Source organism: Brienomyrus brachyistius, chromosome 9 (assembly GCF_023856365.1).
Source record: "Brienomyrus brachyistius isolate T26 chromosome 9, BBRACH_0.4, whole genome shotgun sequence".
In the NCBI taxonomy this organism is placed as follows: Eukaryota; Metazoa; Chordata; class Actinopteri; order Osteoglossiformes; family Mormyridae; genus Brienomyrus; species Brienomyrus brachyistius.
In genome coordinates this window covers 23,527,098-23,671,276 of record NC_064541.1, presented here as the reverse complement: position 1 = coordinate 23,671,276, position 144,179 = coordinate 23,527,098, and positions in this window count along the sequence as shown.

Sequence of the window (144,179 nt, the reverse complement as noted above, 5' to 3'; positions counted from 1 at the left end):
GTACAAGAGGCCACCTACTCTTACTGTAAGTTGAACACGTAGTATCTTGCAAACAAATTTGCAAGCCCGGAATCGAAGTTGGAATCTGAGTAGGCTTCCCTCACAAATGACATGGCCCTCAAGACTAATAAACCAGCCTTAAAGGTCCTGCTCAGGTCCACCTGACATTTGTACAAATGTTTTAAGTCACACAGCAAGTCATGAATGTAATGCATCAGCACTCTTTTTGTATTTACAGTAGCAACTGAGTGTAAGTGAGAATGTGACAGTGAGTATGTAAGAATGTGACAGTGAATGAGTGAGTGTGAGAGTGTGACAGTGAGGAAGAATATGAAATGCTATCTTTTTAGAAAGACATTTAGTTAAGTATTTTTTATTATTATTTTTTAGTATTTTTATTACACTACTCTTTTACTTTGTAGCACTTTGAGATTGCTAAAATATAAAATGCAATACAAATAAAATGTATTATTATTATTATTATTATTAAGTGAGTGTAAGTGAGAGTGTGAGAGTGAGTGAGTGTTATTTGTAAGAGGAAATTTTAGGTGGAAAATATAATAACAACATATTTAAATGAATTTGAGAAAGCACTTCTTGTCGTTAGAGTATGGAATAGTCTCCCTGCTAGTGTAGTGCAAGCTAAAACCCTGGGTTCCTTTAAATCAGAGCTAGATAATATTTTAACAACTCTGAGCTATTAAGTTAGGTTCTCCCCAAACAGGCTTGATGGGCCGAATCTCATTTGTAAATTTTTTATGTTCTTAAATGTGACAGTGAATGAGTAAGTGAGTGTATGTGAGAGTGTGACAGTGAGTAAGTGAATGAGTGAGAGTGGGACAGTGACTGAATGAGTGAGTTAGTGTAGGTGAGAGTGTGACAGTGAGTGAGTGAGTGGGTGAGGGTGAGACAGTGAGTAACATGTCCTGGTACATGAGGTATTTTGCAACTAAAAAGATTAAATATTTTCTATAATCACTAAATTTTATTGAAATATTACATTACTTAATAAAACAATGATGGTAATATACTAAAGTCTTAGGCAATGATGAATATTCTACACACAAACACAGATGTTACTGTATACATACCAAGAAGTATCTGGCGAGGACTTGCAGGGAGTGTGAGGGTCTTCTCAGCATCTGCTGCAGTGGCACCTGCCTGAAGAAAACAATAAGATTCATATCCTTAGTATAACACTGACATTAAACATTAATTATAAGAATAGAAAACAATAAGTAAAGTCACAACTGCATGAAGCATGAGCCCAGTGGTATTCTCTCAAAAGTGTGGCGTGAGCAGCTGTACGAAGCAAAATGCTTCCTCTACATCCTCAGTGTCTTCTGATTGAAAAGGTAAGACCACTGGCTTTGACTGAAGGTGGTGGGGTTATATTTAAATGCTGATGCAGAAAACAGAATGTAGTCTCCATTAAATTTTGTACTTCTTTTCTCTCCACCCATACTGTCCTGGCTGTAAATCTCTTGTAATCATAGACATTTGGCCTCCACTGTTTCTTCTTTTTCTTCGGAGAGGAGCTGAGGCTGAAATCACACCCAACCACAAGTGTCAGATGGCCCCATCTTGTGTCCAGTGTTTGAGGCTGAGGCTCGATGACATATGTAGTTCTGTCACGGTTCTGATTCTCAATATCTGTCTTACCTTAATATTAAATAATTAATAATCTGTCTAGCTATATTTCAGATTGTGTTAGAACTGACAAGAGTACTGTTAATATCTCAGTTTCAGTGCACATTGACAAGGTAATGTTGTCAAACTGTGCAGCATCAATATGCATCCCTTTTTGTTTGGATTATATGGGGCATATGTACAGAACGTGCAAATGGGATATTCAGAGGACTAAACATGTTGTATCATGCAAAGTATTCATAGATAGGTGATAATTTCCCAGCATTTTTAATGCCCCTTTTACAGTTATCTAATACAGGCCTGATGAATTCTGTTACTCTAATAACTGAAATCAAGTTCTTTATTGTATATGTAGTGACAATACAATGAAATTTTTAGCTTGTTTACATCTGAATGCTGCAGACATAGACAGTAACTAGACATATAAAAATGCCAAATATACACACAGGTAACAGTACACACGTATAATATATATTATCATACAGATATTACATTATTAAAGTGTATGATTATTATATGTTATAAATGAATAGCTTGGCAAACAGTTGTCCCTTTGAGTCAATATACATGTATGCTGTGAACAACAGCAATATCTCCTAATGATTTTGTTTTGTGAGGTGCCCGTTTTGAAAGGTAATTTATTTATTAAAATGTATACGTACAGCCGCAGAAAAAAATAAGAGACCACTCTATAATTTTTAAACAAATCTGCATTCTTAATCCTGGTTTAGTTGTGGTTTTGCTGGTGGAAGGCTATGCTAAGCAGCAGGTTGCTTCCAGGTTCAAAATTTCTAAGACAGCAGTCCACAAAAAAATAAGGTGAAGCAGGAGACACTGGGAACAACCAGAAACCAGCCAGGCAAAGGGCGGAAATAACTTTCTAATGCCAGAGATGACTGTTTAATTATCTGACAATTTATCATGAATCATAGGATGACATCAAGTGACCTTCAAAAGGAATGGGAAGCATTGAGTGCACGTGTGAAGTGCACTGCTAGGACAGTTCATATCAGGCTCGTAGAAACAAGACTGAAGTCCCATTAAAGCCCTCATCAATGAGCAAAAAGCCCTTCATCAATGAGACGCAGGGAAGAGCCAGGCTGCAGTTTGCAAAAAATACATATTACTCACAGACACACACTCATAGAAATGAGTACAGAAAAAAAATTGTGCTCTTATTTTTTTCCACGGCTGAATATATACGGAGATGCTAAAGGGACTGAAAAATAAACTGGTCTTACTTTCATGTACTATCTCATGCGCATGAGAATCCAAGTCACACGTATGTGAAAATCATGTGTACAGAAAATCTTGTGAGCAGAGATTTGAATCCTCTTCCAGACAGATTTGTAACAGTTCCAGCAGATGTCTACTTTTTTTTTTATTATTATTGCCCCAACAGTTGAAATGGGCATTTTCAGGCAAGTTGCTATTTTTTAATACCCATTCACTGACCACTCCAGTTAAGTCAAAGATGTACAATTTACATGGGAAACATTCTTTAGTTTACTGAAATTTCCAGAGGTGCCAATAATTGTGGCACATATGTTTTTGTTGAAAATAGTTATTTGCTGGTGAAGGAGTCATTTTCCTTTGAATAAATTAATATTAATGAAAGGTTGGATTTTTCTGACTTTTCCAGTGTGAGATGAAGCTACTTCACCAAAAGGTGGAATTTTTCTAACCCATTTTACAAATCATTACAAGGAGTGCCAATAATTTTGGAATGCACTGTAGGTCAACATGGCATCTCAAGCCTAATATGGCAAATGGCCTAGACCTCATAGCAGACTGTTAGTCTTAAATGCTGCATAATTTTTGAAGGTTCTTTTACAATCAGCAAAACTTAAAAGCTACATTGGCTCATATGTCTAAGAATTCGCATGGGCCGAACAAGTTCGTCAATCGTACTAGCTTCATGTCCACAAACCTCGCAGTTCATTTTAAAATTAGGATGCTATACATTCAATCTATAAACACAAAGAACACTTCATAAACATAACACATGAACAGTTTTCACACTATTATCACCTGTTATCACCACACATAGCAAAATAATTTATTTTACTGATGCAGTTTACCTTCTCAGTGGTGGATGATGAGACAGTAATACTGAAGAGGCAACAGGGATGTTTGACTGGGGGCAGAACTGAAGATGGCTTTGAGAAAATACTGTTCAATACTGAAAAATGCTTTACTGGTGCTATATGTCATCAACATCCCTTCTTTAAACCGTTGTTATTCACAGTATTACAATTTTTAACAAAAAACAGTATCTTACTGTTGGAATTTGGCTGTATTTTTAAGTATTTTACACAGTGCTGTTTATTTTCGCAATTTTAAAGAATTATCTTTAGGGTGGTTGTACAGTTATTTATGGTAACATTCAGCACCATGGCACTAGTTTGAACAGATTGGAAGTCACAGAAGGAGCATTAAGACAAAACACTGGATTAAATGTATTTAAATGTTAATGTAGACTAACCACCACTTGGAAGCTAAAATACAAAACAATTGGTTTGTTTTCAGTCATGTATTGCAAACAATGGACTTTTGACTGACAGCTACTGCACCTCAAACTTATTCCTAGAAGATAGGAGATAGGGACCTTTCTATATTATTCATAACCCTCTTCCTGAAAAGATCAAGAATTGACTTTCAAAGGTCACTGAAACTTCTAAACTAACCTAACAGAAGTTAGACTTAATGGTGTCTGATACGAGAAAAAGAAAGGCATCACTCCATGTCTGTTTGAAATTATTTACAGTTTTTCTCAATTGCTTATGTGCATTTCATGAAATATACTTAACATTCTGAAAGCTACAAGCATTTCTCAAAACAGTTTATACACATAGTACAAAACTATGGTTTAGCTGCAAAAACCTGTAACTTGCCCAAAACAATAAACTCATTTCTCAAAAGCAAATAAGCTTTCTATTACTGAGGTAGTCAGCACCACCAAAATGAAATGTACTTTTAGCATCGTTGTAATCATGAGAGTCAAAATGCTTAGATATATTGTCAAAGAGTCAGTGTAAGTCTGCTCCTAAGCTCCATAATTCTGAATGATAGCTGTTTTCTGCTTTCTCACTGTCATTTACTAATCATTATTTCATAGCAAACTAATATGTATTCATGTCAAAGACACCAGCGGTTTCACCACTGCAAGGCTCTGTATTACAATATGTACAATTCACTGGCAAGAGAAAGCACCTGCATACACATATAACTTTTTCAGATTTCAAGTCAGACCCAGTGCAATTACAAACAAAAAAAAATACATGGAATAAAACACAAATAGCAAAATGGCAATACGAGAACAACGAAATGGCAGAAAAACTAAATCGTACTGTAGGAACCAAAAGTACAACAGTGCCATATCATTGAAATTTATGGAATATATTCTTGAATCATTCCGAAAGTTTGGTATTTTGCTTTTGTTGTTTTACACACATGATGTGTGTAAAATTATTATACTGGACTACATAATTTATTTGACCAACAAGACTAAAACAACTGAAAATTATGCCAGATCCAATGAGAAATAATGTTCTTCTGTACACAATGACACAATGCTTGATTACACTAGCTGATTTGCAAATGTTATTTGTCATTTGAGAAATGTGCCAATTAAGAAAATCCGTAACATAAACATGGAATACCAGAAACTTGAATATGTTTCACAGCGTATCACAACAGTTTGTAACATTAAATAAGAAAATGCCTACTAATGTATGGGATCATTATGAGATTCAGATGATCATTGCTGATTTCTCTGTCTGTTACTCCCTGCCCTCCATCTCTGGAGACTGAATCCGTGGCCAATAGTAGATGGATGTCCCTGGCACACTTCACATACACTTCCTGACCTGTATCGCACTCCTACCGCTGCCCGTGATTGTATGTGAACTGCCTTTTCCCAATGCCCATGTAAGGATTTGGCACTAGTCTACGGGAGTGTTGGGGTGCAACAGAGATGAATTTCGACTAAATGTGGAATGTGCTTCCATCATTTTCCTGTTGCTCCCTGAAGGAAAGGGAAGATGACAGAGAGGCAAAAATGAGTCAGCTCCTTTAAAACAAGCCAATATCCTGGGACTGGTTCTGGAAACCCCCCAGCCTACGGATATATCCGTGTGACCTTTGCGGCAGGAGGCAGCACTTCAGATTTCAATCCCTGGCTCTGGCAGCAGTAAATGAATTCTGAGTGGTTCCCCTGCTGCAGGCCGTGTACATATTCATGAGCACCGCATAATTATTCATCCGTCTGTGTAAACATGGCATGCTTCCAGGCAGACCAACGCCTTCTGGATGCTCGGTGTGAGACAAGGTGACCTTTTCTGCTTTCACAGTTGCCTTCGCTCCCTACTTGCTACTACTGACTCGTTAGAGTGCTCGGTAGAATGCTCAGTCTCATGTGCTTTGAAAATTTCCAGGGAGACAATACCACAACCCCCACCCCACCACCATCTTCACTTTGACGGAAAGAGCAAAATTTTAATTCTCCCAATGTTAACTTTGCACTTTCTGAGAGCCACTGCAGACCTATCTTCTATTTCCTGACAAGATTTGCTTGTGTCATGTGGGTATGTCAGGCATGGGAGGTGGTGAGGCAGAAGAGGTTGGTGTGTCACAGAGCTGTCTGTGAAATTATAATGGCAGGGGTAAGAAAACGTAATGGAACAATGGAAACGTCTCAGAAGAGGCATTTTGACATATAATTAATTATAACTTATATTATACCACAACAATTTGATCCCAAACTAGTAATCGGTAATACCTAGAGAACTTGACAAAACAATGAGAATTTTGGAAAGGATGGTGGACAAACCAAAAAAAGCTGTTTTGTATGGTACTTGACAAAGCCTGTATGGGTGTATTGGTCTGGTACAAATGAACTTGAGGTTTGGGGGAATCACCATCCAGATACAGACGTCGCCCTCCTCGTCAATCCAACCTGTCTGATCCCTTATGGAATTTACATGCACTTGCTACTGTAAGTGTTGTCAGAACATATGGTTTTAACCTACTGATTCTTATACATGGAGTAAGGTTGTTCAGTCATGGTAAGTAGCTGTGATCTCAGAAGGTACTCACCACTACTGACCATGCGCACTCCATGAGGCTTAACATTTTAAAATATTCTGATGCAATTGTCTGACCATAATGATTGTTATATTTACATTTCAAGATGAACACTTCCTTCAAAAACACACATGCACACACACACACACACACACACACAGTCGTGTAATCATATCTTTTTGGGAGCCGCTCATTCATTTCTATGAGAAAAATAATAATGCTAACTATGGCAACCTTAACCCCTACCCAGCCATAACCATAACCATAAGTAACCAAACAAAATACAAGAGTTTAGCATTTTTAGTTATTTCATTGCAGATTTGAATAAAATAGAGTTTTCCCATATGGGGATCAGGAAACCCCATAAGGAAAAAAATGGTATTTTGGGGGTATTTTTGTAGGGACATTTGGTCCCTACAAGGTAAAGTATACCTGGACTACACACACACACACACACACACACACACACACACACACTTAAGCATGCACATACATAACAACAGATATTAAAATGCTATGTCAAACCAACTAAAAACAACGTTGACTTATAATTCATGATTAAATCAATGTCCAGGGTCATAATATTTTAATTTTAAATTGCTGGATATTTTCTACATAAAGACTCAGACTGTGAATTGCAGAAAGATATGAGATGCATTATGAAAAATCTTGTGAAGTCATGTCAAGAATGAATTTTAAGTAGTGCAATTAATAATTAATAAATAAAATATTGCCCTTGGGTCAATTTCGTCATAAGCTTTTAAACCCGTCAAGGTGAATCCATTCTTGGTTGCCACCAGTGAAATGCAATTACATCGCACATGAAGTTTAACAAATCTCCACAGCCGTGTAAAGGCACTAGACAATTCATGCTGTGCATACATTCCACTGTAATCCTTTCAGCCTTCATCTATCACTGTACCCCACCAAGTGTGCCCCTTAATTAAATGGAAGGAATGAAGATCCCAATAAGTCATTACATTTCAGCTCTTCATTCTGATAGCTACTTTATGGTTCATCAAAGGATTATTAAGTGACTATTATAATACAAGGAATGGGATATTAATGTGCATTTAAGAGGTGAAGTCCACTGAGATGTATGGTCTTATAATATCAACCCTTGTTGATTCAGTTTTAAGGTTTGTTTTGCCATTATTTAACAAAAACATTATATATATATATATATATATATATATATATATATATATATATATATATATATATATAATGGAAAGTGAAATGAGAAATAATATGCAAAGTGGAATGTGTTAAATGAATACATAAAACTCATCAATGAATTCATTAAAACAACAGTTAGTGGTGATTAAGCCAATGAGAACAGTTTCTCATGAAGAAACAGTTTGGCACATTTCATGAAACATACTTAACAGTTTCAAGGCTATACAAGCTGACAGGTGTGTTAGTGTGCCCTGCGATGGATTGGCACTCCATCCTGGGATATTCCCTGCCTTGGGCCTGGAGCCTATCCCGAATAGGAGAAGCGGTTTCATAAAATGGATGGATGGAAGACAATAAAAGCATTTCTCAAAACAATTCATGCACAACACTACGGTTTAGCTGTAAGAGCCTGTGACTTGCCCAAAACAATTAACTCAAAAGCAAATAATTCCATCAATGAATTAGTCAATGTTGCTAAAATGAAAAGTATCTTTAGCTTCTTTTTTAACCATGACAGTCCAAAAGCTTACATATATTATCAGTATGCCAATGTAAGTGAGCTCCGAAATTCTGAATGACAGGCGGTTCCCCCTTTCTCATTGTCACTAACTGTTTGTTATTTTTTAGCAAACTGATACTTATTCATGTCAAAGACACCAGTTAAAACATTGCAAGGCTCTACATTACAGTACATAAAGTTCACTGGCAAGAGAAAGCACTCACATGCAAATGTATCTTCTTCAGATTACCAGACACAGTACAATAGCAAACAAAAAGGTCACCCAGCACTGTATAATGCAAAAACTGCAAAATGGCAATACAAGCACAATGAAGTAACTGAAAACTCAACAATTCTGTATCAGTGCCATTTATGGAATATATCATTTTGACAGCTTGCTTAGCTGTTTTACATGTGGTGGCTAACACAGTGATCACATACATATATAGTTCTGGGTGAAAAATAATTACAATGGATGTTATAAGGTAGTGTGTTGAGAGGCTTCAGGGTCAGACAAAACAACAGCAGAAGACAAAAAAATTAGTTGGTTTGTAATTTATTCACCCACCACCTGGGGTTTTAGTGTATCCTGTGCACTAAAAAAATGTACAAAGCATTATAAAGGATTAAAGCAATGGGACAGTTCATTACGGCCATCATTAGGATGGAAGGAGGACAGGTCTATGAGTTGTGGCATCACAAACCACTCTCCTCAAGCTTGCTCCTCCTCACAGAGGCGAGACAAGAAGTCTGCAGACCTTCACAGCTTTGTACTGCACAGTAGACGTATATGGCTGCAATGACATATACCACTGTCTAGTCCTGGCATTACTGTCCCTCATACAATGCAGTCACTACAAAGCCCTATGATCAGACGAAAGAACAAATGGCCAAGCAATCTTTCTCCACTGTAGAGTACCTAGTCTCTCTGGGGAAGAGCTTGCAGCTGATGTATAGGACTGGCCTTCAGTCCTCCCCTTCTCCCTGCAGCAACACAGTCCCAAGCCCTAATCCAGAGGCATCCGTTTACACCAAGAAGGCTAGGTCAAAATTGTGGCTCTGCAGCACAGGACTGTACCAAAGACTGCCCTTAAGGTCTTGAAAAGACCTGTCACACTTCTCAGTCCAAACCACTTTGTTGGAACTTAACTAGGTATTTATCATAGGGAAAGCCTCAGGATAACAGGTAACACAATCATTTATGACCAAGATGTAGGCCTGCCCTGCTCTTATCTAAGGGACCTACTACGCCCATGGTGATCTTTGTGTAGGGAACGTCTATGTTTGGCATGTTCACTAGTAGTGCTTTTGTGCCTCTGTTCATGTGGGTGGTTAGCTGGCAAGTAAGAGAGGATTCACAATGAGCTATGACCTACACCCCTTGCCAAAAAAATGGCTACAGATCCTGTCTAGGGTTTCTCTTGCCCTGGGTGACCTGACCAAGGGAAGCTGTGGGCTACAGTAGCTATACAATTTTGACCCACACAGTCTTAGGAACCACAAGCTGTTCTCCCTCAGCACTCATATGCATCAGCCTTCCCTCCCTCAAAACAAAACATTCCTTCCCATGTACTACCACCCTTGGCTCTCCTTCTTCCCTCATCCCATACATTCCTTTCAACTTGTGTTTTATGAGTGCTCTCTTCGGGTCAGGAAGGAGGTCCTTCCCCAAGTGAAGGAGTTTAAGTATCTCTGGGTCTTATTAATGAATGTGGGAAGGATGGAGCGGGAGATCGACAGGCGGATCGATGCGGCGTCAGTAGTAATGCGGGCGCTGCATCGGTCTGTCATGGTGAAGAAAGAGCTAAGCCGAAAGGCAAAGCTCTCGATTTAGCAGTCGATCTACGTTCCTACCCTCACCTATGGTCATGAGCTATGGGTAGTGACCGAAAGAACAAGATTGCGAGTACAACCAGCCAAAATGAGTTTCCTCTACAGGGTGGCTGGGCTCTCCCTTAGAGATAGGGCGAGGAGCTCGGTCATTCGGGAAGGTCTCAGAGTAGAGCTGCTGCTCCTCCGCATTGAGAGGAGCCAGATGAGATGGCTCGGGCATCTACTTATGATTTCTCCTGGACGTCTCCCTAGTGAGGTGTTTCGGGCATGTCCCACTGGGAGGAGGCCCCGGGGAAGACTGAGGACACGCTGGAGGGACTATGTCTCTCAGCTGGCCTGGGAAAGCCTCGGTATTCCCTCGGCGGAGCTGGCTGAAGTGGCCGGGGAGAGGGAAGTCTGGGTTTTCCTGCTGAGACTGCTGCCCCCGTGACCTGACCTTGGATAAGCAGAAAATGATAGATGGATGGATGGATGGATGGATGGATGGATGAGTTTCAGGTGTATCAGGTGTACATTTTCAAACATATTATGTTTTTGTGACGTAGTAAGACCCATTCAATATCAAATACAGTAATCAGACCCTGTCCATGAGGTCAAGCATCTTTTGCAGTCATCCTTCCCTTTGCGGTCACTAAGTGGCATTGCTCCAGTTTTGGTGTAATTTATCTCTGATGGCTCCTGATCATCACCCATACAATATATTTTATGTAGAATATTAACTACACTAGTCTCTGCCAAGTTTGGAAAAATTTAGACAAGTCATTTTTGAATAACCATGCTAACAAGATCACTACTTGGTTTTGCTTCAGTTTTTGCTTCAGTAGTTCTCTACATCATCACTATGTGGTGTTGCTTAAATTTTACTGTAGTCTTACAGTTTTTTTTTTCAATTGCTTTAGCATATTTCATGAAACCTACTTTAACATTCTGAAGACTATACAAACATTTTTCAAAACAGTTTCTCCACACTATGGTTTAGTTGCAAAACCTAACAACACTATGGTTTAGCTGCAAAAGCCTGCAACTTACCCAAAACGATTAACTCATGTCTCAAAAGCAAATAATTCCACCAATTTATTAGTTAGTACCACAAAGAAGTACAAGCGGCTACATCTGTATTACACATACACAACAAAACAAAAACACAACAAAATAACAAAAAAAGCTTATAAGTACAACAATGCTATACAACTTCAATTTATGGAATATATTTTTAAATCATTTTCACAGCTTGGTTAACAAGCTGATTACATAAATACATAGTTTTGGGTCTAAAATTTTTACAATGGGAAACTTCATAATCTGTTTTGATCAACAACACCAAAGGAGCTGAAAGTTGTACCAAATGATGGTAATTGTATGAAACCATTCGTGTATATGTACTAAAACATTTTAAAATTTGTGTGATGAAATGAAAAATTATGTTCTGCTGTATAGAAGTGACGTTATGGTGTGGAGATTACACTTCTTGTGTTGCAAATGTTAATTGCCATTTGAGAAATGCTCCAAAGCAATTGAGAAACTGTAAAATTTGATCAGTTCCAGATTTTCACCCTCACAATGTGATAGCAAAGGTTAGGTTGAAAAATGTATCCATCCATCCATTTTCTACTGCTCATGCAGTTCCAGGTTATGGAGGCACCCGTCTGAGCAGGGATACCCAGACCTCCCTCTTACCAGTCAGCTCCTCCCAGTCCTCCCTGGGAATACCAATTCATTCCCAGGCCAGCAGAGAGATATAATGGTGCGTTCCATTTACCCTCTGAACTCAGATTCCACGTTTTGAAGCCGGAAGTGATGACATACACACTCCCATTTCTCGGATCACCGAGAAATATCTCAGAGCAGCACAGAGGATCAGAATCCAACATGGCTGCAGCCCTTTATCAACAGAAGGGAAAGTTGTAGTTTAATACAGATTAAACATTAATTCATATTTGTGGCTCATTAAATTGGTCGCACACACTTTACGGTCCAACTTATCTGTGGATGTGCTGCTATGGAGTTTTATACGTAAAGTATTGCGTGTCATGTGTTATCAACTGATATTGCAAACAATGGCTAACAATTAATCGGGCTAGAACTGGATTTCATGATTAGTCATATTATTTGTCGGATTTAAGGTAGTTTGGACGAATTGTAAGTGAACGAAGATAAAGGCCGTTTAAACTGAGGTACCTTAAATCCGACAAGTTGTCCGACTAAGCAAAAAATCTTGCTACTTCTGTGGCAAATGGAATGCCCAGGGAGCTGTGCTGGAGCATCCTAGACAGATGCTTGAAACAATATAGAAGGTCTCCTTCTTCAGCAAGATGGTTTCCTTTACTACTGGTGTCCACCATTGGGTTTGGGGGTTGCCACCAGGCCAAATGGAACATGGAACAAATGGGCCATGTTCCATGACACAGCAATGTCTTTGTTACGGAGGTTGTTCCTCCCAGTCAGACCCTTCCAAGTTTCACTGTCACTACCCAGATGGGAGTTAAACTCCCCCTATAGGACAAAGTCTTCAGAAGGGGCGCCTTCCAGACCCACACCCAATGTCTCCAAGAAGGCTGGATACTCTGAACAGATATTTGGTGCATAGGTACAAGCAAGAGACAGAACCCATCCTCCAACTTAAAGTTGAAGGGCAGCAATCCTCTCATTTACAGGCTTCAACTATAACTTACTGGTGCCAAACTGGTGCGTTAAGAGTAGATACACACCTGCCTGCCTCCAGAGTGGAATATAGTCTTGTTCCTCTCCAGCAATTTAGTTTCAAAGCCTGTGCTATGCATTGAGGTGAGCCTGATTAAATCTAGACAGTATTCAACCAACTCCCACATTACCTTATGCCCCTTTCCTACCGGAAAGGTTACAGTCCATGTCCCTAAAGCCAGTTTTGATAACTCAGGATCAGTCCTTCAAGGCCCCTGCCTTCGACTGCTGCCTAATCTATAATGATCCCACCCTCCGCCCCCCTTCCCAAAGGAGGACCCATCTACCCATGGGTAGAGACCCAGACACCAGGTGCTCACGAGCTTCACTCCAGGCCTGGCTCCATGGTGGGCCATATTTCTCAAATACCAATCATCATTTGCAAAACAATACGTGCTCCCCACAGCTTCTGAACAGCAGAACATCATTACTCATTGTTTCACACAAATTTCCAAATGTTTTGGTAGGTGTATGCAAATGGGGTTGTACAATTGTCATCATTTGGCATAATTATGAGTTGCTTACAGTTTTTCTCGAGTGCTTTGGCGAATTTCTCTAATGAAAATGAACTTTGCATACTATGATATAGAGTCTTGCAATACAGAAACCAACATGATTCACATGAATAAGTATCAGTTTGCAAAAGAAGACTGATCACTCAGTGACAGTGAGAAAGTCAGAAATGAGTATTACTCTGAATTGTGGAGCTTGGATGGATACTTACACTGACATTTTGACAATATATCTAGGCATTTTGACTCTCATGTTTAAAATGATGCTGAAGGTAATTTTCATTTTATAGCACTGACTAATTTATTGATATAATTATTTGTTTTTGACACATGAGTTAATTGTTTTGGGTTAGATACAGTCTTTTGCAGTTAAACCCTAGTGTTTTGCTATGTCCATGAATTGTTTTAAAAAATGCTCTTATAGTCTTGAATATGTTACTTACATATAAGAGACAAGGAACTGCATTGTCAATGAATATAACCAATTTAAGGAAAAGGTATAGATTTTATGGTGACAAACTTAAGCGCTTACCTAATAATGCAAGCTATTACATTTACCTATTGTCCTTATGCATTGTTATACTGTACCCTATTATCCATACCCTCTACTTCACCAGGCTTCCATAATGCTTAGTGTTATCTTTTTCTCACCTCGCTTTCCCTACTCCATATCACTGTGAAAATATCCACTTAAACAGAGGTTCTTCAGAAATGTTGAGGTTTTGTGCTGAGTGCTAAGAAAGAAGAAAATTAATTACACTTCAGCAATTAAATAAGAAATTCCTGGACCTTCTCTTGGGCCCATTTCATTGTCAGCCTCATAACGAAATGTCACTCTGTCACTCTTCATTCCCTCATCAGCCATATAAATGCAAATGATGGCAGCTACTACAACTAACCGCGTTCCAGTTGTTCGAGGTCTTTATTTCACTACAACAATAGCAAGCGTAATAAATTACAAGTTGCTAGAAATTTAATGTCTTATTTTGCCATTTGTTGTCACTTTGATTAAACCATAATGTCATGACACTAGGTTAAAAATAGCATGGAAATAACTGCAGGCATTTGGGACCTTCACATAGAAATCACTTGTATATCTGAACGCTTTCTTCTTTTCACCTTGCAAACTTTCAGCTTATAGTCTTCTCAGAAACACATGTATTATTAATTTGACGCAAAACAAAAACAGCTAGATTGCCATAATACTCCTTGGAATTTCTTACAGTTGTATCAATCAAGACATATTTTGTCTGTATTTATTTCTGCACCTTGATGTACCTTGAAATAAGTCTGCAGATATTGTTCTGATGAATCTTGAAGGTGTGCAATTGTTAAGTTTGGTCATAATATCAGGGGAAGGAGCAGATGGTGACAGCAAGGAGCTTAGCACTCACTAGTGGCTAAAATTAATTGGAAAGTATTTCACTATGGCTCCTCCATCTCCTTATGCTGGCTGGGACATATGCCGCTCCATTTACAAGGACACAAGAGGAAAACTAATAGGCCTAGGGGACTCGCTGAGACTCATCACACCTAGAAAAAACATCTGGCTGCAGGAGCATTGGTTGTGTAGGGTGGCATGAGGCCAATTAAAAAAAATAATAAATCCGGGGGAAGCATGTATAGAGCAGTGGCCATTTTCAGGCACCTTAATGGCTAGCTGGCAGGGACCTCTAAAGTCCAAGGGGTATGTGTGGGTTTGAAGGTCACCATGCTGAAATGCCTGGCAGGGATCCCGTGTCATTGTCATGTTAGAGTAGCGTCTAAGGAACAGTCCTGCGGAGTCAATTGGGAAAATGTGCAAACTGTCAGTCAGTGCTAGGAAAACACACTTCATCATCATCTTGAAGCAACAAATAGGGAGAAGAAAGCATAGGGCATGTGATAAGCATAGGGCATGTCGTAAGTACAGGCCATGCAGTAAGCAAAGAGTGTGCAGAAAACATAGGGCATGCAATAAGCAAAGGGTATGGGGTGAGTAAAGGGCATGCGGTAAGCAACGGGAATGCAGTAAGCATAGGGCATGCAGTAAGCGAAGGGTATGTGGTAAGCACAGAGCATAGGGTAATAAGAGAGTAATAAGCATAGCACAGTGTGTGCATGGGGGGGAGGCAGGTTTTATAATCTGTAATCTGTATTCTATTGTTTTTTATTGTATTCTGTGACTCATAGTGACTATGTGAACAAAAAACGGGCAATTCTTTAGGCTTAAATCAACTTCAACAGATTAGCATTAATTAATTAGCAATGTTACTGAAACTTTACCAAAGCTTGCTTTTCAAATTACTAATTATGAGTTAAACAATCAGATCATACCACACTTAACTCTAAAGTTTTTTTTTAACCATTAATTTAGATGAATAAGCGAAGCAGGGATCAACCACATCATGCAAACAGCAGTTTTGGAAGTTGCACTTGAATGACCAAAAGTACGCTAGTCACCTGATTTTATTGTTGCATTACTACTAAAAGTTTTGGGTTGTAATGCAAAGGTTTTGGGTTATAACGCAAAGGTATAGGGTTACAGTATAACGCAAAACATGACTTGTTTTTTTTTTCTTAATTCTGCCTTTTTTTTCACCTCCTTTGTCCCCTTAGGGGCTCCGTACTGTTGCCTATTCTCAAAAAATAAATAATCAGAAACCTTAATCTGTCTACTTCTAAAACGTGTTCTTGCAAACAATACAATTAGGGCTGTAACGATTCATCGAGTAACTCGAATAACTCGATTACAAAAAATCCTCGATGTAAATTCTTTGCTTCGATGCATCGTGTAATCTGCACAACTATGTACTGCTGCTTAGTCATCACCGTGTTTGACTTGGAGGATTATTACTGTCGCACAGTGTGCTTACGCTGCATTACGTGTAGCGGTTTTCATTTTATGGCGCAATGGAGGAAGACAGGGAAAATTGCAAGAAAAGGCAGAGAAAAAGATGAAAAATGTCTAAAGTTTGGGACCATTTCAAATAAAAGCTAAAATACTGTACAGTGTGTCCATTGTAAAACTGAATTAGCCTTAACACAATAGCACAACGGCATTGATTCAGCATCTCAACAGAAAGCACCCAGTCTATGCATCCAGTCCACAGAGCGGAACCAGTACAAGGTGAGCGCGAGCGTGTCACTTGCATCTGCGGCTAACATAAACCTGCGATAGAAAGGTATTTATGGGCATGTGTGTGAATAAAAAATTATAACAAGATTCAGCCCAAGCAGCCCATATTTGTCCTCAACAAAAACACTGATAACACAACAGCAGTGAAAATGATGCTGTCATAGTTTAATTAACATGGAGCTGGAGCCTGTCTATACACTAAAAACAAACCATTACAGAGATGGTGAACTCAGGAAAACAACAGCAGTGCTTATAATCGCTACTAAACCTTTACTAGTAAAAAGCTGGCGAGAGTCCTTAATCAAACCAGCTGTTCAACAAGCTGAAAGGTCAAGAAAAGTGATGTTTTCAGTTGCTCCGATCCACTGCCATTTGTCTTCCACAGCAGCAAGGCTACAGTAAAGCTATACAACTTAAAATAGAATTTAATCTACTTCCGGGCTTTAGTAATATTATTTTGCAGATTTAGAATAATATGAATAATATTAAATAATAATATCCATCCATCCATTTTCCAAACCGCTTATCCTACTGGGTCGCGGGGGGTCCAGAGCCTATCCTGGAAGCAATGGGCACGAGGCAGGGAACAACCCAGGATGGGGGGCCAGCCCATCGCAAGGTATAAATAATAATATAAATAATATTATATAAACGTAATAGTATAAAAATTAGCCACCCCCCTCCCCCAAAAGCCAGTAATACTCTGAGACATTGAATTATTATTTCCTCTTTTTCAGTAATTTTATCTGACATTATTTTATTCATTTTTGCATTTAAGAACGTGTTTCCCTAAAAAAACAAAAACAAACAAATACGTACATAAATGCTGTTTCGATCCTCAGTCTAGGGTTGAGGACTGACAGAAAGGTAAAGGGAAAGGAGAGGGGAAAACGAGACAACCAGGGGATGGGAAAAGGGAACACGGGACACAAAGAGATCTTTTTTTGTATTTTTTTTTATATTTATTCACAGACACTTTACAAACACTAGGTGCAACAAACTTCGGGAGTGACACAACCAAAACAATAAACAAAACAGCACTAACGAACACGTCCCAAACTAATCTAATTCGAAATGAAATCGGGAAAACGAAATGACAAGAACTAAATCTGACTCCCTCACCAAAACAACAGTAAACCACACGTACCCATGAACAAAAGGCAGTCACTCCTTACACACTGAGACAGACACGAACATACGGGAAACACAAAAACCAGAGCTACAGTGTCCAAGGGGGCGAGCAAAAGAATAGTCAATAGGAAGGCGGGAGATCACAGAAGCGAAGAAACCAAAATGAAAGTACAAAAGGGCAAAGCGAAAATCAGAAACCAAACAATCAGAACCGTCATACCCAAGTAATCCAACACGCAAGCAAACCAAACAACAATGAGCAAAGCCCACGCTGATCTCCCGCCATGGCCTTTTCAGTCCTAGATTAGGAAGCAACGTCAAAGACCGGGGGCGTGGCCAGGTCCAGGAGGCGGAGTCGAAGGGAGCAACATGCAAATGACGGCGATCAGGATCTGCAGCTACCCCTCCCCTGAACCTTACGGCACGTAACAATGCACTAAAAGGGTTTAGTTCTAGTTTTAGTTTAGTTAGTTAATTTCTTCTGTTTTCTAAAAAGTTAATGATATCTAATTGGATGGCTAGATGAACTCCGCTTCTGTTCCCAAACTTCTCCTCTGGGGCACCTCAGCCGTTCCATGATTTTGTTAAATTTCACCAACAGCTCAATTAAATAATTAAATATATTGTTTTAAAATGTCAGTGAGAGATTGACTAGCTGTATGAGGTGTGCTAGTGGCCAAGTCAAAAAACGCATGGCTGCACTGGACGGTCGCTGCAAATACTAGGATGATTTTAGCAGAGGTTCTGAAATGGCTAAGCTGACACACTTTGACAGGCATAATATCATAGTTTTACACCAAGATGAGGATAATCTAAACATAATTTTTTTTGCCTGCCTAAGACTTTTGCACAGTACTGTATATGTAACATTTATATTTATATTTAGAGCAAAGGCAGGAAGGGTCAAGGCTAAATGGAGGACAGAGAAAAGACCGCTCGGTATTTCTCATAGGAATCAACAATACCTTGCACTGAATGCAAGGTGGAACACGGTTAAATAGGGAGTGGAGCAGATGTTTCCACTCAGGCAGGGCAGATGCCGCTGCGTTCTCATGAGGGGGGTGTGACAGAAGTCTATGGAGGCAGATGTATTTTGAAACTGCAAGATTCAAGATTTTTATTAGTTAGAATGTAGTGGTACACCAGCAGTGAAATGAAATTGCTGCTACTCCAGATTGTGCAATAAACAAGGTAGAAGGATAACCAAATTACAACCTCAATTCCAAAAGAGTTGGGACGTTGTGTGAATTGTAAATAAAAACTGAATGCAATGATATGGAAAACGCATAAATCCATATTTTATTCGGAGGAGAGTTGCTCGAGTTTTGTGAGAGGAATGTTGTCTGATTCTTGTCTGATACAGGATTGTAGTCGCTCAGTTGTCTTAGGTCTTCTGTGTCGTATTTTTTGTTTTATGATGCACCAAATGTTCTCAGTGGATGAAAGATCTGGACTGCTGATAGTCCAGTTCAGTACCCGGACCATTCTTCTATGAAGCCATGACGTTGTAATCGATGCAATTGAGCAAAGACCTTCTGGAAATAAAAGTTAAGGGACATTTGTGAATTACTGCTTTATTTTTTTATTCACATTTTCCACCCTGTCCCAACTTTTTCTGATTTGGGGTTGTAGTATAAAGCTTCCTACACTCCAAATCGCATATGAACTGACTTGGCCAGCCACAATTTCCCTCCGGCCTATGGAAGCCACCATTCAGGAGAATACGGATGCTTGGGACAGCTTGCTTGGTGGCCCCTTTCCATTGGGAAGGAATGTGGAGAGGCGGTTCCAAGGCTGTGTGGCAAGGCTAACATTCCGCTGGCTGGATACCAGATCCCTGATGGAAAAAGAAGCAGCATTAGCAAAAGACAAGTGCCCCGACTTCTGAGATTGTAACTGAGATTTCAAAATATTACCTCATTTAAATTTTGGGTCTTAAATTATATAGTTGGTTGTTCCTGGTAATAAGAGTAGGAAATGGAATTAACATCCTCTTTCTCAACACCACCTGAGAATCCAAAATGAGGTTTGCACCTTTTTAAGTACTTAGAACAACAGTAGTAATGGATTTCTTGAAAATGATTAAGTATTTCTTGTTAAAGTTATTATTGGTGTGTCTTAAAAGCAGTACACTACAGTAGGAAGAGTAGGAACTGGAGTTAACATTCTCTTTCTTCTTTTTTTTTTAATTGCCCACCACCACCCCCCCTCTTCGGAGAACAAGTTTGTTTTACATGAAATTAAAGGTACAGTGTAAAGAGTGTGGGTACTCCGAACTCACCCATCCTAGTACCGTGATTTAAAAAAAAGGGGGGGGGGGGGGGGAGACCTCTACACCCCTTCGTTCGGTTAGTTCCCAGGAGCTCATTGAGTTATCTACTAAGATCCTCCAACAGCATTTCCAGTGTTGACAGGTACCGGTGCATGGAAATAATGATATCCAGATTTGAAGTGTGGGAAAGCACAAAAATTGTGTTACTGATGTATCAGCCTAAATATACACTTAGGGAGTTGATCTCGTTTGTAACCTGTGGACTGCATATAAGGCGACTTGACATTGGCAGATCACTATTAAATGGGCTAGCACCCTGTCGTGGGTTACTCCAAGCATACAGTATAGTGAACTAACGTTGATAGTTGATAGTTTACCTCGTGTCCTCTCCTTACCTCTCTCTCTCTCCCATTCCAGACCCGTCCCCGCTCCTGACCCATCTACCCTGCCTGCTCCGGCTCGTCCTGTTCCTGCTACCCCGTGTAATCTTGTCTCGTTTTTCCTTGTAGGATTGACTCCCCGGCTTACGATCTCCTTGCTTGTCTTTCGACCTTGCCTCTTGCCTGTCCCTTTCAGTGCCTCTGTTTGGTTTATCCAAACAAAGCGTTTAACAGTTTGCATACCTGGATCCTGGTCCCTCTGTTCCGACCATCGTGACAGTTTGAGGTCACAACTTGTTGCCTATAATTTATTTCAGGTAACCCTTAACATTCCAGTTGTTATGCTAACAGCTATGCTTTTAAATCAGTGTTCTTTTAGGATACAGCTGAAAATATACTATTCAACTCAAACCATATGAACAACATGGCAAAAGAATTCAATAATGAACAGTACATTACATAGGATGTTTTTATAATATGATTCAGTTCAATGTTCCGTTCAGTCCTCATCAATTTAATCAATGAGAGGTAATTGCACAATCCTACCACAATAACAGTGAGATAGTCTTCCAGTAGGAAAAATAAAGTTCAAACCGTGTCCCTTCGAGCCGGTTGTGACGCTGTCTCAGCCTCTTAAAGCGCGAAATCCTTGGGCAAACCTCGCCGTCCGATGTCCTCGTGCACGCGCGTCTCCTCACACATGCACACGAGCTAATGAACTTTCGTCATTATCCCTCGATGACCGGGAAACTCTTCCGGGTGGAATAAAAACCTGGCCAAAACTTCTCTGGTTAAGGTCGCTACCGTTTCAACAATCTGCAACACTGTTTTAACTAGAAAAGATCCGAAATTCACCTTGAAAACTACAAAATTATTCAAACTTCGCGTCTCTGCTGCTTCTTTAGCCTGTTGCCGTTAGTCTCTCTCTCTCCTATGCACTACATTACTGCGCATGCACGAGGAGAAGGGAGGGGCACAACATTTTTTTTATATGTAAATGTTTTCAGTTGTAAATTAGACTATTTTACAAATATTTGTTTTATGTCTTATCTTATAGTTAATTATTTACTAACTATTTATTTGTTTTATTATTTACAATATTTTTAACCTGGGTTACAGACGCGTTGAACGTCTGTCGGTAAGCTGACGAAAACTTTCAACAGGATCAAGTTTATTTATTAGACACGCCTTGATAATAGCAATATAATTAAGTGTCTAAATAATCCTTTGAGAGTTTGCATGTTGACCTATGATGAACTCTTTAACTGGCAATTGAGAGTTGGCACAACGTGCATTTTACGTTAGCTGCAGACGTTGAGTTCACGTAACCCAGACATTGAAAGTAGGTTGGCACATGGTCCGCATAATGTCCGTGGGACGTTGGTTTTACGTTGGCCCCAGGGAATTGCACACATTTGCTTATCACTACTTGGTTTACTGCACGTTGGGACAACGTGCATTTGACCTTCGCTGCAGACGTTGAGTTGACGTAAACCCGATGTGCAGATGCACGTCCGGCCAAAGTCTGCTAATGACGTTGGGCCGACGTTATGTCCGACGTTCTATCAACGTTGGGCCAACGTTAAATGTTAGCTGGGAATATGAATAAATATTATATGCAAGTATATGTAAACATGCAAATTGTATAATAGTAATTCATATTTAGTTCACAAATGACTGCAAACTACAGTGAAAGTAACAAAAGTAAAGACAGATGAAAAAAGGAGGATGGATTGCAAATCAAGCTGATGTCCTTAAAAGGACAGCTCATGATAAAAAGAAGCTGCAGCCAGATTTGGAGTCTTGCAGCAAAATAAAAGTAATGAATCATTTATGCGAACAGACTCTATTCTGAACAAACGCAAAACATAAAGTGCAAAGTACAACTAACATTTCTGGGGGTGTCCAAATCCATTCCTCTATTTTGACGGCAAAAAAATGACTTTGAGCACAAAAAGGTTGTTCTAACTTTCTTATTTATTCAGAGACATGTTTGCAATGAACCAATCGGAATGGTGCATTACCTCACCTTTAAAAGACAGCAGCGCATGATCTATGGCGGATTGCGATTACAATGGGGAGTTTGCCATTGCAAGCGAGATCACTTTTTACCCGAGAAAACGGATGTGAGAAGTAAAAAATGCACGAACACATTATCTATGAGAGTACCACTGTTTCACCTAAGCCTTCCAAAGTGATGCATGCGTGGGATGCAGTAACAGCAACTGTTTTCTGGCATCACCAGATCATCCATGCAGTGTCAAAAGAGGTATAATGATGTCAGAAGACAAGGAAAACAGAAGCTCACTACTGAGTCTTTTTTTTTCTATTTTAAATTTTTGGTCTGCAGTTCACAAAATATAAATAAAAGTGCAATCTATGTTCAAACAAAACATAGCCTATAGTTTTTAAGGTGTTTTGAAATATTCAAATAAATAGCAATAGGGCTGTTATTCTTCTGCATCTCACAATTTAGATTCCTTACCAGGCTACACAGCTGATACCTCCTTGCCCATGCTGCTGATGGCATAAATTATTTTGTTGGCATTGCCACATGCAGTTCAGCATCATGCCTTCTAAAATCCCGTAATGTGTCCTCGTGTCCAACATACAACATGCCACAAAGAGTGCCATGACCTTTTGTGGGCTGTTAACTTTACTGTTAACCTGAAAACAATGCAATATAATTCAGATTTACATTTTTGGAAAACAGGCACCTGATTCATCTCCTTTAATGATGTGACTTTTTGTTAACTCTTTTCCTAAATGTACTCTTGCATAGGCATATGATTTCACTATTAAGTATTGACTGTCAGCTGTAATTAATTTATATCAACCCATTATGCTGTTAGGAATTTCCACGAACAAAGAATCTGTAATTACTTGCACAGCAAGTGCTTTGATGCTATTTGCAGTTGACTTAGTCCTGAGGCATGCAGCAGATGTCTTTATTCTATGGACCAGACATAGATATATGTATGTTAAACTGACCAAGGGTGGGTTACAGTTCTATGAGAATTGTGTCTGTTATATTCCTCATAATGGTTTGTGACAGTGATCATGTATGTTTTGCTACCATCTGAAGTTTTAATATTTGATCCCTTGCTGGGTTATTGCAGAATTTTGTCACCATCAAACATAGAAATTAACACTAAATTGTTTCAGCATAGCTCTATGAATAACCCCTTTTTTCTGAAGAAATATTCTGTTTGTTTATTAAATAAAATTTGATATGGAAGCTGCTTTGATTAAATGCACAAAAATGGCCTTTTAACCTTAATTATAAAGTACAGTTTAGACTTGGTTTTGGCATTTGTCAAGGGTGTACTTGTCTTCAATTCCATTTGCAATTTTCCTGTACATAATATCTAAGTTGCCGCCGTAGCTGGAAGGAATGTAGATGTATTTGCTATTTGCAGATGATATTTTCTTTTTGGCTATGTTGGATCAAAACTAGCTTGAGTGAAGCAGTGTAGATAATAATGAGTATCTTCAATACCTTAGTCATGATGCTACCAAGAATTAATGTTTCCACACACAATCCAAAGGCAAGCTATTCAAGTGAATAAGTGACTCCTCCCTTATGAGCATTTGAATGTGTCTAGAAAGCTCTGAGCAGAGAACTTTAATCAGTGAGGTCCTTGGTTTGAATCCCAGAATACAAAATTTATGTTGCATGATCCCTCTTGGACCATTGTTATAAAAATGCCATAATAAGCCTGGAGCTTATCCCAGGAAGAGAACAAGGCATGGGAACATCTTGGACAGGATGCTAGTCCACATATCTGACACGAGCAGTCAGATATTATAGCATACGGGGGCACAACCTGGGTACAACAGCACACACAACAGCAAACTGATGCTATCATTGGGCCTTTGAGTGAAGCATTTAACCCCTATTACTCCTGGAGTGTTTGGCACTGGCTGACCCGGTATTGTAAGCCAAGCTTGCTCACACTTGTCTGTGCCACAAAAATGGAGTAGGCAAAAAGACAATTTCCCTAATGGGATGACTGAAATTCTGTATCACTGTTCCGTTTATCTGGGTATTTGGATTTACTTTCAATTGCTAAATTTTCTTTGGTGAACACAATGCAAATTAAGCCATTTGAGAATTTTTCACACTCTTTCATCTATGTTTTTTGTCATATTATTTTTTTTCTGTTATTGCATCTCATGGGGTATGAGTAAGAAACTAGTTAATGATGGAGGTCTTGTTACCAGCATGTAACAAATTACATTCATTTTTCATCCATAAGCATCGTTTTCAAATTCTCCAATTATTGCCCACTGGAAGCATACAAAAACCTACATATAATTAGAAAAAAGCTAATCACCCTGGGAAATTATATTTGTCATATTATTTTTACTTTATTTTATATTTTATGCACATAGTCATAAAAAAGGTTGATCACAAATAACCAAAACATTAGCATAAAAATAGATAGAGGCATCCATGACTGTCAGTATTGAGAAGCATTAAGGCATTCTTCAGACAACATGCTGGCAGTGCTAGGTAAGAGAACAGTTCAACATAAATATTTATGATATAGAAACAATGTGACACAATTTGGGAATTCATGCATGCATTTATGCAATCATTGTGCACTTCAACTGAACCATCCGGAAAATGTAATGATGAGTCAGAGAAGTTAATTGAGAGAAAAGATACTCACATGGCGTCATCAAAGGTGTCTGATGCTATTCAAGCTTGCACTCTTAAGTATTAATGACTGACAGGTTAGAATCAGAGTAAAGTGGAAAACAGTTTTATACTAATCGTAAAAGTGTATTAAGCCGCTCACACATCATGTTTCTGTGTATCTGTGTACATTTATATTAATGCCAAGTTTTATTGCATATATACATTTTTGCACAAGCGCCGTTTGGAGTAGCTGTTGGAGTGGAGCCCCTTGGATTCTCTCTCCTTGTGAAGCTTTAAAGTGAAAGGCTTTGTCTTGGTTACAGTTCTCTGTTGGGTAGCAAGCCTTCACCGGCAGGCTTCAGGAGGGCTTCTTGCGGGCTTCTCTTCCCCTGGGCTGATGTTCCCCGCCTCTTTCTTTGGGCTAATGTGCTTTCTTTGTTCTAGGGTGCCAGGTTTTATGGTCTAAAGTTCATGAATAGGGATGAACATGAATTTGACACCTGAACCAATGGCTGACCATCCATTTGTCGGGTTTTCGGAGGGGTGTCTGTATCAGTCCTTTTGGACCTTTATGACCAGACTGATTCTCCCTTTACTGATGATTTTCATTAAGCTGGTGTAACTTTTGATACATACACTTTCATGGTAACCACTGACCAGATTTGGAATCAGGTATGATTGTCCATCAGCGTGACACCAAACATGCCACACCAGCCTAGCGGTTCATACCTCATCCTCTCCTTCCCTCCCTCAGACACTCATGTCTCCACTAAGATCTCTGCATGCTTGGCAGACATCTCATCCTGGATGACCGCTCACCAACTAAAACTCAACACTAGTAAAACCGAACTGCTTTACATCCCGGCTTTCTCATCCTCCCTCCAGGACCTTGCGATCTTCTTTCACAACTCCCTGATCCGTCCTTCGGGTTCTGCTCGCAACCTTGGAGTTACCATGGACGATCGCTTGTCCTTTTCCTCACATATCGCCAGTCTTTCTCGCTCTTGTCAGTTTCTCCTCTTTAATATCAGGAGGATACGTCCATTTCTTTCCACTCAGGCTACCCAGATACTCGTCCAGTCCCTCGTCATCTCACGCCTTGACTACTGCAACTCGCTTCTAGCAGGTTTACCACTGAGCGCCATTCGTCCCCACCAACTGATTCAGAATGCAGCTGCTTGACTTGTTTTCAACATTCCCACCACTCCTTTGCTGCGCTCTCTCCACTGGCTTTCTGTAGCTGCCCACATCAGATTCAAAACACTGATGCTCGCATACAAAGCCAAAAATGGTCTGGCACCATCCTATCTAAAAGACCTCATCACACTCCGCACTGCACCACGATCTCTCCGATGCTCCAGCACTGCTCGACTGGTCCCTCCACCCCTCAAGGCACAAGGAAGACACACATCTCGGCTCTTCTCTGTCCTGGCACCTAGTTGGTGGAATGAACTCCCCCTAGATGTCCGAACAGCTGAATCCTTGAATGTCTTCAAGCGACAACTTAAAACATTCCTTTTTCAGAAATATTTGAAGTAGTACTTCTAACATCTTATCTTTTCCTTATTTAAAATAAATAAATAAATAAAAAATTGCACTTTCCCAAATGAGTATTCAGATAGATGGTATTCATAGCCCGGGTCTTTATTGAGCTAGTAGAGGAAAATTAATTGCAGAGTCTTAAAGCACTTATGTAAGTCGCTCTGGCTAAGAGCGTCTGCCAAATGCTGTAAATGCATGAAAATATTATGTTACTGCTAAAACATGCTTTTGTTTTGTAAATTTATATAATAATTTTTTGCTACATTTACTCAGGCAAAAAAAAACGTTTTTATCAGTGTAGACAGGTTCATTATTCGGCACCTTGGTTCAATTTAAGGAAACATGGGTCCTCTCACAGAGGCACAACTAGTACAGTGTCAGAGGAAGTGATGAAACATGAGGAGTACCTATCAACTGAAAACTGCCACCAAAAAAAAGAGAGCATACTTACCTTGTTCTGAATGGTTATATGCTGATACATCTGTCACATGGAAAAAGGCCAAAATTGGACAAGGACACTGCCAGTTTTACATCAATGTGACCCTCTTTCGTTGGACTGGAAATGCAGGCCTACCTATCTCCTGCCAGGACTCCCAGGTCAGCAGATGCTGACACATTGTTGCTTTCTGGAGCGAGTGCATGTTAGAGGTGTCGATCAGCGGAATCTCCGGAGGTTAATGAAATGTACTCCATCTGCCAGTTGTCCAACACCAGTAAAGATGCCGTTGCTTAATGCTCGATCTCTTTCTAACAAGACTTATATTCTGAATGACTATTTTACATCTTAGGCTAAGTTCACACTGCGAGCCACATCGTTCAATTCCGATTTGGATGGTTCACATTCATAACTACAAGTGACCTGTATCTGACTGTAATGTGAACGCATCGGTCCTCCAAAACGTCACACATGCGCACATTGATACGTTTTGACACGGGTCAACTGCATCACCAACAACAAAAAACGTCATATCTGTGGGACGACTCATGGCATTAAAAATGGAGGCATTAGTAGCTCACGCATGTATCGCACTTTGCTCTGGAGGATGACAAACAGTGAATCAGCTGTACATGAGCAGGTCGAAAATGAGAATAAAAGTCAGGTGGCTAGCTTTTTCTATTTTCGCAGTTTTTGCTGGACCTGCTGCATCAATAGATGTGTGGGTACGAGTCTGCCGGTGCAGGTTGATGATGTCAGCAAATGCGTATAAGCAAAAAGCCACATGAATTCCGTTCTGAGCGTTCACATTCAGGTCGCATGGCCGCGAATCGGATACGTATCCGATTTACTACCACATATGAAAGTGAAACAAATTGGATTTGAAATGATCATATTTGCATGTCCACACAGCCCTGAAAAGAACAGATCTGTGTCACATTAAGGCAAAAAAATCCGATTTGAGTCACTTCAGCATGGCAGTGTGAAGGTAGGAGCTTGGACTCCTTACTGAAACCTGGCTAACAGTTAGGGAACTAAGCCCCCTTATGGAACTCTCTCCTAAAGACTGTACCTTTCTTAGTACCTTTCTTTCTGGTACACTGGGTGAAGGGGGACGCTAGTTTATTTTCCAATTACAATTTATATGAGTTTTTAACTTTTTGAACCACTCCTCTGTGCTCTTGTTTACAGACCTCCTAAGACTAAAAGTTTTCCTAGCATCGGTTATGCATAGCACAGATAATTTTGGGGAATTTTAACAATCATGTTTGTTGCCCCTTCAGGCCTTTAGTTAATTTTCACAGCTTGTTGAATCAGTCTGTTGTTGGTGCTCTTCACATACAGGGTCATACTGTCACGGATCCCGGCAGGGGCACTGGGATGAGGCACGGTGCAGGCAGGAACAGAAATGTGGACGACCCACTTGCGGCTCACGGGAACGGAAGGGGTTTATTAACGAAAACATAAAACACTAGGAACGCTACAAAATAAAAAGGACCACGAGGGGTCAAAACTAAAAGGGGGAAAACAAAGACTAACTACAAATGGGGCAGGTAGGCAAATAACAGAACATTCAATGTCAGTAACATACATCAGCAACAAACATCACATACATCATACAATGAACCACTAAGGGACTGAACTGGGACAGGGACTTAAATACTGAGGGGTAACAAGACTAACACAGGGCAGGTGAGACTAATTAACGATGGTTGAGAAAACAGGCCACAGGTGAAACTGATAAAGTAAAACATGAAACTCAAACTAGGAAACAGAATCTAAAAATGGGGATAACAGACCAGTAAAAACACAATCAAGGGTATAAGGGCAAAAAATCAAAACTGAATACAAATCAAAACACAGGGACTAGAACACTGATACAATTGAAAGACAAGGGAACAATATTTACAAAATCACAAAAACAGAGGAGGTGGAATTTGAACACGCAACAAAGGGATTTTCAGGTAGCCACATGCGCAACACACTGAACAATGCAGCTGACAGGGACCAAGGGAAAACACAAAGACTGACAGGAGGGACAGGATGGCCAGCGACACCTGCTGGCCAAACAGGGAAGAGACACGAAGGACTGGGAACAACAGGAGCTGACCCTGACACATACACTTGATCTCGTTTTCTCTTCTGGGCTTTTAGTGAAGAATGTTGAGATAGATAATGTTTGGTTCTCAGACTATAAAGTGGTTATTTATTATTTTTCTCTCCAAATATTCTTCTTCTTGTAAATGTATTCTGGATAATAATTTGCCTGTTAAATTTTGACAGCTAAAACCCAACCCTCAACCTTCAGTGATTCTCTTATGGCGCTGAGGCAGGCCCGTAGGACCAGCCAACTGTTTCTTATGAAATTCTGAAAACTCGTTTAGCTGACTACCAGACAGCTGTTAAGGGTACGAGGGTAAATCATTTCTCTGATTTGATTTTGACTCAAATTCTTTTTGACCATTGAGTCTTTATTGAATCCATCCCTATCCGCAAATGTTGCAAAACTATGTGAACAATGCTTGAAGTTCTCTGATATGATCAACAAGATTAGATCTACTATAAAGCCTTTTGGTTTAAACTTTCCAGTCCTTCCAGAGCAAACAGTAGTTTCCAGTCAGTTTAAACTAAATTCTCTCACTTTATTAACTGATATTGTCTTTAGTATGAAGTTAACCACATCTCCAGTTGACAAAATTCCCATATGCTTCTGAAAGAAGCATTTGCGGCTCTTGGTCCTAGTGTGTTCTCCATCATCAACACTAGTCTGGTTCCTGGTGCAGTCCCCTCCACTTTCAAGTATGCTGTTGTGCAACCCCTTCTTAAAAAAACATAACTTGGATTCCAAGAACCTTAATAACTTTTACCCTCAACTTTCATCTCAAAACCCACTTTTCTTTTGTGGATGTAAAATTGGACATTGGTAGGCACAGGAGGGGAGGCATATTGGGTCTGTTATGTCTTAGGCCTTAGGCAAGAAGAGATTGTTTTGAATACTGTGGAACCTCGCTTCACGATAGCTGCCTGCAGTTAGTTCCGCAGACCCTGAAGAAAGCTCAGACCTTGGAGAGGCAGACAGCGGAACAAAAGAGGGTGAGAAACCACCAGCAGGAAGAGATTCGAAGCTGCCCCAACTGGTTGCAGCGAGTTACAGTTTTATAAAATAGTTTCAGCAGGCAATATGTCTCGCACACATTTCCAGTTAAAGTTACTTGTGGGGACCCATTCTTGATGTTGGACTTGGCTGAGGCAACTTCAGAAATACACATTCCTTGTAGAGAACCTAGTGGGGACCCCGTTTTAAATTTATTTGAACCCATTTTAGGTACCATATTAAAGACTCTTGTGCCATCAGCTTTTGTCTAAGAGTAGATTATTATTGCTGTTACTGAGGAGATGATGCTTTGCTCAGACATCTGACCCAGGAATGGGAGACCCTTGTCAATCTATCAAAATTTTAAGAACCATTAGTGTGAACATTTGTAATATTCACATACTTAAGCTAGAGCTGTAACGAATACACAATAAAACTCAATTACTAAAAAGCATCGATTAAAATTTCCTTCTCGACTGCTCTGAAATATGACGGGAGAAAGACGTGCATAGCATATAATGATCCAAATAATTTCATTCAGATTAAAAATGAATGAAAATGCAGTCATCTAAGTATTGCAAAACAAAACCTAAATATCGCCACAGAACGACTGCAATGCAAGTATATCTTAAATGAATATATTTGGGAAAATAAATTATGCGAGGTTAACCATAGATATGTGCCATTTAGCCTAGTGGAGTAGTCTAGCTTGTCTGTCATCATGTTGACTATAATTATTTTGCTTAATTTGGTTTCTACAATTCCTGTATGTCAAAATAATGCTGCTAAAACATCAGCTGGATTTTTGAACCTCGGATTCAGGAGGAGCAATGTGGTTTTCATCCTGGCCGTGGAACAGTGAACCAGCTCTATACTCTCAGCAGGGTCCTGGAAGGTGCATGGAGTTTGCCTAACCAGTCTACATGTGCTTTGAGGACTTGGAGAAGGCATTCGACTATGTCCCTTGGGGGGTCCTGTGGGGAGTGCTCCAGGAGTATGGGGTGCTGAGCTTCCTTTTAAGGGCAGTTTGGTCCCTGTATGACCGGTGTCAGAGCCTGGTCCGCATGGGCGGCAATAAGTCTCCGGTGAGGGTTGGATACCACCAGGGCTGCCCTTTGTCACTGATTCTGTTCATAATTTTTATGGACAGAATTTATAGGCGCAGCCAAGGCATTGAAGGTGTCCAGTTTGGTGACCTCAGGATTAGGTTTCTGCTTTTTTTGGAGAGAGATTTGTGAGAGCAATTGTGATCATTAAACCATAGAGAATATCTGGAGGGTTTGACAGCTTTATTTTTCAAGATATCACCTTGTCCAAAACCTGACTAACCATTGTATTGAAGTCATGTGGGACTTCGTTAACATCTCTTCTAGTCATGAAGGTCACATTACTTGCTGTGTTAATAAATCGTAGGGAATGTCTATCATTTAGGGGACGTGTCATAATAATCTTCCCCTCCATAGTCAAAGCTGGTGGCTGAATCACAAAGGTAATATAAATGGTAATAGAAGGACTTATTTAACGGATATACAGATAGATGGTAAACATAAACTATGCATCCAAGAGAGACCAGGAGGGACAAGAATATTTTTCTGAAAGCATCAGTCTCCACATGTCCACATGTATATTGAAATTTCCAAGTATTATAATATTGTGTAAGTTAAAACTAAGTCAGTAAGAAGTTCAGTCAAATTCAGTCAGAAATTACGTGTATGGTCGAGGTGGTCTGTCTGCTATAAAAATATTGAGGGTCAGGCATCATTTGAATTTGCATTGCTTCAAAAGTTGTAAAATTTTTTATAATTTTGTATTCAATTTTTAACTGAGTTTAAATTTTTCTTTCTGTGCTCGCGAGTGTCGCATTTATGCTCTCGAGTGGGATATTTACACGCACAAAATGTTAAAACTTGCAGGGTTATATTTTTCAGATTGCTGTATAGAATTGACATTGATGTGATGCCATAGCAAAAATGATATGGAAAATAAAGAAAAACATTTAATTTCTTATACTTTTATTTTTATTTTTATATGTTTTTATTTATATCTATCTTACTTTCTTACTCAACATTTATTTCCTTATTCATTTACAGATTTATTTTTTACTCATATGACTTGCATAAAATGTTGGTCATTGTGCAAAAGATAAATAAATAGAATTTAAATACTTAAGCATATAAGATATCATTAATACAAATGATATAGAAATTTAGAAATGGAATGGAAAATACAACCATGCAAATTAAAGCAAACAGAGAAATACAAGTAAGTACCTAATTAGTGGGGAAAGTTTTTGCAAATTGACATGTAAGTGGAATGTGCAGTAAATGATTAGGTGTAGAGTCAAATGTCAGGGCTAGGACTCACAGCATTCAAGTAAAAACACATGTATTAACTTTCTTATTTCCAGTTGATCCATCCAGTACTTCTAGAAATTGTACAGGTTGGTGAGTCTGGGAGGAGACTGGATTAGATAGGTGGAGGGGGTGAAGGGTCTGTCCAGGGAATACAATGCTGTCATTACCAAAAGCCTCCCTATATAATTGAAAAATAACATGTTATAAATCGGTGGTCTTGTATCTGGTTCATTGCTTATGCTGAAGTCTACGTTCAGGTATTTACAACTGCATTCATCTCTAATTATATTTAATCGCTGTCTTCTGGCAGCCCTGGCATTCTGAGGAACATTGACATGTGTTTATGGGGCTTGACTTACCTGTGAAAACCTCTGGAGCAGTCATGAGTTGAGAGAAATTAAATAAATAATTTAAATCATACTGCCAATCTGCTGGCAGACATACAGACAACAGATGGAGACAAAGCGCCAGGGGCAGTTTACAAAAAAAAAAACAATAAAAACAGATGTTTCCTTTTGAACAAGAGACAGAATGCCTGAGGAAGGAAAATGACTGCCCCTCACCAATATAATCCACATTACCACTGCAATGTGAAGAGGATTTGCATAATGGATTTATAAAGCACAAAATTCAAATGACACGTAGCATTCAGGGGTCAAGACTAGGGCGGCAACAGTAACAAATCAAACCTACAGGATACAAAAGAGACAATTATAATAACTAAGCAGAGTAGCATTTGTAATAAATAGAGGTTGTAGCATACCTAGTGCATGTAAAAATGAAGAGAATGTTGAATGCATTACATATTTATAGTACTAAGAGAAGAGTGAACTATATACAATGTGGTGAATTCTGTAATATTTTGGTAACACTTTACATGAACTGCACCTTCATAATGCCTTTACAATGGATTCGTAGAACATTCAAATCACCTTTATAATGTATTCATAGAACATTCCTAAGAAGCATATATTGTTCATTGAAAGTATCAGGAATGGAATGCCAGCAGTCATTTTGCCTTTGTCCCCTCTCTGTCCTTAAACCCTTGTGTGTTTCCCTTGCTCCCTGGACTGCTTTGTAGCTCATTGAGCATATGTGTAATTAATGGGTTTCCCTGTGTTTTTTCTGTCTCCCTTTGTGTTTTCTGTCTCCTTTTGATTGCGGTGCTTGCATTCTGTTCTCGTTTTGTTTTCTATTTCTGTTCTATGTTTATTATCTTAGTTTTGTATTCTCTTTAGTTCCTTTTTTTCTATCCGTGTTAGTGTTAATGTGTTTCAGCTATTGCTTGTTGTTGCCCCCTGCCTCTGATTGGTTAATTGATTCTTGAGTTAATCTGTCTCTTGTTTGCCTTGTATGCCTGTGTGTATTTAAGTGCCTGTGTCTGCTCTGTTTTCTAGTCTCTCATTGTTCTTGTTCATGCCCCTGTTATTGTCAGTTAGGAGATTAGTTTCATAGCCCTCTTCCTTGAGTCACTCTGTTCCCTGGTGTTATTATTTTATAGTTTCTTAGTTGGTTCTTATTTTCCCCCATTAATTTTTGACCCCTTGTGGTCCCTGTAATTTGTGTCTTTCCCTAGTGCGTTGTGTTAATTCAATAAACCTTTTTGTCTTTGTCTTGGAACCGCAAGTGGATCGTCACATCTTTTTCCACCTGCACTATGCCCTGAGTCTGTGACATTTAAGACATGTTAATTAAGGTATATTTACATGTTGCTTATTAATATTTTATGGACGCATAATAGGTGCAGTTAATGTAAAATGTTACCAATACATGGAATATTCTATAGAGCTCATATTCTGTGCCTTTCCTGTTATGCTTGTAGAAGTTCTCCCTTCATAAGTTGTTGTTGCATGACTGCAAAGCAACATGAGTTATTGCCTTTAACCTTTAATCTCTTTCCTTCAATTAAAAAATGACATCTCTAACCTTTCTATTAAGACAAGTGATCAGCATGAAAACATTGGATTTAATTTCTTTGGCCTTCAAACATCCCAAAAGAAAAATCAGGCCGCAAATCTGCACAACAAAACTAATGAATCTATGAATTAGTTCAAGCAGAGAAGCTCTTTATCACACCCATCTAGCTTGGCGTGGAGTTTTGAGTCATAATGCCTCTTTATACTTCCCCTGAATATTCTGTTCAATTCTAAAACCAAGGAGTAAAGGCTTAAGATACTGTGTAGATGAACAGCAAAAAAAAAAAAAAAAACAATATCTACTTCTGTTCCCCTATATTGAGCCTGTTGAGGGCATGATGGCAGGTGTAGGCAGGGGTAGGTTTGTAAACTTCAAAAGTGAATCTGCAAGAAGAAATTAAGAGCACATTCAGTCTGACACAAGACTGGCAGTGACACAATGTTATTTGTTAGTAATGCTAACTGATCAAGATGACCCTCGAGGTGAGTGTACGCTCCAGAATACCTCACTACTTCTGTGACAATGTCTAGTTGCCGTTACTATAAATGAGCACGGACGATTACATTATTTTTCATTAGCTACTGCCCCACCTCCCACCACCCATGGATTTTTTACACATCCACACACATGAACTTGTCTGTTCATTCAGTACCTGGTAGAATCTTAGTGAAAAAACTGGACTGTAGTTTTTTTAAAAAAATGTCTTAATAAAACACTGAAATAATTTCTCGTGCAGACTCTTACGTCTGCAAAAAATATTAGCTAAAATGCAAGAAATAAACAGAATAAATAAAATGAATTTGAAGAGAAAATGACTTAATACAGTGGTGCCTGTGGTTCACGAACACAATCCGTTCCGGGAATGTGGTAGTGAACCAATGTGAACCAAAGCAATTTTTCCCATAAGAAAGCATTGAAATTCATTTAATTCCTTCACAAGCATACCAAATATAATTTTTTGTTAATTCATTTAGTTTAGTCATCTAGTCTTTATAGTAAAAACACAATATAGTGTGGTGACGGGGGGACTGAGGTATTCCAGGAGAAGAGAGAGACATGGAGACTTACTTGCTGGGGAAATCATGCTCTTTATTAACAGTCCTTAACCCTTGTATTGTTGTGGTTGTTAATGTTAATGGTTGCATTTCCCTATTGTTGTGCGCGTGTTTGCCCATGTCTTGTGTGTACCCAGTTCGATCCTCATGTGTATTTAGCGTATGTAAATCTTCCATCGTGTGTACATCTTGCAGTTCGGCATCTGTGTATTTGGGTTCCATGCTCGTTGGTGGCCTGTTGTGGTTCTTCTATTTACAATTGCACGCGGGGCATGTTGGAACTTGCACCCTGCTGGTGCTACACTAGTCTAAAAAAAAGGAATCTGAAAAAATGTTCATCAACCAAACTTTGTACATGATGCAATGCTTTTTTTCACAAAATTTATTTGTGAACCAAACTGTTCCTAGACCACAGCGTTCATGAACCGCAGGCTCACTGTACTAGTAAAATTATCTGCCCATGCATTAAGTATTTTTACTTCTTAATTCTTTTTAATTCTTAAAATAAGTTGGCAGTGATGACTTCTATAAATATTCACAATTCTTACCTGATCTACCCAATCTTCCATGCGTGGAAGTGGAAAGGCATCTGGCTTGGTCACATCTTCAACGTCTCATCTCATCTTCCAACCCTACCACCTGCCCACTTGATCCAATCCCTTCTGCATTGTTTCAGACAATCTCTCCAGACCTTCTCCCCTTCATCACGACTATCATTAATGGCTCCATAACCTCCGGTCATGTACCAACAGCATTCAAAATAGCCAGGGTCATTCCCATCCTAAAAAAACCCACTCTAAATCCCTCAAACACTTGCAGCTACCGACCAGTATCTCTTCTTTCCTTCCTTTCAAAAATCCTCGAACGTACAGTCTACAACCAGCTTTCTCTCTATCTCTCTCAGAACAACCTCCAGGATCCTAATCAGTCTGGCTTTAAAGCAGCTCACTCTACAGAGACTGCCCTCTTAGCAGTCACTGAGAAGCTACATGCCGCCAGATCAGCCAAACTGTCATCTGTCCTCATCCTTCTTGACCTATCATTAGCATTTGACACGGTCAACCACAAAACTCTCCTATCCATCCTTAGGAGTCTTGGCATTGGTGGCTTGGCCTGGCACTGGCTGGCTTCCTACCTAGAAGGCCAAACATAACAAGTGACATGGAATGGATCCACATCTACTCCACGTTGTCTTTCCACCGGTGTCCCTCAGGGCTCGGTTCTTGGCCCTCTCCTATTCTCCCTCTATACTAAATCTCTTGGCGAAGTTATATCCTCACATGGCTTCTCCTACCACTGCTATGCCGATGACACTCAAGTCATCCTCTCCTTCCCTCCCTCAGACACTCATGTCTCCTCTAAGATCTCTGCATGCTTGGCAGACATCTCATCTTGGATGACCACTCACCAGCTAAAACTCAACACTAGTAAAACTGAGCTGCTTTACATCCCGGCTGACTCATCCTCCCTCCAGGACCTTGCGATCTCTTTCGACAACTCCCTGATCCGTCCTTCGGTTTCTGCTAGAAACCTTGGAGTTACCATAGATGATCGGTTGTGATTTTCCTCACATATCACCAGTCTTTCTCGCTCTTGTCGGTTTCTCCTCTTTAACATCAGGAGGATACGTCCATTTCTTTCCACTCAGGCTACCCAGATACTCGTCCAGTCCCTCGTCATCTCACGCCTTGACTACTGCAACTCGCTTCTAGTGGGTTTACCACTGAGCACCATTCGTCCCCACCAACTGATTCAGAATGCAGCTGCTCGTCTTGTTTTCAACCTTCCCAAGTTCTCCCACACCACTCCTTTGCTGCGCTCCCTCCACTGGCTTCCTGTAGCTGCCCGCATCAGATTCAAAACACTGATGCTCGCATACAAAGCCAAAAATTCTCTGGCACCAGCCTACCTAAAGGACCTCATCACACCCCGCACTGCACCACGATCTTTCCTTGTATGTAAACAGAAAGTGCGGAGCATGTTTTTAAACGTTTGTTGAAACCGCTCCAGCGCCCCCTGGCTTTCTGGATGGTAAGCTCTGGATACTGAGTGCTCATGAACTACTTGGGCAAATAGTTTTTACATGAAGTTGATACCTTGATCAGACTGCTCAAACTAAGGGAGGCCGAATGTAGTGAAGAATTTGATCAAGTTCTTCACTATAATGGGGGATCTAAGACTGTGAATGGGGATAGCTTCCAGGAAATGAGTCGAAGTGCACATTAACGTAAATGGATAAATATTGCCCAAATGAGTTTTCGGTAAAGGACCGACACAGTCTGTAAGTACATGTTCGAAAGGTTCACAGATTGCAGGTATGAGCCGTAACAGAGCTGGAACAATGACCTGATTTGGCTTGCCCACTATTTGACAGACATGACAGGACTTACAATACCTCTTTCTATCCGAGTTTACCCCAGACCAGAAGAAATTACTTAGGAGTCGGGACAATGTCTATTTAATTCCTAGATGACCCGAACATGGGTGATCGTGGGCGAGGAACAACATATATGTCCGATATTTCTTGGGGACTACTACTTGATATACCGCAGACTAATTGAAAGGCAAATTTGGAGGGGTCCACTTATGCATAAGCACTTGATCATGAAGGAAGTAAGCGGTGGGGTGCTTCTTCAAGTCTGACTTCTTAATCACAGCGGCACGACAGGACTTGAAGGAGGGGTCAGCTCCCTGAGTCTTAACCAAGGCTTCCCTTGTGGAGGGAACCTCAGGGGAATCAATTAGAGGGCAAGCAACAGGGATGTCAAAATCACACAATGAAGAAGTGGCTGGAGGGGAGTCAGACATAAATGTATCAGCCCGTGTATCATCCTTGGGCCTGTGTGAGCACACAGGCCGAAAATACCTGGGGCAAATCCGCCGCAACATCATTTGCGCAGATCTCTGGTTCTTGAGCAACTTCAGGTAGGGGAACAATCCTCTTCCCCGCGATGTCATTCCCCAAGATGAATGTGACCCTAAGAACAGGTGACTGGGTCTGGACCGCAACATGTACAAATCCCGAAAAGTCAGGAGTACATAGATAAACATTATGCAAAGGAACCACAGCCACACACAGATCGATACCCTGCACCAATTTGTTGGTGCCACAGTAAGTTGTACCGTCCTGAAGGTATAACTCCTTAAATTAAGAAAGACTGTGCCACTCCCGTATCCCGTAGGATAGTCACAGGGTGACGTACCTTGTCTTCACCGAGCGACACAGAACCAGGAAACACAAAGGGGTGGAAGGCTGGATCAACAATACTAAGTGAATTACCATCAGGACAGGCAGCAACATGTACTTTCTTAGTTATAGCACGAGCATCCTTATGCTTTAGCATGGGACAAACAGAAATGATGTGACCCACCTCGTGGAAATAGAAGCATTCTTTCTTCTCTACAGGTGACGAAGAAGAAGCGGATGAAGGAGAGGATGTCACAAGATGGGGACCAAGTTTGTGAGGCAGAGGAGTTGGGGTAAACACAGTCTTATGGGTCAGTTCAAATTCATCAGCAAAGGTGGCAGCTTCAGCTAAACAAGTTATCTTTTGTTCATTTAGGTACACCACTACATGATTGGGAACACAATTTTTAAATTCTTCTAAAACAACAGTTCCTTAAGTTGCTCAAAGTCAGAGACATCACTCGTAGCACACCACTTGTCAAAGCGAGCTTTTTCATGAGCAAACTCAACATAGGTTTGGCTGGCGGTTTTATTCAGCTTCCAGAAGTTTTGCCGGTAAGCCTCAGGTACTAGTTCATATGCCTGTAGCACAGTAGCCTTAACGATGTCATAATCTAGGCTCTGTTATAATGCCAGAGCCGAGCAAACTTCCTGCGCCTTCCCCACTAACTTGCACTGCAGCAGCAGCGACCACAGATGTCTAGGCCAGTTCAAGGTCATAGCAATCCTCTAAAAAATAGCAGAATAAGCATCCACCTCATTTTCCCGAAACACAGGAACAAGACCGATATGGCAGCTAACGTCAAAGCCCAAATTTCCACTTCCTGAGCCTGGTACTCGTGCCTTTTCATCTCCAGTTGCAGCTCCCTAAGCCGAATTGTCAGCAGCAGGTCCTCCCTGGTTGAGCGTGGATCGCCGAGATCCATGTGGATCCCTGTCCCCAGATCAACGTCGCCGGCTTCTGCTGCAGCCATCAACCGTACGGGAGTGGATGCAACAGTCGGGGAGCCGTCTAACTCAGGTAGAATACCCTGTCAAATTAGGTCGTCCTGCAACACTTACTTTATAACCTGCTTGGAGGCTTCAGCGAGGACCGAAACATTGCTATTCTTAGCAGATCGTCCTCACAGCACTCGTCGAATTGTTCGAGTGTGGAGCAAAGGGTAAAAGCAACGAGGTTGAACCGGGCCATCACTATTACTACAACCACTACAACACCTCCCCCCCCCCCCACACACACACACACAAAAAATCCGTCAGGCAGACCCGCGAAATAAACAAGAATGAAGCTCCCAACTACCGGAAAGCAGCCGACAGAAAGGCAACAGAAGCGGGGAAAGGAGGAGCCCAGAACCCTCGAAGGCACACCTCTTATTTTTCTGTTAGTTTCAAAGAAACTGTATTGCATTGATCCAGTGAAGCACGAGCAGGGACTACAGAGTTTTTAATGAAAGGGTGAGGCAAATAAGACTGACAATACAATGACCGGACTGGAGAAACAAACGGAAAATGCGGATTAAATACAATAGTCTAATGACAAAATCAGAAACAGCCGGTAAAGATAAGATAAGATGAGATAAGATAGGACTTTATTGATCCCACAGTGGGGAAATTTGCGTGTTAACGCAGCTCCAGACAGATAGCAAGAAAGAGTTTACAAGAGTAAAGAATATAAAAAGATAGAGCACTAATACAATAGTAGTAATAATGCCTATGTGCACCCATACACCGTATGAAATATGGGTAGTGGGTTGTGGAAAGTGCAAGTAGTAATAAATATCAACTATTTAACTACTATATCTACAATTTACTACTGAGGTAGTGCTGGGTATTGGCATGTACATATATACACCCGTTCTATGCACCTACATCCATACATACATACATCCATACATTATATACAGATATGCCTCTACATATACGTAAACATACACATATACACGGGGAATTCACACTGGGTTAATGAGGGGGTGTGGCACACGGAAGGAGCGGATGATTAGGGCAGGACATGACCACTCCCCCCAAAGGCGTGCACTTTGGGTGCGCATAAGGGGAGCGAAGCGACGAGGACGGGGGACACAACAGCACCTGGGGCAACATCAAAGTAACATCAAAGGGGCACAGGGAACAGAATGGACACACAGAACAAATACAAGGAGACCAGCTCAGACAACAGACAACAAACTACAGGGAATGCGGACACGCACAGGGGCACCAAAAATGGACACATGGGAACCGGGGACACTAAGGGGGACAATGGAGGGACCACAGCTGGGGGCACACAAGGACTATCAGGGGATGTAGGCACAGAAGGATGGGAAGGACACACGGGAGGCACAAAGGAACCAAAAAAGGACAAAGGCACAGAGGGATACGGAATAAAAAACGTGGGGGTACAAAGGGACTTGAGGGCACTGAGGGACAAGGGGGAAACACGGGGGGCACAAATGGACCCAAAGGGAGTAAAGGCACGGAGGGATGAGAAGCAAACATGGAGGGCACGAAGGAACTAGAGGGGAATGATGGTGAAGCAGGATGGGCAGTGAACATGGGGGGCAAGGGAGCTAAGGGCTAGGGGTAATGGGGAGCTAAAGGGACCCTCATTGGGGCGTAAGGTAGGGCATGCTGGAGCAGCAGGCCTCCGCGGGGCCGGAACAGGGGCTGAGGGGGACGAGGAGGAAGGCAATAGGGCTGGTGGAGAAGGTGAGAAGGGAGCCGAAGGAGACTGTGGCAGAGGCGGTAGGGGAGTCATAGCCACAGCAAGCAGGGGTGCAGCCTCAGCCAGCCCAGGCACAGGCGACCAATGAACTGCCAGCGGGAAACCCGTAGGTAACCGACGAGGTGCTGGCAACCGACGAGGTACCCGAGACCGAACCACAAGACCCCACGGGCGAAGCTGGGGATCCAACCGGGTTGCCTGGGGGAGCAAAGGTGTCCCTTCCCTCTCTGGGAGACCGAGACACGGGCACCGGGCCGGGATCTGTCGCGATAAGGTGGCGGTAGCTTGTGGGACCCGTTGGGGGGTTCTACTGGGGAAGTGGTAGGGCAAGTCAGGGAGATCCCTGGGGGGTCCCTCTTGAGCTCCTCCTCTAGGTCCACGATGGAGGAAGGAGCGGTGATCCCTCGGGGACTAGGGCCATGGGAACTGGAGGCACGGGCACTGTAGTATGGGGGATCAGTACCAGGGGGACTGGGGTTCGAGGGGATAAGGGTCAGGGGGACTGAGGCTGAGGGAGCAGGGACCAGGGGACGCAGAGCATCTGCAGCTTGAACTGGGGCCGCCGGGACTGGACCTCACTGGGCAACGTTTCGGCTGTGGGGACTGGAGCAGGAACTGGGACAGTCGGAGCTTTGAATGGGGCTGGAACCTTAGGCGGAGCCGAAAGTGGAGGTGTTGCAGGAGTCTCAAGTGGAGCCGGGACAGGTGGAGCAGGAGCCTCAGGCAGAGCTGGTGCCTCAGGGATGGGCAAAGCAACAGGTGGAGGTGGTGCCTGGATCTCAGCTGTGAGCACCGCCGGGACTGGGACCAGAATGTCGCGAGGCAGAATGTAGGCTGCCAGGATTGGGCCCTCGCGAGGTGGCATATCAGTAACTGGGACTGGCATCACAGGGATTAGCTCCTCGGGAGTGGACATCACAGGGACTGGCGCCAGAGCAGGAATTTCGGGGGGCGAAGCAGGAAACACAGGGACCTCGGGGGGTGAAGCAGGAACCACAGGGACCTCAGGAGGCGAAGTAGGAACCACAGGGACCTCGGGGGGCGAAGCAGGAGGCACAGGAACCACTGGAAGCACAGCTGCAGGCACAGGTACCACTGGTGGTGCAGCTGCAGGCAGCACAGGAACCACAGAGGACACTGAACCAGCTGCTGGCAGAGGAATAACAGGGGTTGCGACTGGGGTATGTGCCTCGGTAGCAGGCGTTGCGTTTTCTGCTGAGGAAGCCTGCTCCGTCCTCAAGTAGAGCAGCCTTCTTAAGGTCTCCTCTGCCCTCTCCAGCTGCTGGAGTGGGGAACAGGGATAACCATTGCAAAGTCTCTCCTAAGCTGCTCTAGAAGCATAGCAGCCCATGGGGTCGCTTGCACCGCTTGCTCCCCCATTAATCGGCAGAAAAAACATTGGGCCAGGGTCTTGGGCGCAGACGATGCAGCGGGCAGATGAGCCTCAGGAGCAGACAGAACAGCAGCTGCGCAGGCGTCACGCGCATATGGAACCGCAGCTGCGCGGGCGTCGGGCTTGGACTCAAGGAGGGTGGTGGTTGCGGAGACGTCGGGCATCCTTGGCGAAGTGGCAGGTCCTGGAAGGTCTCCGGACACGACCCCACATTTGCGATCATTCCGCTTTCTTTGCCTTGCAGACACAGCGGGGCGGGGGGGGGGGGGGAGATTCAGCTGCCCGGACGGTGGGGGGAGAGGCAGCCCACTGTCCAGGTGTACTTGCCTGATCAGTGCCTTCGCCACTCCTTCGCTCAACTGCCGCAGGTTGGCTCGCACCTCCACTGTGAGGGGCGAGTTTTCAGGCGGGGAGATCTGTTCCAGTATCTCCCTCGAGCTGCGTGGTACTTTTTTACTCGGCACTGGATTAGCCAATAAATCTTCTCATCGACAAGCTTCAGGTATTCCTCCTCAATGCAGAGTCCGGTCATTCTGTCTTGCATTGATCCAGCGAAGCACGAGCGGAGACGGCAAATCAGGGAATACGGGGTTTTTAATGAAAGGGTGAGGCAAACAAGACTGATCACACAGTGGCACACGGAAGGAGCGGACGATCGGGGGAGGACAGAAAGCGAGTTTGTGCCAATAAAATATAATCTTTGTGATGTTATTGCACACAGAAATGGATCAGCATCATAAATTGTTGTTAGGTTCTTTTTTGCCATACTGGTGCATTTTATAATACGCAATTGGTCAATTTTCTATATCTTCTTCCACGTATTTCAACTGAGAAAATATTAAATTTTCTTCTAACTGGAGGATGTTAGGCCATTTTTCACCAAATTAAAGAAAATTTAAATATGCCTTGTGTGATTCTTGAATCACAAATAAATTCAGTTTGTTACTGAATCTTAGGGAAACTAAAAGTATAAAATGATAGATTTGTGTAATGTAACTTATTTTACGAGTAAATTACTCAATTTTAAGATTTTCTGACTAATTGAGATATTCAAGAAAAATTTATGATCCATTTAAGAATATACCACAATTTCCAAGGCAGAAACTAGTAAATGATTTTAAAAACAAGATAATTAATCCTATATTTCCAGATTTAAGATTTTAAATCTTGGCAAGCACAGAATGATTTGCAGTGAGCAGCCCTTTTGGGATGTTTCAAAGGTTAAAAGCAGAGCGGGGTGGTGAAACATAGCATGTCAGCTCAAAAATCTTGTGATAGAGGTGTGACAAAAACAGACGGTATTTCTCCATGCTTTTAAGAAGTTTATCAAATGGGACTATAATCATAACATAGTAATAATGGTGATTTTCGTTAACTATTGGAGTGAGAAGACAGGAAATGTATTATGGTATACATTCAAATGAACAAGTTCAAAAGATATTGTGAAAGTAAACTTCTATGAATAACAGCATGACAAACATTAAAGCGGAAATCAAATTTATACAGAAAGCAATGTTAAATTAAATTTGTATTTGAAAAGACAGTGTAGTATTACCATTTTTTTAAATCCATACTCAAAAGGCTCTGCTAGACACATTAGATGAAAAGCATTGAAATGCAATACAAAAAGAAAGTTGGCAAAACATTGCCATCTAGTGCTAGCACAGCTTATGCATCTAGAGCAAATATCCTCTGCCTGCAGAGCATCTGTCATACATGGGCAAACTCTGGACTGCCCACACACACAAGCATATGCACATTTCTGTTATTACATGACCTTTTGTTTCCAATTCCAGTGATAAACTCTACATAGTCCCTCACAATTTTTTCTTTCTGTTTTTCACAGAAAGCTTGTCTTTTACGTAGGTCACAGAAGATCAATGTTGACACTACGGTCTAATAATTTCTAGAATACAATTAGCATATTTTAGCAAGGATTGAGATGTCTCTCTGACAAACTACAGAGGAGGATGATTAAGGATTGATTGTCCCGGCTGAAGAGGCTGAAGCAAGAGCAGGGACTGGGGGTTGACAGTGCAGGCTAGACACTGGAATGTTAATGACATGCAATACGCAGTCACGCAGCCCTTCATTTCATAATTACCGGGGTCTATTTGCATGCCCCAAGTTCCTTTTGGCATGGTTGAGTAATGACTGGCTGGTTGCAGGTTGGCTGGGTCCAGTCTTAGGAAGTATCAGGCACCCACAGAGTCTTCAGGTCAACCTTTATCATCTCTCCTTACTTTGCAGAGGTGAACTGAAAGACAGGTCTTTAATCTGCATAGTTTTGAAGGTCACAGTAATTCAAGCAAATTGGAGAAGATACATATACTGTATAAACACACATGCATATATATATATATATGTGTGTGTGTGTGTGTGTGTGTATGTATATGTATGTATATGTGTGTGTACACACTGTTTACCCTTGTCTTCTGCCCTGTGCTGCCTGGGATGGGCTCCAGCACTCCTGTTAGAGGATGGATGGATGGATGGATGGATGGATGGATGGATGGATGGATGTTTTAACCAAGGTAAACAAGGAAAATCCAACAGTGACATGATAGCAGTGTTTTATAAAATCAAATTACTATTCAGATTAGCCGTCTCTGGCAGATCTGTGCGTAATGACTGATAAGGGAAATCATGTATTTATTCCAGTCCGTCATAGGGCAGGCACACACAGACACACACTATGGTAATTTCGAGATGCCTGTTAGCTTATCTGCTTGTCTTTGGACTGTAGGAGGACACCAGAGTACCCAAAGGTAACCCATGCAAAACAGGAAAACCTGCAAACTATACATATACAGGAAGGGGGGGGGCGGATTGAAATTCACAAGCCTGGAGACAGTGGCAGTCAACCTAGCGAGCACTGCTGGCATGTGGTATGCAGAGCAGCAACCGTGACAGAGTGAAACTGGGTAGTGGAGTTTGCTGGTGGTGCCTCAGGCACCACGTGGGCTTTGACCATCAGTGCCTGCAAATATGAGGCAAGAGTGCTATAGATTATAATATTTTGTTTGAGGTTTCATGCTTGTATATGCGTGGCCTGGTGGTCAGTCTTCACTGACTGCACATTCCATCATTAAAAGCAGAGTGTGTGTGTGAGCGTATCTGTGATTATATATATATATATATATGAGATGACTCATATGTGCAAATACATTCTGTTTCACTGTGTGATACATGCTACTGCTTCATATAAATGGAAAGAATGATCTCTAGCACCATGCGTGTTACCAGTCACTCTGCAAGCTAATTAGCAGATGGTAACTTAGGGGTGAATGTTTTAGTTTGGCGATGCAGAATCCTCTCCCAGTCCTTGTCTGGGAGCAGCTTTACGTTTCATCTGGTTACACTCCAATGGAACACACTGATGCCGATTGCTGGGGTGGCACACGGATCTCCCAAGTCGTCGGCATGGCCGGTGCTTCATTGTAATTAGCGTGTTCGGTGTCCTGAGCTCCGTAGAAGTCTTCTTTATCCCCTGCTGTTTGGAGCATATGTGAAGCATTCCATTCGCTCTGGTGTTTCCTACAGCACATGCCTCTTTGCATAAAAGCTATTGCCAGGATTACATGGTAGCACTCGTCTTATATGTCATGTATTCAAATGTGCATCCATGATATAGATGCAAATCTGCACGCGTATAGAAATATAAATCACCCGTGCATTGTGAAAAATACAATGTAAAGATAACAGCACCAATATATATATGGCCAGAATAATATATATTTTCCTCAGCTTCTGATGGTCAATAAGCTTCAATAATGTGCTCAGTTACATAGCTAAATGACCTTTATCTCCATCCACCTAGATTCCAATCGTAATTCCTTACTCACAGCACAGAGCTGTCTCCCTGTGGTGAAGGTGGTTGTAGGAATCTAATCAGTTTTACAAACTTCACCACTTCACCCATCTTCATCCATGCTGCTCAATCCTTCATTTTACTAATGTCTCCTCCTCATTACAACTCATCGACTGATACTCATATCAAGTTCTGGTCAGAGAACAGGTAGGATTTCCATGTTTTAAGTTGCTTATCAGATGCTCTTATCCATATACTTAAACTGTTAGCAAGATATATCATAAAATACTAACAACGAAAGAAATAAAAACAAAGCGCTGGTAGATTTTCGCAAAAGGAATAAAGACATTAGTGTGTTAATGAGTTGAAGATACTTGTTAATGTACGAGAGGAGCAATGAATAAAAAAATTAAATCAAATTTAAGGAAACCTTGCAGGGAGTGTATTTGTAAATCATGTTTTGTTTCACTTTTTGCAACAGTGCTTTTTTAAAAAAAAATTACAGAATATTCAAAGTTCATAAGGAAAATAGCATCTAATTCAAAGACTGTCAATCATAGATAGCAATTTTTCCTTCTGAATTGTTTTTCTTTTGGATTTCTGTAAGCTTTTGTGTCTGCTATATGGGTTTGGAGAGTTAATGACAGATTTTTGTATTATTTGGAAAGCAGAAGATGGAACAGAACATTTCCAATGTGGCTGGCTGCTGGGGCACTCCGCAGTAAAATCAACAAGAGACAAAATTAATTATGCCTTGATTAAATGACTGCGGCTTGAAGCACAGCAGGAAGTCATCGAATTAACACATATTTGCCCACTTCTGCATTGTTGAAATGCAGAAATATGCTAGGAATATAGTGCCTAAGTGGTGAGCAACCTGTTTCTGGCTCCCGGGCAAACATTTTCAACATTCCTTTGTGACTAGTTTCCTTGTACAACACAGTTTTTATGGGGATAGCAGCGGAAGCCAAGGGTAATTGGATCGGTGTGGTATCCTGTCTCCCTGAGTGACCATCCACCTGTCCATCTGCATTCTATAACCACTTATCCAATGCAGGGTCACAGCAAGCCTGGAACCTATCCCAGAAAAAATAGAGCAAAGGACACCCTGTCTGGGATGCCATTTCATCACAAGACACGCACTATGGCCAATTTTGAGACACCATTTCACCTGAGTAATGTCTTTGGACTGTGGGAGAGAAATGAAAGCATGCTGAACACAGGGAGATCAAACAGCTAGAGGCTGGAGCAATACCTTGGAGGTGTTAAGACACAGTGTTAACCAATGAGACACCACACATTAGTGAATTGTTCCTTTCTGTTATTTGCTGTGTGGTCTCAAGTGCACAGGTTTGGAAAGGCCCCACTGTTCTGTTACTCTTTGTTCATGTATTTGATTTGAGTGGGCCTTTCACTTCTCTGAAATGTTCAGACTTTTCACTAACCCATTTGTCAAGGGTCCCTGCATTTGATTAGGAGTCAAGAATAGCTCAGAAGAACAAGATGTGTCGTCCTTATCCTCTTGACCCTTCCCACTAGAGTCGTTTAAGTGCTACAGCCGTTTCTTGCACCTTTGCTGCACCAGGGATGGTTTATAGCCCTTTATCTCCAAGACACCAGAATTCTTTGCCGCATCTATACTGAGAGTATAAGTAATTTCTTTTACAGCCAAAACACCCAAGGTTTTACCCCCCAAGGTTATTTTTTTCTCACCTCTAACATCTTAATTTTCTAGTAGTCTTCTGTAAATGATTGACAGGCCCATCTTACCCATTAACAGATGGTTTTATTCAAATCCATCTTGCATAAAAGTATTTCTGGTGGGGGTAACACTACTTAAGGGGACACAAATAATTGTGTATTATGCTATTACTTCTGTATTAATTAACCACAAACAAAGTATTAGTTACAAACTGATCTCATGTTTGTTCATCACTCATGGTGCATCTTTTATCAGTCATAAACTATATTTGTTACTATATCTGTTAATTCTGTAAACCTTTATGAACTACTGAAGGAACTACTGAAGGAATTACTCTAGGAAGAAATAATGAATAATACATGTAAAATACTGTTGTCATGTTTGTTCATTGTTAATGAATTGTGACGTGATCATTTATCCCAAGCAGTTACCATATTTGTTACTGTATCTGTACTGTAAATCTGAGTTAACTACTGAAGGAAATACTAAGGAACTGTTGAAGGAATGCGTAATGAATAAGAAAAGTGAAATACTGATGTCATGTTTGTTCATTGTTAATGAATTCTGATTATTCGCACATTTCAAGTAGACTACTTTTGTTCATGATATGTTCATGATTTGTACTTCAGTACAAAAGTATTTGTGTCCCCTACTGTTGAGGGAATGTAAATGTTTCCCTACTTCACAGGGAGCCTGATCTTTTGACATAATTTTATTGGGAGATTGACCTGACAGACTTTCAACAACTGCTACATTATTTCGTTCAGTCTAATCAAGAAATTTTAAACCATTCCAGTCTAGAAGTAATTGTAGATGTGATCAGTATCCCACGTGGTTAACTACAGAATTAATTTCTAAAAAAGTTAGATACATGATTATAATTAAAAATGAAAACAATGCCTGGGGGCGGCATGGTGGTGCAGTGGTTAGCACTGTTGAGCCTCACGCCTCAGGGACCCGGGTTCGAGTCTCCACCTGGGTCATATGTGTGTGGAGTTTGCATGTTCTCCCCATGTCATCATGGGGTTTCCTCCAGTTTCCCCCCACAGTCCAAAAACATGCTGAGGTCATCTTTTACAGCCAAAAACCCAAAGGTTTTAAACCCCATAAGCCTATTTTTTTCTCACCTCTGATATCTTCATTTTCTAGTAGTTATCTTGTATAAATCACTGCCAGGCTCAGTTTAAGTAAACATGTATGTAAGTAAGTGAACTTTATTCACACCATACAACAGTACAACAACGAATGCACAGCTGAACGAAATTGTGTATCTCCAGGCTCAATATGCAGACATAAATAGACAAGAGCACATAAACAACATACAGACATTACAAACAAAATTTCAACTTTTTACACAGAAGTAAGAAAGACTGTGTAACACAGCATAACGCAGCACAGGACAGACATTAATATACAAAACAATTTACATATACAGAAATGGGTGAAAAATATTGCACATGGTTTCACAGTCATTGTATTATTGCACTATATAGATACAGTATTCACAGTAATTGTATTATTGCACTATATAAATAAAATGTAAACTTAATACCTGTTGTGGTAATAAAGTGCACAGTGAGTAAGAGAGTGTGTGTCTGGCCCGACAGTCCATGTATGTGACGTGTACAGTGCAGTTATTTGACAGAGTTTAGTATTTTGATGGCCTGGGGGAATACGCTCTTTTTAAATCTGGTTGTTCTGCAGTGCATACAGTACTGCGGTAACGCTTACCAGAGGGCAGAAGTTCAAACAGCTCATGTGCCAGGTGTGTGGGATCTTTTATGATCTTAATGGATCTGTTTTGGCAAAATGAGTAGTATCGTTCGTGCACAGATGGGAGTTCAGGTCGCGATGATTTTCTCTGCCGTCCTCACCACTCTCTCTAGTGTCGTCTGTTCAGCGGCAGTGCAGCTACTGTACTGAGATGCTGCTGGTCAGTATGCTTTCTATAGTGCCTCTGTAGAAATTAGAAATTTACTCATTTGTTTAACAGATGCTTTTATTCAAATCCTCCTTGCATAAAAGTATTTGTTGAGGGAATATTAATTTTTACATACTTCACAGGCAGCCTGATCTTTTTATATAATTTAAGCCAGAATTTACGTCCCTAGGTTCCTCATTATGAGCCATGTCTAAAATGTCTCTTTTGAAAAGCAAGTAAGACTTTATCAAAAATGACCTTATAATTCAGGCTGCACAGACATGGAGGAGTTACAATGATTCAATGAGAATCTTTGCAGATGTAAATCAAATGAAGTGTATCTTTTCATCGATAATCATAAAATGTTAATCTCAGAAATAAGATGAACTAATTTTAAAATGATACGTTCAGCTTGGTTAATGTTCATTCTGCTATTCACACTTCTAGCTGGAATTTTTGCATTATGATTTTGGATTGTGCATGTGGAAATGCACGTACAGTTTTGTCAATTTTTATTACAAACCAGAATAATGACTGAAAGTAGATCTGTTTAATTTGTTTTGCAAAGTAAAAAGGGTGGCATCGTTTTATAAATAAAATGGTCATTAAATGTCACCTCTGGGGCCAGGGTTCAAGCTGGCTCAATGTTTGTTGAATTGTTTGAGTTGTTATGGGGAAACAATTTCAGAATATAAAAAATGGAAGGATAGACTTCAATATAGCATACTCTCAATGTTTATATTGAAAATGACTTGCAAGGAGCGGGTGAGCATGTACAGGATTTGGGTGAATTGAAATTGCTAATATTGTACAGGAAGGCAGGGGTGACGCAGAAATGATGGACCCCCTGCAACAAGGTGGCCAACCCCCCACCTGATGGTGTTGTACACTGCTATACATTCAATATTGTACAGATTGTGCACACTCCACATACACCACTGCCTAGAAATGGGGTGAATTTCCGAGAGTACTATGAAAATGTAATGGGGGTTTCAAAATATTATATGCGAAGCAATACCATATGCTGTACACAACGATTATATCTCCATGACCGCTGACTTTTTAAACAAAGACCTCTCAAGGATTTTATGAGGAGAACACTATTGCATGGGGGAGATTGATCAGACAAACTTTTTTTAAAAAACAATTCTAGCCTAGAAGTAATTGTATACTGTATGTAATCAATATCCCACACAGTGGCGGGGACAATCGTTAACTGCAGTCATTTTTAGCTACAGAAAAAAATTCTAAAAAAGCTTTAAATGTTTTTTTAAAAAAATGACAATAAACTTTGCACATGTGATCAAAGAAGACCTCAGAGACGATGAAGCTGAAAAGTGAGGTTTGGAAATACATGGAAAGCAAGATTCTCCCCCAGCCACACTGTTGCTTTGAAAAACATTGTCAAATTTGAGAAAGTCCAAGTATATTATCAGCATCCGAATTCAAGCAATCTCCACATTTACCACACCTAATAATAATAGGTGTGTGGTATATTTCTTCTAGTCAAAACAATATTTTTACAGCATTAAAAATGCCATGAGTTTCCTAGGTCTTGGGTATGTATTGCAAAGCTGTTGCAAAGGCTACGAATCAAGTCAAGCAGAGCTTTATTGTTATATAAGCCACATACATTAAAGCATACAGTGAGACAAAATAACATCCTCCAGGACCAAAGGTGCAACGTACAACACAACAGGACAACAGCAAACTTAGAGAGATCGACAATGAAGATAATTGGAGGCGAGGGATAGTTAATATCTGTACAGTATATACTGTATATCTCTAATATACATATGCCTAATATATAATAAAAGTATCTACAGAATGCTTTTGGAGTGGGGCACATCAGGGAGGCTGTGAAAATACAGTATACAACGTTATACAACAATAGACTATGGACTGTGAGAAACAGTGCAAGTTTGCTGGCAGTACAGTTAGTGTACACATGTATTATGCTGTGCAATTTTCTTCTGCAATTACATTGTGCAATATGAGCAATTGTTCAAGTTTGCAGTGAGTTGAGAGAGGATTGTAAATGTATAGGCATGTTAACCTAAACATAAAAACGTTTGACGGTACACTGTAAAAAGTGTGATGTATCTACTTAAAAAAATTTGGAAAAAATGTTACAGCAATTTTTTCAGTAAATTTCAGTAGCTTGTTTTATTAAATGAAATCTACTAAATGAAATATTTGAAATAATTTAAATTATTCAAAAAACAGCACCATCTATGAAAATCTGTTCATTCTACTAATTATTTTAAAGTAACTATACCAAATAATTTCAGTAATTTTATTTATTTTTAGTAAATATACAACATTTTTGTAACTCAGTAAACTAAAATATGTTTTGTGTATGTTTTTAATTACCATTTATATTAAAAATGGTATTTTAAATGTAAAAAATTTGATCTATCATGGGACGCATGATAGGGGTCAGCCACGACGCTGGTGGCCTTATGGATGCAGTGGGATGTGTAAATGTCCTGAACTTCAGCGATGAGTCTGTGTTATGACGTCCCGTGTGCATTTGGTACATGGATTTTACATTGCTGTACCCATTCACTCTGGCCAAATTCGAATTCCCCGTGGAACACCCCATAGTCATTCTATTCAAATTTTAAGCTTCTGAATGAATACCTTTGTCTGATCAAGGCATCCGTTAACCGAATGCGCAAGCTGTTTCTCCCTGTCCTCCCCACTGGATTTAATAACTGTAAACTGGTTCTTACCCTCTGAGATTGTAAACAACCAGGAGGGTGCGTGAAAGCATTCTAATTTGGAGAGGGCTCTGACAGGAGTGTGGGTTTCGGCAGAAGTCAATCTTGCTTTATACTGGAGCTAAAGCATCACAAAGGTCCACTAAATGTGGCATTTTCCCCAATCCAGTAGCAAACTGTTCAGAGACTACATTAAAACTTTTCTCAAAGTGAAGCAACAAGCTTCGGGGTACCCAGTGACTGATGATGTGATAGATCATCAGGAATAGATTAAGAAATATCAGGAGCATGAAGAGATTGAATTAGATTTTGAAAAGATTTATTCCAATAGCGGTAAGAGGCAGTGTCACCAAGCTTCTGCTTAACACTCTGTGGGGTAAACTTGCGCAGTGAGGCAATATGCTGCAAACATCCATAGTGTCTGACTCGAGAGTGTTTTCTGTTTGGAGCTGTAAGAGATTTATAATTTTGCGTTTCTGAACGATGACGTAGCTCTCCTCTAACGGCATCACTAATCTTCCCATAAACTCTCACCAGGAAAGACTAACATATTCATAGTATGTCAAACCACAGTGTGAGGTTTGTTAATGTTTTACAAAGAACTTGAATTTTTTTTTGACAGGGTACTGTATCATGATACTGACAGCATTGTCTACATCAGCAAGCATGGTGAATATGACCAGCCGTTAGGGAATTTTCTGGGGGAGCTCATATTGGAACTAGGTCCCCATACTACATTACAATGTGGGGAGCTCTGGGGCCTAAAATTTACTGCTAACCTAACAACAAGAAAACACTTAAAATGTAAAATGTAACTCTAAATTACAAAATCTGTTAAAGAAACTTTTACAGTATGATCTGATTGACTGAAAATTGTAGAATGTTTTGTGTTTTCGAAAGTGTTTTAAGATGTAACATGTACAAGTGTTTTATTTTTCAAACGTTGTACAATGCACAAACTGTTTGAGGGCATTTATAAAATAATTTTTTTGTTAATGTAGCTTTATCAGTTATTTAATTGAATTTTTTTAACCAAAAGGAGTTACAAAAAAAAGTTTTAATATGTTTTAAGATAACGTACAGGTCGTGGGGTTTTCTCCGGGTACTCCGTTTTCCCCACAGTCCAAAAACATGCTGAGGCTAATTGGAGTTGCTAAATTGCCTCTGAACCCACAATTTGTTGTCTGAGTTGGTCAGACTCCATAATAAGGCGATCACCCTTCCAGAGTAAGGGCCCCCCAGGTTCTTCCCGATCTTCCAGGTCCTGATCAGATGACTCATCAAGAAGTGAGTCGTCTGTGGAGCAGTGGAATTTTCTGCAGGGATGTCCCCGTAGGGTCTTTCCTTTGAGTCGCTTATGGAGCTCAGTCATTCTGTCATGCCCATGGGAAGGAAGCATGACTCGATTGCAGGCTATAGGCAAGGGAACCCCAAATACACAATTTTATTTGTCAGGAACACAAGGCGATCACAAGTAACTGGCATAAACAGGTAACAATGACTGAACTAACAAGTACAGAAATGGGATACACTTAAATACATGACTTATCAGTGGGCAAAAACACTGCAGCTGAGAGCTGTTAAGAAGGGGGCAAAACTGAGAAGTTAGACTGACAGGTGCTGGATGGTGCTTGTTACAGCCACACTGCCCATGGGTATTTATTAGTTGATTTAAAAGTCTTGTGCCCAGAGAAGTTTCAGCTTTGGACCAGCATATTACTATGGGCTTTCCCCTTCCTCTTTCTACCACATTACTGACTTAAGCATGTCTGCACATCTAAGGAGGTACCTCCCAGTACCAGTTGAAATTTGTCTCAATCTTATAAGAGGACATACAGTTAGGTCCATATACATTTGGACACTGACACAAGTTTTACTATTTTACCTGTTTACTGAATTATATTCTAATTGAAGTCATACAATGGGCATGGATAAAAGTGCAGACTCTCAGATTTCATTTTAGGGTATCCACATTCAAATTGTATGAAGGGTTTAGAGGAGTTTCAGGTCGTTAACATGTGCCACCCTCTTTTTAAAGGGGCCAAAAGTAATTGGACAATTCAATTAAATGCTATTTCACAGAGAGGTATGGCCAATCTTCATTAGAATGGTTCTTTCTTCATTCTTTCATTATCAATTAAGCAGATAAAAGCCCTGAAGTTGATTTGAGGTGTCTTGTTTGCATTTGGAAGATTTCCATGGTGAAGAGAAACCCCTTTGTACCAGACAACCAAGTAAACAACACTCTCCAGGAGGTAGGCGTATCAATATACAGTGGGGCAAAAAAGTATTTGGTCAGCCACCGATTGTGCAAGTTCTCCCACTGAAAATGATGGCAGAGGTCAGTAATTTTCATCATAGGTACACTTCAACTGTGAGAGACAGAATGTGAAAAAAAAATCCATGAATTCACATGGTAGGATTTTTAAAGAATTTATTTGTAAATTAGGGTGGAAAATAAGTATTTGGTCAATAACAAAAATTCAACTCAATACTTTGTAACATAACCTTTGTTGGCAATAACAGAGGTCAAACGATTACTATAGGTCTTTACCAGGTTTGCACACACAGTAGCTGGTATTTTGGCCCATTCCTCCATGCAGATCTTCTCGAGAGCAGTGATGTTTTGGGGCTGTCGCCGAGCAACACGGACTTTCAACTCCCTTCACAGATTTTCTATGGGGTTGAGGTCTGGAGACTGGCTAGGCCACTCCAGGACTTTCAAATGCTTCTTACGGAGCCACTCCTTTGTTGCCCGGGCAGTGTGTTTGGGATCATTGTCATGTTGGAAGACCCAGCCACGTTTCATCTTCAAAGCTCTCACTGATGGAAGGAGGTTTTGGCTCAAGATCTCACGATACATGGCCCCATTCATTCTTTCCTTAACGGATCAGTCGTCCTGTCCCCTTAGCAGAAAAACAGCCCCAAAGCATGATGTTTCCCCCCCCATGCTTCACAGTAGGTATGGTGTTCTTGGGATGCAACTCAGTATTCTTCTTCCTCCAAACACGACGAGTTGAGTTTAGACCAAAAAGTTCTACTTTGGTTTCATCTGACCACATGACATTCTCCCAATCCTCTGCTGTATCATCCATGTGCTCTCTGGCAAACTTCAGACGGGCCTGGACATGCACTGGCTTCAGCAGCGGAACACGTCTGGCACTGCAGGATTCCCTGCCGTTGTAGTGTGTTACTGATGGTGACCTTTGTTACTTTGGTCCCAGCTCTCTGCAGGTCATTCACCAGGTCCCCCCGTGTGGTTCTGGGATTTTTGCTCACCGTTCTCATGATCATTTTGACCCCACGGGATGAGATCTTGCGTGGAGCCCCAGATCGAGGGAGATTATCAGTGGTCTTGTATGTCTTCCATTTTCTGATAATTGCTCCCACAGTTGATTTTTTCACACCAAGCTGCTTGCCTATTGTAGATTCACTCTTCCCAGTCTGGTGCAGGTCTACAATTCTTTTCCTGGTGTCCTTCGAAAGCTCTTTGGTCTTGGCCATAGTGGAGTTTGGAGTCTGACTGTTTGAGGCTGTGGACAGGTGTCTTTTATACAGATAATGAGTTCGAACAGGTGCCATTAAGACAGGTAACGAGTGGAGGACAGAAAAGCTTCTTAAAGAAGACGTTACAGGTCTGTGAGAGCCAGAGATTTTCCTTGTTTGAATTGACCAAATACTTATTTTCCACCCTAATTTACAAATAAATTCTTTAAAAATCCTACCATGTGAATTCATGGATTTTTTTTTCACATTCTGTCTCTCACAGTTGAAGTGTACCTATGATGAAAATTACTGACCTCTGCCATCATTTTCAGTGGGAGAACTTGCACAATCGGTGGCTGACCAAATACTTTTTTGCCCCACTGTACAAGTCTATCATGAAGAGAAGACTGCATGAAAGCAAATACAGAGGGTTCCCTGCAAGATGCAAGCCACTCATAAGCGTTAAGAATAGAAAGGATAAATTGGACTTTGCAAAAAAAACATCTAAAAAAACCAGCACAGTTCTGGAACAGCATTCTTTGGACAGATGAAACAAAGATCAACCTGTATCAGAATGATGGAAAGGAAAAAGTATGGAGAATGGCTGGAACAGCTTAGGATCCAAAGGACACTGCATCATCTGTAAAACGTGGTGGAGGCAGTGTGTTGGCTCGAGTGTGCATGGCTGCCAGTGGCACTGGGTCTTTAGTGTTTCTTGATGATGTGACACAGGATGGAAGCAGCCGAATGAATGCTGAGGTGTTCAGAGACATCATGTCTGCTCAAATCCAGCCAAATGCAGCCAAATTGATTGAGCAGCATTTCATAATACAGATGGACAATGACCCAAAACACACTGCAAAGCAGGACTTTATCATAGCAAAGAAGTGGAATATTCTCGAATGGCCAAGTCAGTCACCTGGGGCCTCATGTATAAACGATGCGTACGCACGAGAATGTTGCATCTCATGTCGAGATGTATAAAAACGAAACTTGGTGTACCGCTACGCACATTCTCATGGCAGCTCCACACATGACGTACGCACGTTTCTGCTTGGTTTTGTATACGGACGGCTCCCAGTGGTAAGTCATTGCTACTGTGATTTCCCTTTTTAAACTCACAATCATGACCCTGACTTTATCCAATACACCAACATTAATTGTATGTTGTTTACAAATGTACGGCACCTGATTTTTTAACAATTTGTAACAATAAAATGGTGCAGAAAATGACTGACTTATTCCAACTACCAGGGCAGCTCTTGTGTTATTGGAAGACGTAGCTTTTGTAAGAATTAGAAGAGAGTGCGTTCAGGGATCATGATCATGATTCAGTCAACACCAAGTCGCGCTATGCCAGCTGTATGGGACGGCATAATCCGCTTGTCACCCAGATATATAAAATTTCCTTACACTGTGATTGAACAGGCAAACATTAAAGTGAAAATTTACAGTGATGTCCAGTTTTCCCAATATACAGTAATCGGAGTCGTCGACTGCATGCACATTGCTATAAAAGAACCTTCAGAGAACGAACTTGCTTATGTAAATAGAAAGCACTTTCACTCTATTAATCTACAAATTATGTGCGATTCGAACATGTGTCTCATTAATGCATGGGCATCGCCACCATTAAATCTGAGGGGGACGTGCCCCCCCTCACTTATTTGTTTGGATCCCCCAAAATTTAAGATAAAATATTTGTTTTATGTCAGTGTGTCCGCCCCACATTCAAAATGCTTCTGACGCCCCTGCATTAATGTTGTGACTAGATGGCCTGGCTCAACCTATGATTCATTCATTCTCAGAAACAGTGAAAATAGGGTGGTATGTGATGGCAGGCTGATCGATTTTTCCCATTTTATAATTTGGTCCAGTATTGTAAGTTTTGTTTGATTGAACCATTTGACAGTTCCTTAGGGGACAGTGGGTGCCCACTGAAGTTGTGGCTTCTCACGCCGCTCGCAAACCCACAGAATGAACAGGAGCGATGTTATAATGATGCCCCCCATTGTCGGGCTTGGGCGGTGGCAGAGCGCACTGTAAGACGAGACCGGTGGGGTGCCGCTATACAGTCTGCAAAAAGTGTTGCATTGTACATGCATGTAGCGTGTTGCATAATCTGGCACAAAATCGTGGCTTGCTGGTATCTGAAGAGTTTATGCAAGATGTGTCGCGCCCGGCTCGTCCGATCCTCGCATGTGCCACGCCCCCTGATTATCCACGTGTGCTTCCCCAGTTGTGCCCAGCTGTGCCTGGTTATTTTGACTCGTCGGTTCTATTTCAGTCCACATCTTGTCCTGTCCAGTGTCCGTCATTGACATTATGCTATGTTTCCTCGTCGCTGTTTCCCTGGTCTCCCCAATAAACCCCCATCTTTTCCCCGTCTTTCGCCTGCCTGCCTCATCTTTGCCTGCTTCCTGCCTGCCTGCCTGCCCGTCGCTACCCACGGTACTTGATAAGATGAAGTTGAGTCCCCAAATTTTCCGCCAAATGCAACAGCGTTACAACTTTGTTTGAATGTAATAGCAAGAATGTAAAACAGGTAACCAAACACCGCATTTATTTTTTAACTAACTCTCGTCTGCACTGAAAAAAAAACTGGAGCCACGTCATCTCGTCTCTCTATGTACCTGTACAGTATATAGCAGAGACGACAATAAAGTTTACTTTGACTTTGACTTAACTAATATTTTTAATGTGTTGTTAATATCACACCGTATCATTTAGATGTTTTCATTCATTGGCAACATCTCTTACAGCATGTGCTATTGCATTTTGTGACTGCAGCACAGCTTCAGTCAGCACACGGCCGGACGGTCGCCCCCCCGGTTTCTGAGGCACGGGAATGTGTGCAGCCAGCGCCCAAAGATGTGCTCGGCACTGGGGGCACCTCTTGTACTATTGTCTGTAAGAATAAACAAACAATAAACAAAAGTAACACCGCATCTCTGCCCTACTTGTTATTCATAAACATGCAAGTAATTCAAACAAGTATGCTACAAGAAAAACTAACTCGCGCTGACATCAGCGTCCCCCTCACCGAATAAAGTGAGAGACCGGGGATTCCGCTCCCTCCGCCTGTGCTGTTAAGATTCTTACGGTGAGCGGCCACTCGTTTTGTCACGTCCACTTTAATGTCGGACCACTTCTTTTTAATTTTGACCACCGTGCGAATAGATAAAAACACTTTTAACTGATTCCACCATGTTCTGCCGCTCCGGGTATTTATACAGATTTACGGGTATTTATACAGATTTACATATGCAAATATGCATAAACATGGGCGGGTCGGGGGGGGTGGTGGCAGTGGGTTCGTTCACGTACGTAAAATTACGCGCTCATTGGCATTTATAAAGGGAATATGCGTTGATCTGTGCTTACGCACAGTTTTATGCATATCTGAATTTTTTCTTGCTTACGCACATTCCTAGTTTTGTACGTACGTCATGTTTTAGTGTGAATTCTACGCACGTCGTTATACATGAGGCCCTAGGCATCATTGCCTGCAAAGAGTTTTCAACTAAGCATTAGAACTGAACATTTTATTTGCAGTTATATTAATTTGTTCAACTACTTATGAGCCCCTGAAAGGAGGGGATTGTGTAAAATAATTACTTTTGTTCCCTACATATTTATGCAATGTTTTTCTTCTACGCACTGAAATAAAGTTGAAAGTCTGCACTTCAACTGCATCTGACCCGTTCCTTTTAAAATTTACTGTGGTATTGTACAGAACTTAAAAATTGAAAAACTTTCTCTCTTTCCAAATGTTTATGGTAGTGACTGTATATCTTTATCAGTTTCAGAATTTAAGAAACTTAAGAAGCAGAAAAGGCTGATAAAGCTTTTCACCTGTAGGACAAACTGCAAAAAACAGAGGGTCATGCTTCAAACGAATGGCTTTATAATGCGCTTGCTGTCTGTGGCTTTACCATTCATCACAAGCCTGATCGCCACTAAAGCAGGTAACTAGCTTTTTACAATGAGCAAGGTCAGGGAAATGTTTTTACTGTCTCCACAACAACTTCGGTTATTGGCCCACAGTGAACTGGAAACTAGAAAACCAGATTCAGAGTTTACTGAACCAATCTGGCATGAACTCGCATGAAAAAGTAAAGAGGTACAACCAATTATGCAGAGGCATCTCATTTTTTTAGAAAAGGGGAAAGTCAGGGGTGTGAGATTCCTACAGAGCAGAAAAGAAAAACAGCTGAAGAAATGGGTGATGACGAGTGGAGAGAGCCCTCGATACAGGATGTTGTACAGCAAGTGGGGGCCTGTGCCAGAAAAAATGTGGTATACATCATGCAGAAGCTGATGGATTGTGATGTTGTCGTGCGTTGGACCCCATCGGGTGAACTCATCAGAGATTGACCAATTAAAGGTTTGCATATTTTGGACTTGATGAAAATTTTATCATATCAAATTATAGAAATCTCAGCCCATTGGAAATCCTAAAGGCTGGGAGCCTTTTTTAAATGTAATACTGGAATTAATCATCCCTCTCTTGACTGTTGGTAACATTCAAGCTAGAAAAAACCTTAACGACCTTAAAGACTATGGTTCAATGGCAGCAATGGGAAACGTGTCAGCAACCCCTGTGGAAAAAAAAGCGCAACATATGTATGAAATTTCACGCATGCTCTGTACCCCCACCTGTGGACAGCCCATACACACCATGAGATTTTTCCCTGGAAAATCATATATGGACTTTAAAAGGACCCCCTTATGCTCAGTGGATCAATTACAGTGATTAGATTTCAGTGATTACAATGCCTGAAAGAAAATGTCGCAATACCGAAAAGATGTTTAATAAAGGACAACTTCCGTGTCATGATTTTTCTTTTTCTATGACATTTTTATTTATCAACATTTATTTGACAACTATAGCACTCTTTAAGTAGTTTTAAGGAACATGCAGGGGGGTTGTCTCATTGCCGGCTACCTGGAAGATGTGCAGCTCCTCTTCACCATAGTCAAAGATGCAGACCACATTACTGCCATCAGGCATTACCCACACTGCTCTCTGGTCTTCCAGAAGCAGAATCACAGGTACCTGTGTGTACCAGATGTATTTACCTCGGCGCCCCAGGAGGGTGTGTACTTCCCGAGTAGCTAACGGCATTCCTGGTTCATATGCAGCAATACAGAATTTCCCCACAGTGTAATAAAAACCAGTTTTTTTGATGTTGTGAGGACCGTTTTTTGGGTCTACACAAAGATCTGTAAATGAAATCAAAAAAGTAAAAATGCCAAAAGTCTCAAATTTTGTTTGGTTAATTATGGTTAAGGTTAGGGCTGGGTAGGGGTTAAGGTTGTCATGTTGTGATTAGAGTTTTCCCCATAAAAATGAATGGAGAGTCCCCATAAAAGTATAATTACAATCCTGTGTGTGTGTGCGTATGTGTGTGTGTGTGTGTTTGTGTGTGTGTGTGTGTGTGTGTGTGTGCACGCGCGCATGCATACATTTTGCCACATAAGCAGAATCCATTTACTCTCTGTTTTTAGCAACTCTGGCTTGTCAGTTGTGAGCACTTTGAGTGAAGGAAAGAAAATAAAAATTATAAACAATTGGTTGACTTTGATCTGAAACATCCATGTGACATGTAGCATTTTCCCTGATGCTGGAGATTAAACTTTCAAGTCAGTATATCTAGCTCTGCCTCTTAGTCTCTTTTTCCTTTGCTTTCAACAAATTCCTGAATTTGTGGCGGAGGACTGAGAAATAATTCCAAAATTCACAGTCTGTCTCTGGACAGCCACTTCACCTAAAATATGTAACAATAAGATTAATTTGCTATTTCTTGTCATTCTTGTCAGTAATTTTCTATCTGGAATAAAATATGTAAACATGCTCACCACACTGTGCATTACAAGATCACCAAACTCTGCTTCATAATCCTCCAGTACTGCTTGAACCTGTCTGTGGTTCAGTGGTCTTGACAAAATGAAATTTTAAATCTTCACAACCAACTGCATCACAGCTTGCATCTCAGAGATCTTCAATTTGGCTACAATTGCTTCTTGATGTAATATGCAATAGAACGCAATAAAATCTGGTGTATTACAGTATATCTCTTTCTCAGTAGCCCAATAAGTCTGTTTTCCGTGTCCCACATGTTCCATGCCAGTTTGTCCATGGCCAAGTTATTCTTTGACATAAAATCAAATAGTGCTTTCAGAATGTCTTTCCCTTCATTGGTATTAAGCCCAAAACCTGTCATTCCATTTGCATTGTTACTCTGACATTCCACTGTGATATTCCTCCATTTTGACACTACAGGAGCTAGTGTTATAGTACTTAAAACCGGTTTTGGTTTTGGGAACCGCTTTTTTGTAGTCTTGGTCTCATCTCGGAATCGACTTTATTTTGACTCAGTCTTGGACATAGACCAGTCAAGAACACTCATCAAAACGCCTGAATATTTATTTTATTTTAAATATTCCTCTGGGGGCGGCATGGTGGTGCAGTGGTTAGCACTGTATGGGGCAGCATGGTGGTGCAGTGGTTAGCACTGTATGGGGCGGCATGGTGGTGCAGTGGTTAGCACTGTATGGGGCGGCATGGTGGTGCAGTGGTTAGCACTGTATGGGGCGGCATGGTGGTGCAGTGGTTAGCACTGTTGCCTCAGTGACCCGGGTTCGAGTCTCCGCCTGCGTCATATGTGTGTGGAGTTTGCATGTTCTCCCCATGTCATCGTGGGGTTTCCTCCAGGTACTCTGGTTTCCCCCCACAGCCCAAAAACATGCTGAGGCTATTTGGAGTTGCTAAATTGCCCATAGAAATGCATGTGTGCGTGAATAGTGTGTGAGTGTGCCCTGCGATGGGCTGGCCCCCCACCCTGGGTTGTTCCCTGCCTCGTGCCCATTGCTTCCAGGATAGGCTCTGGACCCCCCCGCGACCCAGTACGATAAGTGGTTTAGAAAATGGATGGATAATATTTATCTGTTTGTTAACCATTAGAACCCGACAAGCACAAAATATGTTAATTTTCTTCCCCATTTATCTCAGGCTCGTAATTTTGAATAGATATAACACACAGACAAGAATTGCATATCTTTGTAGTCGAGAGAACTGTAACGATCGCGGGTGGATGGGCAGGCATCGGGTGAAGGACAAGGCAGGTAGGCAGGCAGTATGCAGGAAAACGGGGTTTATTAACGGGAGATAGGGCAGACGGCGACGAACATCAATGACGATCTGGGGAAACTAACTCGGATGTGGACTGAAATACACAAGACAAGCTAAAAATAACAGGAAACAGGTGATGATAATCGGGGAAGCACACATGGATGATCAAGCAGCGTGGCACACACGAGGACTGGACGCGCAGGTCATGACAAGATCTTACTTGATCAGATAGTCAAAGTTGCAATGTTGTGTGATAAAATACTTCAGAGTAATCCTGGTCACAATGTGGCATATATTTTAAACATTTTTGACGAAGAGGTACCCCTAATAATCCATAAAACATGGATATTATTCACATTAGATGGAAAACCAAGCACATATTTGCTTCCACAGCAATCCAGGCACTACTCTTTCTGGAAAAAAATAAAAGGACAGAAAAACAGTAAAAAAGGCGCTGCAGTTCTAGAAATAACAACAAAATGCAATATTCTATTTATTAGGAAGACAGTTGATATTTTCACAGTATTTATTTACAAAACTTTGTATATATATGGTCAATGTTGAGTTCCATCAAAACATTTAAAATAGAACATGCCCATCATGTAATTGCAACACCTACAAGTAAACAGAATGACATGCTACATTTTTGGTTTCTTTTTTGAGGTTAAAATGCCGTCTAAAAGTTTCCTTTTCAAATTTCATCTTACCAATCATAGTGTATATAAGCAAAAAAATCTCATAAACATTTCAGCATTAGACTCTAAAACCATCTGTTATGTCTGTGTTTATCCAGTAGATCATAAAGTAAGCAACACTTTTCTATTTCAGTTTCTTTCAGATGTTATAAAGTAACAAATAAAAAATATAAAAATATAAAACCATGCATTGCTGTTTATCACATAACTTCAACAACTTACCAAATTTATACAAAATCAAGGATATTCATTTCTACCTAGCACTAACCATGTATTCCTTCATAATACTAAGCCATAGAAAGGTTTTATGTAGACTCAAACATTAATCTGCTTCTGATCTTGACTTGGTCTAGCCCTGCCTTGGTCTTAGTCTTGTCTTGGTCTCACCCTACCTTGATTTTGGTCTTGTCTCGATACGCTCTAGTATTGGTAATGACTTGTGTCGGTTTAGGTGGTTTTGACTACATCCCTAACAGAAGTGCACATGTGATCTTTTTGCAGATTTTTTGGAGTGGCCACCATGAGCACTTTCTCGTAAATGAACCACCATCAGTCAACTTGTCTGTGTACCTTCTAGGCAACAGTCCTGAGCGGGTTAGTCAAGTAGCATGGTTCCCTTCAGTCATATCTTTTGCGTGCTGCTTTTTGAAGCATTTTAGCTCCAGATCATAATGAATAACGACTAGCAATCGGCTATGTACAGTTTACCTAGAAATTTTACATGTTGAGCAATGGGTAAGAAGCTTGTCGTCTTGCTAAGCACCAGTTCTTCAAATTGCACTATGCTGTCATCAGTAGGTGTGCCTTTTGGTCAGCCACTTCCCTTATGTCTTTCATAGTTACCAGTTTCACGGATGTTATGCAGCAATTTTTTCTCTGGAAATTCAGCAAGTAATCTGATACAGTTATAATCTTAAAGCAGAATCCTCAGTGGTAAAAACTGCTTTAAGGTTATAACTGTATCCCATCTTATCTTGTGGTTTTCTAGCTGAATTATTCAATGTTTACACTATTTTTGTCTGCTACTGTTGAGCAGGACAATAATGGTTGTCATGGTAACCAATATTTTGCATACGTAAAGTGGCCTCCCTGTCATGCTATTCATAACTTGGGGGGTCACAGCACAGTGACAGCTAACATGCAGCACCCCTGGAGCTGGGGATTAAGGCCGTGCTGAAGGGCGCAAACACATATAATTATTCTGCTAAGGCCGGGGCTTGAACTAGCAATCTTCTGATTACAGGCACAAAGTTTTAACCCAATGTGAGTCACTCACTAGTCCTTATAAATAAATCATATGAATGCCCCATCCAACCTTGAACCCATGATCTACGATGTGCAATGCAACAGCGTTACCCACTGCCCTACCATTTTTAAGTTTTGCAAGGTATTGTAGTTACATGTTTAAGGTGTGTTGGACAATATAATAATCACTTTGTTTCAAATTTAACAAAGAATTTTGAAAATCTGTCAACATTTTCAAAGCTATGGGCAAATGTACAGAGGTCCTTTATTGACTCACTTGTGTCTCGATAATGAGATTTTGAAGGATGCCTTGCTTTCCACTCAAGATCTTTAGCTGTTATGCTGTTCTTTCAGTGAGCTGGAGAGGAACTTAATGTGCTCTTTGTACAGATTGCTACCAGGTAGGTATTTTTTATCGTGAAATGAAAGAGAATGTGTGATTGCAAAATGTTTTTCAAGATAACTGTGTTTCAGAACCTCTGTTCATTTCTTGCATATCGGACAGGTTGGTTTTAAGTTGGATCCACTCATTACAAAAGAAACTCATCCATCCATTTCTCCTGAAATTTTCTATTGCTACAGAGAAATATTTTTTTCTTTTTTATATTACATTAATCTCCTTGGTAGCTGTGTCAGAGACGTCACTTGACCGTGGCTCACCTTCATTTGTCTCTTTTTCAAGTGAAATACTTATCCATGGTGATGTTACAATGTTGTTTTCATCTTCATGTTATACTGCATCTGAACTCTGCTGCTAAAGCGTCTTTATTGGCTGTTAGTAAAGCTGTTTCAAGTAGTAAAGTACAAAGAACCTTTATTTAGTCTTGTTTTAAAAGAATTTTTAAAACATTATTAGTCTAAAATCATGATTTAGGTCAAGGACTAACCTGTGCCCCGTGAGCTGCACAGTGAAGAACACTGCTCTATAGAATGTCCACCATAGAATGTTTTCTGTCATAGATTCCAAATTTTTATTCAATCCTTCGTTAAATAAGTAGTTTTGGGAAATGCAAAGTTAAGCCATCCATCCATCTTCTCCATTTATCCTGATCCAGGTCTACAAAGGGGGTCTGGAGCATATCCAAGGCAGCACAGGGCACAGAGTAGAAGTACACCCTGTCAATTAGTATTTTTCTATCTTGTTCATTTTGACTTCTTTTGCTGGCCCTTGGTGTCATGACCTGTGTGTCTAGTCCTCGTGTATGCCACGCCCCCTGATCATCCACATGTACTTCCCCGATTGTGTCCAGCTGCTTCCTGTTATTTCGGCTTCTCTGGTCTATTTATTCCACATTTAAGTCTATATTCCCCAGATCCGTCATTAATGTTCATCGCCGTCTGCCTTGTCTTCCGTTAATAAACCCCAGTTTCCTTTATCCTGCCTACCTGCCTTGTCCTTCCCCGCTTCCTGCCTGCCCGTCCACCCGCGGTCGTTATACTTGGAAGATGGGCTTCTCCTTTGAGTTTGGTTCCTCCCAAGGTTTCTTCCTTCTAGAGAGTTTCTTGCCTCTGTTGCCTCTGGCATGCTCACTGGTGCCTTTAGGCAGGGATCATGTAAAGCGCTTTAAGACAATGTAATGTTGTGAAAATGCCCTACAAAAATTAAATTGAATTAAATTGAATACACCCTAGATGAGAGGCACACACACACACACACTAATCACCATAACTGCATCTCTTTGGACTGAAGGATGAAATTAAAGAACAGAAGTCACAGACTCAGACAAAAAAATCCTATAAATACAGTGTACAGCAATAGCATGTAAATCTTGGTGCAGTTGGTTTCTTTTGTCTTCCCCATAGCTGATTTAGGTTGACACAGGGAGTCATTCATGTTCTTTGCATAACTGTTCTGCCCTGTGTGTTTCTTCCTTAGCTTAATATAAAACTTTTTAAATTGTTCACAAATGTGTATTCGTAATCCTGAAGAGTAAGTTTTCACTTTGAAATATAGTATTGGCACCGGAAATGTCTTTTTATGCCTCTTTAATTAAAACCCAAAACTGTTGGAGTTATAAGCATCCATCTATTTTCTGAAACTGCTTGTTCTCTACAGGGTTGTGGGGGGTCGAACCCCTTGCAGGGCACACTCACACACCATTCACTCACACATGTACTATGGGAAATTTGACAACTCCTATCAGCCTTGGCATGTTTTTGGACCATAGGGGGGAAACTTGAGTACCCAGAAGAAACCCTATGATAACACAGAGTGAACATCCACACACATGGAACCCTAGCAGAATCTTGAACCCAGCTCTTAGAGGTGTGAGGCAACAATGCTAACCAGTGCACCAACATGCCACCACATTTCTAAAAATCCTGATAGATAAATAAAAACTAGATAATTCTTCCAGTTTTTTTGCCAGCCTGTTGTGTTAATTCACAGGACACAATTTGTAGGGCAATTTCTTTCCATCCCCATATTTATTTGCATTAAATGAAGATGAGAACATGCAATCAGCATGCATCATGGGGTCGGCATGTCAGACTTGCTTTTATGCTTTGCCTAAGGATTGAGTAAATAAGTGCAATTCTCTCAGCATTGCTTTGTTAAAAGACAAAAGTGTACAGTGTTATTAATTTTCCTATGACAACATCAGCACAGATGATGCACCTCCATTGATATATAAAACCACATGCAGCTGGCCTGGACTAACAGACACCAGGTGCTGTCACTCTAGGATAGCTGATAAAACAGTGGCAGACAACTGTGGTTTATATACCAATGCTGCTGTCATTTGGCTCATTAAACTAAGCAGTTTGTATAGTTTGATATAGCTGCTGTCACTCTAGAAATGCTAATATACCTGTAGTCATATGTTTTTTTAATATAATAGCTGATACTTGAGTCACAAATGGATCACATAAGGATCTAGGGCTGTAGAGCTAAATAATTCATGTAAATACACACACACACACACACACACACACACACACACACACACATATATATATATATATATATATATATATATATATATAATTAGTAATGATGAATACAGAGCTCACATGATGTCCAATCACAAAATCTGAAATTGTAATTCTAAATGTACATTCCACAATTAGAAATTGCTCTCTTGGTTGTGTCTCATATCTCTCTTTTGGACTTGCAATGCTGAATTCTTAAGAATAATGAAAACATCTATTTAGAAAATTCAACAGAACCTAATCCTTCTAAACACATATTAATGTCACCGTGTCAACATACACTCTTTAATGGGAATTATTAATTTGATTAGATTATTTAGCAGGTACTATATTCAGTATGACTTAACCTAGTCTACATTTTGCTAGTTTATATGGCTACATATTTTACTGAAGCAATTCATATGGGACTCAACATGAACAAGAGGTCAAGTTCACCTCTAGGAAGGGAATTATTTCTTGAAAATAATAACAAAAGCAAATGTAATGAACGACAGGTAGGGCAATCCAAGTTTAAACTGTTTGGTTACTTTTGCTTAAGGTTAGGGCTGGGTAAGGCTTAAGGTGGTCATGTTGTGATTGGAGTTTGGGGTGCCCGTGCCTCAACTGCATGCCCGTTTTTTGCATTTTAGTCATATACACAGTCCATACAGTACTACATTAAGGCCTCAGGGTGCGGGGACTCCGCCGTCTGCCAGCAGTGGCACCCTCATACCCTAACTGCACTCACTAATTTTAATGCATTGTAGACATAAACACACAATTCTGTCACACATATACATACACACTTTACACTAACATGGGACGGAGAAGCGATGGGGGCTGAGGGGCCCCCCCTAACTCTCTGTCTCTGGCTTTGCGCAGGCAGGGGGCCCACCGTGAGTAGGATCCATCATGCGGGGGATGCAGGTGGCCCTGGTCAGTGTGGGTGGTCTCTTCTCGGGGGCTGCGAGCCGGCTCTGCTGTGCCATGGTGGGACCCTGGTGGGCAGTCCGGAGATTCTTGGGATACTCTGGGCCCTTCTGGGTAAATTGGGGGGTTGGGTTTGGTCCTGATGGGGGGGGTCTGCCGCTCTCCGGTCGCCAGGGGTGGAGGGGGGGACAATTCATAGGGGCCTTCTTTCAGTCATCCTCAAATGTTTGTAACATTGTTATTATCCATCCATCCATCCATTTTCCAAACCGCTTATCCTATTGGGTCGCGGGGGGTCCGGAGCCTGTCCCGGAAGCAATGGGCATGAGGCAGGGAACAACCCAGGATGGGGGGCCAGCCCATCGCAGGGCACACTCACACATCGTTGACTCACACATGCATACCTACGGGCTATTTAGTAACTCCAATTAGCCTCAGCATGTTTTTGGACTGTGGGGGGAAACCGGAGTACCCGGAGGAAACCCCACGACGACATGGGGAGAACATGCAAACTCTGCGCACATGTGCCCCAGGCGGAGACTCGAACCCGGGTCCCAGAGGTGTGAGGCAACAGTGCTAACCACTGCACCACCATGCCACCATTGTCATTATTATTATTGTTTTTGTTAATATTATTGTTCTAATTTTTTAATGTTGTTATCATTTGCCTGCTATTAATGTTTTGTTGTTTGATGTCCTTTTAATGAGTGTTATGTGTGTTATGGCTGTTTGTATTCTGCATTCCCCTACACTTTGTTTTCTACATCCCACCTTTATTATTATTATTATTATTATTATTATTATTATTATTCTCTCCCTATGGTGATTAATATCTGTTATTGTTATGACTGTTGTTTCTGTGTCCACCTCCTCCTTTTTTAATTTTATTTATTTGTTTATTTGTATAATTATGGTAGTAGGACGGGTGAGTTCAGAGTAGCCACACTGGAATTGAATATCTTTACACTGTAACTTCAATTTAAAATAAAGTTCTCTTCCGAAGAGGGGGGGTGGTGGTGGGGAGAAAAAAGAAGAATTTTCCCTATACAGATGAATGATGCGTCCTCACAAAGACATAATTAAAAACCTGTGTGTGTGTTCAAATTGGTTATCTGATTCTGTACAGTATTTATTCATTTAGTGATTGTGTGAAAACTAGCCAAAACATGTCATATTGGTAAGTAAAAAAATTATATGTTTGAAAATCTTTGGTCAACTTTTCACCATGTTTCAACTGAGTGTTACCTGCGTACCAGTCTGCCCTTGAGGTAACCTGTGGCCAAGTTGGGAGTTGATATTTTATGATCAGTTGCTACACTTTTTTCTACATTGCTTTGGAAAATAACATTTTGATTAAACTTTGGTTGTTTATTTGTCTCCGATTTTTTTATCAGCCATTACACAGTCAATGCATTATTACTCAGCAATATTTCATGTAAGCTCTCTGAATGTATCAAACAAAAACAGAGAATATAAGTGTGAACAAAAAGTGAGTCAGTACAGAATGAGTACAAAATAATTACAGAATAAACATTGTTGTGGTGCCAAGTCGTCCTTGCATTATGGTCACCAAAACTCAAAGCTTTATCTTTATCTGGTCGACCCATTCCAAGCTTTCACAAAACAGGTAATACATAATAATACCTGGGTGGAGAAGGTGGAGGTAAAGAATGAAAGTATATAATCTAAATGTAAAATTTAAAGCCTACTTCCAGTGGTTCATGTACATGCTTAATGCCAAGGTCATTAGAGACTACAGTACATATATGCTGGATGTATCTAGACGTAACAGAAGACTTTGTATCTTTTGGAATCTCAGTATTGATGTCATGACTCCTGAAAGCCTTGGCTTCCTGAGATCTTGAGCGTATAAAACGAAGAAGGAGAAGCTAGTTGTTGCTCAGTCTTACCTTGTGCATTTGCATTCTTTTCCATTCTTGCCACCTAGTTCTCCTTTCTCATTCCCCTTTTTAATTTTTTATTGTATTTTTTTTCTGCCCTGGTTCCCCTATTTCGTCTTCATGTTTCTCAAACCTCTGAGGATTCTTCGACTGAACTTCTGTGACCTAACATTTGTGATCCAGTGATGACTTTTTGGATTATGAATTGGAGCTGACATTTACGATTTATCTGCCTGGCTTATGGATCTCTGCATCCTCCTGCCAGTTTTCCCCAGTATGCCCACCTGCTATCATTTCATTCGGATCACATGCCTCTGAAATCGGCAGTTTTACTCAAAAACATCACAAGCTGCAAAGCAGTATGCACCCTAAGTGCTTCAACAGTTGTAGTTGGTGAATAATGTTAACTACAATACAACATTTATCGGAGTGTTGTCAATTTGTACATAACGATGGATGCATGCTGCACTCTACTGAAGCTGAATGAGCTGGCAGGGGCTAAATGGGCAGGAGGCAATATATAGGGAACTAACATGGGGCTGAATAATGCCAAACCATGGGAACATACTCATGCTAAACTGTAGACAGCCCATCAGCGGAGCCGGGTACTTAATCATCCGGCAAAACATCTGCCCACTAGACACGTCTGATGCAGCAGTGCTGCAAAAGTTTCAGCTGCCACGACAGCAAATAATGGAACTCCTAGCTGTCGTGGGCCCTAACCATGTCGTGGGAGTCTAACTATGTGCTCAACCCAAAAATCCAGCTTCTGGTGGCTCTGCGCTTCTATGCAGCAGGGAGTTACTTGGAGGTACGTGCAGATGGGTATAGGCTGAGCAAGTTTACTGTGTGGTGGTGCATCAAAGTAGTAACAAACATCCTCCTATGTCATGTGAGACATTGCATCTGTTTGGTCTAGACATGAGACCATGGAGGTACACCAAAGGTTCCATGCAATAGCAGGCATCCCCCAAATCCTAGTTGTGGTGGACATTCAATCCCATTGCAAACCCATCTGTCATGGATCAGTCATTTGCAGTCATCAATCTCCAAGTGGTGGTGGGCCACAGGGACAAAATCCGGAATGTGATGGCAAAGTGGCCAGACAGCACTAATGACAGCTTTGCGTGGTCCAATTTAGCCGTGGGTGCCGATGCCGAATGAAGGATCTTCGGCCAGAGTGTATGTCTCAAAGACAGAGGCTAACCCCTCCAACGGTATCTCCTCACTCCTCACTCACTGATGCAGGCTGCACATCACTACAACAGCACTCACGACACCTGCAACATGATTTAGCATGAAATTGGTCAGTGGAAGCTCTGGGTCACAGTTACAGTCCACAGTGTCCACAACCCCCCTGAACAACGAGCCGCCCTTCACGCTGCTGAACTGGAAGCAAGGCGCCATCTCATCCAAGCAGTTTTTAGATGATCCCCTACACATCCCCCATTCACTGCCAATCATTCAACCCACATAGCTTTTTTGCACTTTGCATCCATCGGCCACATGTCCACTTCATGGTCACAATTACTGTAAACTCAACCTTTTCATGACCTTTTCCAATCACTAGGAACATTGGCAGACTCGGGGGAGGGCAGCAGCTGTGGCACACTGCAAGTTCATTTACATGTAGATCCATTACATCTGCCCCCAAATACACCCTGGAATAGTCGTTATTGCTTATTGTAGTACAGTGGACATTGTCTTATATTAATACAGTAAAGTGACATAAAATGTCTGTCCTCTGGAACTTTGCAGCAGCTAGGGCATGTTGTCTCTGCATGAGGTTCAACTTGGCCTTTTTTAACTCCAGTGTGGACTGTGCTATCTTGTTGGCCTCCTGTAGCTCTTTCTCAATGCCCCACAACACCTCCAGTTTCTCCTTCTCCACCCTCACCAACTCCTCACTCCAGTCACACTGGATGGATTGCCGCCTAGTCCTGCCTTGAAGCCTGGCTAGTCAGCTCAGTGAGGCTACAGTGGAGCCTGGTGACCTTGCAGAGAGGTGTGGTGTTGGTGGTTCTGGAGGTATTGGAAAATCTGTGCCACAGCTGGAGGGGGAGGAGGCTGCAGAGGTGGGGGGGGGGCACAGAGCTGGGGCCTCCAACTGTCCCTTCTGGCCTTGGCTGCAGAGGCAAAATCATACCACTCCTTCCTCACAACATCCCACTCCTTCTGTGGGGTGATGCTGGAAACTTCTATCTTTCTGGAAATGTCTTCCGAGAGCTCTTGCTTGCTTCTATTGGACACTGTACTGTGGAAACTGGACACTAACATTCCCTTGTCCAGTGCCACCTGCTCTAGGAGGATTTCCAGTTCTGTTGCAGTGAAACTGCCTGCCACAGAAGAAGCCTGCTTCTTCTGTGGTTTTTTTTTCCTGTCTTGGTGTGCTACTTTTGAGCAGATACTGTACTTTTATGGCACACATCAGCCAATTACAGACTACTGTGAATTACCAAGTACCCCAGACCAGGGATATTTAATTGATTACATGGCCGAAAAGCTGCGTTGCCAGCTGACAAGCTGGGAGGGGGTGTGATACTGGAATTTGCTGAGGGGGGATCGTGCCCGTGATCAGCAAAATTTATATTTAGGGTTGAATAATCACCAATCACCAAAATCTAAAATGTAATTCAAAATAATTCGGTATCTTTATGTTGCTTTTTATTTTTCAGTCATCAGCTCTGATTAACGCAATATTTCAGAGCATTCTTGTCGTGTTTTACTTACAGAAACACCACTTTCTTACATATCACAGTCAGACAGTCATGTCAGGGAGGGAATAAGTTATTTCCAAAGCATCAATGTTAACCAATCCTGCACGGTCATCATGGCCATTTAAGGTCGTTCTTAAGAAGTTCTCCTTCGAACAATCTCTTAAAACATTGTTCGAGAAACAGACATAGGAAAGTACCTTTCATAAGATATACCTTTAGAGTCTTAGTAAGATGCTAAAAGTGACCGTTACCGAGACACCAGGCCCAAATAATTCGGTACATCTCCTAGGTAATACATAAAGTCTTTCCAACAGTGAATAATGTGGCTATTACTGAATATATAGATAAGGGTACACATATAGGGTCAAGAGGTTCAGCTACCATTAAGTTAAACATTAAAATGGCTAAGATATAGGGCTTAAAACACTTCATTATGATTGGCTGGAATTGTGTTTGTTAATGTGATGAGGTTAACTTGTGCTATCAAGCTTCCTTATCAAGTGTTTATTGAAGTTTCTCATTTTTTTATCATTTAAATTTTATTTGATGATAAAATTGATATACTGTTTATATTGGACAGCCCTACTGAAATGCATCATCTAAATGACTGTGAATGTGGTGAGATTGTTGGTGCCAGATGTGCTAGTTCTCCATTCCAGTAACTACAGTCTAAAGTTCTGTAGTCAAGAACATTCAGTTAATGAGAGGTCAGAGGAGAATAACCAAACCCATTAAAACTAACAGGAAGGGCAAAAGTGCACCAATAACAGCGCAGTGGTGTGCAGAATAGCTTTTCGGAATGCCCCACTCATCCTGGTGGAAAAAATTGGTCCAATATGGTACACTGGTAAGTGTACCTAATGAACGCTCTGCTCATCAAAAAATTAACCAAGAAAACATATTGGAGGCTTTGAATACACTGGTCAAAATTTCATTTCACTCTTCTGCACTAGCTGGGAGAGTCCATACTGTATGCATACAGGAAAATACCATGATGGCTGTGGAATAGATTTGTACAGATCTGGGGTGTTTTACTAAAGAAAGCGAAATCGTTGTGATGACATTCATGAAGATGTGCAAGTGCGACATGCCTCAGTACCCAATGGAGAAATCTCTCTTATGCATGTTCTTTATGTAAGTTCTTCAAAGTATGACTCACAGTGTTATTGTAAGACCATATGCCCACAATGGAAGTGAAACTAATGCTTTTTTTCCCTCATGCATTTGTGAGAATAATTACTTTGGAATCAGATGATTATAGGCTTAAAAGCGACTAATTGTCCTCTGTGGGTAAACTGCCCTCTCTTTTGCAAAATTAATGATATGGGCACACTGCCACAGAGTGAAATTAGCCTTAATATTGTTTACACAATGTAATTACTTTAACAGTTCTGGGTTTTCTAGAGGCAGAAGAAGTTGTCCAAATCAGTGCCCACGCTCCCACCATTGTCCTTTTTCTCACTGGTCAGTATGAGTCACAGCCATTTGAGAATATCTATGCAGAGGAACATTTCTTGGTGAAGCAAAATCTATATCAGAAGTTTAGAACAGCTCTTATTGTTTATGGTGAACCTGTGCTGCTGCTATGGCACAGGCCATACAGGATGTAACTAAATGAAAGCATGATCCAATAGAACCTAGATTTGTTTAATTCAATACCATAAACTGCGAAGAGGATTGAAGCCAACTAAAGTTAAATAAAGTTTAGAACAGGGGTGCCCAACTCCAGTCCTGGAGGGCCGGAGCCCTGTGTAGCTTAGTTCTTTCCCAGTTGCACCATAAATTATTCGGCTGAAGACCTCAAGGAGTTGAATCAGGTGTGTTAAATGAGGGTAAACGAAACACTGTGCTGGGGTCCGGCCCTACAGCACTGGAGTTTGACACCCCCGGTCTAAAAGGTAGGTGTTGGAAACATATGTGAATGGATATTAATGTATTTTTGGTTTTCTGATTATTGACACTCAAGTTAAACCGTGGTTCAAAAATTTACAATATTTATTTCCCTCAAAATTGACAGTTTTAATTCTGTCAATTAAAACAGGTCAATGTCTGTGTTGCTCAGATTATTAGAGCTTTCACCTCACAAAAGGCCTGGATTTCTCTCCCTTGTGGGGGTAATAGATAGACTATGGGGCAGATCTCCTGCCAAGGACACAAACAGGATACTCCAGGAGTAGGCTCCACCTTTGTTTAGGAAAATATCACAACCGGATAGTGATTCTAGTTTTTCATAAACTTAAATGCCACTTTGCTGGTTGTTCTTCTCTACACTTACAGTGAGCATACAAAGTGACATTTGTGTACATTGTGTAAAATAATTTACTTCAAAGGTGAATATGAAATGGAGAAAAGCAACAAGAAAATGAAAGGCAGAAGCCCAAAAGGCATGAAAAATAAGCTGCTCTGAATTTCTCACCTGAAAGGCTGGTTTTATCATTGCATTTGTTTTATTCCTTCTCTGGTTCCCAACTTCTAATAAACTAAAAACAAGTTTTTTCTATACAGAACAATTAAAAACCTGGTACTGTAAATGTCAGAACCATATTCAGCAGTTTTTTTTTAGTTTTTAAAAAATTATTTCTGCATAAGCTACATAAATGTCACAAGATGTAAATCTTCAACACAGGTCACAATCAAATAACTTGTTACAGCCCCCAGAGACTACATTCCTTAAATATTTATCATGGATGTAATTTGTAGTTTCCTATTTTTTGGCTAGTTTTTTCACCAGAGGCAGTATGTGTTCATTTCACACAGTGTCAAAGTGTAACATAATATCCCTGAAGCAATTGCAATCCCGGAGTCTGTGCCTCTTACCAGACCAACAGGCCGGCAAATTTAAGCCCCAACTTTCACAGACTGTTTGTCACACTTCAGAGGATTGCGACTCCATTGCTGCAGGCACTCGGCAGGAATCCACTCATATTTGCAAGCATGAAAATAATGTAATATACAAGGGTGCAGTAAAGTTCACATATGATAGAGGAAGGAGACCAGTACAACAACAAACCTCTGATTCATGTTTGATCTTCTGTTTAACATAAGTACAGATTTTTAGTGTAGTGATGCTAAAAGCTTGGACTGATTAATGAAATTGTCTTTTAAAGGTATTTATTATGACTGTATAGTTAATCAAAGACCAACGAGTGGTATTTCTTTTAAAAATGTTCTACTAAAATCAGTATTTATTTTTTGCATAACCGTCATCCTCATGAAAGCGCTCAGGTTTTTTTCATAAAATCTCCATTATTATTTTTTTTTCCGCCTCAGAAATAAACTACCGTATCTCTTTTTGCAAGTACTTGGCAATATCCACAAAATTGCATGTCCCTTTGAGGTGCAGTTGTACTATTAGGCCTGTACCTTAGTTAACTTTAAGTTAAATTCCTACCCATCTGAAACATGCAAAGTCCTATAAGTCTGGCCAGTTTGGATTAAGCCTAAATGGATAGAGATCTACAGAAGTCATACTGCTCTAAAATTCATCTCCATTTTATTTGTATTAGTAAACAATAAAGTGGTATTTCTTGAATGATGTAATCTGATAGATAAAACAATTCCTAGAAAGCTAAATAAAAATGGTATGGATATTTTAGACAGTTACTATGGGATTTATTATTATTATTATTATTATTATTATTATTATTATTATTATTATTATTATTAATACAATGTCATGCCAAATACATTTTGGATTTTATCTATGTTCACATCACTGTTATTGAAAAAGAAAACAACATCTGTAAATTGGAAAGAACACAAAGAATGCTCACATGGGATATATGAGATGCCCATCTGAATCGAATATACTAACTACGTGAGAAGTCTATTATCAGTGTATCTGAAACAATGTGCACTAATCAGATATACCAAAATGCATAAGCCTTGCAATCAAGAGATTGACAGAAGTGGCATTGATGCTGTAAGTTACGCAGTCTAAATAGCCTCCATAATTATCTGACTATGTGAAAGTGTAAAACTAGAAAAAAAAACATTAGTAAGAGAATTACAGTAATAATTTAAAACTATATAAAGTAATCTAGGGACACGGTGGTTCTTTCTGTATTTTTTCTTAATCATGAAATTATTAAAATTAAAGGTGTGGTAAAGACATGGTAATGAACTTTAAGGTCTGTCAGCTTGGAAACTTATTTTACTGTGAGTGTCTGCAAGTATTTATTCATGACACCAGTCACCACAGTATGAAGTGACCTTGCCTATTCTCTGCCAGTGCTACCTGACTAGGTTAGCCTAGTTTTTTAATCAATTGTCCACCAAATTACCATAAAATAACATTTACCTGACCTGCTACCCTTTAAAATGAAGCAAAAGAAGAGGAATCCTGTGTCAGTTTTGCACAAAGCGCTGCCCCGTCAATTATCTAAGGTGTCAGCGTGCTTGAGTCTGAAAGGACATCTCCACACTCCTCTCCACACTGATAAGACTTTAAAAATAAAATACTCTCTCCTTGCTATTAAAATCCTCCATGAACCCTTCTTGTCTGGTTCTCCATAAAATCCTACAGTTCTCTACTCCATTCACCTTTTGCATTGGGGTTACATCCAGTCACGACAATCCATGGGTTTCCTGTGTTTGATTGCCTCTGCCAGCAGCTGGAATCCTCTTAACTGTAGCTGTATTCCAAATAATGTTTCCAAGAAAGGCATCCATATGTTTTCTGCACTCACTTGTCATCTTCAGGGTAGCAGGGGTCTGGATTCCAGAAGCTATGGGCACAAGGCAGGGAATAACCCATGAAGGAGCGCCAACCCATTGCAGGATACATGCACCATTCAGAAACACACACACACAAAATTTTGTCGCTCCAATTAACCTTAGCATGTTTTTGGACTATGCGGGGAAAATGTACTATCTGGAGAAAACCCCACAATGACACAGGGAGAACATGCAAACTCATACACATACATGGAGCCAGGGCAGAAATTATGAAGAAACAACAATGCTACCCACTGCATCACCACGACATCAAGGGCATGTAGGTCGTAACTTAACCAAGTGTGCTTTTGTTCCTTACTTCTTCTGACTAAACATCCAGAACCAGATTGCATATTTTATGAAGAACTTTAAACCAACAGAATGTTGAATCTAATGTAACACAGAAATATGGAGAAATATGAGCTTAATTAGGTGAAATGGTAGTTGTCATGACCGATCCTATCCATCCTCTGGTAGGACTGGCAGGAGTCGTTGCTGGTTCTCCGGATCCCTCCTGATTCTCCCCAGGTGTGTCTCTTTCATTATCCCCAACCCTATTTTGCTAACCATCCTTACCTGCATTGTGTCCTCCCTTCATTAGTACTGTATATAAATTCTTCCCAGTCCTGTTTTCCCCACTCTGGTCATTGATGTCAGTCCTCTGGTTTTCTGTGCCGTTCCCAGTACTAGTATTCTTATTTTGACCCCTTGTTGTCTGGTTCTCTGTTGTTGTTTTGTTCAATAGAGCCTCTATTGTTTTCCTGACATCTGCACTTGAGTCTTTCAGTTTTTTTGTCATGACAGTAGTCTTAGTACTAAATTGCGCTGAAAAAAATCTAATTCATATATTACAAGGAGTTAAATCTGGATACATCAAATTTTGACTTAAATGTGCCTTTTTCGAATAATGTACTAACAGGAGGTTTCACTAATGTTCACATCAAGTTCCAGAATCACAGACTATCCAAACTGGTGCTACAGGTGTAATTATGTTGGGAATGATTTCCTGGTAGACATTGGGACCATCAATACCATATATTCAATTGAACTCCACAGCCTATTTGAGTATTTTAGCTGACCACATGCATCCCTTTATGGACACATTTTACCCATCTTATAATGGTTACTTCCAGCATGATAATCACTATGTCACACAGCAAAAGTAATCTCAAACTGGTTTCATGAACATGACAATGAGTTCCATATTCTTCAGTGACAAATCTGCAGAAACTGCATGATACGATCATGTCAGCGTGGAGGAAAATCTCAAAGGAATGTTTCCAACATTAAGTGTTATCTATGCAATGAAGAACTGAGGCTGTTTTGAGAGCAAAGGGAAACCCTACCCAGTTTCACCAAGGTGCTCCATTGAGCACCCCAGGAATCATTCTTTCTGTGGCCATTAAACTGTAACTCCTCTCACTCTGTGGCGAGGAGACCTCCATACCAAGCCACATTGCTTCCTAACACTTTTTGGACTTTTTAACATTATTAATTGTCCATTTCATTGTTTTTCACATGTATGCACATTAGAGTACCCTTTCTACACCTTGCACTTTAGTTATATTCCATATAATTATATATAATCCTTTTATTTTCATACTTGCATTTTACTAGTATTCCACTGGTATGTGAACTTTCATATAAGTACTCTGATTACTTATGTTATGTTGTGTTACCCAGACCCCCCGTGACCCTGAAGAGGACATGTTACAGAAAATGGATGGATTACATGAAAACCCTACTAGCCTGAAAGCATGTAGCCCTGAAGACAATCCAGTGCACAATCAGCGTCACAAAGACAATCCAAAAATACCCCATTTAGATCAGCTGATGACTACAGATTATGATCAATGTGCATGAGTTTGTGACTGAAATAGACTCGCTACACAGAATTCAGCCTTACGGATTACTGTCCCCTTTTCGGAGAAAGATCTGTATGAAAGCAGACTGAAAAAATTGCCCTTGAAAAAGGTACCAGTGAAGCAAACAAGTATAGCACCGCTGCCCAGTTCTTTGCTGTCATTTCCCTGCCATTTTCCTTCCTCATTGTAATGTCCCCATTTGCAATGCAGCCCACCCTCTGCCTCTGAGCAACAATTATCATTCTTTAAAGCCCATTAGGAGCCCAGGGGGAGCATCTGGAATGAGTCAGTGCTGGCTCAAGCGGGCTGCTTCTGACAGATGGTGAAGTCTGTCCTCAGTGCTAGAAGGAGGTGCTTACAATCCCATTCCCACCCCCATCCATTCCCCAATGTAAGCTGTTAGCTTGCCAAATTGGAAAGTGTGGGGGGTGGTTATCTACAAGGAAAATGGTAACCTTTTGTACTCTTATGCAAGCAGCATGGTATGATTTCATAGGTATTGGGTTTACTATCAAACACTGTCAGAGTCATTTGATGTGAATGGTGGGCTGGGGCTTGGATCATATTTCTATTTCAGTGGAGATTGTGGGTCAGTGCTTCCAATGGGTGATGATACAGAATTTAAAGGTGGATTGGAATGTTGGAATGCCCCACGAACAATTTAAATACACATGCTGCCTACCACTAATACATCTGAAATTGTTTTGCAATTTGTTGTTCGATTATTGTAGTTCCCAGATAGGAAATACACATGGCTTTGGGAATGGTCCGCGGTTACTTGCATGTCCTGATCTTCCCAAGTTCAACATGTCCCTAGGTCAACAAGGGAGGGGCTTGTGTTTCACTTCTTTAACCAATCACAGTCTTCATTGTATAACATCACCACATTAATCAAAACCACTTTAATTAAGCAGCATGATGCACAAATTTCTATCATATGCTTTGAATTGTCTATGCATTTTGTTAAGGGACATGTCATAGATTCAAAACATAGGAACTTACCTGCAAAGACTGTACGGAGCAAAGTAAGGGAGATTAACGACCTTGCTGAAGGATCCACAGACATGGGGTTATTCTTCCAAGACTGGGCTCAAACCAGCATCCAGCATCCAAACACAGGCACAGAGGCTTAGCCCACTAATGAAGATTGTGATTGGTTAAAGAAGTGAAATGCAACCCTAACACTAACTCACAGCTGTAGAAGACACCTGGTTCTCTGAACACAGCAAATCTAAAAGTATTTCATGGATTTTTTTTCAGACTTTGAGACAAACCACACCTAAATTAAAGCAATACCATATAGTGATAGTGTCACGCCCAGCTCGTACGATCCTCGTGTGTGCCACGCCCCCCTGATTATCCACATGTGCTTCCCTGATCGTGCCCAGCTGTGTCTAGTTATTTTGATCAGTCTTGTGTATTTCAGTCCGTGTCTTGTCTTTGTTCCTTGTCCGTCATTGATGTTTGTAGCGTCAGTACTCGTTTTCCGTCCTGCCCTGCTCTTTCCTTAATAAATCCCCTGTTTACCCCGTATTCCGCCTGCCTACCTGCTCCTTGCACGCTCGATCGCCCGTTCACCGGCACCGATCGTGACAGATAGCAAGAAATTGATATACTCTCAGTGAAAGAACCATGAGTTCAAATATATTTTGATTTGTAAATTCTGTTCTTATTTGTTGTAGCTAATCCATTTCATATGCTGTACCTAAGAATAGTAATTGTTTTGTTTAGTCTTTTTTGAATTTGAGTTTGCACCCATCCTGTATAATGCATGATAGCCCTGTATTGAAAAATTAAATACAATGACACAGTGAGGAAATACGATAAGGTTCTGAAAAGGCTGATTAATTTGATTTAATTCTTCAGTTGTCAATAGCTGCCATTTAAGGGACATATTGATAATGAAAACTCCTACAGCAAAGGAAACTATTGATGTGCTTTCCCACCATGACAATACTTTGGCTTTTTTTGTTTGTCTTGCAATGTAATGTACTGCAAAATGTAAAGTAATGTAAAATGTACTCATTAAAATAAAAGACAAATTCATAAAAAACTACCTGATATGTAAACATGTAAATGATATCTAAACGGCCACAAAACATATCTTTTCTCAATAAAAAAAGTACAGGAAAATAAATTTGGCTCCATATAAACCATTAATGTAGTTGTTACAATTCTTATTATGTCACGGAAAATGTTGGTCATAGTACAGGTGAAAAATAAATAGAACAAAATCCTCAAGTTCATGAAAATGACCTACATTCTAATATTGTTTAATGGTTTAACTTAAACTTGAGATGTACAGATTTATTTTTAAACAAAAATACTATTTGCAAGCAAGTACAAGCTGAATTTCAATGATTTCAAGAAGTTTTTCAAAAGCAAAATATCTTGTAGGTAGATTAACACACTATTTAATTCAGACCAAGTTATCAATCTCAAAAATAAAACCTATTAGCTAAGTGCCTTTAAAACAGAAGCCTGATAATCACTGAAAGTATACATAAAAACATGAGAGATCTTAAGCCATAAGGATGATTGATCTCATTCTCCGCACCACCAGTACTGGAGTACCAAGTCCATCAATGCGGCTCAGGGTGTTGGAACCAGGATCCATTTACACCCCGGTCTACAGACCCAAGGAGACCAACACAGTCCTCATAGCCAGCCCTGTCAGTGCCAGTGGTCACATTGAAGTCCCCCATGAGCAGAGGAGGATCACCTTATGGGCACCCATCAACTTCCGAGCGAAGTTGTGAGTAAAAGGTCTCCCTGAACGAGGCATCACTCACTGCAGTCGGAGCATACACTGAGACAACAGACAAGACACCCAAGGAGCGCCTTAGCTTAAGCCTCTTAATACGCTTGTTGAAAGGACTGACATCAGACACCATTGGGAGGAGCCGGTCTGCCACAGCAACAGCTACTCCCTGAGTATGGCAGGCATCAAAGTGACAAGACCAAAAATTGGGTGCATCCACTTACATAGGTCTAAGCACTCCCCCGCCTGCGTACCTCAAAGAGTGTTGACACCGAAATGTGGAATTTACAAAGCTTCCCCTGCAGCAGAGGAATACGTTCCATGCACCTACCTTGAATGTGCTGCCTCAAACTGGGAGCCAAGTGCAGCCATGCAGCAGGCGATGCCTCAGCACCACACCAGCCCCGATTCCCAACAGGCCTGACCCTATTAGCTCTCCAGGGGTTTTCCGAAGGCTTTCCTCCATCCCCTTCATGATGTGTGCAGCCTTCCTGTGGGCGGCTGCAGCAGAGCTACTCCCGCAGAGAGCAGAAGGGTGTTATGCTTGTTTGGACCTAACTGTTGTGGGGTTTTTTACGGTGGCTGGAGTGCCAATCCCGCCACAAAAGTTTTTTCCCTGCCAGTTGAAGGACTGCTTGCAGGGCCAGATGCAGTTTTACATCATACCCAGGGCAATGAATAGTTGTTTGGCAGACTCTCATCTCCAAACGCATATTACCACTCTTAACTATAGAGAGATGCTGATTTCATCCTTCATCTGGGGCCTCATGTATAAACGGTGCGTACGCATGAAAATGTTGCGTACATCCGTTTCCACGCTCACGTCGAGATGTATAAAAACGAAACTTGGCGTACCGCTACGTACATTCTCACGGCAGCTCCAGACATGGCGTACGGACGTTTCTGCTTGGTTTTGTATACGGACGGCTCCCACTGCTAAGTCATTGCTACTGTGGTTTCCCTTTTTAAACTCACAATCATGATGCTGACTTTATCCAATACACCGACATTAATTGTATGTTGTTTGCAAATGTATGGCACCTGATTTTTTATCAATTTCTGAAAATAAAACGGTGCGAAAAATGACAAACTATTACAACTGCCATGGCAGCTCTTGCATTGTTGGAAGACATGGCTTATGGAAGAATAAGAAGAGCGTATTCAGGGATCATAGTCATTTCTTGGCCCATGATGATGACTAGTTTCGAAGTTCATTCAGATTTCCAAGAGCATTCCTTTTGGAGATGTGTGCTACTCTGGGGCCAGCATTACAAAGGCAGACGATGAGGAATTGCGCCATACCTGTTCCTTTACAAGTTCTGTCCACTCTCAGGTTCTTAGCTGCAGGTGTTTTTCAGCGAGAACTTGCGAACCGATTTGGTATTTCTCAGTCAACACCAAGTCGCGCCATGCATATGCGTGGGGGACGGCATTATCCACTTGTCACCCAAATATATAAAATTTCCTTACACTGTATGTGGTTGAACAGGCAAACATTAAAGCACAATTTGCAGTGATGTCCGGTTTTCCCAATGTAATCGGAGCCGTCAACTGCATGCACATTGCTATAAAGGCATCTTCGGATAATGAATTTCCTTATGTAAATAGAAAGCACTTTCACTCTAATGTACAAATCTGTGCAGCAAGTGCCCAATGATGTGCTCGGCACAGCAGCACCATCACCTCCTGTTCATCTAGTGTCGTCTTCTGCCAGAGAATCCCAGGTGCACTAGTATCTCAGCTAACCCCACTTCCCATTTACTGGTCAGATCAATGGACTTGGCTAGTTTTGTCATGTAGCTAGCTAGTTCGGAAAAACATCCATAGAAACATTGCTTGATATAAATGCTGCTGTGGTGAACCCGAACACATCACCAGAACCTTCCTTTTGCTGCATCTCCACTCCTCAAAAATTTGTCTTGACATTTTGTTTTACCACACTGCATTTTCTCAGCCATGATTTTCTCAACTTTGAAACTTTTTTTTGCCTAGTCTTCTCTTTTGTCCTCATCGTAAAATGCCCCTCTGATATCACTGTTATAATAGAATAGAATAAACCTTTATTATCCCACGAATGAGAAATTTAAGTGTTACAGAGCTCTTATACAAAAGGAATATAGAGGAACAGAACAGGTAGGTCAGTTGTCTATATACAAAATTTAAAATATAAAAAATTCACAGTGTGAGTGTGCCCTGCAATGGGCTGGCCCCCCATCCAGGGTTGTTCCCTGCCTCGTGCCCATTGCTTCCGGGATAGGCTCCGGGCCCCCCACAACCCAGTAGAATAAGCGGTTTGGAAAATGGATGGGCGGCATGCTGGTGCAGTGGTTAGCACTGTTGCATCACACCTCTGGGACCCGGGTTTGAGTCTCCGCCTGGGTCACGTGTGTGGAGTTTGCATGTTCTCCCCATGTCATCGTGGGGTTTCCTCCGGGTACTCCGGTTTCCCCCCATAGTCCAAAAACATGCTGAGGCTAATTGGAGTTGCTAAATTGCCCATAGGTGTGCATGTGTGGGTGAATGGTGTGTGAGTGTGCCCTGCGATGGGCTGGCCCCCCATCCTGGGTTGTTCCCTGCCTCATGCCCATTGCTTCCGGGATAGGCTCCGGACCCCCCGCGACCCAATAGGATAAGCGGTTTGGAAAATGGATGGATGGATGGATGGATGGATGGATGGACGGATGTACACAAGTGTGTGGGGGGGTGGGATGTGAATGATCCTGGGGAAATATACAGTATATAAGCAAGCTCCAAATCAGTAACAGCATTGAAAGACAGATGATATGTGAGTTAGACATACTATACACCAGGGGTGTTCTAGGCAAATGTTCAACAACAGTAAAATACCCATCCGTAAAAGTTTTCTCATAACTTTCAGTAAATTTTCTGCAAGCTTTTGAAACCCTGACCACATCCATTGCCTTAAACTTATAATGATGTTTTTTAGATATATTCAGCATCAAACCGTACATGTTGTTGAAGACTTGGGACGTGTTCACTGTATGTACCTCAGCTTTCTTCATTTTAATAGTACTGTGGAAGGAGCTACAATAAGAGCACAATACATCTACATTTTCACATATCTTCAATTGTATGCTGTAAAATAATACCACATTTGTCTATGGTAAACCGTTGCATCACAGATTCCTTAACACCATTGTCAGTAGAGAAGCATATTATCCCATTTTTCTTGAAAAGATCATGAAAATGTATTAAAAACTCCTTCCAGTGACCTGTTTGAAGCTTTTTGGTGACTTCAGAAAGAATGTTTTCAAACACTTTCTTTACCTCATTTTCTTTACCTTCTTTACCACTACCACATTATTTTTAAGAACATACACCCATGCAAATTTTGATAGAATCTCTATACACATGAACAAGTATTTCAAATTTTCATTCTGTTCAGAATAAGCCGACGTCAACTAAATCAGCCTGCCACTGAGCATCGATATTAGTTAAAAGATTTTTCCTTTTAAAGTTTAATCGAAGAGGCTTATGTATGCATATCTTCTCCAGCTAACGAAGGCGTATATTCACCGTACATCTACAGAGATCTGTATAGTCTGTCTGGACTGCTAAATTACCCTGGGTTTCATGTTGTATAATAAACACGGTTCAAGTGCTTGTTATCCATCGTGTACCTCTATCAATAATGACATATGGTTTAAAAAACAGATCATTTAATTTGGCAAGAGCAGGATTACATATAAGCAAAAAATATCTAGGGACATATTAGAATAAGAGGTGTGTGTCAATTACTACCATTTATATAATTACTATCAACCAATAAAGGTAATTAAAATAACTGAATGATGTTAAACAAAACACCCAGTAGTTCTTTAAACAAAAAACAAAAAAACACACAGTTTGAGATACAACAATAACGATTTCGCCTATCAGCATCGCCGAATGAAATGGTGTTGGAGTGCTGGAAATTTCACCCCTGCAGAAAATGCGGGAAAGTTTTGGATTGCTCTCAGGTCTGTCAGTCAGACAGAGATGATGGCTCTATGTGCCCAGTATAATTCCACCCAGTAGTTCTTTAAAAAAAAAAAAACACACACAGTTTGAGATACAACAAACTAAGTATCACACAGCCGTAACTCTATCGCCGTTTACGCCTGCCTGCAGAGACTGATTGATCTGGTGTATCTCCCAGAAAGCATTCATTGCAGCATTTATAGCACACTGATAATCTTTCCCTTCAACATCACATTTAAAAACACCCAGTTTCTCATGAGCATATATTTTATCTTTAATTATTTCATCTTGGACCAGTACCAGCGGTGGTGTCATGCCCGGCTCGTCTGATCCTCGTGTGTGCCACGCCCCCTGAATATCCAGCGTGCTTCCCAGATCATTCCGTCCAATAAATTCCCGTTTTTCCCGACATGCGGCTACCTGCCTCGTCTTTCCCTGCCTCCCTGCCAGCCTGCCCGTCGCACACCCGCAACCCTGACAGGTGGCTTTTGATGGAATATCCGGAGTGCTTTCACAATGACATTTTTTCAGCCACGGCCTATAAACAGTTTTTTAGACAACTTTTCAAAATTGTTAAAAAAGTAAAATGCATTGTGGTCATATAGACATAGACTGTTGTCATTGGCTTGGGCGGTTTACAGCGGGCCCCAGGCAAGTCTCCTGGATGTCGTCCTCAGTTTTTCATTCCAGAAATCAGGCCAGAGTCCCTTTAATTATCTTTAAAACAGGGGTTGTCATAAATCATCCGTAGAATCCTCCATTAAGCTCAGTCCATCAAAGCAGTTGCACAACTCATCAAGCGACGGTGTTTCTGTGCAGAGTTCTGCGATGTGTCCATGAGACAGGACCCTCATGTAGGATCTAAGCAGACACAGGCCAATGAGCGCATGTAGGACTTGGTGTTGGTGGTGACGGGCATGACACCCCATATGGACCCCATGAGTGAGTGACCACTTCAGGAGAAGACTCCGGTGATGTGTTCAGGTTCACCACAACAGCGTTTATATCAATAAAACAGGTTAGTTGTTAGAATATTTATGTATATTTAGCTCGATTGAGATATATACTATATTTTTCGATTATAACCGTATTTAGCCCAATGAGAATTGTTTCACTTACATGTTTTATTAGAGTAATACCGTATATTTAGCAGTGGCGGCTGGCACATAGGGGGCGCTCGGGCGCCGCCCTCCCAGATGTGGCGGGGGGAGGGGAATATAAAATATATAAAAATAAAAAATATATATATATATTTTTTTTATCAATGTCAGTTTTACTTAATAGTGTGTGCCTACATGCAATCTGAATTATTTAAACAGCATTAATTTCCACCAACTGACTGTCATTCAACAGTGAATTTCCACCGACAAATTTCCACCAATCATTTCTCTTCTTGTGAGCTCATCAAAGTGCCCCAGCAGTGCAGCAAAATAGCCAATCATGTACGGTTGCTAGGTGAATATAATAAAGATTTCGCCTATCAGCATCAGCAAATTAAATGGTTTTGGGGCGCTGGAACTTTCAACCCTGCAGAAAATGCGGGAAAGTTTTGGATTGCTCTCAGGTCAGTCAGTCAGACAGAGATGATGGTGACAACGACAGTTGAGGGGCAGCTTCCAGCATGTATTGTGCTCGGTGGGATCGTTATTGAATTACCCTTTTGCGAGAAGGACGATGGTGTAAAAATCCACATTAAGGAACTGGGACCTGACAAGCCCGGAATAAATATCACCCAGCCAACTAAAGAAATTAAATTATGATTGTGAAATTGTTGTCATTTTCTGACTGTTCATTTGAATGCTTATACTGGACTAGGAAGGAAAATCTATTGATACGTCAGCCCCACCAAGAATTTTTTTCACCAGCCGCCACTGATATTTAGCTTGATACAGTAATTACACATTTTATTGATTATTTCTGTATATAAAATACATTTCTGAATGTTTTTAAAAAGGTGTGTTTTTATGAATTATTATTTAAAAATCATTTATATTTACTTTGACAGTATAACTGATATTTTTTATGATAGTTTAACTGACTTGTTTTATTAGCTTATTATTGTATATTCAGCCCAGTGTGGCAGTGTTCATATTAAAGCAAAAAAGCCATAGAAACTGTATAGCTAATATGCACACTTCAATATGTTTAGTAATCGCAAGTGATATTGCTATCGTAATACAGAGCATTATTATCGCACATCGCAGATTTTCCATATGGTGTGCAGGCATAGTTTACCCATAGCCCAACAAGAGGGCGAGCTCCCTTCGACTTTGAGTGGAGGGACGGGCTGTGATGTTGTTTGTGCTTTTATAACATCTGTTCAGAGTTTGCAGCCTTTATGGAGACATTGGGCGAAGGCCCCCATCTGGGCTCTCCTGGGGATTTTGATGCTCACTTCAGTAATGACAGTGAAACCAGGAAGGGTTTGTTTGGTAGGAATGGCCTGTCTGATCTGAACCTGAGTAGTGTTCCGTTACTGGACTTCTGTGCTGACCACAGTTTATATATACAGATACTTCATACTTAACAACCTACCTATTTAACGACCACCTGGACGTACGACCAGTCAGCATCTGTATGAGAACTTTGGCTATGGAAACAGCATTGGGTCAAGCAATTATGCAAATTAAAACAAAGTTATCAAGTTGGAGTCAGGCTCTAGTCCCAGAATATGGAATGGCCTGCATGTATATGTTATCTTTAGTGTGATGTGCATGCAATATTTGCCCACATGCTGTTTATTAAATAAAACACAGAAAATACTAATTTGCATTTGGTTTTATGAATTGTATCTGAAACCATGAATGCGGCAACTCAGTCAATTTTTCTCTAATGTGAAAGTTGTTGTGTACAATAAATGAAGGCATCTGTTAAAAAATAAGCAAACTGTTATGCAAATGATATGCAAACTCACAAGGAATGCAACACACAGCTATGAAAATAGCTTAATAAAATGAGGCTCCAGGTTGCAAGGAATTATGTGGCTGTTATTCAGGTAGGGTTTCTCACCCCGGCCATAAATTACTATTCTTGTTACAGATTCTTGTGCTCTACTCACAGCAGGTACATAAGGATGAGACGTGTTTCTCTTAATGCATGTTAGCCTTCACTGAAGTTGAATAACAGGGTAGAGGCCAGTGATAGGGCACATGCTGCTCTCACTGCAGATCGGAAGATGAGAATATAAAAGATTTTACAGCCCATTCCCTTGGGGGCTCTTTTTACTGTATTCATTATAGGGCTGATATTGTCTCTTGCTTTCTTGTCTGTACAGTGTGAACAGAAGGTTTTTCCTTTCAGATTCATGGTATCTATCGATCCTGTCAACACCTATGAGTTTTTACATTGATACGTGGGAGTGCTTTTGTGTGGATCAACAATGATGAAAAAAAATCAGGTTTTTTTGTCAAGTGAGAGAAGAATGAACCTTTAGTACTCTACTACAGATCAAGACCTATATTGTACAGTTCACAGCTCTTACATAAAATTCATACAGTTCACTGGTCATATATTAACTATTAAATATCCTGCCATTTTAATAGTAATTATATCCGCAGAAGCAAAGGGCTTTAATTACATTTCTAATGGCAGTTAGAATGATACATGGCATTGTTGATGCATTATTTTACCAATTTTTTAATGATTCATTTATTTCTTTTGCTTGTGTCCCAATGTTAAAAGGAATATGATTGATTTTACCACATATGTCAGAAATAATAGGGCAGGGCGGTGGCCCTGAGGCGAGGGATCTGTGGCAGCAACTGCAAGATTGCTAGTTCAAATCCCATGAATGCCCAGAGTGATTCTACTCCATTGGGCCCTTGAGCACGGCCCTTAACCTGCAATTGCTTCATCCTGGGTATGACATTAATCTACATCCAGCCCTATAAGGAGGCCCTCCAACTTACAGGGAAAAACTTGGGGGGTTGGTGGCAGGATTGGCACTCCAGCCACCAGAAAAAAACCTCACACTGGTCCGTTTGGAGTAGTGTGGTGCTGAGGTATCACCCACCGCATGACTGCACTCAGGTTCTCATCCCTGAGGAGTGCATGCTCTTTACCTCTACCTCTCAGAAATAAATGGGCAATCTCTGTTTTCTAACAACTTATGAAGTGGTCTTCTATAGATTTTCTGAAGGAGATGTTTATTATTGCACAGATGCAATCTAAATTTTTGGTCCGATTATTCATGAATAGAATAGTGATGTCTTTTCGCATATCCCATCTTGCTCTCTGTGACACACATAGACACATGTACAGGTTAAAGCGAGCTTGCAGTCACAGCACAGGGTCAGCCAGCGTCCAGATCCCCTGTGCATATGCTGAACTCCGCATAAAGATTCATGTACCATTTCAGTATTCTAGTATGAACACTGCTGTACAGAAACTTTTGCACCCTACTACTGCTGGTATAAATGCATGTCTATATGCGCACACTCACACAATGCACACAATGACAATAAAGCTGACTTTGACAAATACCTTGGACAAGGGCCCTACAGTGGCATCACCCTGCTGGACACAAGATTCATACCAGTCACCATCCGATTAGTCCTACTACTGAAAAACTAATACATGTTTTTGTATACATTGCTCTTAGTTCCCTGCGCTGGCTTGCTCTTAGGCTCAGGGCTGACTTCAACTTTCTCCTCCTAACATATAAGGTACTTAAAGGTCTAGCACCCACCTACCTAACATAAATGATTCATGTTTACAAGCCGCATTATACACTTAGATTACAGAAAGCAGGATTCATTGTCATCCCACATATAAATAGTTAATGGTAAATAACAGTTAGTGGTAAAGTTTTTATGACTGCACGCCTGAACCACTCCTGCTGAACCCAGGCCTGCCCAGTGTGACACCCTGTTCTCCTAGTCCAATCCTCCTTACATTTGTATATTGTACAATAGTTTGCTAGATCATGTTCGGGATGCCAAACTGGCCTCAGTCTTTAAACCTTGGTTGAAGAATTATTACTTCAGTTTAGCAACCCATAACAAACTGTAGATACCGCTGCTGGTGCTACTATATATGCCTTTTTAGGCTACTGTGCTTGTCCATGAATGTGTTCTGGCAACCCAAGTGCTCTGCTTTCCTTGCCATATGCCTGGGTTGTGCCCAGGGTGGGAACCATCTTTACTGGAGTACAGGTTCAATGTCATGAAAGGGTTACACTGTGGGTGCAATTTACAAGCTGTGACATTGTTGGTGCAGCCTTCAGTCTGCCATTTCACACAGGCCCACTAAAACCACGGACTCACTGATAGACTTTGACGATTACCACAGTTTTCACTGTCCCAGGCTCATTCCTTTTATACATTTTCTATAACGCTTGCATGCCAAAGGGGGTTCAAAGACATGCTGAGGCAAATTGCACTTGATAAATTGCCCGGAGGTGTGCATGTGTGTGTGAATGGTGTGTGAGTGTGCCCTGTGATGGGCTGGCCCCCCATCCTGGGTTGTTCCCTGCCTTGTGCCCATTGCTTCTGGGATAGGCTCCGGACCCCCCGCGACCCAGTAGGATAAGCGGTTTGGAAAATGGATGGATGGATGGATGAAAGTGATCACCAAATTTATTGCAGATTTTAGTTTCTCAATAAACAGCAGGCTATCAATATATGGCCTACAGGACCCATTTATCAACTATTTATTAAATAATTTTTTTCTGATATCTTGAGAGGCTGGAGGATTGCTAAGGAGATAAGAAGTGAGTTGCCAAAGGAAGCATTTGCCAGCACGCTGTGCAGTCATGTCTCTCTGTGTTAGCTTTCTCATCTGGTAAATCTCTAGCTAGCCACTATTGCACCTCCTGCCTGCCCATAACACACAGGTTGTTAAACCTTATTGATTGGCTGCATCCTCGAGGTGGGAAGGGCATCACCATGACATCATTGCATGGTCACATAAATAGACACTGCAAATACATCTCCTGTTTTTGTTCGACTACCAATTTGTGCTCCTGTGGTAGTTTGAATAATGGTAAAAAGAACAAAACATATTAACATGTTATTGTCATGAATAAAGTGGTTTAATCTATATCCCACTGGAATAATCAGACATAATCAAATAATAAACGTATATGTTGTGTTGTGCGCCTGTTGAAGCGGATGATTGGAATTATTTGGAAGTATATTTGAGTGTTTGCGTGCTAGTATGGTTACGTGGGTGGTTGTTACATTTTTTGTTGTTTCTTCAGTCGGCGTGAGTGCTTGTCTGTCTTTGTTAAAAAACAGCAGGGGTGTTACCGACAGCTGCGGGTGTCATGTGAGCGGAATTTCTGTCTGTGTACCTTTGGTATAAACACCGCGGGGGTAATATCTAATATCAGTAACGTCAACTCTGAAAAGGACAGTTGTTCCCGAGCTTTGCTCAGTCACCAGTCGGAGCCGGGAGGACATTTCCCACTTTTTTTCCTTCTCCGGTGGTAGCCTACTTTTTTGTGGGTTTTTTGTGGTTTTTCAGCTTCCCAAGAATAACTTTGCTTTATTTTAGTTAAACGTGATTCAGTAAGAAGGTATTATCGGGTAAATAATTGTTAATTTGGTTATTTTTGGTTATTAAGTTTAATTTCTAAGTTTGTTATCTCCGACCCTATCGGATACTTCAAAAGTTCTGTTTTAACACAAGTCTTAATTTAGTGTTTTATTGTACTCAGCATTTTATTATATTAACTATACAGTACATTTATTAAATCAAGTAAAAGTTAAATACGCTATATAAATATACTGGGCTGGGAGTAAAGGATAGAGTCATAATGAGTGTTGTGTTTGCAAGATGTTTGCCCTTCTGGATGTTTGTGTCCAGTCGGACTTCGTCTGCGAGCGATGTAAGTTAGTGGACTCACTCATGGTCAAGGTCATGACCTCGAGGAGCAACTGGCTCTCATCCAGCACAACAATGAGTTAAACGAGAGAGTAAATACACCTTCTAGAGACACGGTGTGTATGTCATAAGCAGGGAGGGGGGAGAATGAAGGGCGGAGAGGTCAAGAGAGCTGGGTGAACGTACAGTAGGTCATAGATGTAGAAAAGGGTGTACACAGTTCACAGAGGTAGCATCACCTGAAGTGACTTTGTCTAACTGCTTTCAGGTGCTTCCAGCTTTAGAGCCGGAAGAGACTGGGGAGGCAGGTGGGCCCTTGGGCACTGAGGAGCCCTCTCCCCTCCTCCCCCCAGGAAGAGGGACATTGTGGTAGTAGGGCATTCAATTATTAGAGGAATAGACAATTATGTGTTCACCCATGATAGAGGGTACCATACAGTATCTTGCCTCGATTAAACGAGGTTTTATCCTTCCGGCTCACTAGGGCATCTCTCAGGCCCTAGAGTAACTTACACTGTTCTTTCCTGCCACAACTTCTCCCAGGGAACAATTTTTGTTTATTTTGTTATTTTGTCACCACTCTGTCAATTCCCATGGTTCACTACACCTTTCCTGTTACCCATTGACAGGCCCCAGTTATATTTTATTTTATTTTGTTTTGTTATTTATTTTTATTTGTTCACCCAGATTTAGGTGTCAGGCCACCCACCTAAGCAACACCCAGTCTGAGTGTAACAGATTTCTGTGGTCACCCTCCAGTTGACAGAATCACAATGACCTACATGGAAAGCCCCCTCAACCAGTGGAAAGATTTGGGTACCTGGCCTGATGTTGTGACTTCCGACTTCCTGCCCAGTTATGCCGATCTCACACGGTCCAAAGGAGCTGACCAACTTGAGGACAACATTGTCGAACTTATGGCCATGACCACCACTCAGAAATGCGAGAGTAAAAGGCTACCGCAAATACTCGGCTCCCTCACACACAAACTTCTAGCCAGGTTGAAGATTAATGAAGCGGAAACCCGTCTCCAGCAAAAGGTGCAAGTGCTAAAACAGCAGGAGAGAGACATCCAACACTGACTTGCTAAGACACAGCAAGATGCAGCCCAAGCTTAACCTCGCATTGAGAACGCATTGAGCAAGAACTCCAACAAAGAAAGTCCCATGAGGAGAAGAAGACAGAAGATGGTGAAATGCCTAAAAGAAGTGGAAAACTTCAACATGCCCTGGAAGAGCTCAGAGCAGCTGAAGCTGACCAGCGAGAACAGCAAAAACACTGGACAGAGCCCACACAGAGCTCAAAGACAAGAATAGTCGAATCCAGGCCCATGGAAAACCATCTTGCCGAGGCACAGAGATACATCCACAAGCTGAATCACCAACTGATCAGCTCCCAGGAACAGCTCACCAATGCCAGAACGAAACATCAGGCTGATGCAGAAGAGATTGACTGGATGAGACAAGAACTAATATAAGCATATGAGTTGAAGTCAGAATTCGGAGCCTTCTACGATTCAGCAATGGAACCAACATCCTCTCCGACAGTGCGGTCTTTCCCAAGGCAAACTGGGGTCTCTCATCGGGATGAGACAACTCCTTGCCCCTCACTGGGCCTTGAGGAAGCACAAACCCGGAAGGTCTCTCTCAGAGAAGACACCCATGATGGAACATGCCTACTGAAGCAAACTCTACACCAGCACTGGGTTACCACAAAGGAGCTTGATAAAGTAGCTCAGAATACCTCTAATCCCAAAAGATGCCACAACATTCATGCCTACCTCCAAGACATTGACTTCCACCTCCAAAGACTGGACAATGTGACTAACGAGGGTCTATCATCAAGATCACATATAGCTAGGAGGTCCGCAGCTTCCTGGATCGACAGCCCAGTCAAATCAAGGCTGACTATAAGCTGCTGCACAAAGCACTGAGTCGAGAGTTTGCTGATCCTGAGTCGGAATAAGTTATCGCCGTCACCTTGGATGTCAAACAGAGCAAACAAGAAGCTCCCCAAACCTACTACAATCACCTTCATCTGGCGCACTTTGGGTAGAGAAATGAACCAGACATGGATGAAGATGTGAACTTCAAGGCTCTCTTCCTTCGGAATCTCCACCCAACCATTAACCACTACCTTGGGCCCATGACTTGTCCCTGCACCATGACAAGTCAACAACTGCGAAACCTAGAAATGAAGGCGTGCCACAAACAAAGAGCAGCAGCCGAGAAGTCATCCAAAGCTCTGGCAGTGCTGATCCTTGGTACTACAGACAGTGGAAACCTGAACGAACTAAGGAGGACAATGAGTGGTTTCTACTCCAGTTGCTGCATGACTTTGCTCAGCATCCCCTCAAGGGTCAAGAGGATGTTCGGAAGAAAGATCCGAAATGACTAGGACGGAAGCACGCAGAACCCCACAACCCTCGCCTGAACCCACACCTGACCATGCTCAAAAACTCCCCCAGCTGTCAGCCCCAGACGATATTCAACAATCAGTCTTCCCTACCAGAGACATTGGAACCATTGAAGAAGTCCCACCTCAGTCCGAAGGAGCTGCTGACTCCTGCCTGGTAAGAGCACTTGATATTGCTGCTACCAGTACCGAGCTTGACTAAGGGCATGAGCCCCCGCTGGTACCAGACAGCACTGTCCTGGTTGTGTGCCTTGACCAATTCCTGGCCGGGCCCCTGTGCCACTGCTCCTGGGTGACCTGGTGGAAAGGGGATTAGCCAAGAAATTCTACCTCTCCATCACCCTGGAAGAGGTTCTCACCCTCGAGATCCCTCATTGACAGTGCGGCAGATATCACTCTCATGTTAACCAGTCTCTTCTACCAGGTGCAGCACCTAACCTCCCAGAAAAACAGTTCCCTGCAGCCAAGGAAATGCTCTTTGGACATGCAGGCGTATTCACCAATGGGCACCAGGATGGATCACATGATCCCCTCAATTTATCTGTCGGCCCCATGGATCTCATTCACCCTGTATACATTTCCTAACCTGAGTCCATTCCTCTCCTCATTGGGAAAGATTTGCTGAACCGGTTTGAGCCGTTGTTAGATTTCCAACATCTGAAAATTTGGGCTCAAGTCAGAGAACCGCTGCCCAGGTGGACACCTGATGCAGCCACATGCGAATGTCAAACCCTGGCTGCCTCCTTGGACCTCACTCCACACCATGGAGGGTACCCAGCTGGAGATCACTGTCACGACCCAGTAGGATAAGCGGTTTGGAAAATGGATGGATGGATTATTTTACATGGGTGTTCACAGTAGAGAACACAAGTAACTTGCCACCATGTAGTACAAATACTGCATCATCTATGACCAATATATGAATAACTGAGACTAATGTGGTACAAAGCCTAGCTAAGCTCAAAATAAATAAATCGCAGGGCCATGATGGCAACTTACATTTAGTTTTAAAAGAGATGAGGGATATGATTAGCCAACCTTTGACATTACTATTTCAGAAACCTTATCTACTGGTGTGGTACCTTCTGATTGGAAGCATGCTAATATAACACCCATATTCAAAAAAGGGGATGGAAGTAATCCAGCAAACTATAGACCAATCAGTATAACTTACATAACTGGAAAGGTAATTTCCATCTACACCATCTATACAAATTAGTTCGTTTTTGCAAGGCAACATAATGTAATCTATGCAAAAACTCTGGGTATGGCAACACATATATTACACTGAAACACTCAGGACAGTTTTACTGTAGATTTACTATACTGAACTGTAACAAACTTTCTCCATCTGCTAGGCATGAAATATTTACATACTGCAGAAATGAAACTGCAACACCTACATGATTTCTAATGAAATATATTGCAGTATTTCAGAATTGGTTGGTATTACAATTTTTACATGTAAAAGTAGTTCTTATTTATTTTATTTTTACAATGCAAAATGACAGTAATTCATGCCAAACTGGAGGATACAGCGACACTTTATATATGCAATTTGCAATGCTGAAAGTTGTTAGTGTTTTTTTAGCCCATTGAACATTGAGTGCCCCAGTAGTGTTGTTGGGTGACAGCATTTGCCAATTTGGGTAAATTGTGAAACATTTTGGTGGTTGTAGGGTATTCACAGTTTTTTTCAGTCACTAACATGCGTTTGTCCCATCTATGATCACATAAATACAATCAGCACAATCGGTCTATTGTGGCCATACCATTAACACATTTTATGTCGTTTTCACACAATATGCTGTCAGTGAACACATTTCTAATATGCTTACATTTTCTTAACACCCAAACCAAAATTATAGATTGTTTGTCCAGGAAACAGTATGTCCAGGTTTGGTGTATATTCAATGTCCAATTCTGTGAGCTTTTCACATATACATACAGGTTTCAGTCCAGTATGGTATAATGAACTGAATTTACATAAACAGTGTAATTCAAAATAGCACTTTTTAAATGCACTGAACACGGTTCTCTGCACAACAATCTGACATAAAGTCACGTTTGCCATTTCAAAACACTGCCAATCAAAATGACACTACATGAGCTAATTAGCCAATATATGTGCCACCTGGCCAAACACCTCAATGGTTAATTGTTACCACTTCAATCAGGAAGTAAGCACTATAAAAATATAATGGGTGAGCACCTTTTTTTTTTTTTTTTACAACAACAATGGAAGCCATTGCAGAGAGAGGAACAGGGAGGGTGAGGATGAGAGGGGGAGGAAGGGGGAGAGGTAGGCGTAGAGCTGATAGAGGAGTTCATGGTCAAAGAAAACAACAACTTTCAAATGAAATCAGAGCAACCTTAGTTGATCATGTCATCAACCATGGGTTGACAATGTGAGCAGCTGGACATAGAGTGCAGCCCAACTTGAGCCGTTCTACTGTCGCCTCTGTCATCCGGACATTTAGACTGGAGTACAGGAATGCAACCAAAATTTTTCAGTCTACACATTAAACAGTCATTTCATTAAATTATTTTTATTTGATATTTATACTCTGATTTATAGCTAGCAGCACCACTTGGTTGGCGGGACAAGCACACTATAGCTGACAGGGGCGATTCAAGAAGGGTGGCACGGGCTGGCACCTGATTTGCCACTCCTAGTACTGCCCAAACATCAATGGTCTAGAACCGCATTGGAAACGTGTTGTTGTCTGTATTACATGGCGATAAACATTATTGAAAGGATAACTGTTGATGTTCTTTTTTTCCGATATTTTTTATTTTTTTTTGCAAATTTTCTTTAATTTATAGGCAAGAAATTAGATGTAGAAAATGCTGTCATGTCTTGATGTTTTATTACTAATTCTTGTCAAGAGAGCTTTTCCCAAGCCCAGTCTCTTGCTAAAATGTGATTATGTGATGTAATGACATAAAGCAGGGGTCACCAACCTTTTTGAAACTTAGAGCTTCCTCATGGGTACTGAGCCATATAAAGGGCTACCAGTTTGATACACTCTAAATAACAAATTTGCTTACAAATGTCATGTATAATAAACATATTTTAAATGCTTTTTTTAAAATATTGTCATTTTCAAATCTATATAAATGCAAATGTGATTTAAGAAGATTAGCAACAGAATAAAATTCAATTTTAGATACTGTTCACTGGTGAGTTGTGCTATTTTTAGAACAGGGCATGCCAACTTAAATATTGGTGACCCCTGATCTAAAGCGATAGGTTATAATCCATCTCCAATAAAAACTTAGTAATTTTATTTTATCCCCATAGCATGGAGAGAAAGAAATGGGCACGGGCTGTCTGGATGGAGAATACTCGCGAAGAAGAGGGTGTTATTCCATTTATCTGGATAAAGGATACAATTGTGTTTTGGCCAGTGGATACCAATGTTAGCGTTTTACACAGAAGTGTGCTGGGTCTGATGTAGAGAAATGGAGAAAATTTAAGCTCATAAAGATTAAATATTCCTCTAGTAAGTGAAATTCATATATGTCAAATCAATGAAATTCATTTATGTCAAAGCAAGGAAGAAGATGTTAAACAGTTACTTCCTGCTTTTCAGACAATACGGAAGAGTGTGAAGAGTGTGATGTAACCACAGCGACTGAGAATAGTGATGACGAGGTTCCAAAGAAACGCCAGGCTAAGCGAAAACTCATATGTGATTTTGTATATAACAGCGACATCATAAGTAATGGTACAGGTATGTCACAAAAGAGTTAGAAATTTTCTTAATTGCTTTCTAAATGTTGAACTATTGTAACCGTAGTTGCTGTGCACATTATATTTTTTGGATTATTGTAATTAAGTGTGTGCCACTGATTTATGTTGTATATTATTATGCTTTTCAGTAATTTTATTAAGATTAATATATATTTTATTTACATTACAATGTTATGTTGAATGATCCGATAAAATAATAATTAAATTTTATTTATTATCAATTGCAGTACTCTATTATCTTGGTTATATTTACATGTGTTATATTAAGGTTCAGTATCTTCCCTTAGTTAACTGTAGTATTAGTTCCTATCTGCCCTGGTACACAGGGGGACAGTTTTATAAAGGAGTGCGGGAAGCAAAAATAAAGGAAGGTAGCAGGGCGGCTGAAAAGTTGTAAGGTACTGTGTTACCGTGTGGTGATTTATTAAAAACGATTGTTCAAGGAACTGTAGCGTGGATACTACCCACAGCCCGAGAGAGAGACTGGCACACACTATTATCAAATGCTCCAGAATAAAATGTGTGACTTGGCCTTTCCAAAAGATTGCCTTTTCAAAATATCCTCAGTATTTAGTTTTTAAACTTTTGCCATGATTAGTTTAACACAGAGTGATTTTACACTGTATGTACAATATAGAACGTCTGGGAAATCTAACCCCAGAAAGGAGTTGCAGTGCTCCTTTGCCAGTCCCAGAGGTACCGAAGCCTACACCTGGAAAGTCCAGGGCATAATCCATTGTCTCTACAACGTCTGTGGATACTGATTCAGGAAAGGAAAGACTTACCACTTTAAGGTATGAATTCAGAATACAGTTTTAACAAAATTTGTGAGCAGAAAGGGTTACCATGGAAGGAGCAAATTTTCAATGTGGTGAAACTTTGTGTTTATCTCTCTCTCTCTTTTGATGTTTCATCCTTGTCTTTGCCTCTTCTGCACACCTCTTCAAGCAAGCACAGATGACCTTGTTTAAGAAGGTCCACAAAAGAATTCCTAAAGCATCCTTTCAACCACCAGACAGCAGTCTCAGTTCTCAGTGCCTCACTTCCATCCCAGAACCAGTCATCAGTATCATACAGTACGAAGACAGGCAGTATCAGGCATTTCATTCACCCAGTGGAAGAGTTCACCGGTCATCTCGTTCACCTGCACTAAGGGGTCACCGTGATTCATCTTCGAGAAGAGGTCATCGGGAATCGTGATTCATCTTCGAGAAGAGGTCATCGGGAATCACGATCATCTTGGAGAAGAGGTCATCGGGAATCACGATCATCATCGAGAAGAGGTCATCGGGAATCACGATCATCTTGGAGAAGAGGTCATCGGGAATCACGATCATCTTGGAGAAGAGGTCATCGGGAATCACGATCATCTTGGAGAAGAGGTCATCGGGAATCACGATCATCTTGGAGAAGAGGTCATCGGGAATCACGATCATCTTGGAGAAGAGGTCATCGGGAATCACGATCATCCTCGAGAAGAGGTCATCGGGAATCACGATCATCCTCGAGAAGAGGTCATCGGGAATCACGATCATCCTCGAGAAGAGGTCATCGGGAATCACGATCATCCTCGAGAACAGATCACTGGGCATCATGATCATCTTCACAAAGGAAAGCACCAGACGTTCTTATTCATAATTTGAGAAAGATGAACTGGTTGAGACTGAGATGTATGACATTAGGTTTTCAAAGTATTCTTATTTTTGTGTTCTCATTTTCATTGTAGGGCAAAGTTCAGAGAATGTCCATCACAAATGCTTACTGCCAGTAAATCTCACAATGACAAATTTCCAATGTCAGAAGAAAGTAAGTAGAGTGACCAAGTTTAGCTGTATGATCTAAGCACAAATGCAGTGGCACTGACATTCCCACATTGTATTGTCTGTAACATCAGGGTTTCAGAAACGGTGCCTTCACCTTCTGTTGGAGATAAAAGACATGCTGGCAAATCAGGGTAGGAAGCTTCAAATGGAAGATAGAGGATATTTACCTCTATCTGGAAGCATTGCATCACTTTGAACAGGAGTTGCAAGATGAGAGAAAAAAGAGATATGGGTAAGACAAATATATACATTTTACACCATGAAGATCAGCATATCATATCAGCTATTGCAAATGGACACCTACAGTACATGTAGTAGAATGTGGATTAATAGTGCATAAGGTATTTTTCGTGCCCAGCCTAAATCTGACATTATGGATGATGTGTTGAGATTTTTATTCACTATTTAAGGTATTCAGTTGAATTTATTAATTCAGAGCCTATGATGTAAAGTGGTATAAGCTTAGTTCATTATTTACTTGACAATTTAATGGTGCATATTTAAGCAATGATCCAAATGTAAGTATAAATCTAGTTAGTAGAAGCGGTGGCAGGTGACATTGAAGTCACAGCTGGCGAAGGCGTAGGTGACCGATGAGGTGGAGCTGGGGGAGCCAGTGGGACCACAGGCGATAGCCGAGCAGGAGCCGGGGGAACTGAATGCGACTGTCGGGCAGAAGCAAGTGGGACCAAAGGTGAACCTGGGGGCAGGGCAGGCAGGACTTGACCCCAGTTCAGGTGTCCTCTCTCTCTGCGGGACACCGAGAGATGGAGTCCTGGCCGGGATCTACCATGACGGGGTGGCAGTCGGGGTGACCCTCCGGAGGGGTTCACTGGGGCAAGAGTCAGGGTAATTCCCGAGGGACTTAAATACGTAACAACAATCAACATGACGCAAAACAGCTGGTAACACGGGGATTCCAGATGGGGAAGATGAGGGGGTGTGGCACACAAGAGGATCGGCACGATAGGGGCATAACAGCTTTGCTTTATTTTAGCTTAAGATTTTCTACACATGTGCTATGTAGAAATAAATACATTAACAACCTGTTGCCCCCAGGAAATTCTAAATAAATTGCTTTAATCAAGCTCATTAAAGCTAATCAAATGGGCTTTGCATGCTTAAAATTTGATTACAATGTTCTACTGGTATAGTCACATTGTTCCTGTAGCAGCTCTGCATTGTGACTTGGTAACTTTATTCATATCGTAAATTACACAGCAAACATGAATAATTCATGCAAAAGAGAACTAATACATAACACATAGGACTGTGGAATGCACTGTGATTTAGATCATAAAGTATTCACTGGGACACCGTGGTTGATACTCCAAATCCAATAAAGTATTAAGATATTTCCAAAGTAGTTCACTTGTTTTATATGATTCTTTTCACAATTTCAGACTGGGAGATTATCATTATTTTGCTGAAATGAGCAATAAAATAATAAATACATTACAAATAAAAGCATAAAAATAACCATTAAATTATGATTCAAGTGTATTTTCCACCCTTCTATCCATCCATCCATCCATCCATCCATCCATCCATCCATCCATTTTTTTATACCTACCCGTCGTATGCAGAGTTGGGGGGGCCTAAAGCCAATACTATAAGCTACCAATCAGGGAATAACCCAAAATGGAGTGCCAAGCCATTGCAGGGCACAGACACAGACACGCACACACATGTTTGTATTCATATCTTTTTGGGGAATGTCCATTAATTTCTATGGGCAAAACCCTAATCCCAACAATGACAACTTTAACCCCTACCCCACAAATGCAATTTGGCAAACCTAAATCACTTTAATGTGTTTTTAGACTGCAGGAATCAAAGCACGCAGAGGAAGCCATACAAGCCATACTCATGTCAAGCTGGGACAGAGACTCAAACCCTGGTCTGAGAGGGACAGGGCAACAGCACTAACCACTGCAGCATCAGGCCACTCCCCTGGGTGCATGAAAGTGAAACAGATGGTTAAAAAAATAGGGTTCAGCCACTGATTATTACAGACAGAATTATATAAAATTTAGTTCAGTTTTATCTAACACATTTTCATAACATTACATTGCCTCAAAGCGCTTTACCGCCCATAGTCCCCATTGAGCAAGCCGGAGGCGGCAATGGCAAGGAAAAACTCCCTAGAAGGAGGAACCAGACTCAAAGGGGCGCCCATCCTCTAGGGGGCGACAGAGGAAGCCAAAAGTATAAGATGGCAGGGTCTTAACTTACACTGTCCAAATTTTTATATTTGAGTATCAATGTGGGGGGGCAGGCAGGTGATGGCAGGCAGGTGCTGGCGCTGCGTCTGATGGCAGGATGAACAGTGGTACAGCAGCAGGGAAGGAAGAAGAGACATCACAGCGACAAAAGGCAGGCAGGCTGGAAGGATGTCACAGGTAGTAGAGGCATTGCAAGCAGCAGGGTAGGCAGAATATCTCCAGGCAGCACACCCCAGGAGGGGTTGGGGAAATAAAAAGTCCATTAGCCAAAGTAGGGGAGACTAGAGGCAATGCAAACAGATAGGTGAGTGCATTAGTTCTGGCAGATATGACTATGGCAGCATCATTTTTTGTTGGGGGGGGGGGGAGAATGGGGAGGACATGCAAGTGCCACTCATGTAAAGTTCAAGACCTCAAACCCAGGTAAAGCTCAAAACCTGGTCCCAGAGGCACGAGGCAACAGTACTAACCACTGCACAATCAGGCCACCCCTTTGGGCGCATTTTACTGAGTAAAATTTATTTCAGTAAAAATGGGGGGAGATCAATTTGGGTCAGTGGAGTGCATGATGTATATAATCAGTAGGGATGGCAACTGTACATTACATTCCAATTTGTGCACCACTTTTGACCATTCGTACAGCTGAATTTCTACTGGTGCTTCCCAGTGCTTTCAGCACTGACTAAGCTCTTGGTCTGAACCTAAATAACAGGTTGTAGTTTTAGGTACAGCATGCTAAACAGCAGTAGGGGAGGCCAGGTATGGTTGTAAAACTTCTTGCTCCAGCACCTTTAACTCATACAATTTTTGAGCTAGAGTTCTCAAACTTTTGACACCAATTCAAATTCTCTGCAAGAATATAACAGACCTTGTGAGCTGATGTCAAACTAACAAGACAGGTCATAACACACACCTGAGTAAGTTAGGTAAAAGAAACAAGAACCACCATGTGAGCCACACCATGTCATATGCTTCAAAGAGAGGTTTACTGAAATAAAAGAATACATAAAAATGTCTGTTTGTGACAAACCAAAGCTCAAATCTACTTTCTGACTCACAAATGTGTATGTGTGTAAATATTCTTGATTAGAGTCACAATTGCGGCAAATATTGACAAATAAATGTAACCCTGAAGTGCAAACTTGGTGGGCCCAGAGACTGTATAGGGCACATTTAACCCACACTTCCATTGGCTTCAAGTTGCCAAATGGCTCCATACAGACAATACAAAAGGTTTCTTCGTCTGCGATCTCAGAAACCTCAGCATTGGCTTTGCACGTTTTCTTTGAGGGCTTTCTCTCCTTTTTCTTTTGCTTGTCTTTATTCTTTCCAAAGATACTATTTCTCACATTTTTGCTTCCTCTTCACTGAGTATTCCAGACTACCTCTTCTTCCTGGTCTTGCCAGTTGTTTTTCTTGACCCTGCCTTTGGAAATGGCTGTATATCCGAAGGACTGAACACCTGACCTGGAGACAACCCTCAGGTGCTTGACTCGTCTGAGGAAGTGTTCTTCATTGTATGTAAGGGGATGCTTATATCACTTTTTAAAGCTGTGTTACGGCTCACTCTACCTCCATTAGCCATTGTTTAACTAGCTATATTTAAATGGTGGTTTGCAGGATATTTTCAGGGAAAAAAATGCATCACATTTTGCCTGAGAACCGTACCTGGTCTCCCCTACCCCTAGCTTGCATATAAAATACCAAATGTAACTGAATATATGTATGTGTGTGCAGGGAGCTCCCAAAATACAATAGCTGGCACCATAATACAATAGCTATTTCAAAGTGATTTATTTGTCATCAGGTCAATTTAGATTAAATTATATTGTGTTAGACAGACTTCCAAAATTATTCCCGTAATCCCATAGCGTCATTCAGATTCTGTATGAGCAGCAGCCTGCAGGCCTGGACTGCAAACCAAAATGAAATAGCAAGCTTATTTGCTACTTCCCCATCGCTAAGTCGAGAGTGCTATAGAAAATGGGTTCCTCTGTAGCAGAAGATGGCTTATGCTGGTTTTCTCAGGCTACTTTCTAGGAACATCATATTTATCTCTACTAATATTTTAAACAATATAAATGTTGTTCAAACTGTCAGACATAATGATGTTTTAATAATAGTTATCGTAAAGAATCATCAGCCTCATCCAGCTTATGCCTGATGGTCCTGTGGAGTCACCTAGAGACACTTATTTAACAGATACTTGTTCATTCTGAACTGCAAGGATTAAAATGACAACTAAATTTATGTCTAATTCAAGTATGTTTATATTAAAAGGGCATTGAATTCAGCATGTAGATGTGCAAATCAAACAAGATGTGTGTCCTTGATCCCCACAGGCGCATTGCCCCTGCACCAAACCTCTTGATCCACATGAAACCACTTCAGAAGGGTAAAGGCATTGCCAGATTTAGAGAACGACACTGATATAAAACTGAAGAGACGGTTATTTTCTGTTCACATGGTGTATATCAGGATTTGCAATGTGCTAATTTCCACTAGCATGTTGGTGAGAAATGCCGTGTTATGTTACCATCAAATTCTGGCGGAATTAGCATTAGGTTGTTTACATTTGCATTACGAATTCATTCCTTTCAGTCATTCTCTAGTACTTTTTGAATTTTTGATACCGAATCTTCTGTTCCAAGTTATCAGTAATACATCAATACATCGTGTAATAGTACTAATGATGAATACAGAGAATATGCACTTTTTTCCTTCAGGTAATCCATGAATATTGACACAGATCATTGGTATCTCTGTGCATTTTGACTAATCAGATGATAGTGACAACCGGTTCATTTAGTCACACTATTGACCCTGCTATTAAGCATGTCAGTACGGGTACATCTCAAGGCAAAGAGACCGAAGAGCTGCTGGAAAGGCTAAAGAAAACTTGGCTAAGATCCATCGATCGAAAGAACTTGAACAACAATACTGTCAAGTATTTCAGTTAAATGCATTAAAAATACGTATTAGTTTCCGTTTGAGCATTTTTTAATTTGTATTTTGCTAGACGGAAAAAATCAGATGTATGCTAATTTGTAACAAAATAGATTGAGAGATTGTATTCTGTGTATTTAAAATACTTAATAAAATGCCATTTTAGGAATGTTCATTGCTAGGCTTACAGACTTTTAAATACAGCCTATCGCCATCCTTCGCATTGTTCCAAGGAAAGAAGCTGCTTTGGTGATCGGTGCAAATGGCCTGTTAATATATGCAGTAAAATGGGCATATATTGCTGACTGAATGTCAGTATAGGACGATTAGCAAACAGCAGTGCAGTGCTCTAGAACTTGTAAATTAACTTGCTGGCCTCCTAAGGCTAGTGGCATTCTAAATTAAGTTACTTTCAACAGATATGATCAGGCAGTGGCATCTTGTAGTTTATCATATATGGAAACCTTCATTATCGATAAATCAGGCTAGCTATCTAGTTTTGCTCCTAAGGACAAAGTTCATTTCTATGATCTAACCGTGGGAGTTTTTATAGGCACTGAGCTCGTGTAAAAGGGAGAACCGACTGGTGAACTTGACGTTGCATATCATCTGCATCGCAGTCGCTGGTCCCGTTTGTATTTTCTGAGTATATATCTAAATAACAAATAAGTCTACGTTTTGCACCCTACTGTAAGACAAAGCTGGCAATTCATGCATTATGATAATTTAAGACAGTGCCTCATTGCGCCTGCATTTACACTTTATGGTTAACTGTGTGGTAGATTACTTCCTTCAAATGATACGAAGAAATGCCTCAGTCCCATTTGCCTGAACAAAATACAGCTTTTCATAGTCCTGAGCACTTGATATACATTTAGTTTATATGAAACTTTCTTTAACTTTCTCATTTCTTTATGCATCTTTGCGACGGACGTCTCCGACATTCCCTGGTAAAATGGCGCTACGCACAAATCGTAACATATTGCGCATGTAACTTTATACAAGCCATTGCCTATACATGTCTCGATCAGTAGGTGGAGACATTGCGCAGCAGAGGCCACGCCCTAGCTCAGCTGTCATCATATGTAGACTTACGAACAGCGAGCTGTTTCAAACAGAAAAATTTAAAAGCGAAAACAGAAATGAAATTCCAGGACAACAAAAATTATTTCCAGGACATGTGCCCATTTCTTTCAGTTTCCAGGGCATTTCAATGACTGAAAAATAACCCTCAAAATTTTCAGGTTTTCCAGGATGTGTGGGAACCACCTAATGGCAGATGATGAAACAACATAGTGAAGCACTTCTTGAGCAGATACATTATTGTACTGTTCTAAGGGTATACAGATCATAATATTTCAGGGAACCAATTATAGCCAGAACACATATATTGGATAGATCACATTTTCTGAGGCCAAATGATCTCAGCCCACATCCTGAGGAACCAAAGAGGAAACCAAGACTGGTAATATTCACAGGAAGATGTTTTATTGGTGCCATAGTCCCTGGTTACAACTTCACAATCTCCAGTGCCATAGTGTGTAATCTTCTGATCTCAGGACTCCACAACTCCATCTCTTGAAACCAGTGACACATCCACAATGATGACTTGAGCTTCCATCTTCACAACCAGATCTACCTTACAGAAGGTGGATCCAACTATAATCATGGGTTCCACTCAGGTTGGTCTGCAATTAATCCTTAGTCGTTGTTCCAGCTTTTGGACAATCCAGTTGTAACGCATCCATCTGGCATTGTGGGTGACTTCACAGCATTGAAGGACGTGGGATAGCCTCTCAGTAACTTGACAGGTGCCTAGCCAGATATTCTCACGTACTTCATGATCCTACTGTAGACTGTGGCACATTGATTTTTCATAAAGAGTAGAATTGCATTAGTGCACCCGTGGAAAAACAATAACTTGCGTCTTTAAGCCACATATGGCCTGTCTTTGTGCTGTCAAACTCAATACCGTCAATGGATCTTTCCATGATATCTTTCCATCCTACCCCACCTCTGCTTTTGTCATCACCACTATTCAGTTTTTAGAATAGACAGATCACTGAAAAAGATTTCTGGTGCATAATGTTTTTTTAAAATCAGTCAAGGATTGGATATTAATTTAGATACCCTCTTCTTCAGTATGAGAAGGATTTATGTAAAGAAACAAGGAATATTTATCCTTCTGTCATTAGTCTGTGCATGGAAATACCCCAGATGGGTGATCTTAGGAAGATGAAGCCACCGCCTTACTGCATGACGTAGGAGGTGGTCCATCTTCTTCAGGGTATTCCAATACACATTCTGATGCACATTCCCACAACAGCATCTCATGGATTATCTTAGGTACCATTGCTGCCCTTACCAACTCCACTCTCTGATATGGCTTGAGAGGTTCCACTGATAGTTCTTGTAGTTCTTCCTGGTATAGATGGAAGAAGACCTTTCCAATTAAAGCTAAACCCAGGTAGCAGATACTGTCCTCAGCCCCAATAAATCTTATAAAACTCTCCCCATAGGAATAAGTGCTTGGTAACAAAATCATTCTCTTCCTTGTCCAATCTCTTGCAACAGTCTAGTTGATTTAGTTGGGATTTAGTTGCATCCTAGCTACATTAAATCCCTTGATCCAGCTTCTCTCAAAGCCCTGATGGAGTTTTAGCAAGGAGTATGAAGTGGTCAGCATATACATCTAAACTGCTAGTTAGTTTTATCAGGGTAAATCAAATATCCAAATCAGTACCCATCCATCCATTTTCCAAACCGCTTATCCTACTGGGTCGCGGGGGGTCCAGAGTAGTGTTTCCCTATTAGTTTTTGTAGTCTCCCTGTGTTTGTTTCCTCTCTGCCACGTTCTGTTTTATCGGTGTTGCGTTTGACGCCTTGCAGACTCTTTATTTAGTGGTTTGCACCTTTGTTGTCATGGATCGCGCTGGAGAATCCCCATCGTCATCTTAGCCAGCCCCCCCCCCCCCCCCCCCCCCCCAGGGATTTCAATCAAGTTGCGAAGAGATAAACGCATGAACAAGCATTTCCAATTCTCATTTTGGAAATATTTCTTGAATGAAAGATCTTACATACAAATTCAGGCTTAGAGACTGGTCGATGATAACCCCCATATTACGTAGACTTGATTTTGGCATCTGTAGATATGGAAACCGTCTTGACACTCATCTTAGAGTGAAGGTTAGGGTGAGCAACAATTCGGACCTCAGTCTGCAGGTAATTATTGCCCAGCCAATTTTTAATGTGCGACTGGTAGTCAACCACAATGGATACTTTATTGATTTGATTAGATTTAAATGAAACATAAAGCTGAATGTCATCTGCATAAAAGTGGTATGAAATACACTTAAAAAAGTTAATAATCTGAGACAGAGGAAGGATGTATAAAGAAAACAGAACCGGTCCAAGAACCGAGTCTTGTGGCACTCAGAGGAGCAGTAACCGATGTAAAATCTGCCACACCAACCAAGAAACTATTAGTTAGATAGAAGGAGAACCAGTCCAGAACAAACATAAATCCCCACAGACTGCTCTTACCTATTGATTAAAGCATGTGAGCAGAGCAATATTTGGACCATAAGAGGCAGTGACTTTCTCTCCACATTTTTTGGGGAGAAAAAGTGTGTCTTACAGTCCGAAAAATATGGTATATAACAAATAACATTACTTTATACAGTTGTTAAAAAACGGAAACTTCAATGAACATGAAATCACCAATAAACGACATCTACAAATATTAATCTTTATTTTAATATTCAGAGAGAGCAGGCCTGGTGCGATTATAGCCTGTGCACTTTTTCTTTATTTTTGCACTAATGGAAATACCGATTTTACAGTACTCATCCATCCATCTATCTATCCATTTTCCAAACCGCTTATCCTACTGGGTCGCAGGGGGTCCGGAGCCTATTCCGGAAGCAATGGGCACGAGGTAGGGAACAACTCAGGATGGGGGGCCAGCCCATCGCAGGGCATACTCACACACCATTCACTCACACATGCACACCTACGGGCAATTTAGCAAGTCCAATTAGCCTCAGCATGTTCTTAGACTGTGGAGGGAAACCGGAGTACCCGGAGGAAACCCCACGACAACATGGGGAGAACATGCAAACTCCACACACATGTGACCCAGGCGGAGACTCGAACCTGGGCCCCAGAGGTGTGAGGCAACAGTGCTAACCACTGCACCACCATGTCGCCCCTACAGTACTCATTTTCCGGGTAAATAAACATATGTTTATGTTTATGAGGATTACTGGTAGCAGCCTACTTGCCATCACTGACATTTCCAAGAGCAGGAGTAGGAGAAAGGCTTCCTGTATCATGAGGGGCCCTACGCATCCTATTTATGGATTGTTTGCCCTCCTTCCTTTGGGTAGAAGGCTACGCAGCATCAAGACCAGAACCTCCAGACTGAGGATCAGCTTTATCCCAGTGGCTGTGAGACTGATAAATGATAAACTCTGCATCTCAGATCAAATAAATTATTAACAAGACTATTTCTCATATTACACAGCAGGTCATTACTGCATTTGTTAACTTCTACACTTCGGCACTTTCTGTGAATTCTGCTAGACTTTATTACTATGAAAATGCATCCACACATTGCTGCTTCTACAGCCAGTCTTACATATCAGAGCTCTGATTTTGCATAGCACTCAATAATTTCATCTACACATATGCTATTCACTTTATATTCATAGTTGAAGACATTCTCTTCATTTTATTAATTGTCCTAATGTTGTTATTTTAATTTACTTTTTAAAAATTGTACCTGTTTTACTAATTGAATTATTGTTTTGGATTTTACTATTTTATTATTGGTACCTATACCGGGACCTGTGTACCTCATTTCATTCCCTTCATATGCAACATATTCTGGAATGACAATAAAACATCCTTTATCCTTTTTTGTTATGAAAAGCCCTCGGCATTACCCTTCTTAATGAATGTGTTTGTTATGATGTCACATCAGCTGTTCATATTACTAGATCACATTAAACGTGAGTGCATAGCTAATGGAAGACACTAAAAACACAGCTAATTATATTGAAAGCTGCAATTAAGTCTTGCAAAGGACAAAATAAACTGACAGTGATTAGTTGTCATTTTTGACACACCATCACACACAGTGCACAACAACGAAATGTGTCCTCTGTAACCCATATATGACTTTGTGACATACTGTAGCTAATTCAATGCCCATGGAGCGGTGCTTGTGGGTGGGACCTTTCTCAGGGTACCTCAAAATGCATATAATGCAATAATCTACAATATCTTCAAGTACAGTATATGTTACCAATACACAGGTTGGTATGTCCTTTTGTATCTTTGTGACAATGAACATTGATGGAAACGAGCAGGCAAAGCGTGCTGCATTTACCTGTCAGCTCCTGCCTCGCTATCTCAGGCCATTCCATTCATCCCTGCCCCGTTGTCTCCAGCCATCCCGTTGGCTCCAGCCTCACTGTCTCCAGCCATCCCGTTGGCTCCTGCCTCACTGTCTCCAGCCATCCCGTTGGCTCCTGCCTCACTGTCTCCAGCCATCTCGTTGGCTCCTGCCTCACTGTCTCTGGCCATCCTGTTGGCTCCTGTCTCACTGTCTCCAGCCATCCCGTTGGCTCCTGCCTCACTGTCTCTGGCCGTCCTGCAGGCTCCTGCCTCGGTGTCTCTGGCCGTCCTGCAGGCTCCTGCCTCGGTGTCTCTGGCCGTCCTGCAGGCTCCTGCCTTGCTGTCTCTAGTCATTCTGTTGGCTTCTGCCTCGCTGTTTCTGGCTGTCTTCTTGGCTCCTGCCTCGGTGTCTCTGGCTATGCTGTCAGCTTCTGCCTTGCTGTCTCAGGCCGTTCTGCAGGCTCCTGTCTCACTGTGTCAGGCCATCCCATTCATTCCTGCCCCGTTGTCTCCAGCCATCCCGTTGGCTCCTGCCTCACTGTCTCCAGCCATCCCGTTGGCTCCTGCCTCACTGTCTCCAGCCATCCCGTTGGCTCCTCCCTCACTGTCTCCAGCCATCCCGTTGGCTCCTGCCTCACTGTCTCCAGCCATCCCGTTGGCTCCTGTCTCACTGTCTCCAGCCATCCCGTTGGCTCCTGCCTCACTGTCTCCAACCATCCTGTTGGCTCCTGTCTCACTGTCTCTGGCCGTCCTGCAAGCTCCTGCCATGCTGTCTCAGGCCATCTCGTCAGCTCCTGCCTCATCTACTGGTTCCTTGCCAGCACCCACTTCACCCCCTGCCGTCACCCAGGCATCTGCCTCACATACCGCTATTGCCCAGGCACCCTCCTCATCCTTTGTCAGTTACCTCCGGGCTGAAGCCCAACTCCCTGGTTTCCATCAGCCCAGAGGGGACGGACCAAGAAGATGGTGCTCTGGTGGACTTAGCGCCAGAAGATACTTCACACGAGGCAACACACACGCAACACATACAGTGTATTTATTGTACTTGCAAACGTAGTTTACATCTATCTAGAGGATTAAAGGTCATGTCCACCAGGGGGCAGTGCGAGAAAAACATCTTGGTTGGCTTCTTTGTTTCTGGTCTCACTTGTTTTGTACGAGGTTGTGGCATGAAATGATGTACACTCGCTGCCTCCACAGCGATCGAGTTGCTAATTTTTTTAATACTGCCGCAGCATTCTCTGTATTCTAACCACTGCTCCACATTGTACTTCGCTCCGCCACATATTACTTTACTGCCCCATGTTGAATGTTGCATTGTTTTTTGGTAGATATCTCATCATAGTTAGTATTTCATAATCAGGCTTCATGACACTGGAAAATATCAATTTCTGCAATAAGTATTTCAGTTTTTATGAAGAAAAAAATTTAAAAAAACACTTTAATACTATCTACTGTATATATACACAATCCCATGACAAAAGGTGACCATACTGCCGCCCCGATTTTTGGAGGTACGCGTTGCGTTAAGTCCATGCGTAGGTGCACCTACGACGCATGGAATGAACGCAGAAAATATGTGCCGGCTATGATGCATATGCATATGTGTTGTGAGCGTCAAGTATAAATCAGCCCATAGACGACCCACTGAACCTTTCCCTTATTCCTACTCCGTGGATCCCCACTTCTACCCAACGATTGCGCTAGGCTGGCCATGAGCCTCGGCATGGTAGGCAGAGCAGACTGGAGCATAGAAGAGTGGCTGGTTAGGTCTTCGTATACAAGATAGGAAGACAGGGACATGCTATTCAGGCCTGCCGCCCAGACCCTGGCCTGCCTAGAGATGTCTGCCTGGAAACCTCCCCGTTATGGTTCGTTGGAGGGTAACCTCTTTACCCTCCAGCTCCTATTCCTGTCCATCCTAGTCCAGAGAGGTCCCATCTCACCGGAGAATCAGTCCAGGATGGTCCAATACCCACATACATTGCCCAACTGTCCAGCATCCAGAAGACTCCCTGGACTTTCCTTGTTTCCCTCTGTTATGTCTAGTTTCCAATACAAATTCTCTGTCTGGTCATTCTTATTTCCTAGTCTGTGTCTCCAAAAGCTCCCTCTTCTGTTCCCCTCCTGTCTCTGTGGCCCCTTTACTTGCTTGTCATGTCTTGGTGTGGCCTGTTCTGTCTGTCTCTGTCTCCAGCTCTTCTACTCCCGACTCCACACTGATGACATTCATCCCTAGTTCCTGGACTTGTCCTATGTCCATCGTGTTAGTCCCTGCTCTCCCTGTACTGAGCCCCTTGTCCTACTGTTTGTTCTACCCCTTTCTGTCCCATAGCCCAGTCCTGTCTTTATTTCACCCTGTATTGTGTCCCTTGTGGACCTTTTCTGTGTTTCTGTCCTTGTGGTTCCTACACCTATCTGGCCTGTCCTGATGTATGCCATGCTTGAGGTCCCCCTTGCTGTTCCTGGTTATGTACCCCAGTTGGGTCCTGTGTCTAGTCCTGTTTCCTATGCTATTGACCATCTGGTGTTTCATCCTGTCCTGTTCAGGGGCTTTGCCCCTTCAACCCTGATGTGGTGCTAGTCCCATACGTCCTGTCATGCCCTGCCTGGTCCAGTGTTCCACCTGTCTCTGGTCTTGTTGTTTGGCACCTTTGGTCCCCTCCTCTGTCTGTCCTTCATGCCAGGAGGGCATACATCGAGGGAGGGGTATTGTCACGTCCTGCCCATCATGTCTGCTTGACCCTCCTCTTTCCTCCCTGGCATAGCCCTAACAAGCTATGCCTGGCATTCATTTGTCTTATCTCCTGTTCCTGCCCCCTTATTAATCACTTCCAGCAGTTAATCACTTGCTTGCTCCCTCATTGGTTGAATAGTTAAGTGCTTCCAACCCCTGTGTTCTCCAGATCTGTCAATAATATTGTTACCATCACTCGTTGGTCTAGGGGTATGATTCTTGTTTATTGAGAGAGGGTCCAGGTTCAAATCCCTGATGAACCCATTATTTGGAGGCAGTGTGTAGCTCAGTCAGCTAAGCCTCTGTGCCTGTGATTGGAATGTTGCTGGTTTGAACTTGGCCTTGGCATATCTGTGGGTCATTGACCAAGGCCCTTAACTCCTTGGGCACTACAATAGGTGGTGGTCCTTCATGGCCAGCTTGCTCTCATACACAGAGAGAAAGCTGGGGGAGGTAAAGAGAATTTCCCCATGAGGATCAGTCATTGTTATCATTATTACCTAGTGTTCTTTATGTTTAGCCTTCCTCCATTGCCCCTGTTAATATCAACCAAGATCCTGTTTGTTTTCAGTTTGGTACTTTTGAGTTTAATAAAATCCTTTTTGTTTATTTATCACGCTTGTTGCTGCATCTTTTGTCCTGCTGGATATGACAACTGGAAATGTATCATCAAAAACAAAAAAAAATCATAAACATATAAAGATGGGTAAAAATTATTAATGTTGAGACACCTAGAGCCCGTGTAGCTACATCTAAGGCTGCCCTGTGCTACTGCAACAGGACAGAGTAAGCATACAAACACAGTGAGAAGGTTGAAACAGAGACATGCTGCTATAGTTGTCTGGGATGACCATGTTTTTTGCCTATTAATGAATAATAATAATAATAATAACTTTGTGTGTTAGAAATAACAGCTCTTAATCAACTGATTGCTCATCCAGAATGACTGATGTCTGAACATTTTGAATGGAAGTTATAACCTTCAAAAATACAGTATGGTAGGGACGCCAAGTCAGGCCTTTATAATATGGCAAAATACCTAAAAGTTCTACCTCTACAATATATATTCAGGCTAATAATAATAATAATAATGATAATAATAGTAATAATAATGAAGAATTTCCCCCCGGGATCTATGAAGTAGGCTAACCATATCAATCCATGAGATGAAACACATACATGAAAATTTGGGGGGTTACAGCTAGATTGGAATCTACCCAACATTGCTGTATCTATCTCCTGGAGGATTTGCAGTTACAGATCTTGCTCAAAGGCAGAACATATTTGCTTCACTGTTCATGGATTTGAAACAGTAATGGTGAAGGCACAGAGGCCTAATTCACTCACATAACTGACCAAAATAATAAGAATATTAATAGTGCCAAGAACAACAAGGGGGAGGCATGGTGGTTAGCACTGTTGCCTCACACCTCTGGGATGCGGGTTGGAGTCTCCGCCTGGGTCACATGTGTGTGGAGTTTGCATGTTCTCCCCATGTCGTCGTGGGGTTTCCTCTGGGTACTCCGGTTTCCCCCCACAGTTCAAAAACATGCTGAGGCTAATTGGAGTTGCTAAATTGCCTGTAGGTATGCATGCGTGAGTGAATGGTGTGTGAGTGTGCCCTGCGATGGGCTGGCCCCCCATCATGGGTTGTTCCCTGCCTCGTGCCCATTGCTTCCGGGATAGGCTCCGGACCCCCCGCAACGCAGTAGGATAAGCGGTTTGGAAAATGGATGGATGGATGGAAGAACAATAAGATGTTGCCCAACTTTGAGTAACTTATCTCAATGTAATCAGGTTCACCAGATCTGCAGCTGTGGCTGTCTTATCATGTGCTATCACTGACTAGGACCAGGGCTAAGTGACATGATTAAATTCCCTCATGATTGCTGGGGGGGGGTTGCCCATGATTAATTTTGATTAACAAAAATGCTATGGAGTACCAAAAATATCACTGCCTAAACCTACCCTATGCTCTCTTCTCTTCTCAAAAAAAAATCTTTATTAAAAGCCCAACTTTGTGTGACTTATCTCTGCACCTGTGGCTGTTCTTTCACGTGCCATTACTGACTAGGACTGGGGCTAAATAATACGATTAAATTCCCCCACTATAAAATTTGCATGGCTGTTTCCCACAATTATTTTCACTGACTGGTTAACAGACTGATACAGATGAGATTTGCCAAGCAGGGAGGAGGGATGCGATGAATTTTGCCAACCTACTAACGGACTGCTATCAATAAGATTTATAGAGTGGGGGGCATAATACATTTTACTCATGGACTGCTATTGATAAATTTCACAGGACTGTGCTGAAAAAAATTAAAACCTTTTTTAGCATATTCAGAAAACCATCTTATGATCCCTCCCAATTATTTGGTGCCCCACCGATTTTGAATCACTGGCCTGTACAATGTTCCTGGGAAATTTGAAAAAGATCCAAGGAATATTTACAAAATGTGCTTCCTGCAGCTTCCCTTTCTGTCCTTGGCTGACATCTATTGCTGCTGCTTCAATTTTGGGGAAATTTCTCTTGAAATGAAAGCAAGGGTAGCTCTCACTTGGATAATGTATTTGTGAAGCAATAATAAGATGCATCAAATATGTTTTGACCTTTACTTTTTGATCATATTCACAAGGTCAAATGTTGTCAGCCTTGCCTTTGTGGCCACTGAGTCACTGAATTACTTACGATTTTAGCACAATCTGTTTCAATTCCAGCTCTTCATCCATACAATGTGTATGCAAAGCTTGTAAGAGATCCTTCAAATATTTTGGAGTTATTTTCCTAACAGAATCAAGCGTCAGCGTAACACTTTACCCGAGGGGGTACAAATAATGTAGTAGTACACTCTTTTGTGATGAATTAATTAACCAGTAATTAAGTGTTAGTTATGTACTGAGCCCATGTTAATCATCATTAATCAATCATGATGATTCGTGTATTTCATATATCATTAGTTGATGATTTGTTCTTGAGTAGTAACTAAGTTATTTGTGCCCCCTGAAGTAGTGTTTGCAGTATCTGAACCTGCCCTTTTTAAATATCACTATGTAATGCTGCTTAAATTTTGTCTCAAAATGTGATCACTTCCAGATATTCACCCAAAAACCAGCTATAGAAAAACCATCAGCCATTATCAAATTTTTCTTAACCAAACTCTACCAAAAAATAATCACATAAAGTTCAACTTTTTATACGACATATTTATGTCTGTCAGTGAAGAATACTCTTTCAATGTGAGAGTAATTTTATTGTTTACGGCATAGTCTTCTTAATATCCAGTTTCTCATATGCATTCTAGATACTGTATTTTTAGGAAATGTTCATCTTCGCTGAATTCTTTAGCACATTTCATTGCTTTTCAAATTGAAAAGAAATGCATGCAAATGGTATAGTTTTTACAACCATCCCCAAAAACTGAGGTGTCATGAGATTTTTTTGTGAAACTGCCCTTAGTAAACACTTGATAGAATCCCCTTTGGCAGTAATTACAAATAGCTTTCAGATTGCAATCGCCACCACTGTTTCCATTACGATTATACAAAAATTATCCACTATTAGTAGTAAAAGTTTTCAAATGCTATTAAGTCGGATGGGCATTGTTTGTGGGCATTCTCTTAAATCCAGGTTCAGGTATGGGCTTTGAGAAGGCCTCCCTGAGGCCTCTGTTTTATTGTAGCTATGACTCATTTTTATGTTGGATTGAAAATCTCATTGCAAATGGAATTGCTGGTTTTCTCAGTGGTGGAGGAAGCCACAGACTTAGTAATGTTTCACGGTTTCAAATCTCTCTGATGAGAATCACAAAGATGTGAAGGCCAATTGGAGTGCCTTAAAACAAGTAATGGGGGGCAGTTTGCAAAAACAGAGTACCCATTCAGAGCACGGGAATCTCAAAAGTATAGGAGTTGATGCTGAGTAACAGTATTCTTAAGTTTCCTTCTGCTTTTCCTATTTCTTAAGCAACAGAGCTATTGTGGACCATTCTGTCATACAAATTGTCTTAGGTAGCCTTCATGAAATAACTTACCACTAAGACTATAACAATGCAGTTATTTATTAGTAAGCTACACAGAGAGAATAAGGACAGATTTGAAACAAACAAACAAATAAATAAAGTGAAATAAATAACATGGGGTTGAGATCTTTATTTGGAGACCTCAGGAGTATTATTTACTTGAAATGGCGAGGACCTGGGCCTCCTTGTCAGCAACAGGGGGTTCAGATATTGATTGGGTCTGGAGAAGTAAAAGAGACATGGAATTTTGCCAGACTGTCAATTTTGTAGATTAAACCAATGGGAAGAAAATGAGCACAGGAGATCATCGGGGCAAGTGGAAGTAAGCTATAAAGAGATAAATGAAAACTAATGAGTATATGATAGACCGGCGGGATAGGAAACAAATGAAGGGCCATTAAGTCAGCCGAGAGCTGTGGAAAGTGAATGATGAGGCCAAGGATCAAGGCTACAGGATTCTCAGCTGACAGGCTGACCAACCACAATGAGTTCAAAAATCTGTAAACTGATGACACAACACCTTTATAACAATTACATTTTGTCATGTCACTTTTTGACAGCCTTTGATCATATTAAATGTCACCTCTGTGACTTTTATGAAATAACTTACACAGCAGTTAATAATTTTTTTCCCCCAGGTTTAAAAAAATCTTAATACTTTCTTATTTATTCAGACAGCAGGTTGAAGGAGAGAAAAAACGTTTCTTTAGACAAGAGTTCTCCTACTGGAAGTCTACTCAGCACAAGTACAGTTCCTGAAGTAGTAGGTGACCTGCTGCCCTATGCTTTTCACCATAAACTTTTGATGTAGTACTGGAACTGCTTGAAGACCATAAATATGTTCTTTCACAGATGATATATTCATAATTTCACATATTTCAAGGGATTTCAAGGACAGAACACCTAATATTTTTGGAATGCAATACTATTCATTGCGTGCCAGGTCCTTCTTGGGTATGTGTATAATGTTTTTATACTGCAAATAGATGAGAAAATACTACGTGATTTTTAGCTGCATAATGTGGCACCTCATTATTCAAAAGTGCCCTCATATGATAGGAGCTTTTAAAATACTTCTCAATAATACATCTCAGCAACATTAAATGAAGTAGCAGAATGTGAAGAAGGGTACAGAAACTTTTAACCTAAGATAAGTGTAGTCAGTTCTGTTGTTGGTTTTGAGAATTTTCAGCTTACGAACTTTCAGATATATGAACGAAGAGGACTGTCCAAATTATGTTCATTGGGCTCCCGTTTCCTGCAGGCAACATCAGTTTTTTTTTCTATGTACCAATTCTGCCTAGTACAACTTCTGACCGCTACTCCTGTCACACACAGCAACGTAGCGCAAACTCCCAATTCTTTGTACTTGCGTATACCCTTAAAATGATGTTGAATAACGACTTACGAACATTTCAAGTTTGGAACGTATCTCACTCGTAAGTAGAGGAGTGTCTATATATATATATATATATATATATATATATATATATATATATATATATAGTGTTGAGTTTTAGTTGGTGAGTGGTCATCCAAGATGAGATATCTGCCAAGCATGCAGAGATCTTAGTGGAGACATGAGTGTCTGAGGGAGGGAAGGAGAGGATGAGTTGAGTGTCTTCGGCATAGCAGTGGTAAGAGAAACCATGTGAGGATATAACCTCACCAAGAGATTTAGTATAGAGGGAAAGCAAGATAGGGCCAAGAACCGAGCCCTGAGGAACACCGGTGAAAAGACAACGTGGGGTAGAATGTTGAAAGGAACTATAGAAGTGATACTCTTCGGTAGTTGCAAGTGTCCGAGGGACTTAGAGTGGGTTTTTTTAAGATGGGAATGACCCTGGCTATTTTGAATGCTGTTCATGACAGGAGGTTATGGAGCCATTAATGATAGTTGTGATGAAGGGGAGAAGGTCTAGAGAGATTGTCTGAAGCAATGCGGAAGGGATTGGATCAAGTGGGCAGGTGGTAGGATTGGAAGATGAGATGACTTTCATGATCTCATCTGCTGTAAGACTGGAAAACTGAGCCAGTGAGGGGGGAGGTAAATCCTTAGTGTTTAGTGTAGTGGATGAGGAGGGAGAGAATGTCTGACAGTTATTTTGTTATTCTGCTTTAAGAGAAGTATAAAGTTTAAGGAATGAAACAGTTTAGTAGTAATTGCTATATTGTTTTTTAAAGAAGGCTGACGTGACTAATTAATTACATTTAATAACCGCAGGGACTAGTGAGCTGCATTTAGAATCAAGCATCAAATACGCATTAAAAAAACTTTGGCAGAATAAAGCCTTAATTTACCTGATGGAGATGTGTGTCATGATCGATAAGACCAGCTGTTTTCAGGGAGTCATGTAGCTTCCCTGAAGGAGATGCCCAACAGGGAGGGGGGTATCCCCCTTATGGCTTTTTAAGGGACCCGAGTTGCAATCACAAAGTACAGATACATCTGAAAGCTTGAGACAATCCCTGGCATCTTCGATAAGCAACTTTCAATGCAACGATGGAAATACTAAGCTGGAGGTATGCTAAATCTTTTTTTTGCCGTATTTTAGAATATAGAATATGGTATATAGATGTAGCTACTGTAAAAATGTGATGCAATTATGTGAGGTTTTTCTATGTTATCAAGCGAGTTAAAACGGGGCAAGGATGGTGAAGCAGATTATTGGAATAGCGAAAAGACTCCAAGGGCGGAAGCATGCGACCACTGAATGTCATACAATTTATTATAAGTGTTATGACGAGGATTCTGGACATAATAATAGACGAGACCCTAGATAAAGATTGTAAAGCGTGCGCTGCCACCTGCAGTGGCACTCACTAGATGGGGGCTGTACTAACGATGTCATCACCTTTAGAAAAAAATGCTAGCAGATTCTTCAGATTTTTTTCTCGAGTTTTATACAGATACAATCATTATGTGAGAATATGCTACACAGAGACTCAGGCTTGTGATGTCTTGTTGGTTTGTATGGAGCCCATGTTGGGTTTAACTGTGGTAAGTTGTTGGGAAGAGGCATCGCTGGGCCTGTTGAAGTCCTTGAGGACTCTGTATGAGATAGACAACAATTTGACAGCTGGCGGCCATTTTGTTTCCCATTTGACACTGTGAGTTGGCTCTTTAAATGTTATGTATGTCTATGGGCATGCTACAGGAGAGAGAGAGACAGAGAGAGAGAGAGAGAGAGAGAGAGCGAGCGCAGGCGCTACAGTCTGATCGATTGCATTCTGTATGGTTCGCTCATTTCCCTTTAAACTACCATCAGTGTTGGAGCTAAAGGTGATTCCTCCTAAAAGTTTGCTGGTTAAATGCTTTCTTCAACCTAACAACAAAATAAAACACTGGTAAATACGGCAAAATTTTTCTTCCTCTTCTTTACACATGTTGGTTAAATATAATGAGATTAAGTGCTTTCTTCTTTTAAAATACGTAAATGCCGCTAAAGTTTTTCTTCTTCTTCTTCTTTAAACATGTTGGTTAAATATAGAGTTTAAGTGCTTTCTTCTTTTAAAATACAGAAAGTGCCAGGATGCGTGTCCCTATTCTTTTAAAATGTGCAAAGTGTCGAGACGTTTGTGTCTACTCCTAACAGCACGTGTGACATGTATGTGCTAGCTCATGTTCATCCTGCTATACGCTTTATTATTCCTTAAAACGTAATTAAAAATAACACATTAATACTTGTAATATAATTTTATTCTATTAAAGTTTAACGACCCCCCCATCCCCCTCCCCCACCATATGGTCCCTACCAGCAACACGTGGCACAAGCATATCTGATACCATATATGGATATATGGGCCAATCAGAAAAAAAGGGATACACCCCCTCCCACTTATGACATCATAAACGAGACTCCTAATAAGCTCCGCCCACAAATAGGCTCCGCCCAAAGTACCAACTAACCCTCTCTTCTAGCCCCTGTTAAAGAAACCAAATTCTAATCCTTCTATACTGACTAATTGTAGATATCCTGGAGGGTGGGAAGCTCACCTCCAATTATCCTTCCAGATGATTCCACTGCACCACTCTCTGCAGAGCTGTGCGGTTGTAGGCGGTGCTATTGCCGTACCAGGTGGTATTGCATCCATAGGAGGATACTCTCAATGGCACAGCGGTAGAAGGTCCTGAGGATGCGGGGGCTCATGCCGAATCTCTTCAGTCCCCTGAGAAAGAAGAGGTGCTGTTGCACCTTCTTCACTATTTTGGCCGTGTGAACTGACCATGTGAGATCCTCCGTTAAATGTACATCTAGAAAATGGAAGCTGCTCACTTTCTTCACAGCAGCGCTGTTGATGGTGATAGCACCGTTGATGGTATGTGCACCTCTACACCTCTGGAAGCCCACTATCAGCTCTTTGGTTTTTGTGACACTGAGGGGGAGATGGTTGTCCTGGCACCAATGTGTCAGGGCACTGACCTCCTCCCTGTATGCCCTCTCATTACATTGGTGATAAGACCCACTACTGTTGTGTCATCTGCGTACTTCACAATGATGTTGGAGCTGCTAGAGGCCGTTCAGTTGTAGGTGTAGAGTGAGTGCAGGCTCAGTACACACCCCTTGGAGCACCAGTGTTCATTGTGACAAAGGATGAGGTGATGCTGCCCAGTCTGACCACCTGGTGCCCGTTGACAGGAAGTTGAGGATCCAGCTGGAAAGTGAGCCGCTCAATCCTAACTCCTGCAAGGCACTTAGACACCTCCTCTTCAGACATAGTGTGCGTACTGACGGCATCCTCAATGCGTACGCTTTCTGGTCTCGTGCTGTTCAAAGTGTCATATCTAGTGTAAAATACGTTTAGACCCTCACACAGAAAGGCCATGGTCTGCAGTGTGCTGGTTTTCCCTCTGACGTCTGTGATTGTGTTATAGTCCATTCCACATTCTCCGAGGATTGTCAAAATGTTCTTCTACTCTGTCACTGTACTCACATTTGGCTGACTTAATTGTCTTCCAGAGTTGGCAGTTGGCATGTTTATAGTCTGATGTTTTCGCGGAGGCAAAGGCAGAGTTCCGCGCAGCTAGTTCTGTGTGAACATCGCTGTTTATCAACGGTTTCTGTTTCGGGTAGACTTTGATTGTTTTGGATGGGACAACATTGTCCATGCATTTCTTGATAAATCCGCAGACTGAGTCTACGTATTCATCGATGTCGTCAACAGCTATGTGAAACATTTCCCAGTCCATGTAATCAAAACAGTTCCGTAACATGGAATCTGATTGGTCCGAATAACAGTGCACTGCCCTAAGGGTTGAAGCTTCCTGTTTCAGCTTTTGCCTATAGGCAGGCAGGAGCAGAATGGAGCGATGATCTGATTGGCTGAATGGGGCATGGGGGAGGGCTTTGTACGCATTCTGAAAGGAAGCGTAACAGTGGTCAAGCAGCCTCTCTCCTCGCATGTTGAACTGAATGTGTTGGTGGAGTTTTGGTAAAACTTTCTTCAAATTAGCTTTGTTAAAATCCCCGGCCATGATGATCGCCGCCTCTAGGTGTGCGGTTTCCTGAGTGCTGATCACATTGTACAGATCCCCAAGTGCTCAGTCGGTGTCGGCCGTAATAATGACTGCTGTAAATTTCCTTGTTAGCCAGAATGGCAGACACAGGATCATGAGGTACTCCAGGTCCGGTGAGCAGAAGGACTTTATCGCATAAGCACACCAGAATCATGAAGCACACGCCGCCACCTTTGCTTTTCCCAGTTAGCTCCTGCAACCTGTCCACGTGGTGCACGAAGAACCCAGGTAGATAAATAGCAGAGTCTGGTATCTTGTCTGACAGCTAAGTTTCTGTGAGGCAGATCACGCAGCATTCCTGTATCTCTCGTTGAAATTATATATTTCATCATAGTCTTAGGCCGAAGTTCACACAGCTTGCTCTCCAGAGACTGCACATTAGCCAGTAATAAGCTGGGGAGTCATGGTCTGTTAGTGCACCATTTCAGTCGCACCAGGACGCTTCTGCCTCTGCATTGGCGTTTGCAGTAGCCTATTAGTTGTATTAACATTGCATGCAATCAATACCTGACTGTCAAATCAAATGAATCCAGTAAGATTAATACGTGACTTAGAACTAAACATATATGTATGACTGCCGATATGTATAATGTTGGGGGCGGCATGGTGGTGCAGTGGTTAGCACTGTTGCCTCACACCTCTGGGACCCGAGTTCAAGTCTTCGCCTGGGTCACGTGTGTGTGGAGTTTGCATGTTCTCTCCATGTCGTCGTGGGGTTTCCTCCGTGTACTCTGGTTTCCCCCCCACAGTCCAAAAACATGCTGAGGCTAATTGGAGTTGCTAAATTGCCCATAGGTGTGCATGTGTGAGTGAAAGGGCATCAGGCAGAAATCTCCATCTCTTCTGATGTAATCTGTGATGCTCTTGATCCCCTTCCACTTGTTCTGCGTGTTCATGGGTGGAAATATGACCCAGGATATTTAGATCATAATTAATTTTAGCCCTCTCTATGCCTGCAGTGAAGTTCCTCCTTCCTGCCCTTGAATGCAGCTGCATAACCAGACCAGAACGCAAAGTCATGAGCGCAGACATTCATATTCAGTCAGGGTATCTGATTGGGTGGATGGTGATTGTTCTACTGGTGGTGACATCATCAACACACTTGCTGATGTATCACATGACTGATGATGCATACTTGTCTAAGTCCACAACCCCAGCATATGCTGCTGCCTCTCTAAAGATCTGCCAATCCATACATTCAATAACACTTGCTGTCACATAGAAATAACAAGTGTTCACTGTCAGAAAATATTTAATAAGCATATAATACTTAGAAAACCAGCGTTTCTAAGGGCATGGTATGCAAACACACACACACGTTGGATAAACATATCTTCACGGGGACCGCTCATTCATATCTATGGGAAAAATGCTAACGCTAAATATGACAACCTTAACCCGTACCCAGCCATAACCATAAGTAACCAAGCAAAATACAAGAGATTTTAGCATTTTTAGTTTTTTCATTGCAGTAACAGATTTTTATTAAATTGAGTTATCCCATAAGGGAAAAAAACGGGTATTCCCCAAGTTGTGAGGACATTGTGTCCCCATAAGGTAAGATATACCCACTCACACACACACACACACTTTGCAAAAACAGAAGCATATAGTACGACATGTCATTTGACACAGTGACAAGATACAGATTGACCCGGGGAGGGACAGGAAAACACACTTGTGAATAAACTGAAAAATTATTCTAGTTTCAGAAATAATATTATTTATACAAAATACTAAATCAGAAATCTGTTAATTAATCGACACATTCAACAGCATTATCAAAGATGTGCAATTACACAATTTCTAAATCATAATCAGTAAAGTGCCTGTGTCAGTAGAGGTATCATGTGAAGCACCACGCATCAGTGTCAGCTTTGAAATGAGGTGCATGTGTAGCACTACTTCTGCTGTACTTTATTTTTCATTAATTCAGTGCAGACCAGCATGTTCATAGCAATAGAAAGCCAGTGTGTTTCAGGCTATATGATGTACTGTAGGGGCAGTCACATGTGCTAACTAATGCTACTCGTGAAACAAGGTAGTGTTGTAAAGTTAATAGACTACAAGTTTTCTTATCAAACAATCTTCTCACACCTCTAACATAAATGTGAAATCCTCCACCAGTGCCCTTTTTCACTTTATCCTTGCTTTTCCTAAACCACCTTCTTCCTTTCTTTTCAGTTTGCTATCCATTGAAAAATGCAGTTTAGTTTCATGCCAAGCAGGATTGTATCATTTTAGGGGGGGTCGCCACCTTTCCTCCAAGATGGACATTGCACACAAAGCAAAGTCATACCACTCGGGGAGGGGCCATCTTTCATTGATATACCACATACATGTGCTTTTATTTATGAGAATTTGACAGGGTGTTCAGTTGTCTTGTGCGATATGATAATAGTATTAGTAATAGACAATATCGCACTAGTAACCTGGTGCTGCTGTCTGACAATGACTAACCGCTATTGGGGAAGTAGGCTTAGGCTACACACTAAGGAAGATAACAGAAAGATTTATGATTGGGCTTTCAATTCAGACTTGTAGCCTTCATTTCCACTGGTACAATACTATCCGAGGTGGTACTCAGTGTAAAAAGTGGCCTGCGACATGTTTATTATTTATTGTAGTAAAATCTGGCCTGGTGATCGATCGTTTTCCACAGAAGCTAAAAAATTATTATCAGCACCGCTAAACAGCACCTACTCCCCAGTCAGCCAGTGATTTAGCGGATTATATGTACAGTATAGAATTTTTCAGACTTTAAAGTTTTTCTTTCAGCTAAAAAAAAAAAGTATCCCACTTGGCCTGTGTGTGTGTGTGTGTGTGTGTGTGCGGGCGGGTATACCTATCCTTATGGGGACACAATGTCCCCATAATGTGATAAATATCTGTTTTTTTTCCCTTATGGGGACCGGTTTCCTGGTACCCATAAGGGAAAACTCTATTTTATAAAAATCAGTGACTGCTATGAAAAAACTAAAAAAAGCAAAAACTCTTGTGTTTTGCTTGGTTACTTATGGTTATGGTTAGGGCAGGGTGGGGGTTAAGGTTATCATAGATAGCCTTAGCATTTTTTCCATAGAAGTGAATGAGCGGGCTCCAAAAGAATAGGCATACCCTACATGTGCGAGTGTGTGTGTGTGTGTGTGTGTGTGTGTGTGTGTGTGTGGTCCAGGTGTACGTTTAATTGTGGAGACCAAATGCCCCCACAGTCTGATAAAAATCTGTTATTTTGATATTGTGGGGACCAATTTCTCAGTCCCCACAAGAGGAAATTGAATTTAAAAAAAAATCTGTGATTGCACTCAACAAACGAAAAATTCCAAAAGACTTGCATTTTGTTTGGTTACATATTGTAAAGGTTAGGGCTTAGTAGGGGTTAAAGTCATTATACTTTGCATTAAGGATATGGCCAATGATGTTCCCTACAAGAATATAAATACAAACGTGTGTTTGTGGTTTTACATTAAATATTGCATAATATTTTGTAGACAGCTCCCAAGCATACTGCATGACAGCTCAACCGGGCCGAAATCATCTCTTGATATTCCTGATGGTCACTCCACTCCTAATATAGTATGAACATACATAAGCACAAATACGAAATCATACACCGCAAAAAAAAACTTTAGAATTTACAAATAGATCACACATTACATTTTACATTCTACATTACAGACATTTTAGAAGAAGATAAAGGTAGACTGTTTTGTATCTGCGGGTGCTTTCAGAATCTGACAGCTTTCTGAAGACTTAATACTGGCCTATTTTGTTCAGAGATACACACAGTGTAAATTGAGTGTGTGGTACAATTTTAAAAGCATCTTTCCTGTACTGCCTGACACTGCAGTAAGAGGATGAAATGCAGAATGAAAAAACCCTGAAGCAATTGGCAGCGGCTCAATCTGAGGTGTCCAGCGTGCTTATGGGAGAGGTTTAAGTAAGTACTCTGATGCCTGAGGCTGGGGCAGTTTGCCACTAAAGCAATCAGAGGAAAGGCTATGCGTTGCATCTTGACAGGAGCTTCTCTCAACATTGTGTGAGAGGAGACAAGCAGGTGAGGAACAAGCCGCAAAATCATTTAATTACTCAGTCAGTCAATATGCACCATTTCGGGAAGGAAGAGATTTTAAATGCGCATTTTCTTTTATTGAGTCGCAAAAAATCTATTTAAAATTCTAAAGGAGAAATCCTTTTAGGACAATACACAAGCAACATTGTGCATCCATGCCTTTGAGTTGTATCCTTATATTTGTTTGAATATCTATATTTAAAAAATACAAAACTGAGGAGAATTGGTACTGTAAGGATGGGCCCTGCAACCTCAATGACAGAAAAGTACTGTATCTACACAGAGTAAAATAAGTGGCATGTAAGTAGTCGCTTCATTCACATATTTCAGTACCAACATCCCTTTGCAAACACAACCTCAGCTCTACAGGATAACAGCAACAGCCACTGGAGTCACCAGGCTTCCCCACCTTATGAAGCTCATCAGGTCTTCTGTACCACAGCATTTAAACAGTCATGCATGTCATTCAGTAGAAGCAATCCGTTATCCAATTAATTAATTTATTTTATCATTGTTGTTCAGCCACAGAACAATTAGGTTAAATATATGTTTTATAGAGTATATCATTATAAAATTTCCCTTTTCCTCTTTTTGTGCTTTTTCATCCTTCCAGCACTTTTGATGCTCACTAGTCTTCCAGGCTTCATAATATATACACCCAGATGAACAGCTTAAATATGCAGCGCTAGATAGGGTTGGCTGTTTTATCACTTCTGTAATTACTACAACCCTCAAGAAATGTATGATGATATTATATATTTAAATTGTCATACTTGGTGGTCTCTGCCAAACAATGCATTCAGTGTTGGTGTTTTACAGAACCATTAATAAAATCTTGAGCAATGCTTATCAAAATGTTCAGCCTCTGTTCAAGGGGAACAAATCTGAACAACACCAGTTTTAATGCAGATAGACTGTGACCTTGAAACACACATGGGAAAGAGCTTGAAGTGAAGGAGAGGATGTGGATGCGACAGGGATTACCCATATGGGAGCGCTTCTGTGTACATCGGAGTCAATCCAACATGCCAAGGAAAAAAAAACATCAAAAAGCTGCAAAACGAAACATAATTTTCTGTTAAATCTTGCAAATGAAATGCAAATGCCTGTCACTCTCTCCCTCATCCTCAAACACACACAAGACATGCTCTTATTATTGGGGTGATTTAAAAGTATAATTTGTTGGTAATGAAGTGGGTATGCTTTAATGCGCGGCTGCAAGTTGGAATAATCTGACAGGCGAGAGAAAGCAGAGATTGGTATTTTTCAGGGCAGAGGATTGGGACCCAGAGCGCCACCCCCCTAGACATATTCACCCTTACTTTATCAAATACGGTAATAAAGGGAGGGTGCAAATGTTTTATTCATGACGGAAAAAAAAACAGATAAGCACTTGCAAAGCGTAATGCCTTTAATCACAGCAGCTAATATGCAGCTGAAGGTCTGAGAGGCAGCAAAGTCTCCACAGGGTAAACTGCTTCACCTGTCATTCCCCATTCGGCTGCCAACACCCTTGGCCAAACGATGTCCATGGTAATTACTGGTGGACGTTAATCCTCTCGTTCTGTGCTTTGGCCTGGAAGCTAAGTTATTCAAATAAGGCAAACCTTATTTTTATCACCGCATTTTGTGATACTGGTGAGAACCATTGGAGCACACCGTTCGAATAAATTCATGAAAAGTAACCACAAAAATGTCTGATAATTGCATTTTTATCTAAGTGATGAAAACATTATGATAGCACCAGAGTAATTGTGAAAAGTCATAGAACGTCTGCATTTGAAATTTAAGAACACTTCTTAGTGGAAAACTACCTTATACTGGGATTCAAAAACATGGACCTGAAAGGCTCCAGTTGAAAATATTTAAGATTTTATATTTCTTCACAATTCCACATTGTTTATGACTTAATGAGTAGTAGTGTTACGTCCCAATCTAGGGTCAGGCACAAAAAAAGTGGAGTGAGACCACTGCTGTGTTTCTCCCAGTAACTTTATGAGCAGAGGAAACAACTATACTGTAGGAGCCGATCAAGCCAAAACATCAAACAAAACCCCTCTAACTAGAAGGTTCTTCTATAAATAATAAAAACAAATTATGAAAAAATAAATAAAAATAGACAAAACTTTCTTAGCTCCCTAAAAACCAATAAGTGAGAAAATTAATTTTAAAAAATGGCTTCCTATTTTCCCTTCTACTCAAAATGGGCACAATATTTACAAATATGTATAGGCTACAAAAGAGAACTGAAAACAGCTAAATTCAAAGAGGGCTAAACAAAATCAAGTGTCAAATGGTAACAAGGGTCATACACAAAGGAAATTCTGAAATACACTCAGTGACAAAAAAGTTAAGCAGCCAGATGGAGTGGTGGAAATGAAATGAATCTGCACGTGCTGAAAAGTCATGTGACTCTGCCGCAACGATTATAATATCAAATCAAACTGACAACAGACTTGCCAGTATGGGCACACTACTGGCCCCATGTCAGTAGGATGTGGCACCCCCCCCAGTCTGGATACATACAGCGATACGGTGCGGAAGGGAGTCGCAGAGCCGTTGTATCCTCTCCTGCGGCAAGTCGGCCCACAGCTGTTTTAATGGTCCCTCGAGTTCCTGCAGATTGGCACTGGGTTTGAGTTGACGTCCGACATGTTCAATTGGAGAAAGATCGGGGGACCTGGCTGGGCCATGGGAGGACCTCAACATGATGCAGGCAGCCCATAGACACACGTGCCTTGTGTGGACAGGCGGTGAAAGACTGTACCAGGGTGCTGTTTCAGGAGAGGTAAGGCAGTCAGATAAAGGATGTCGCTGATGTAGCATTGTGCCATAAAAGTCACTGCCAGAAATGACCTGAAGTCATACCCTATGGCTCCCCCACCATGATGCCAGGAGTAACACTGGTGTGTCTCTCCACAACATTGGCAGGATTGGTCCTCTCCCCTCGGCACCGCCATACACGCACACGACAGCCATCCGTGGTAATGCAGAACCCAGATTCATCGCTGAACATGCTACGACGCCATTCGTCATCAGTCCACACCTCCCGGTTACGGTAGCACTCCAAACGCAGCCATCTCTGTGCTGGTGTTAAGGGCAGCCTATGCATGGGACAGTGAAATCATAGTCCAGCTAATGCCAATCATCAAGACAGGGAGTGGGATGACATGCGGTGTTGTAGAGAGTCCAAAACCTGTGTGCGGATGGCAGGCACAGATGTCATGGGGTTCTGTAATACTTGGCACACAATACGACAATCCTCCCTTAGTGTGGACTGACGGGAAACGTCACGATGTGTGTGGGTGCCCTCACATGCCCTTTGGTTCCAACATCAGGCAACTGCATGCCCCACATGCCAGGCAATTGCATGATACGACCACCTGGCCTCATGCGACCCCTGTCAAACTCCATCAACTGGTAATGCTGTCTAATGCGTCTAAGAGGCATCCTCTGTGTCAAGTGACTAGACGTGCCAGCTCCTTGCAAATAGAATCATTTACATACCCATCACTGGTCTGCATGTGTACCAAATTGCATCCAAATCGGACCATTACTTCTGGGTGCTTTTTTGTCACTGAGTATATAATCCAGACAATCAGAACAGAGAGGTATGGGATATGGGCAGGACCAGGAACACCACGACACACTCAAAGAAACATCGACCCCTCTGGGGTCGTAACAGTAGTAATTATAAATGGAACATGAAACCTAAGTTAAATGTACCTGGTGTAATGTATAGAACATTGTTTGCATAGTGGAATCTTCGCATAGTTCATTTCTGTGATTGGTAACATTTTGTTACAGTGCAAACTTTCAGAAATGAATATACAAAAACCATATGTCGATCTTTAGTCAAGGGGAGGTATCCAGGTCAGACACTATAGCTTATAGCTTGCTGCCTGTGAAAACAACTCATCATATCTCTTAGTTGAGCCTTTGGGTGAAAAACCTTGTTTTTATAGAACTTTGGGGCTTGTAGAGATAAGATAAATTATGCCAGAGTATGCCTGAGTATTATACATGAGAGTAGCTAGTGAACCTAGAATATAAGAATATAAATATAAATTCTATGTTATTCTGGAGCACAACAGATTATTTTCTTGATTTATTAAGCAAAAATCAATTAAAGTGTAATTAATAAATCAAACATGCACATGAATAAGACATGAAGAAATTATTCTGATCAAGTTTGCTTTGTACTTAGCTCTGCCTTCTGGATGTATTTGGGAAACAAGATATCTCGTAACTGGATATGAGTGTTGTACAATAGGCCTATGGGGGGGGGGGGGCATTGTTGCAGTCCAGGGTCTGCTAAACTGTTTACAGTGTATCATTGTGTGTGCATCTGTGTGTCGTGTAATTGACGGGCGTCCCACCTTAGCAATGCCCTGGCTGATTGAATCTCTGAATTTAAAATATGTTATTTTCTTTTCTTTACTTAAAATACCACCAGAGTAAAAGTGGTAGTGGCAGGCATGTAAAGAGTTTCAAAACAATTTGTTTAATGGTTAATTTTACCTTGGCCATCTCCTCTTATAAAGCTGTCACAACACAACAGCCATTAGACAAAAGTTTTACTGAAACTCACTTACAAGTGTTTTACTAATATGACCCAGTGTGAGGTGGGGCAAAGGAGCTATGGTACTGTTATCCTTAATTTGCTGGGGGGGGGGGGGCTGTCATCCTGTTGCAGTATACTATTATTTTTCTCTTCAGGTGTGGGTCCCTAATAACCAAATAAACAGAACTATATGGACAATTTAATGAGAACTTTTTTCACCCAACCCTAAACCCTATAAGTCACACCAACACAACTGAGCCTAGAACTGCCAAAAGCTAAAGGTATAACCCTCCATACTCCCACTCCCCAGTTTTTCTTTACTGTGTCCCCAGGCTTCACATTCAACATTCAAAATAAGTAAGTTTCAAAATAAATGTTTAAAAGCTCATGTTACAGTCACCCCATGGTCCAAATAGAAACATTCCCGTTTCATTAAGAATGAATTCAGGAAAATCACCATGTGGCAGTGTTCTACATAAGGACTGAAATATGAAATATTTAAATGACGTAAAAGCAGGCAACAATATACGAATAGGAAGGGTGTTAAAAACACAAATTAAAGAGCGTTCTTGTTATGTAAACAACATAAATCAACAAAGTTTCAACAGATGACAGTAAGCAGCAGTTCACATAAAGCTTTCAAGGTCATCTGACAATATGACCATTTGGAGTAAAAGTTGGGGAAGCGATGTTCTCCGAAAGGGATGATTCCATTCTTTCCTGACTAACTACAAGAGTACCTGTTTCTGGTTCCAGGCGGGAAATAGAGTCCTCCACTCTAACAGGTCCAGAGGCAGAAGGAAAAACATCAAATGGGTCCTGTCTGCAAACAGGAGGCAAAGGACTTGATGTCTTTAGATCAGGGTGAACAGACGCACCAGCCCTACCTTCAGGTCCCAGGCTCCCAGTGGGCCCTCCAGGTGGACCTTCGCCCTTAGGAGCCATGGTATACCCCCATGCATAAAAGTGAGGGGGACCCAGCTATCCAAAGGGTGCCCTGGGGGCAAGAGGTGATCAGGGTGATGGTGCTCCACAAGTCCATTACCGCCCAGACTGTTGAGACCAGGAGCTTGACCTGCACTGCAGTAGAGTGGCTTCTCTATGGCATTGGCATCTCAATAGCCAGGCCTTCCCCTGGAATTGTGGTTATGGTTAGGCCAGCTGGTGCTACATGGACCCAAGGGGATAGGATCCTCTGGGATTATCACCAGCGAGCCCCCTCTCGAAGGTTTTGAATGCTATAGTCATTTTGTGTCATTGCAGACATACAGGGCAGCTGTGTGCTCAAACAGTCTGTCATTCTAACAGGAGCCAGGTGTTTCCTGGCCAAGCTATCTCGGCATGCTGTTATATGTTAGACCGGCAATTCTATATGCTTGTTTTTCTACAGTACATGATTAGTCTCTTCCTGACTTTGTACACACATCTTTGCAATCAAATCCTTTGTTTTCAACCCATTAGTCTGGTCATAACGTATATGCTTCTTATAGCAGTCAGCCTGGTAGCCTGGAATTGAAATACTTAGCAGGCTGAGTAATACATACCATGTTCTTGTTGTTGAATGTAGTATAATGACATGCACATTTTGTGCTTTCAGGGTTATATATGTGGCGTTACTGAGGGAGGAAGTAGCGAGGGAATACGGAAATGGACAAGCCGACTACGCCACTCTGGGAATTTCACCCAGAGAATTAGAATACCGGAGTTCAAAACCCACTCCAATATAAAAGGACACAGATTCGTGATCACCATAGGGGAGACGCGAAGACCATAAACACTCCCTTTATTAGGCTGCTGGCTATTCACACTCAAAATAAAAACACAAAGAAACCAAACAGCAAATTACAAAACCAAAATCACAGCACAAATAATACACATCAAATCATGTTTAAAACTCTAATCACACGACAAAAGAGAAAACACAAACCAGGCAGCTGTTATCGGGAGGGGAATGGGAGGCATACAGTCAGACAACACTCTAAGGGGTCCCGCAGTACATGACGCACGTACATCCACCCAAGGGGTGGGCTACAAGAAAGCAACGCGACCACGCGGCGCGGTATCGCCCGACACGGATCCTCACCCACCAGCACCAAGCCTTCCCAACGACACCCCCCCAATGTACATCCAATCAATAAAACCTTAATACTTAAAACCCATTAAAACATGAAACAAAACATAAAACATCCGGCAAAACATCCAGGCAAAACAGCAGCACTTGTAGTGACTTAGTATCCCGTTGATGGTCTGGCTCACGTCGGTCCGGGACACTCCAAGTCGCGATCCACTACAAATACAAACACAGTATTAGGTATGCCCCTACTACCCAAACGTTGGTAAAAGGAGACGAGACATACCTGGCAGATTACACGCGGTAAAAGTTGGAAAGCCTTAAAAGCGGAAGCAACCGCAAGCTGCTAGATTTACTAAGCCCTTGCCACTGTAAGAAAGATACCAAAAGCACATTACAACCACCCATACAGCAAGCAAACGACCCCGTCCACTGATGCCCTACCTGCAGCGTTGGATATAGCCACAACTTCCGGAAAAGGAGATACTAGCGCACGGAGAGTCACGTCACGCTTGCAAATCAGTCACACACACGCAACCACAACCGGGTCCTATATACGCGTGCTGATTGCTTAATTGTTGCAGCCAGGTTAATGAAATTACCATGCCCCAACCAGATCGCACCCTCCAGCTCCACCTCATTACAATCTACCCCAGGATTTTGCATCGTCGTCCCGACGATGGACAGCTACAACCAAACCCCGAGTTACTGCCAAGGTCTAAACACAGCCCCTATTGCATGAGACACAGGTCCGGAAGAACTCACAGCCCCTAAGGCCACGCCCCCTACCGACCTAGGAAGATGATAAAGATTAGTATGTCGGCCTGCAGTGGTCCTGGCGGTTCTTCGTATCCCTACCCCACTGGTACTTGGCTGTTCCATCACTTGAGTGGTGACTACAGAGGGTCTTGAAGGGGTACCCGTATGCCAAGAGGCATATTCCTCCCCGCCTACCCCAGAGTGAATTGGCATGGCTGGAGGCAACGTTGCAGCCAACGACTGGGGGCACTGGGAAAGACCTGTACAGGCAGCCCCAGGGGCAGATGACGCTGTATTCCCCTCCACTGCAGGGATCTGAACCCAGAGCTCCTGCTCAAACGAGTCCTCGGAGGTAGCCACCTCTTCAGCTGGAGAAGGCTGAGGATCACCTTCGACTTCACAACCAACACAGGGCTTAAGCATGGTCCGATGAACATGCTTGACCTTCTCTAGAGCATCAACTGGTGCGACAGTATAAACCACACCCCCCAACCTAGGGGTTTTCAATACCTTATGCACCACTGAACTCCAGAGGTCTTGGATTTTATGTCGGCCCCGGACTCCAAGATCACGTACATACACTAACTGGTTCTCCTGTAACGGTGCAGCCTTCACCCGGTAATCATGGCGCTCCTTACGCCGCCCTGCGGCCATAGCAAGACGCTCCCTGGCACCCTCAAAAGCTAGCTGAAGTCTGGCTTGATGCTCCACTATCCAGTCATTCACTGTACCAGGCACTGGTTCTTGAACCCTGCCCAACAAAAAATCCACAGGCAGTTTGGGATCTTGTCCAAACATAAGAAAGTATGGTGTCTCACCAGTAGATTGATGCGGTGTAGTATTGTAACTAAATGTCACCTGGGGTAAACATGCTGACCAATCCCTCTTCTGGGACGCAGGAAGTGTCCGCAAAAGATTGTGCAAAGTACGATTGAAACGCTCACACTGACCGTTACCCGCTGGATGATAAGGGGTAATACGTGACTTACTAACACCATACAAAATGCAGAGTTGATGCATCAACGCACTCTCAAAATTACGGCCCTGGTCGGAATGAATACGACCCGGGACTCCCAATTTGTAAAACCACTCGGTCACCAAAACATGTGCCACTGTTGAGGCGCGTTGGTCCCGTGTTGGTATAGCCAAAGTATACTTACTGAAGACATCAGTCATCACCAACACATTCTCCACCCCATTACGTGCTGGCTCCAAAATGGTGAAATCCAAGGCTACGATTTCATTGGGTCGTGAGGCCAACAAGTGTCCCATGTAGCTGTGGGGAACAGGCTGAGAGTCTTTACTGACCTGGCAGCGTTCACACTCCTGGCACCAGCGTGTAATATCAGATGCCATTCCTGGCCAATAACACCGCTGCCGCACTAGCTGACTCGTTCTCTCGATACCTTGATGACCATGATCTTGATGAAGCCGTTTCAGCACCACCACCTGCAAAGACCTGGGCAAGACCAGCTGGAACACCTCTTCACCCCCATCAGGACGGAGAATCCTCCGATACAGTACCCCATCCTTTTCCACCAGACGGTCCCACTGACGTAACAACAACAAGGCTGAAGATGATAGCTGCCCCCGTTGCACGGCAGTAGGACGCTCCCTCCTATTCCAAAAGGTCAGGATGCTACAAATATCAGGGTCAGCTTCTTGCTGAACTCGCAAGTCGACCGAAGAACACTGCGGAAAGACCGAAACAACCGCCTGTGACGCAAAGATGCAATTACTGGGTACCGGGGTCTGCTGCACGACAACTGGGACAGCCGTCCCAGGACAATCTGAGGCAGAACTAGGCGGTAGATGTTGCCGAGACAAAGCATCGGCATTTCTATTACTAGTACCCGACCGATACTTCAGTTCATAAAACACCGCAAGTTGAGCCGCCCACCGCTGTTCGGTAGCACCCAGCTTGGCGGTAGAAAGATGGGCGAGGGGGTTATTATCAGTAAACACAATGCACTTAGCGCCCAACAGGTACTCACGAAATTTCTCCGTCATGGCCCACTTCAGCGCAAGAAACTCGAGTTTCATGGAGCTGTAGTTCGACATGTTCCGCTCCGCGGGCCTCAAGCCCCGACTAGCATAGGCAATAGGCCGAATTAGGCCACCCTGTTCTTGAGAAAGAACAGCACCCAGGCCCCCATGGCTTGCATCTATTTCCAATCGAAAAGGCAAAGAAAAATCGGCATAGGCCAACACGGGTGACCCCACCAATCTACTCTTTAAGCCCTCAAAGCTAAGCTCACACTGTGCAGTCCATGCCGAAGCCAGAGAACGACCTGAAGCGCCTCGCGACTTCGTCCCGACTAGCTCTGCCACTAACTTATGCAAAGGGGCTGCCAGCTGTGCAAATCCCTCCACAAAACGGCGATAGTAGCTAGTGAACCCCAAAAAGGAGCGGAGCTCAGAAACATTAGAAGGCCTCTTCCACGTAGCCACCGCCTCAACCTTTTTAGGGTCTGTCGAGACGCCCTGGCTTGAAATCACATGACCCAAGTAACCAACTTCCTTCTGAAAGAAAGCACATTTCTCCAACTTAGCTTTAAGGCCCTCCCGCTGTAGCCGTCCAAGTACCAACTCCAATCGTTCCAGATGCTGTAAAACAGAGGAGGAAAAGACCACCACATCATCCAAATAGAGCAACAATGCCTGACAATGCCGATCCCCAAAGATTCGCTGCATCAACCGTTGAAAGGTGCTAGGCGCGTTACAAAGCCCAAATGGCATTCGGTTCCACTCAAAAAGCCCAAAAGGCGTGCAAAAGGCAGTCTTGGTCCTATCCGATTCCGCAACGGGCACTTGATTATAACCACTGGCTAGATCGAGGGTAGAAAACCAGCATGCACCTGAAAGGGCATCCAAAGATTCCTCGATGCGAGGCAATGGAAAAGCATCCTTACGGGTCTTACTATTTAGCTGCCGATAATCCACACACAACCGAGGGCTACCATCCTTTTTCCTAACCAGAACGATGGGGGATGCATAGGGACTGCAACTCTCCCGAATGACCTGTGCCTCAAGCAGCTGTTGGATATGGGCCTTCACTACCTCATACTCAGAGGGAGGTAATCGCCGATAACGCTGACGAACCGGAATGTCATCCAATAATGGAATCTCGTGTGAGATGAGGTTACTGCAACCCAAGTCCCCATCATGTACAGCAAACACCGAGCTAAACTTCAGCAAGACGGCCCTTACCTGATCCTGCTCTGAACTAGGCAATGCTGACAAATCAAGTTCCTGGATCCGGGTCTCAATGGAAGCATGGGCAACTTGATCGGTAACCGAACCAGCCACTGCCCTCACTTCAGCAACTCCAGTAGGTAAACTGGTTATAAGAACATCACTCAGCCTCCCCAGAATGGTACGGGGATATAACACCACTGCCTCCATACCCACGTTAACCACTGGAATATAAGCAGTTCCCCGATCCACTTGAACCAAAGCTGAAGGGGCCAAAAGCCCTCCGGGCAACCCAGCCGCATGCGGCTCAAACAGGGCAGAGCCGTGCGCAATGTGACCAGAACAGGTAGTCGGAACAAATGCAAGGACACCCCCAGGGACACGAGACGCCCTGCCTCCCCTTACACGCACAGTCCTACAGGACTCAGTAGGGATCGCATCAACCTGATGACACTGCTGCAACGCCTGCCGGACTGACCTCGGGGCCTGCACCACAGGCGGATGTTCAACCCAAAGCGGCCCATGCTGACCAAACAGGTCGCGATAACACTTACTAATGATGTTCATCCCTAAAACACCAGGTGCTTGGGGAACTACACCCCCGGGTGGATCCTTGACCACTAATACACCACAACCTGGTATCTCCCTACCACAAAGGGTCACATCCATTTCCAGATACCCAACATACGGAATGGCCAGGCCATTGGCAGCCCGAAGCTGCAGCCACTGACACAGCTTCAATCGATCAGGCCCCCATGGTTCAAAATGGCTCCTAAAACAGCTTTCCGTAATCGTGGACACCATCGATCCAGTATCCACCAAGCAGGATACCTCCACCCCACCCATATTAACGCTAATGTGCGGACAAGATGACATTAACTGAGACACCATCCCCACATTCTCCACTATAGAGCCAGTAGAAACCCCCTCCGCGCTGTGGCTCAACAACGCGGCGGGTACTCGTTTCCCGGCTGCTGACCAGACTGGGCAAGGCTTGACACCGAGCCGGAAGAGGGTGGGTCCCTAGGACCAGAAACCCTTGGTCCCTCACAATTCCGTGCAAAGTGACCAGGTTGCTGACACCGGCGACAAATGACAGGGCCGCGAGGGTGGCAAGCTTGCTTAGAGGCCTGCAAAAGTGATACAGACCGAGTGAGCAAATTAATCTGCTCTTGTTGCTGTGTCAGAAGGTCCTTTAATTCTAGAAACTCACTATTTGAGGCTACCACCCTAGGGGCAGAGTATGACTGACCTTGCGACCCATAGGAGATACCATAGGCAGCGGGAATGGACAAACTGCGACCGCGCCCACCAAAGGGGGTACCCTCACGTTCCCATCTAAGAGCCTCCCTCCGTACATCCAACAACCTCATGGAGGGTTGACACCGAACCAGTCGTTTCAACTCTCTACGGAGTGCACAATCAGCAACATGCTCCATAAATTGGTCTCTTAACATTACCTCGGCATTAGGTACCGCATGTGGCGCAGCCTGTTGAATCTTACCCATCAAACTCATTAGGGCCAATGAAAACTCAAGCAGACCCTCCCCATCCTGTTGCTTCCTAGAAAAGAAAGCTTCCTGCAACAACACATGAGAATAAGAACAACCATACAGCTCACGCAATATTGCCAGTATCCTTCCCGGGTCACCCCGTTCAACCGCGGAGCGATGTTTAATCTCCTCCTTGGCTCCCGCCTCTAAGTGGTCAAACAGAAAAAAATGCTTGATCAGCAGATGACAATTTCCGAGCCCGCATACACGCTTGCACCTCGTCCTCCCATTCCTCGAAGCTCACCCCAGACCTGCCCCCAAACATGGGACACTTCCGGTCCCTAGAAATAAAAGCAAACCGGTCGGTGAAAACACGATGCTCGGCTGAAACAGGTGGAGGTACAGGGGCGGATTGGGTGACGGAGGGATCTGGAGCCTCTGCTCGCTCCTGGCGCAAACAATCAATATCAGCCTGGAGCTGCCCCACCAAATCCCGGAGCTGTTGCACTTCATCATCCATGACAATAAAGTAGGTGGACTACGAGACTCAGCAAATTTACGTAAAATACCAGCTCAACGGACACAAATGCTGCTGTTTTGCCTCTCGGTTACATACACATTCAAAACCAAATCATAAAACAAAAGATAAAAAGTCACCTATCCTTCCAAGGGAGTGATCAGGAAATCACGGTTCCACCATATGCTGGTGAAGATCCTGCCGACTACGCCAAATCTGTGGCGTTACTGAGGGAGGAAGTAGCGAGGGAATACGGAAATGGACAAGCCGACTACGCCACTCTGGGAATTTCACCCAGAGAATTAGAATACCGGAGTTCAAAACCCACTCCAATATAAAAGGACACAGATTCGTGATCACCATAGGGGAGACGCGAAGACCATAAACACTCCCTTTATTAGGCTGCTGGCTATTCACACTCAAAATAAAAACACAAAGAAACCAAACAGCAAATTACAAAACCAAAATCACAGCACAAAGAATACAAATCAAATCATGTTTAAAACACTCCAATCACACAACACAAGAGAAAACCCAAACCAGGCAGCTGTTGTCGGGAGGGGAATGGGAGGCGTACAGTCAGACAACTCTAAGGGGTCCCGCAGCACATGCCGCACGTACATCCACCCAAGGGGTGGGCTAAAAGAACGCAACGCGACCACGCAGCGCGGTATCGCCCGACACGGATCCTCACCGCCCAGCACCAAACCTTCCCAACGACACCCCCCAGTTTACATCCGCTCAATAAAACACATTAATACCTAAAACCAATTAAAACATGAAACAAAACATAAAACATCCGGGCAAAACATCCAGGCAAAACAGCAGCACTTGTAGTGACTTAGTATCCCGTTGATGGTCTGGCTCACGTCGGTCCGGGACACTCCAAGTCGCGATCCACTGGCAGATTACACGCGGTAAAAGTTGGAAAGCCTTAAAAGCGGAAGCAACCGCAAGCTGCTAGATTTACTAAGCCCTTGCAACTGCAAGAAAGATACCAAAAGCACATTACAACCACCCATACAGCAAGCAAACGACCCCGTCCACTGATGCCCTACCTGCAGCGTTGGATATAGCCACAACTTCCGGAAAAGGAGATACTAGCGCACGGAGAGTCACGTCACGCTTGCAAATCAGTCACACACACGCAACCACAACCGGGTCCTATATACGCGTGCTGATTGCTTAATTGTTGCAGCCAGGTTAATGAAATTACCATGCCCCAACCAGATCGCACCCTCCAGCTCCACCTCATTACATATACATATAAAAGAAAGATTAAAAAAAATTAATTGCTCATATATGCACCTTTACTGATGAGAGGTGTTCATCCCATGGCATGTTCATCGGGTTATGCCATAGCTTATTATACCTAGATGCTTCCAAACAGATAACCACCCTTTCTTCATATTTGAGTAGCACATAATAAGGAGGACTTGTTTAACGTGGATGGGTTCTGTGGCAGACAATTCAGACATAAGCTGTTTTGAGATTCTCTGCTTGTGTTTCTGCAGTAACTGTGTTCAGTCTGCCTCAGTACCAGACATGTTCATTTTCCTTGTTGGTGATGGGCCGTGAGTGCGCTTTATGAACTGCGTTCTGCACTCGCTCAGTCATGACTGTCTCACTTTTTTCTCTGTAAGAATGAATTCACTTAAAAATCAAGCACTTGAGCAAGAATAGTTTGGATCTGTCATTCTGTGTGTCAAAGCTGAAAAGATTGTTGGCTTCCTTGTGGTACTAGCGAGTGTGTATGTGTGTAGAGAGAGGTGGAGGGGTGCTTTGATGAAATTCTCAAGCAGCAAAATGAACAGATGTCTCAGGATGATGAATGTGGCTTTCCCACATGTCAGTAAGCGAGGAACAGCAGGGTGTGTCATTCCCAAGCTCTTTCACAGGGTTTTGCCCCATCAAACCTTCATTGTCCCCCTCTTGAAAGATCCTTAACAGCACACTTTACCTGCCTTTCTTACACTCTTTCTTCTCTCTATAAATCTCTTCAGCTCTAACAGTTATGATAACTAAATCTCCTTTTTAAACCCCATTTCAGTCCTGTTCTGCTGATTTCTCTGAATTACAACGTCCTAGAAGTGTGGAGATGAACTTAAAATTCCAACTGAGTTGCATCGTTTGCTAAACAGGCAGCCATTTTTGACAGAAAACTAACAAAAGATGCAGGAAAACCTACTTTTAAAATGAGCCTGATTTATATAGCAAATATAAATATATATACAAATAGCAGCAAAGCTTACCATTTCATTTACAGGTTAAACTGTTGATTTACATGGTATATTTCCTATATAGCGTTTCATGTTGCTCCAGGTCTGCAGTCAAAGCTGGGGGGAAATATGCAATAAGCAGAATATACATATTCGCCCATCAAGTTTTATGAATCTACTACTCTGAGTTCTTAAAATCAGAGGTCAAAAGTGTTGTTATTTTTCTCTGAAAAATTAACTTTAGGTCTTTTTCACCTGAGCATTTGGAAATGTCTAGAAGAAAGTCTACTCACTAATGATCCAGAGGGAACAGAAGGCACAGGAGGCTCGAGCACAGATAGCGGAGGTTCTCCCAGGAGCACGTTGAAACAAAGCTAGGGGGGACACTGTATCGATCGCTACTCGGGAACTAGGCAGG